The sequence below is a fragment of the Eubalaena glacialis genome, chromosome 2, assembly GCF_028564815.1.
Source record: "Eubalaena glacialis isolate mEubGla1 chromosome 2, mEubGla1.1.hap2.+ XY, whole genome shotgun sequence".
NCBI classification, from domain to species: domain Eukaryota; kingdom Metazoa; phylum Chordata; class Mammalia; order Artiodactyla; family Balaenidae; genus Eubalaena; species Eubalaena glacialis.
In genome coordinates, this window is record NC_083717.1 from 118,082,720 (window position 1) to 118,226,898 (window position 144,179).

The window sequence follows — 144,179 nt, forward strand, 5'->3', positions numbered from 1 at the left end:
GGAAGATCGCACATGCCGCGGAGCAACTAAGCCCATTCACCATAACTACTGAGCCTGCGCTCTAGAGCCCGCGAGCCACAACTACTGAACCTCACTCGCCTAGAGCCCATGCTCCGCAACAAGAGAAGCCACTGCAATGAGAAGCCCGGGCACTGCAACTAGAGAGAGCCCGTGCGCAACAACGAAGACCCAACGCAGCCAAATAAATAAATTTATTTTAAAAAAATATGGTGCAGGGAGAGACTTATTCATTCACTCCTATTTAAGTGCACTAAGGCAAAATATTTAAAAGGGTAGACTGGAGCTCTGCGACCTCGGGGAAGTCATATAAACTCCCGTGAGCTTTGGTTTCCCCATGTGTAAAATGGGGGTGTTAATGGTATCTGCCTCACCGTTATGAGGATTACATGAGTTAACACATATAAAATTCTTAGAGGACTGTATCTGGCACATGGTAAGCACTATATAATTGTTAGCTCTTATTTGTTAGTTCCTGATATTTGCCAGACTCTGTTCTGGACTCTAAAGAACACAAGAAATATGCACGATGTGGACCCTGTCCCCAGGAAGCAGGCTCAGTTTCTTTGGGATGGCGAACACTAGAGGATGAGGTTAGGGTTGGATCTGTCCCTGACGTGCTTTTAATTACTGAGGGTAATTCTCTTCCTCTTAGTGGAGACAGAGTCCACCCATCTTCACAGGTACGCTACTGGTCAACGTTAACCAAATTGTGACAGGAGCAAGTTCGTCTCTGGTGGGCCTCTCATCCCTTGCAGAAGCCTATCAAGTAGTGCATTTGGTGTACCAGTTGCTCACTGCAAGACTCCACATCCCTGGACTCACTGCTTTAGGCACTCTCTTCAGAACTCCCCAGGGCTACCTAAGTTGGGTTTAACGATATTTTTGCGGGCCCATCATGTGCCAGGCTGACATTGTACCAGGAGATAGCCTGGGGAAGCTCACAGTGGCTTGGACAAACAGGGAAAGAGATCATTCCAATACATTGTGGTGAATGCAATGATAAAAGGTATATCCTAGAGGCTGTGGGAGTTCAGAGCAATGCGAGGCCTGGCAGATAAACTAATCAGAGCTAAAATATCATTAGGTGATAATAACAATGTATTTTTCCCCTCTAGTAACAAGGTCCTTACTTAATACAAAAAAATTAAGTAATGGTGAAAATTTCAGGCACTACTTTAGGTTGATGGGAGAAATATTTTTAGGATATGTCTTGCATAAGCAATGCCTTTGCGAGCTTCTCAGATTGTACCAAGCACAAGCAGGCACATTGCCGCTGTGCGGGGCCATACCTGTCAACAGAGGGGACTGTTGGGAGGGTCCAGCAAGGTGAGTGAGTGAAGGGAGCAGGAGCCCTGGGTTCTAGTGGTGTGCAGCGTAGAACATTCCCGGAGTATGACTTCCACTAAGTGGGTGTGCTGTTTTTTTTTTTTTTTTTTTTTTAGCAAGACTATTCCTAAGTCAAATTAAGTTAGCAGCTTACTTTTTTTTTTTTTAATAAATTTATTTATTTATTTATTTATTTATTTATTTTTGGCTGTGTTGGGTCTTCGTTTCTGTGCGAGGGCCCTCTCCAGTTGCGGCAAGCGGGGGCCACTCTCCATCGCGGCCTCTCTTGTTGCGGAGCACAAGCTCCAGATGCGCAGGCTCAGTAATTGTGGCTCACGGGACCAGCCGCTCCGCGGCATGTGGGATCCTCCCAGACCAGGGCTCGAACCCGTGTCCCCTGCATTAGCAGGCAGACTCTCAACCACTGCGCCACCAGGGAAGCCCGGGTGTGCTGTTTTAAAGAAAATAAAATTCAACACACATGGGTGAAGTCACTTTCTCTCCAACTATTTCTTCATCACCATTGTCACAAACAGGAATTTCTTGATGACCCACTATGCAAAAGGCACTGTGCTGGGCCCTCACTAGAAGAGGGTGAAGAGTGTAAGGCACAGTTCTTACCCCCAAGGAAGGCTGGGTGATGAGGTAAGACAAGTAACAGAGTCCTAGGACTCAGGGAATCTGCTGTGTGAACATAGAAGGATCTCAGCTCCAACAAGGTCCCAGGTTGTCTGCAGGCCAGAGGAGAGCCTTGATGTTCTCATTTCTAGAGCTTCTTAGGGCAAGAGTCTCAGGCAGGTTCATCTTCAGACTCTAGTTCTGGGGTTTACAGATCTCTGGCCCATCGTTCTCATGAGGCTGCCAAATGTCAACATAACTTAAGGTGAAAATACAGAAATTTGCCTTCATATTGCTATTTTTGAAATATATACCATTTTAGTGATGAAATGCAGGTCAGTTTTCTTCATTGATATTTTTCAGTCAATAAAGTTGAATTTTTTTCCCCCTTGGAGTGCAATCAAGTTTTTTTTGTTGTTGTTAAGGGATTAAAAAAGAGTGGACAGTCTCCAAGGGAGTGCACCCCTCTAGCCATTCCCTCAGTGCTTCCTTCTGACTGCCTTAAATATTCCTTCCATCTGAGTGAACAGGCAGCTGAATTAGCCTTTCTGCCCTACATTCCCCCTCTCACAGGGGTATGGACATCATTCAGGGACGGTGTGTAGAATAACCCTGACTATAAACACCCATATGAGAAAAGAACTCTCATGCAAAGTTGTATGTACGCTTCTGAGTGGAGAGTCAGGGAAGGGATCATGCAGGAAGGCTGCAGTCGGGCCTGACAAGCCGGACAGGATTTTGACAGGCAGGGTGTTCCAGACAGACAGGGGAAGTACAAAATAAATTCCAGGACCGCCGTCTATCCCGATTTGAGTGGGGTGGAGAGAGCTCTGGAGAGTAGCAGGAGCAAAGACTGTCACCTGACAGGTTGTGAAGATCTGGAATAATCAAGCAAAGGTGTTTGGGAAGGAAAAAACTATTAGAAACCATCTATTACTCACGGACAAGCACTGTTTCCATTTGAACATATGTTTTTTTTCAGATATTTTACTATGCAAATGTAACTACATTTAAGAAATGAGATCATATCCTTACAACTTTGTAAACTGCCTTTTTAAGATAAATATCATATTACACAGATCAATCCATATAATATTAATTGAAATGCCAATCACTATAAATGCACATAATAATAAAAATGGCAGTTGAAACTTTAAAAAACAAAACAACAAGGCATAGGCATTGAGCAGGGAAATGACAGAGTTAAATCAGTACTTTAGGAGGATTAATCTATCACCAGGATGCAAGATGACTAGTGGGAGGGAGGGAGGATTGAGCCTTGGGTATGAAAATGTTGTCCTTCAGGCTGGAGGTTCAGGGAGCCAGAGCATCTACTGTGGTGATGCCATTCTCGTCCCCTCAGACTGATGCCAGGCCTGATAGAGGACCAAGCGTGAAGAGACGTAAAGCACAATAGCTCATCCATTCCATAGCTAACTACATCCACTGCTCAGCCTCAGAGCCCTTGGAAAATTCCAGCTGACTTTGGCAGTCAAAGTGAGAAGTCAAGCCCTTTTATTCTGCTCCTCCCTTCCCCACCTTCCTGTGCAGACTGTGGAAGGAAAGAATGGCAGTAGGGAAAGTTTCAGATAAGGCAGTAGCAGTGGAAAGGAGCAAAGCTCACTCCCCGTTTGCAAGATCCACGGTCGTTTCAAATACCACCACGGTACAGATGCCTTGGTGGCAGAAGCAGCAGCTTCCTGGATTTTGTTTGGCAGGTGGAGGGTGGGGGGCTGTTGAATGGTAGGGGATCCTCCTGTTAAAAACAGTTTGTTTTGGATGCAGCTCTGTTGCACTTCGACAGCTGGAAAGTGGGTGATGGTATTTGTTCTAGATTTTCAAATCTGAAGCCAAAGAGACCATTTCCCTCCTTCCCCAAGTAGATTTCCTGCAATTACATACACTGTCACCTGGAAGATGGTAGGGGGCAGCACGTTAGAGTGGAAAGAACACTAGCTTTGGAGCAAGGCTCATCTCTATCGGAAGCCTAGATCACTCACTGCCTTTGGGCCCTTCTACACCATCTTTACCTTAACTGCAGAGCAAGGATAACTCTTCTCTCAGGGGATGTCGGGAAACAGGGTAACCTACGTAAAACACTCTAATAGTATATAGCACACTGATTGTGGCTCTCTCTCTGCAAAATATTCCCCACCCCCAACTTTACCTGTCCAGTGATTTTTCTAAGATAGAGAAGAACACAATTTGGTTGACTGCTGCCTTGGAAAAGCAGTCTTGGAACTAGACCAGTTCCAGGAGAGGGGCCAATGCTGGGGAGACAGACTTGCTGTGGTGCCAACAGCCTGGTAATCAGTACAGGGTATCTGAAAGTTATGACCTTTCACAAAACAAGTCCAGTCATGCAGTTGCTTGGGGGTTTGGTACTCCGGGGCCCTCATAACCAACAGGCATAGCAGAGAGGAGTTCAAGGGCAGGGTGCAGGCAGGAAGGAAATGAAATGGGCAGGACAACAAGCATGAGAAGCAGGATAATGTCCTTGGGGAGGGGGCTTGAAAGAGCAACGGAGGTCTACAGCCTCAAGAGACTGGAGCTGCAGGAAGATCACTAAGACTGAAGTCCATTTCTTGGAGCTGGACACATGGTCAAACCACTCTGGCAGTAACAAAATTGAGTCTGAACCTAAACTGGCTATCCAAAATTAGCTGTGTTCTTCAGAACACCCATTCTGCAAGATGTTGATAGATTGAAAAGAGAGGGAAAAAGGAAGAAGAAAAAAAGGCTTCCTTGGCCAAAGAAGTTCGGTAACTGATGGATAAAACAAGTATTTCTTTACTGTAGCATTTCTCAGTCTTTAAAATACTAACATTAATTGTGAATCTCTAATAGAAAGGGAATTCCCTGGCGGTCCAGTGGTTAGGACTCCGCGCTTTCACTGCCGAGGGCTCGGGTTCAATCCCTGGTGGGGGGAACTAAGATCCCGCAAGCTGCGTGGCGAGGTAGGTAGGTAGGTAGGTAAGTAAATAAATAAATTAAAAAAAATAGAAAGATAGAGGCAGTGCTGCCCAAACTTACCTAAACTCTGAATCCTTTAAAGGCGAGAGCACAAATATTCTACAGAAATAATCTGATCTACAAAGGGTAGCAGGACTAGTTCCAGTCCTGGGAAATGGGGTGTGGCTCCAGTCGTAGGCTGGGTGGGGAGGACTGTGGAAATTGGTGAGGGGCAACGTGGTGGTGCCTCATGATTGTGGCCAGGGCTGGATGAAAGCAACAGAAACTGAACATCTGGCAGAGGTGTCAGAGTTTTTTTAAACTGAAAGATTTAGCCGGACTTTTTCCTTTGCCTTTTACAAAAATAAAAACATGGCCCTTCATGGAAGAGCATATTATAAAACATATGTTAAATAAGTCAACATATAAATCAAAAAATCTGGGAGAGTCTAAATCAAAATGTCCATGAAAATTATTATTATTATCACTTTTTTGCATGGTAGGATTTGTTAATTATCTTTTTTACTTATTTGTATTTTCCATTTTATCTAATAAATGTCTTTCTTTTTTAATTAAAATAATTTTTAAAAATCACTTTACTGGGCTTCCCTGGTGGTGCAGTGGTTAAGAATCCACCTGCCAATGCAGGGGACACGGGTTTCAGCCCTGGTCTGGGAAGATCCCACATGCCGCAGAGCAACTAAGCCGGTGCACCACAACTACTAAGCCTGTGCTCTAGAGCCCATGAGCCACAACTACTGAGCCTATGTGCCACAACTACCAAAGCCCGTGCACCTAAAGCCCATGCTCTGCAACAAGAGAAGCCACAGCAATAAGCCCGCGCACCACAAGGAAGAGTAGCCACTGCTAGCTGCATCTAGAGAAAAGCCCGCATGCAGCAACGAAGACCCAATGCAGCCAAAAATAAATAAAATAAATAAATAAATTTTAAAAATCACTTTACTAATTTACAGCAATTAGGAAATTAAAATTGTGCAAATGTTTTAAAGTTTAGGATTTGATTTGGCAGCTTTGGCAATATTATTTAAGTATTTGTTATTATTTCCCACTTAGGCTAACCCTGGTTAGATCTTTCAAAAGCACTTCAATAAACACAAAAGGTACTTATCGTTCTCCTTCAATTCTTCTGAATTCCACTTCATCCTTTTATTAGTCTGCTTGGGCTACCATAACAAAATACCACAGACCGGGTGGCTTTAACAACAGAAATTTATTTTTTCACAGTTCTGGAGACTGGGAGGTCCAAGATCAAGGTGCTGGCTGATTCAGCTCCTGGCGAGAGCTCTCTTTCTGGCTGTAGACAGCCACCTTCTCATTGTGTCCTCACATGGCAGAGCGACACAGCAAGTTCTCTTGTGTCTCTTCTTATAAGGACACTCATCCCAGTATGAGAGCCCTACCTTCATGACCTCACCTAACCCTAATTACCCCCCAGAGGCCCCATCTCCAAATACATTGGGGGTTAGGGCTTCAACATATGAATTTTGGGAGGACAATCCTCCTTACAAAAAACTCAGGCTATAAAACAATGCTTTATAACGGAACCAATCGAGGCTTTTTAAAATTAGCACATAAGAAAAAATGCCACAAAGGACCTGGATTAGTCATTCAGATCCTTGGTGTAGAGACAGTTTAGCCCACCTCCAAGATAGCTGAAATTAATCACCAGCATGAATCCAGAGTAACCAAGCTTTAAGAAACATGTTAGGCTATCAGTGATATATCATTATGACTTATGCTATGGTTGTCATTCTTAGCTTTTAATGGGATCTGTGGGAATGGCAATCCTCCCAGCTTCCTAAGCAAGTGCTGGAGGTAAGTGCTATAATGGGAACCTGTGAATTGCAGGTAAAATGTGAATTGCACAACAGTCTTCCTGAAATTAAAAAAAGGTAATTGCTAATGAAGAATGGTATTACTAACCAACATCTTTTCCCAGAACCATATTAGTTCATGTCACTGCTGACAGGAGCATTTCATGACACTGCAGAGCCATGAACTAGAAATTGAAAAATTTGTAATCTGCATAGAAATGATGCAGAAACCCAACAAGAACTAGGAAGGTAGGATCTTACTAAAAAAAAAAAAAATTTTTTTTTTTTTTTTTTTTTCACTAAAGAGGTTTGAAAATGCAAACAGACAAAACAGAGGAAAAAGTTTCCTCTTGTTAAAACCCCATTACTGACACGGAATAAACTGCATCATGAATGGTGCAATAGCAAGGTGTTCCTTTTCAGAAGGCAATAATGATAGTAGAGTTAAATAACACAAATAAATGGAGATTGCAATAGAAGTCCATTTTATTTAAGCTGCCAAAAGGATTAGGAGCTTTTAGAGCACACTGGGGGAACTGGTTGGACCACTGAGGATAGCCAAATAGATTTATTATAGGGACACTGTAAAATGGCAGAGACTAAAAACTTAAGACATAGCTGTAAAGCTTTTTTTCCTTTAAAGGGATCCATTCTCGCAAATCTGGCTGTGTGAATAGAAATTTCTTTGTTCAAGTTTCAATTCAAATGCAACTGCTCTGAAGAGAATGGCATGAAGTATTAGAAATAGTCAGCTTCTCAGACTCCTAAAGAGGTTGGGGGGTGGGGTGGCAGGGGCGGGGAAGATATTTACAAAAACAAATACCAAAACTGCGTAGGTGGCACAGATTGTAAAAGTCAAACAAGGCAACTCATATGACCTGTGGAATCATGGTTTGCCTTCTCACAGTTTCTTTAATTAAAATCATATTTGCTCAAAGCCACAGAGTAAAGGAAGTTTAACATTTATTTTTACAATTTCAGTATTTCTATTATTTTCTAATTCAAGTTTATCCCAGTGGGAGGCATAAAAGGAGGCTCTCAAAAACTAATGATCGCTTAAATTACTTTGTGTAAATTCAAACCTTGTCATTTTAGAGCAACAAAACACTCTAGGTCAGTGGTTCTCAGTACTTGCTGCAAAGGAGAATCACCTGGAGAGCCATACAAAAATACTGATGACCTTGCTCCACCCTAAGCAAATGAATTAGAATCTCTGCGGGTGTGGCCAAGGCATCAGTATTTTTTAAGGGCTCCCAAGATGAGTCTCCTTTGAATCTAGGACAGAACCATTCCACTTCCAGGTTTAAAATCATGTCATATTATAATTAATAACATTTATATTTCTCTAAATCCAAAAGTGGTACCCGCATAATGCAGAGAATTACTAAAAGTATGGGAAAGCACAATTTTTAAAAATGATATGAAATCCCATTATTCTTTTATGTGTTTATGATTTGTCTTCTTTCTATGAATATACCATATATGAAAGAATAATATGCAAAATATGTATTCCAAAAAAATACATTTTAGAACTAGAAGGTACCCTTAGAAGTTATCTGGTACCAGTCCCTTATTTTATAGATGAAGAAATGTAGGCCAAGAGAGTTCCTACCTCTCTTAGTTCATTTGGAGTCAGGATTAAAATATATGTTTCCCTTTACTTTTCTTACAAAACACATTTTTGTGCAAAAACTTGGATCCTCAAAAGTTTAATTCCAATCTGAAACTCCATTTCCGTAAAGGATCTATTATTTCTAATGATATTCTAACAATCTTTAAAAAATATGTCAGATCTTTAAAGAGTGCCTTCTTCTTTCTCTTTAATTCTAGCACGTATATAGCAAGTTGCCCTCTGTGTTCTATGGAACATTGATTCCACTGGACATTAACAGATGTGATAGGAAAAAAAAGAGGCTTGTTATTCAGGCAGATTGGGAAACAAAATGAAAGGAGATTATTTACTGAATCATTTCTTGTGGTTTTCATGTTATACTAGTAGCACCGAGAATCTCTGGGATGTATGTGCAGAATACAGTATCTCGAACTTATCTGACCTTGGAACCTTTCCTCAGTTCAGTCTCAACATCTTCACGTTCTCTGGAATACGTTTTTAGCAAATAACACTATGAGGATTCCTAGAACAAAGGAATAAAAGACCTGGAGTACCCTTGAGACCAAAGAAACTTTGTTATAGCTTAAAATTTTTTATAGTAAGTAGGAGAGTACTTTAAAAGGGAAGGAATATATGATTTGAATGACAGTGACAGCAACATTGGTTATAAAAGGGAAAAAAACCAGTAAACAACGTAAAAACCCAATAATAGGTTTGATTATGATATAGGTATACAGTTGAATACAAAACCCAATCACTACGAATAATGTTGGAGATTAACGACATTAAAAAACACGTCATGCACTTCTGGCGAGCACTCCATTTAACCTCAGAACAAGCCTCGAAAGCAGGTACATATGGAAAGGCTTGAAACACAAAGAATCTAACTTGCCCAAAGTCACGAAATTAAGTAACGCAGCCAGAATTCAAACGGAGACCGTCTGAATCTTGAGCCCAAGAGCCTTAACCCGCCCACACTGCCTCCTAGGTTTGCTGCGGAGCAGGGACAGATCTACGTCGCAGGGTTACTGTGAGAATTAAATGAAATAATAGACACAAAGTTCCTGGAACACGGTGGACATTCAACACCCAGAAGCTACTAAGTAACTCGCTCAAGGTCACACAATCCGTGGTGAAGCCAGGATTTAAATAGAGATTTGAATCTTGTGTTCCCGGGAACTGGTAAGAGCTCCAGACGCTTTTCAGGGCTTCAACCCCTAATGGAGAGTCAGTATGGACTTCCCTCTGTCCCATAAAACGCACCTCAGAGGTGAGGGAACACCCAGCAGGCCTTCTTCAGAAGGGAGGGAAGGCGATGGAGACGCTTTAGGCAGCTTTACATTCTGCCTCCCGTTTTTCCCTCCCACCTTCTGTAGTTCCGACCACACCCTTCTGTCAGCCGCCTGACAATTTCCGGAACGGAAGTGACGTCTATATTTACGCGCCGGATGTGGACTTGCAGAGTGAGCCCCAGAAGTCGTGGACGCCGTTGGGTTTGAGGGCCGACTGCGCTTTGGTCGGGAGCTCTGCAGCTTTGGGAGGCGGCCGTTGCCATGACGGCCCAGGGGAGCCTGGTGGCCAACCGAGGCCGACGCTTCAAGTGGGCGATTGAGCTGAGCGGACCTGGAGGAGGCAGCAGGTGAGGTGCCTGGGCAAAGTTAGACATCAGAGAGCTCCCACCCCAGCACTACCCCAGAGGAATAGGACCTCAGGCCCAACTCCCTGAAAAGGATAGGTGGCCCAGAAACGACTCCTGGGGAGCTAGCGGCTTCTCTGCCATAGAGGTTTCTATGACCAAAGGATGCTTATTTCATTCCTCCCTACAGGCAAGGGTCTGACGAACCCACGAGACGGCTTGGTCTAATCTGGGTAGATGCATCTGAGGATCTTTATTCCTGTGATTCGAACGGAAAATGTGGAATATGAAGTGTGGAAGGCTGCAACCTTAGTTTCTTGGTTTTGGTCTCTAGGAGCCGAAGTGACCGGGGCGGTGGACAGGGAGACTCGCTGTACCCAGTTGGTTACTTGGACAAGCAAGTGCCTGATACCAGCGTGCAAGAGACAGACCGGATCCTAGTGGAGAAGGTACAGAGGTATAGATGTCACTATAGTCCTTGGGCCAGTCCTGACCTACACACCCACCCTCTTCTCCCACGCAGCATATGAATGTCTTACTGTAGATGGCCCTTATCCCGAATATTTGGTAGCTAAACTGCTTGAGATTAGTGTTACATTAGTTGACATATCAGATCCAAAAGTGCTCAATAATTGGAAAAATAAAAGACGTGTGAACATAAGATATAAGGAAGTAGGTTGAAAATTAGCTAGTGGTAGCAATGCGTTCCAGTTCAAGTCATCTTTTTCTACTGGAGTTCCCTTATACTACACAACCAACCTGTCAGAACAGTCCGTTGGTTTTACCTTCAAAACAGATTCAAAATCTTAATTCTTATTGCTGTAATCTATCATCCTGGTCTAAGCCACTTCATCTCCTACCACTTTCCCCTTTGTTCACTCCTATAGTCAGAACGGCCTCCTTGCTGCTCCTTAAATATGCCAGGGAAGCTTCTATTTCAGGCTTTTTGTACTTGTTCTTTCCTTTTCCCCCATATACCTTTATGATTTGCTGTCTCATCTCCTTTCAGTCTCTCAAATGTTACCTTCTTAGTGAAGTCTACCCTCATGGCACTCCCTATCTTTTCTTACTTTATATTTCTCCATATCATTCATATATATTTCTCCATATCATTCATATAGTTTACTTATTTTATTATCTCTCTTTTCACTCTTTTAAGTTCCATGAGAGCAAGATTTTGTCTCCCAAGTCCCTCGAACAGTGCCTGGCACTTTCCTCTCAGCCTTAATATTGTTCAATATTAAATGAACTTTGATTCATGAAATGCAGTGATTTTCACAACATGAAAATGACAGAGCTGTTGTCAGTGATTTTCTTGATAAGTGTCCTGTCATTTTTCATCTTGGTACATCAAAGCATAATATGAATAATACATGATAGGTATTACTAAAATGGCGTGATTTTAAAGGCAGATTATTATAAAATACGTATTTTAGAACAATTCTGTTGTATGGATGATTTGATATATTTAAACTCTCAGATAGGGACTTCCCTTGGTGGTCCAGTGGTTAAGACTCCATGCTTCCAACGCAGGGGGCACAGGTTTGATCCCTGGTCAGGGAACTAAGATCCCACATGCTGCTCGGCAGGGCCAAAAAATTTTAAAAAAACAAGAATTCTATAAATAAACTCTTATATAAGTGATCTGTGTAAATGACAGGTAAGGGAACTGTTTACACATATGGCCATTTATTCTTTTATGTGAATAAACCCAAATGGACAGGGGTATATTATTCTGTTTATATAGATAGATTTACTTTAAATATTTTGTTTAGGATTTTTGTATTTAGGTTCATGAGTGATACTGGTCTGTAAACTTTTCTCATAATGTCATTGGCAGGTTTTGGTTTTTATGAGGCCCCATATTACAGTAATGAGTTCATTTTTTCTTCTCTAAGTTTGTATAAGATTGGCTTTATTTTTTCCTTAAATGTTTAGAATTTGCCAAGGGATACCATTTGGGCTTAATTACAGAGTTTCTTAAAGTTATAAGACTATTTAAATTTCCAACTTCTTATGCCGTTTAGGTAAGTTGTTATTTTTTCTAGGAATTTAGCCATTTCCCCAAAATTCATAATATTGATCACTTTAATATATGGAAGACCTATAGAGATGTCTCTTTTTTCATTCTTGCTGTTGAATATTTTGCTTTTTATTCATCAGGCTCACCAGGATTTTCTTAATCTTTTCGAAAAAACCTTTGGCTTTGTTGATTTTAAGAAAATTTCATTAATTTCTGCTCTCATTTTGATTTCCTTCCTTTCCATTTCCTTGGGTTTAATTTATTCTTTTTCTTACCTCTTGAAATAGATGCTTAGATACTTTTATTTAGTCTTCTAATATGTATTTAAGGGTGTAAATTTCTCAAAGCTCTGTGTCCCCCAGTTTTAATATATGGTATTTGTTATCAGTTAACAATATTTCTGTTTTCCACTGAAATTTCTTCCTTGATTAGTGGATCATTTAGAGCACATTTTTCCACTCTAACACATAGGGGATTTTCTAGTTATCTTTTTGTTATTGATTCCTAGCTTAATTGCATTATAATCAAAGAATATGCTTTGTATGATTTGAGTTCTTTGAGAGTTATTGACACTTCCTCCACGGCTCAGTAAGTTGTCAGTTTTTGTAAATGTCCCATGTGTGTTTGAAAAGAATGTGATTTCTGCAGCTGTTGGGTGCAGTGTTCTATATGTCAATTGGGTTAATAATATCATTCAGATCTTCTATATCTGGATTTGTCTGTTTGTTCTATTAGTTATTGAGGTATGCTAATCTACCACTATGTGGATTTATCTAGTTCTTCAGTTGTAGATGGGCCAGTGATAGATGCAGAAGTGTAAGAACAAAAGTAGGGAAGTCTTTTCTTTACCGCAAGTCATGGGGGAAAAATGGTATTTGGGAAACCCATGGGGAAAAACAGAAATGGTGAAGATGCCTTATCTTTAGGAGAAGAGCAAGCTTCCTGTGGCAAAGTGGGAGAAGGGCAGAGGTGGTGGAATTGAGGAGTCAGCTCACTCAGAAGCACAGAGTCGGGAATTGTGTTCATTTGACTTTAACACCAGTGATATAACGTAGGACTGAGGATAGTGATCAGAGGTTAAAACTGTGTTTGTTTTAGCGCTGCTGGGACATTGCCTTGGGTCCCCTGAAACAGATTCCCATGAACCTCTTCATCATGTACATGGCAGGCAATACTATCTCCATCTTCCCTACTATGATGGTGTGTATGATGGCTTGGCGACCCATTCAGGCACTTATGGCCATTTCAGCCAGTAAGTATTCTTGAAATAATAATCCTCCCTAAGCTTTAAGAATCAAAGGCAAATTCTTCGGCAGAACCCATTACGGGAAGTCTTTGGCACAGCTAGCTCTTGGCTAGTTGCAGTAGGAGTGTGTGCAGGGTGGTGATGGCAGTGGTGGTGGCATGGAGGAGGAAATGGTGCTTGTGGGCTTTTGTTCACCTTTAATGGTTCTATTTGTACTCTTACTATGGGACTGGACTGTCTGTTTTATATATATTAATATATGGCCTGATTCGTATTGAAAAAAAAAGTTGTTTTCGTTTTTGACACTTTCTGTTACCCCAACAGCTTTCAAGATGCTAGAAAGTTCAAGCCAGAAGTTTCTTCAGGGTTTGGTGTATCTCATTGGGAACCTTATGGGTTTGGCATTGGCTGTTTATAAGTGCCAGTCAATGGGACTCTTGCCTACACATGCATCAGATTGGTTAGCCTTCATTGAGCCCCCTGAGGTAAGGCAAAAGGAAAGTTAAATTTGGGGCAGATGTGATGTACAGTAAATAGTTGATCCATTTGATGGTGGGGGATCACAGTTGCTATTAGAGCTCATTTCTTAAGAAATAAGATCCATTAGGAGTTTGGAAGTTGTTATATTTTAAAGATAAAGCAAAATAGAGCTTATGATTAAAGTATTAAGTACTTGATTCAGGAAGTTATTTCAGTACTCATTCACCATTAACCTATTCATTTTTTCTTTTTTTCAGAGGATGGAGTTCAGTGGAGGAGGACTGCTTTTGTGAACCTGAGAAAGAAGCACGTGGTGCCTATGTATTTGGATCTCATTTACAGCCGCCTTCATGCCCAGTGGCTCCTCCTCAGCATACTAACCCTTAACATTATCACTCACTGAAAAGGACCAAAAGGTCTCTTTTCTCCATGGTGAAGAGACAAATCCTAGAAAGACAATGTACATATCACTACAAACACAAAAAAACTATACCACAACTCTTGACTGAAAATAAGGTAGAAAACTTTATTTATGTTTCCAGTAGAGAGCAAAACAACAAATAAAACCATAACTCTGTAAACAAAAGAGTGGTTGCTGATAAATCAAGAGCTACAGCAGCATCTCCTTTTAATAAATTAAATGGTTGAGAACAGTGCTTTAAAAAAAAGTTGCACAAGTTTCCCTTAAATCTATCCTCCTTAATATTTCACTTCTATTTAACACAAGCTGGGACATAAAAATTCTGTTGGAGATACTAGAGAAATGTGAGAAAATGTGAGAAAATAATGCTGAATTCAGATTATACATGATGAAAAGAAAAATAAACCAGACCAAAAAAAGCACATAAAATGCTTACAGTGTAATTGCTACTTTAATATCCACAAAAATGGATTTTTAACATGTTTAGGGAGAATGAGGATTGGCGGGATCTCTGGGGCCACAGGAATCTGAGGCAACGGAAGATACAAAGTAGTGATCTTCCCCCTGCCAAAAGGAACTTGGCACCTGTCAGACAGATGCTGCAATTCAAACTTAAGCTTTTAAGATAGCTATAAAAGGCAGAGGGCCAGCAGTTGGAAAATGAATATTGTCATAACCTGCCCTGGTAAAGTCATAGCTAAGACTTAAAAGCTGGATCTCTTCAAAAGGCAGGAGGAGGTCTTTCCTTTCTCTTCCTGCTTGAAACACAAAGCCCCTTCCCCTAAGGTGCATTCTCTCATCAAGTTTTCGGTATTGCTTTATTTGCAGTGATTAAAAGAGACGAGACACTTTGCAGACAACATAAGCAACACATAGACATGAAATGCCCTAGACAGAGATGAGTTTAAATCTGGCCTAATAACCACTTCCCCATGTAACAGTGATTGTGTTTTAGGGCCTAAAGTAGGGGCTGTATTAGTAGCCACTAATTCCATTATCCCTTTAAAGGATTCTTACAGAGCTCCAGCCACAAAAAGCTCTTGTAAAACTAACCTTATTTTCTGCCCATATTTTTTCTATATGGGAAAAAATATTTATCACTTTGGCCAGAGGTTTTGTGTAAATGTAAAGGAATTCCTGGGTAAGCTGACCTTTAGAGCATGGGTCTTTACTAGCTTGGGTCCTAGGGGACCTGTTCCACTACTGCTGGACTCAACTTAGCAATGGAGTGTTGCAATGAAAGTTGTAAACAATGCTTCTACCCTCCGCAGGAAGCAGCAGAAAAAAAAGACTTAAAAGATCTTGTCCGCTTTGCTACCTGAGTGGGCTGGGACACTGAAACAAGAGCAAAGGGAATAAACCAAAATGACTCAGTTTCTTAAGCCATATTGAAGGGTTGTTCTCCTCTGTCCATAAGGGTCAGATGAATAGTCTGCGGACTACGGAGCAAGTCCGCTTGCTCCATATCCTACTGGTAATGAAAGAGTGGTACTATTTATCATTAATAAAATGAAATTCAAAAGCAGACATGAATACAGGCAAGATAGTTTCTTGGAATACCCTATCTATCCTGTACAATAAATGAAGATTTCACATATATGAAATTACCACTCGGTCACACAGGGCACTTTCCCTATGCTCGAAAGGCAGGTGTTTTGTGATCATTAAGTTAGCAAATAAAAAGCTAAGCTTGCAGAAGCATTTCCTTGACACATTTAGAGCTTTCTGAAAACAAAACTGAAATAGAAGACTGTTACCTTGGATAATCTCTTAGTTCAGATCCAAGTTTCTGCAGTCAAAATGAAGAATAAAATTGAAAGGAAAAAAATGCTTATACTTAGTGCTGAGCTGCATGCCCTCAAGTCTTCACTATGGCTGGCTTTGGGAATGAGTCCACAGGTTTCCTAATGAAAGAAGTTTCTGGAAACAGGCCAATGCCAATTGCATGCCACTTCAGGGAAGTAGGTAAGAAGAGTAGCAGCAGCTCAGTAACTTTGGCACTATGGAAGGAGTATGGCTATAAACTTCGAATTCCACTGCTGGATTCTCCCTTTGAAGGATAATCCAAAGGTTTTAGGAAAGGATTTTAGCCAGTCTTCCTAGTGTGTTTGTTCCTATGATTTTTGATCTGTGCCTATAACCCAGAGGGCATAAAAGGGAGAAGGAAAGGAGAATCTCTTGGTCAATATGCATCATCATCTGCATTTCTTAGATAACAGCTTATATATTTTGCCCATGTCTCATAGGTAACCACAGACTGCATTTATGTAAATCTTGATAGCTACATTTTGGAGTTCACTTAGTTTGTCCATTTGCAAAGAACCTGAAAGAAATAATTTTTACTCAACCTTTTAAAAAACAATTTCCATGGTAACAGTGCCTGTATTACAATCCTAACCACAGGATGGGTTTGAGAAACAGCTGAAATATACAACACAGTATGTGTACTTAAACATATTTTGGGGGAATCTTATTTTGGAGGAAGTAGGGGCTGCAGTTTCATGTTTCAGTTTTTATATATTAGTACCCCAATGTAAAATTAGAGTCCTGGAGAGCAGTGGATACGCTGACGAAAATTTTCATCTTGGCTTGCCACGGATGTCTCCACAAAGATGTTAGCTCCCCGGGTACTTGGCCATGAATTCTTTAGTATGATGAGGCTGTGTCTCTCTGGCTGTTACCCGCATGGTGTCATCATTGAATCATGACTTCTGAGACTCATCTTTAATGTTAGATGCGTACTTGTCTTTTGTCTTCAGTTGAATTTCTAGCATCCCTTTTGCCAATTCATTTTATTGGTTTAGCTTGTTAATTCTAACTTGCCTTTATCTGGTACAGGCATGGCTTGTAGGACTTGAGCATTGTTCTGAGGTTGAGGGAATATCTGCTTCTTCTTTAAGGACAGCAGGTCATATGGTAGCAAAGAGCAGATCTGTTTGTACTTTTCTGCACAAGTACTTGAGGCTCAGCTCGTTAAGAGTTCAGCGTGATGTACACAGAACACAGGTCCCTAGTTGATGGGAGTGGTAGTAAAGAGCTGGCACTTCCATGGAGGATGGAAGCCTTTTTGGAAAGGTGAGGCCCAGCAGAGTCATTCAGGGGTAGATTATGAATAAATGGTGATCACTTCACTGCCACCACCTCGGACAAGAAGGACTCGCTCTAGTCCTTCGGTGAGCACTTCTAGGAACTCCATGTCTTCGGAATTTGTCAAGGAGACAAATAGGCAGGAGAAGAGTACAATTTAAAACCTGGCATCATGATAATCTGAGTTTATCTGACTACAAAGCTGCAAAATCAACATGCTTGTTTTAATTATTATATATTCAGAACTGGAGAAGTCTGAACTCTGGATTCAATCTAACTCTGAAGTAATCTGGGGATCTAGCCTCTTTGCATAAATAATACAAGACTCTCTCCCATTTGTTAGATTTTTTTCCTAAATGTTATTTTAAAATGGGGGAAACCCAGAAGTAATGTGTTACTACTACATAGCAAATAAGGCAGAAGGAAGAAAAAGCCACAACAGGGCAGCTTGTAAGATTCCAGGAGAGAATCCCAGTAATTGCCAAGTGAACCTGCTCAAGTTAGATTTTTTCTGCCAGTTCTTTTTTCTTTTTCTTTTTTTCTTCAAATATAGTTGATTTACTCTTTGTTTTCTTTTAACCTCTTTTCCTTAATGGTACTGGTGGGAATGGACCAGTCTGTGCCATTGCAGTGCTGAAGGGGTCCCATAAAAACAATCCTGGAATTAGGGTATGAAGAAGAACCTTATCTTTCCCCCTCAGAGGAGATTCCACTTCAACTGCCTCTCCCCTGACTCCATCCAAAAGAGAGAGGCTTTGCGAACTGGGCAGAGCCTGGAAAGGAGAAGGGCTGTGGGTGTTCCATCTCTAGGACTGTCAGAAAGGGTTCTATACACTGAATGTTGAAAGTCATGTTGCAAATATGCCACCTAAGAAGTCTCTTTAGGGTTCAGAGAGAACATGTTATACCCAACTCCCCTGAAGTAGAGTGGTATCACTAAGTAAGGATCCTTGCCTGAGACTTTTAACAGTCTTCCCTCCTCAAGAGAGGAAGTCATAGACAATGACTTTTACAGTTACTTAGTGTCCCATCTAAAACACAGGCTAAGATTTTCCCTACTGGAAGTTTTGCTCTCGGAAAGGATACAGTTTTCATCACCCTCAGGGTTTCGGGGTGGCCCTGGCATATTCAACAAAACCAGCTTTGCTTCATGGGACTTGTTAACTATAACCTCATTGAGCTTCACTGCTGTATGCATCCGCCTCACATTGGACTGGTCCCTGGAAGGGGAGCGTGGTGGGGAAGAAACAGGTGGGTTAAGGCAAACAGAAGACTAGGCATATCGTCAACTTTAAAAAACTTGAGATTTTAGAGATTTTTTGCTTTAACTATGCTTGATGTAATGAACAAATGATTGATTGCCTTATAATATTGATATCATGGTTTTCTCATTCTACATTTGCTTGTTTTATACCAGGAACACAGTATGGACAGGAAGAAAGATGGTTAGCTTGTGTACAGTGTTAATTGGTAGCTGATATGCATAGGCAAACAACAGAAAGATGGCTGGATTTGGGGTGAAAAGAGGACTAGATTCTGTCCTGTGTATTCAGGCAGTGCCACATCTGTGGCACTAACTAGGATACTATATTAAGTGATAAGCTTGTGAGTAGGAAAACTTACGGACGCATGTTAAGTAGGTCCTGGAATCCTTCCATTGACTTGGCCTTTTGCCCCCGGGATGCCATGTACTTGTCTTTCGTCCAGGTCATGTGCACCTTCTCCTGATAGGTCTCTGTCTCTTCATCCTCATCAGAGCCAATGCTGGTCAATCGTAGCATTGAATTCCGATCTTTCACCAGCTGTGCCTGAGGAAGGCCCAACATCGCTATGACCCTATACCCAATTTTCTCTCATGCTTCATCTTTAATTATTTTGAAATGTGGTTATAGTGGAATAACCAATAAAGCAATCAGGAAAGAATCTGTCATGCTGAGAACAATACTATCATCCCTTTCAGTGATAGACTTCACAGGGCCAGGATTAGGTCAGTGCAGCAAAATCTCACCTCTCTGTCCCGCTCTGTTTTGGATAGTCGCATGTGCCGGAGCATCTGGGACCTTTGCTCCATCATCAGGGTGCGCTCGTAAGTATAAGCTGATATGTCACTGTCATGCTGCCGTAGATATCACACAGAGTAGTCAAGAAGCACAAAAGAGAAAGAACCATATATTTTCATTTCCACTCACTAAATTAAACCAGAGAAAGTATCACAATATCAACCTAGGTTTTAGTTTTTGCTCAGTCATTGAGCTACATAAATATAATAATATTGTGGATTGTAGATCAAATCCAGAGCCCTGAGTCTTTTCCACAATCTAACCATGACATATGTGTTTCCTTGAAACACAAAACGAAAACCCCAGTCTTCTTATTTTTTTTTAATACTTACAAGTTATTTTTTAAAAAAAGCTATGTGTGATTTTAGCATGAATATATGAACTGAAACCTAATAAAACTATATTAAGCAGATAAGAATCTGGCAGAAATAGAAGGGCTATGGAACAAACAAACAGGAAAGCAAAAATTAAAAACTACCACTAAATACACATCACATATGCATTGTACTTATCTAGATCAACATATGAGAGTTTTGCTGGAACTAAGGAATTAATCCACATTTGCAGCTGAAGAAATTCCCAAACCAGAAGAGGTTCTAGAATGACAGGGTAGTCTCTCTGATCTCAAACTCAGCTTTCTCACCATCTCCACCACTTCCACCTCTGCCTCAATGCGAAGGTGATACAGGAAGGTGGCCAGGTCCTTCTTCATCTGAATACTGTTGTCTTCTAGTTGGGCTACTGTGAAGATCCGTATGCTGCATTTTCGCCACACCTGAGAAAGTACCACATAAACTTGGAAAATTAAATGCAAGAAGGCAAAAAAGAGTTATTTCTTAAAACAAATGGCACTTTTGCCTAGAACAATCTTGTACAGTTTCAGGGTATATGTTCCTAGATTCTTACTTGCCATATTATTATTTATTTATTTATTTATTTATTTTACTTACTTGCTATATTATTGTTAGGGCAAAAGCTTGACAAAGGAACACATAAAATATAGTTTAAAGGAGTTCTTATTTCATAACAAGAAAAAAACTGGCAAAACGGAAAAGATGGCACGTGATACGTTAAGAGGGTGTTTTATTCAGATAGCATACTGGTGACACTGTGCAGACTATAATATTTACTATTTTAAATTTCAGTCTTACCAAAGGATGAGCATATATATGTATAAGATACACACACACCTTCTTAGGTTTCCAGTATTTTGGTCTTTGTCTTTTTTGTAATTCACTTATTAATGTTTTTTTCCAAGGGCTCATATGGAGCTCTATTAATTTGCTGAATTTCCCTTGGAGATAGTTAGGTATCAACTACAAAGAAAACTATTTCTTATAAGGTTGAATCTGGAATCATGGAAAGCCAAGAATAATCCCCAAGTCTTCTAAGCCCCAACACTATAGAATGAAAGGAAGACTCTCTGTCTAGTGAACCAGGACAGAAGTTAAGGGAGAAAGACTTTTTTTAAAAGGTGTGAAAATACCTTGTGCTGTTTCAGGAGGAACGGTAAGAGCATGAGCATCCCCCCATCATGCACAATCCACCACACATCAATGTTGCCCTCAGAAAACTGCTCCACATTGCTGGGAAAGAAGGAGATGTTTTTAGCCACCAGCAGGGCCAGATGGGCAGCAGTCGTCACTCGAACTGTGCCTAGGGAGAAAACAGAGAGAATCAGGATAAGCAGAGATGAATCCTTAGGCTTACCTTGCTTCCTACCATGTCAGCAAAGAAAGGATAATGCCCGTTGACAGTTCTTTGAGCAAGGTGTCCTATTTACACAGTAGGCTATACCAAATCAAGTAACGAAAATCATTAAGAAAAATTTGAATAGCTAACAGAATTACACCGAGAACTATGATTTACATTACTAGGTGTATTCTGATTACTACATTTCTAAGTGGGGGACACGTGAATTGGGGAGATTTTGATGCTGAAGAACAATTCTTCCAATTCCTGTGAGAATGTCAATGTGGGAGATCACACATGGAAATATGGCAATTTCAGAGATAATTCCTAACGTAAGACTTGGTAAGATAAACAACTGATGAACATTATGTAAGGCTGGAGGGGGTGAATAGAATCAGGTTATTACTACTAGTAGTTATTTAGGTGCCCTTATGAGACTAGGCTTCAGCAAGGACATCGTCTCTACTTTAGGAGGCTGGGGGGTGGGGTTAGGGTATATCCTCTATTTGAGCCCTCAGGATAGTATGAGAAATGTTTTGTACCAATAAAAGTCTTCCAAGCTCGAGCATCTTCACTCTGGCGCCAGCCATTTGGCCACCCCATCACCACTGTGTTGTGCTTCATGCCCCCAAGGCCACATGACTGGATGAGGTGGGAAATGCCCTCTCTCAGCTTGGCGGCCACCACCAGCTGGGAGAATCCTTTCACCTTCTCTGCCTCCATTAGATGCTTTATGGTCTGAAAGAGAGACAGAATGTCAACACTGAATTACTTCATCCTGGGTCTTTTAACTTCTTACTCCTTCTCCGTATTATATTCCCCTCCCCCTTCCAAACTCTGCATAAGATCGTTATCTTCTACAGAACAATTCAAAAAGTTTAATTTATCCCAATGAAATTTTATTATCCTTTGCCTTTTTCACTTTCTAACTGCTTACTACGTACGTAGGTAGTTGTCTACATGTTCTGATAGTTCCTCTACCTTTTTCTCTCTTCTGCTTTTCTTTCTAACATACCAAACAAATTGAGAATAGGGATTGTCACAAAGTGAATATTCAATATTCCTTCTTAATTGCCCAGGGTGAGTGTGAACATAATCTCCTTCCTTCCTTAGTCCCAGTCTTGCCCTGACTCGTATTACTAGAAATTCAATATGACGATTCAGTTTCAGTTTAGAATTATCTCAGATATGTTTTCTTTTTTGTTTTTGCTACTTCCACATCCCTTTTGATATTTTAATGGTGATTACTTGCGACACTTGTATTTGTTTTACTATTATTTATTCAAGCCAGTTTGGAGATAATATTTCATTTAGTCTTACTTCACTCTCTTGGTGGAAAGGTAGAGGGAATAATGGTGTGGAAAATGGATATGATTTTCCCAAAGGCACAGATTAAGTCAGCGGTGTAGCTAGGATAATCGGGGTCTCTTGATTTCCAATACTGTGCTTTTTATTTATTTTTATGATCATTCTGGACTAATGTTTCTTCAGCATTTCTAGTTCTAGGGTTTCAAAGCATTCCAAAATGAAATCCAGTAAAATTTTTGAAATGTACCTGAAATTTCTCTGGGGTGAGTTCTATCATTTATAATAAATATTAGAGTGAAATCTACTTTCTTCTTCAGGAAGAACTTTAATATCCCATAAGCTAATCAGAAGTAGCAAAGGAATCTTGGTCATGGTACCATGTAGATTAGTAAAGAGGAAGAAAATGTGCTCATCGCTCCTTGTTGTCACAAGATTGAGAGGAACCATCACCATAGTTCAAGGGATGATTTATTTACATGACTTCTCTCAGGGCTGAGTCAATGTCTGGAGCCTATTTGGAAATAGTGCTTAGCCTTGATAATCTTATAGTTTAGAAATGCTTTTTAAATGGGAAGAATAAATTATTATCTTCTGGTTCATCTTAATATTTGGGAGAATATGACCATTCAAGTCAGCACTATGAAGCACTAGATACTCCTAGATCACTCAGGAAAGGGATTAATTTAGAAATCTGAGGTCTTATGACTCAACAGCACAAAACCATAAGCTAAATTCCACTAAATTCCACTAGGTCAATAAGCCTTGACTCTTACCTGCTCAGCAGCTAAAGCTTCACCATAGTTCTCCAGGAAGTTCCCCACGATGACAGAGCCCACAATGGTGAGACCCTTTCCTGCCTTAAGCTGTGAAGCAAAGGTGAGGAGGCGAGGATGCTTGACATGTAGGTCTTCATCTAGTTTCAGCAATACAAGCAACTGAGGCCTGTAAAGAGGTTGGCGGGGAAGGGGGTGGGATAAGAAAACACTCTGGGTCTGGGGACAGAATGACAAGTCTACCCTTTAATTCAGGAGATCTGTATAAAACACGTACTTTGACAGAAGGAAGAGATTAGAGAAAATGATAAGGTGCGGCTGCACAGTTATTCTGAATTTTCCCAGTATTACCTCAAATTGATCAGTCTTGAAGGAAGAATGAAAATGGTAGAAGTCTAGATCGTATAGCACATGAATAAAAGGGAATAGAGGATCAAGAATTTAGAATCAGTCAAAGCATGTCCATTTCATGAATTCCTTGAGCCACATGATTTCCTCATCCTGTAATCAATGAAGCACACCTTTCTGTGTGGTAACTCTGCCAAACACCACTAAGCTCTGTTGTTTTTTTTACCTCCAGTTTTTAGTGTGTGGAGGTCCTTCTTCCAGCCGAAGCAAAGCAAATCGGGCTGCACTGAGGGACAGCCCGCGGATACCATCACCCCATTCTTTCTCAGCTCTGGGAGAAAGAGGAGAAAAGAGCAGAGACAGATTTAAACCATAACAAGTACAATCTCAAAAAACAGTTTACTTTTTCTTTATCTAAAAGTAACATACACACAGGGTAGAATATTAAAGCTCATATTAATTATTTATATGATGCTCTCTATTAACATAATGAACCCACAGTAAGCAGATCAACACTACCCTTCATCAACACACTGCACTACACAACAGTTCAGAATAAAGGCTGCTGGAAGGGTCACTTAACTTGTCCTGCGATGTAACTATTCAAAGGCAATAATGTAAAATAGCAATTTGGATTAGGAAATTACTACAGATCCAAAGTTTAAATTATTTCAAAAATAATTGCAGAGAAAGCAAAACTCAATGTAATCTTCTAAATCAGAGTGTTATTTATTCCTAATTTTGGGACATTGTTAGTGAAGTCTTAGTTGTTACAAAGTTATTCAGGACTAATTTATTTTCCATTTCAGACACAATTCCTTGCCTGAAGAGCTAAGCAAGAATATTTATATTTGTGTTATACTTTGTTTTTTTTTTAATTTTTATTTTTTACTGGAGTATAGCTGATAACAATGTTGGGTTAGTTTCAGGTGTACAGCAAAGTGATTCAGTTATACAAATATGAGTATTGAGCAGAGTTCCCTGTGCTATACAGTAGGTCCTTGTTGGTTATTTTATTTTATTTTTTTTGATTTCTATTGGAGTATAGTTGATTTACAATGTTGTGCTAGTTTCTGCTGTACGGCAAAGTATACTTTAATACTATCATTACTATTTCAGTACATCCTTTTAGTTATCTTTTCACTGATCCATTCATACTTTCTCAACAGGTTCCCTTTATGATCAATGGCTTATGTCTATAAGGTGACTAAGAGAATTAGGGGTACAAAATTTAGGTGCAGATGAATGAAGTTTTATGGATCCCTAATGCAATTTTCACCAGGCTGGCTCTAACCAAACTAGCCAGTTTTGATAGTTTTAGCAGCGATCAAGGTTGTATCCAGACTTACCCTTGGTACTCGATGTACTTGTAGATCATACCAGCTATTACCATAGCTACGATGGCATAATACCAGGAAGAAATAAACATCAGAGCCAGACAGATACTCATTCCCATGAAAGAGAGGGCCCTAGAAAATTAAAAACAACAAAAAAAATTTTTTAATGTTTTTCTAAGCAGCTGAAAAAGAAGCCTGTGCCAAAGGTGCTTCTTAAACTGGTGAGAAATTATTTTTTAAAATTCCAATATATTGCAGATAGAACTTCCGTAAAATGCAATAAAAAATGAATTACTAGAAAAACTGTTATATGCTTGGATGCTGTGACAATGTCAAATTGCTATAAAGTTTCTAAATGCTTTTTCTCAGTTTTTATAGTTGTCTTATCATGGACTGGCAACAATCAATAGATCTGCACTGAGCCCTGAACCACCCTTAGTGCTGATGTTTCCCATTGCTGGAAAAACATATAAATGAATAGGGATGCTATGAAAGTCATCTGTAGTTAGTTATGAGGACAATTAATGCCTACATGGCAAAGCAGAGATGGGACATGTAGTCAAAATTATTAACAACTCTTTGATCTTTTTAAAAAAAGTATTTCATGTGAATATGGCTAAAAAGTTTATGAACATTTATTAACACAACTGCAGAACCCACTGGAAAAAATCTCCCATTAGTTTCTTTACTTTACATAAGGAACTTGGAAGAAAATAATGAAATTCTTGTTTTGATCAAATAGGTAGACAACTGTGCTTACTGAAGTTGTTTTCTGTACAGAATGAACTTAGTTGTATGACAAATTTCAAAGAACAAATAGAACAGTTGTTAATCTGGAGAAGATTAGGATCTAATGAATGAAAATATATAGAGTGTAAAGAGAAAGAGAAAAAATAACAAATGCAAAATCGTAACACAAAAAAAGTTCATAATGAACTTTTAACTAAAGTTAAAGCCAGAAAGAGGATTAGAGGTGTTAAGATCAGTTGCAGATCAAAATTTGTGCCAGATAAAGGTTACATCACTACCCACCACTGGTAAGTGAAACTAGAAAGGGATCAAGGAAGAAGTCAGCAAAGAGGAATGTAGCAACAGGTACATACAGGGCATATTAAAGAACTTCTAGCTGTGACAGAAAAGAAATGGAAAGAAATGGGATGGTAGCTAAAAATGTGGTGGCTCCTTTAGGACTGAGGAGACGTGAACACAACAGCAGCAGCTGTAGCAACATTTCATTGAGAGCTTTACTATGTACCAGGCACTGTGCTAAGCACTTTACATTATCTCAAAACAACCCTATGAGATAGATAATACTATTAGTCCCATTTTACAAATGGATAAAATGAAATTTTATGTGGTTAAGTGCTTTGTTGAAAGTTACAAACTAGGAAATAGTAGAGCTGACACTTGAACTCAGGTCATCTGACTCCATAGCTCATACTCTTTTTTTCTTTAATTTTTTTAAAAAAATTAATCAATTAATTAATTTTGGCTGGACTGGGTCTTCGTTGTGGCGCGCAGGCTTCTGTAGTTGCGGCACGTGGGATCTAGAGTGCGCGGGCTCAATAGTTGACGCGTGTGGGATGGATCTTAGTTCCCCGACCAGGGATTGAACCCGGGCCCCCTGCATTGGGAGAGCGGAGTCTTAACCACTGGACCACCAGGGAAGTCCCCTCATGCTCTTAACTACTAAATGAAATCACATTAAGGAAGGGAGTCTGAGAATCAAAACTGATGAAAACTGATGCAAATACAAGGACAAATGGAAAGAAATGAAGCCCAGTGCTTATCTAAGAGGGAAACAGGCAATCAGATATGCAAAGGGTAGGTTGTTTTAACCTGAAGAACACAGCAGCCAGGAAGTATTTATTTCACGGTTTTGATCTTTATTCTCAAGTGGGTATTATAAGTTATTATAAAACCATATATTAAAAAAAACCACAGTAGGATGGTGGAAGTTCATGTGAGCACTGGAAGTTGAAACAGACAGTAGGAAATGGGTGACCAAGCAAGAATTGTATCGAGAACTCAGGATCTCCCAGTTTTCTAGTTCAATGAGGGGTTCTCTCCAAATGTGGGGAAGAAGAAGAAAACAAAGCTGACTCACCAGTGGTAGTAGCGGAACCGGGGTCTCCAATTGGGTGTTCGAAGTAATGTTTGCAAGGCACATGCCAAGTTCACGAAGAGGTAACACATGAGAAAAAACCTGGCAGAATAAAAAAAGTAAGTGGAATGATTATTACTGTAAAATAATTCTTCAAAGGTTACTTTAGATAACTAGAGAGATTTGCTATATTTAAGCCTTTGTTCTAGGCCACTAGCCTTTAATTAAGACTAGGGTGTGGAGGAACTTAACCTCCCCACAAACCTGCTCAACCTCCTAAGTTCTCTCTCAGTGAAAGACACGACCACTCTTTACCCAGTTTTTCTTGGGACAATCCCAGTTTCCTCTTCACTACTCAACCTTGTTCCAAATTCACTTATCAAGTCCTACGGATTCTACCTATTTACAAATCTCTAAACTTCTCCCCCCTCCTTTCCACCTCTACTTCTATGAGCATAGTTGAGGCTCTCATGTCTTCTTTGTTGGATTAGTGAAATAAGCTTCCAACTGGCATTCCCAGCTCAATTTTGGCCTCCTTCTAACCTCTCTTTTATACTGAATTGATCATTATGAAACAGAAACATGATAATTTTGTTCTCAAAGGATTACCCACTACTTTCAGGTAGAAGTTCCTGGTCCTTTGTGATCTGGCTCTACCTACTTCCCCGCTCTGCACCTCTTCAACCCGCAACCTCCCACTCTATCAAAGCCAAACTTTCACTTCTCCAGATGTGCTGCACTATTTCATCTCTCGGTTCCTTCACACACATTCCCTGCCTGGGATCTCTTTCACCCCTTCACTGCTTAGCAAATAACCAGCCCTCCTTCAAGATACAAGTGTCACTTCTTCCAGAAAACCTTTCCTGAGTCTCAGTCCAGTTGGAGGCCTTACTTTGGAGCTCATATAGTGCTCAGTGTTCAACTTGACCACAGTACTCATCACACTAGACAGGGATCACTGGTTTCTTTATCTATCTACCATCAGTTCTCTGAGGTTGTGTCTCAGCCATCTTATGCTTATTCTCAGCATACTGCCCAGTGCCAGGTAGGTAGTAATAAGTCATCAATAAGTCAATAAGTTGAATGACTAGTAGTAAAAGCTACAATCAGTTGATAATGAATCAGAAATGAAGGCAAAGAACTTTTGAAGTTATACAGGTAGAAAGAAACCATGACAACTTATGAAGTTAGCCTTACATGAAAATTCTCAGGAATATTTATTTAGGTGAAGTTACACCTATACTTGGTTCTCTCTGTTATCACTACTGTTACATGCCTGATGGAAATCAACATGTATTATACATCACATAAGCAAGAGTAAGTGAAGAGAATAACTGGCTCTTACATGGAAAGAATTGGGGCCACAAGATCCAGGGAGGCAATAAGGATTCCCAGCTCTGCAATGACAGCAGTTAGAAGTAAAGCCCAGGTAGGTTCCCCATTGGCTTTGCTGTGACCAAACACCTGTACATAGAAGGGAAATATCAGACACAGGAGTGTGGGGAGGGTTTGAGTCAATGCTCCCTGATTCCTCTATGCTATGGTTTCATAGCTCTGAAAAATAATAGTATTACAACTGTGGTAGCTTTTAATTGCCTTTACCCCACTCACATATAAACTCATGCTAGAGATTTAGAGGGTCTTGTGCTAAAAACCCACGTCTTCATATTATATGATCCAGCAATTCCTAAGCCTATGAAGATCACACTGTTTCTTGTAAAACCTGAGAAGACAGGAAGAGGGCATAGGACAGGGTCACTCACCCTCAGAAAGGGTATGATGTTATCCTTGGCTATAGCCTGTAGCAGCCTCGGTGCACCTGTGAGACTCTGAAGTCCAGCCCCACACGTGGAGAAGAAGGAGCCAATAACAATCACCCACGGGGATGGCCAAGATAAGGTACCCACCACGAGATTACCTTTCACAGCATCCCCAAACCTGGGAGAGAAATCAGAGTGAGGAAATTTGACCTGGAAATAACTTTAGACGAAAAAACTAGACTGACATTCCCCCAATTTTTTCTATTTATAATTTTTAGGGAATCAAAATTGAGCTAGACATGAATAATAATAAATGTAAAGGTAGGTAGATCTGATCAAAAGGCACTAGTAGCCTATACTAAGAAAAAAATAACCTGTAGGGCCAGAAAATAAGCTAAGCTTTAATTAAAGCTTTCCCCCTCAAATTATCAAAATATCTACTCTGCAGAAAAACTGTAGAAGTATAGAAAAATACAAAAAAATCAGGGAGGAAATCCATAATCATAACATAACCGCTAACATTTAGCATACCTTGCATATTTTAGTGTTTACTATGTTTTTAAAAACATAGATGAGACCACACTGCACCTATACTTCTGTATTCTTTTTAGACTTATAAGCAATTTCCTATGTCATGAAAAACTCATGAATAAACATTTTTACACGTTTCTTTACATTATCATAATTTACATTATCCATTCCTCCAGTGTTGATTTTCTACTATAGAAAATACTGTGATTGACATCGTTATGCACATATCCACATTCACATTTCAAATTTTTTTTCCTTATGGTAGATTCCTAAGAGGGAATAACTGCAACAAAAGGGATCAACATCGTTAAATATTTCAAAGCACTACCAAAGTGCTTTCCAGAAAGGGTATACTGGATTTATTCCCACTGGAAGCAGATGAAGGTTCATGTCTTATGGCACATACCTATTTCACACCAGCTCTGAGTATTAAAATTTTAAGTCACTGCTAACTTGATGGGTAAAACATGGCATCTCATTGTTTAATTATTTACAGTTTTAATGATTTTTTACAACGTATCACACACACAAAAGAAATGTGCAAAAACTAAATGCATATTTCAATAAATTTTCACAAAGCAAACATCCACGTAAACATCCAGTCAAGAAACAGAACACACTGCCAGCACCCAAAATCCTCTCTTATGCGCACTCACCAGCTCTTTCTCCCTCCCCACTCTCCTAATTTTTAATGCTATATAGTTTTACCTGTTTTTAAACTTTAAATAAATGAAACAGTATATATGTTTTGTGTTTGGTTTCTTTGATTCAACAGTGTGAAATTTTTCCTTTTTTTTCTTTTGGTACATAGCTGTGGTTCATTAATTTTCGCTGCTGTATAGTTTTCTATCACATGAATACATAATTTATTCATTCTACTGCTGATGGACATTTGGACTATTTCCAGATTTTGCCTCTTAAGAACAATTCCACTGAAAGAATCCTTGTGCACACCTCTTAATGCACACATGTATGCATTTGTGTTGGATATACCTAGCAGTGGAATTGCTGGTTCATCAGGTATGCATATGTTCAACTTTAGGAGATAATGTCCAACAGTTTTCTGAAGTGGTATTCTAATTTATACTTTCTATAATTTTTATATTATAATTTACCAAAGCTCTATAAACCCATTTTCAATCACAATCATATAGAAATAATAAACTGTGTTACTTATTTATTTTTGTTAACAATATTTATACAGCATCTATTAGAGTTCTTATCCTCAAAGAATTCAATCTAGTATAGGGGACAGAAATATGAAATCAAGTAGCTGCAATACAGTATTTTAAGTGCAATAATACAATATGTTCAGTAGAGTGGCTGAACAAAGGGAGGAGCGGTTATCTGTTGCGTGAGTCTGGGAAAGCTTCACAGGATAAAGGACACTTAGTCTAGTCTTAGAGGATGAATATAAGTCTGCCGGGTGGGAGTAACCCATTCTAAGCAAATAACATTGCACCCACAAATATGTGGCTGGATGGAGAGATGAAACAACAATATTTAACTCTGTGTTATGGCTGGAGCTTAGGCAGTTTTTGAGGGAACGGTGGGAGATGAGATCAGAAAGAGGTAGAGAGGGCAAGACCAAAGTAATGGGCTTTAAGGGGCTTTGGCAGGCTCTGAGCAGGAAGGTTCTATGATCAAATTTTGTGTTTTAGAAAAATCATTCTGCTGACAGTGTAGAAGAAAGATTAGAAGGTAGTAAAACTGAAAGGGAGAGTATTACAATAATCTAGGCAAAAGATCCTGAAGGCCTGTACAGAGTGATGGGGATAAAAATAGTGGAAAGAATGAGATCTATTAAGATGAAGGATGAAATTTATAGGGCTTAGAAACCAACTGGATGAGGGAATTGATGGAAGAAGTCTAGGATGATACCTAGGTTTCTGTTTTGAGAAAGGGATGAATGGTAAGGTTATTAACTCCTCAAGATGGGGAAAAAGGGAAGAGATATAGCAGGTTTTGGAGGAAGAGTTTTCTAGAAATCTCTTGCAAAACATTTTTTTTTTTTTTGTATTCACAGATGAAAGGAAAAACACTCAGCAGCCTTCATGAAGGAAATGAAGAAAGTAAGTTTCAAGATTTTATTTAGAATGCCAATAAGACACACTTATGTCTCATAGAGGAGATGCTAGAAACAATTGAGTTTTAAATTTTTAAATTTCTATTTTTTATTATTTGTCCTCCTTTACTGTTTTCCAACAGCTCTCTTTACTGTACAGAAAAGTCCTCATTATTCAGACAAATTCACTGCTTTATGAAGTCCTATATCCACTGCATCTTATACAACAACATACTGGCCCTTATTATACAGCTCCCTTTTGGGGACCTATATACATGTATTTTCTAATTGTTAGTTGTGATATATATCTCAGGTGGGTTTTGAGTTTATAACTGTCTCGGGGCTGTATGGGATGATCAGACATAATGGAAGATAGACACACGATTGTTACAAAGAAATCAACTACTCACTTGTCTCTGAGAACAACGCCTTCAATACATGCACCAAAAAGGACAACATTGCTTAAATCTATGATATTGAGAGTCAAGGAAACTGACGTTCACCTTCTAAGATGAACATAAACACTCAGGAAACTTCTTCTATCAGTAAAATGAGTGGCTAAATTCACTTATCAATTATTTCTTGAGTTTTAGAGATGAGGTGGGTAGATTATCTGATGTGAAGTGAGGTGGTAAAAAGCAGATTTCTTTATTACCAGGATAGAAATACTGATCACTCTTGTTCTATGGCTGTTCCTATGACTAAGACTCAGACTGGATCCATCAAAAGGATACAGACAAAGGAGGTAGTCAGGATGGCGAGGATAGTGCCAATGGGAATAGACTTTTGAGCATCTTTCAGATCTCCAGATCTGTTTGATCCAGCCATGATACCTTTAGAAAAGGAAAAAAGAACAAGTTAACTTCTTCAGTTCCTGGACACTTTTGATATTCACATTGCTATCAAAGACTACAGGCAAATCTGGGAATCCTGAGAATATAGTTTTGTCTAAGAAAAATCACTCCCTGGGTCTGATTGTTTGTAAAATAGGCAACAGCCCATCTGCTTACCTGTGACAGAGGGAAAGAAGATCCCCACCAGAAGAGTGAAAGAGGTGGTAATGTCAACAAGGACATACTCATGGTTTAAGCTGCCTAAGACATCAGAAGATTTGGCTGAGGGCTTTTCAATAATCTCTCCCTTTGGTATATAATTACTCCAAAGATTCTCTGCAGTGGGAAAAAAGGGTATATAAGCAGCAGCACTATGGAAAGGACATAATTAGATAATGTTCTAGCCAACAACATTCTAAGTCAGATTCATCATTTATATAGCTTTTAAGGGTATGTTTGCTTCTACATGAGCACAGATATATGCACATACATATCATATAACAAAGCACACATAAATAAAAACCTAATGCCTTTTCTCAACTGGTTCAAATGTAATTTGACAAAATACTTTGGTACATACAAATGCAGTTAAGTTTACCAATGCAAATTAGTAAAAGTTAAGCGAACTAAAGCTGAATGCCTTACAAAACCTATTTTTTTAAAAAAAATTAGGCATCAATGCTATTTTGAACACCTTAGTGTAAACTTGCTTACATGCAAAGAAATTTGTGGACCAAACAGTTAAAATAGAAGTCACTTACGGAGAATTTCAAAAATTTAGATGAGTTAGGAAAACACACATGTGGATGTGATGACATTAAAATAATTCTAGCTGCCACTGTGGGAAAAACATTGGCAATTTTATAATAACACAGAGAATACTTTATTATCTTAAGTTAAAAAGTCATTTGCTCAGCTCTGCATTCAAGAGCAGTAAATTTTAGCAGACAACACTGCAAGGGAGTCCTGAAAAAGGATAAAATCACTAACAGAAAAGCAGAAAGATGTTGAATTAAGAGCTGTGTGCTGAACTTAAGAAGGGAAGTGGCACCGTGGCAGTATTGATGGACAATAGAAGAGTCTAAGATGGCAAAGTCTGGGGGCTTCCCTGGAGGTCCAGTGGTTAAGACTTCGCGCTTCCAACGCAGGGGGTGTGGGTTCGACGCCCAAGATCCCACAAGCCACGTGGCATGACCAAAAAATAAAAATAAAGGCTCAACAAGATGGCAAAGCCCTCCTCAGAGAAAAATTTTAAAAATGTGTCCCCAAACCTCCCAACTCACCTGTAATGACACCGCTAGCCAATCCAGGGATGCCCTGGACTGAAGTGACATTATTGTGAACAAAGTATTCATCACAGGTGGCATTGAAAAACTGACTTGAATTGCAGAAGAAGCCCCATAACTTTGACGGTACTGTCATGTTGTTAATTTCCTTGGTCTTCGAGCAAATATCAATGTGTCTTGATGAAAGGGTGCGGTTGCCCAGCATGCAGACCCTAAATGAAAACAAACAGGGAGAAAGATGAAGCAAGGGGAAAAAAGCATTTTAAAAAAGAAAATAGGTTAGAAACAGGTTAGTATATAGGTTTGCTCAGGAAAAAAAAAAAAATCTCATCTCTAAGAGTTTTTACTGTCATAGATGGTTAAAGAACTAATATTGACTAGCTCTGTGAATGGTGTCTTACATTTTCTGCCAGTGTAATCCTTACAGCGATCTCACAAAATATGTACTAGTATGTCTACATTGTTTAGGGACAAAAAGGAGTCTGCCCGAGGTCATACAGGTGGTTAGGTAGTAGTGATAGAATTCAAATAGAACTGTCTGAAGACGCTGTGCTGAGTCATCTTCCAGAATTTTTAGGTTATTAACCAACTGTTAGGTCTTAAAAGAATCTTAGAGTCCATTTGTTCTTCTTCCATACACACACACACACACAAAAATCCACCCCTTCCTTTCTGGCCTAAGAAAAAGCCTTATGTTCATAACAACTCCCTTGAAAATGTTATGCTAAAGGTCAGAGCTTCTGGCTACTGTTTCAAGGGAGACAGCTTGGCTAGAATTAGGCCATCCCTCTATGGCCTAATAAAAAACTGTTTTTGAACTTAAGCCTAGACCCAGTAGGGGTGAGGGTAGTTAAGGATAATACAAATACAAACTGCTGATTTTATTTTTTTTCATTAACCCAGAGATATAAATATGAATAAAGGAATAATACATCCACAGTTAAAATACCTCTCAGGAGGAAAAAAGCAACTTTTCAAATCTGCAAAATGATAGCATACATATGCAATAAGCCATGTACCCACTACTCAGCTTCAACAACTCTCAACATTTCCCAGTACTGTTTCATGCATTCCTCTAGGTTTTTTGGCTTGTTCTGCTGAAATATTTTAACGAAACTACCACACATCATGAACTCTTGCCCACCAAAAAAGAGAAAAAGCATCAAAGGAGAACTTGAGGCAAAATGGAATTTCCCAAGTTAAGATATAGGCAGAATGTAGCCTTCAGTACTTTTATGACTCAAGTGGGTCTTCAGTTGCCTGGCAGCCCCTAGACAAGCAGACTGAAAATTTATGATGGAATCTATTACTGACGTCATTTAGCATAGCAGAAGAAACACTGAACTGGGAATCAGGAAATCACAGGGTCCATTTTCTTGCTCTGCCAATTATTAACTTTGGGGCAGGTCATTTAACCTCTATGGACCTGTTTTTTCATCTTGAAAAATCTATTTTTCTGTAATCAGGTTAAATCAACATAAGACTGATGAGTTTGATCCCTGAGTGATCAGGATGACTCTTCAAAGACAGTCACTGTAATAAGGTGACAAACAACACTCAGGGCCGTCTAGTCCCTATGCCACTCGTCAAATGGAAAACAGGTGAGCCTGTGAGTCACGTATCTGTACAAATCCATTTCTACTTCAAAAAATATACCTTAAGATACCTGTACTACTTACGGTATGTAATATAACATATATATAGAAAGATATATGTGCAAAAGATATGACACTTATTTCCCTTTATTTTATGACTAGAAAGTCCATTACTGTACTAACAGCAGAACAAAAAATTTAATTATAAATATTTAGGTAGGAATCTAGGTTTCCTTGATCTCTTGACTCTTCATCAATAAAAGGACTCTAACCTTTAAATACTTTACAAAGGTTGCTGGCAAAACTATGCTGTTTGAAAAGGCCTTCATGAATAGTTCAAATATGCATAATCATCAGGAGGTTTTGAAAAACCCACTATCTATATCCAAATGACGGCCACGGCTGCCAGTTGTATACTTGGGACACAAGGAAGAGGATCAACACAACACAATTTGCTGGGAGGCTTCCCACACAGATGCTAACTGGGCTTATCCAAGAGGGAAATCTCAGAGAAACTGTGAAATTCTTACTTGAAATGATCACATCACCAGATACTGTTAATGACTACCAAATAATGATGGCTAGTCAGAGAGACACGTACGGGAAGTGTGGAGGGGCAAAAGAAGACTTGATGGCTCCAGCATAGATGGCCAAGATGGACACAATGACACAGGCCAGAAAGAGTGAGGCAAACTTGTTCACATAGCGTACACCGATGAATACCACCAATACCATGAGGACCAAGAAGGCTGTGCCATAGACACGCATGTTATTTAGCATGGCTGCTGACTCCTTGAGTGCATCGTCACTATGAAAGATGGCAGCTCGGGGGACAATATATACCTGTTAGGCAAAAGAAGTAGAAAATAAGGTCATTTCAAAATAATCAAATAAAAGGGCTGTTGTAGTTTGCATTTGCTTTCATGAAGGAAAGCAAAACTGAGACAGAAAATGACTGGAGACATAGCCTAATTCCTATTTCGCTCTAAAATGCCTACAGAAATGGGACATCATGGATTTTTTTAAAAGTCTACATGCCAGGGCTCCCCTGGTGGTGCAGTGCTTAAGAATCTGCCTGCTAACGCAGGGGACGTGAGTTCAAGCCCTGGTCAGGGAAGATCCCAAATGCCGCAGAGCAACTAAGCCTGTGTGCCACAACTACTGAGCCTGCGCTCTACAGCCCACGAGCCACAACTACTGAGTTCACGTGCCACAACTACTGAAGCCCGCGTGCCTAGAGCCCGTGCTCCGCAACAAGAGAAGCCACCACAATGAGAAGCCCGCACACTGCAACGAAGACCCAACGCAGCCAAAAATTTAAAAATAAATAAAATAAAGTCTATGTGCCATTCTGAATACTTACACTCCCAAATGGAAAAACAAGTAATGTGTTAATAATTTATTTAAAGTGTTATACAAAATAATTGTAATGATTATCTTGAGTCCTACTTCTGCTATCATTACTTTAAATAGCAGGAAATATATCCTAGTGAATAAATAAATGAAAAACATTTTGTTTCATTGGGATAAAGACATCAAAAGAGATAAACTTTCTTCTACTCTTCCCCCACTAGCCCAAGTCTTGCCTCTGAGACTTTAATTTTTTGGTTGAGGTGGCAGGGTGCTGGTGATTGGGTGGAGGGGAAGGAGTAGGCAGGCAAAAGATACCCTCAACCTTTCTGACTCACATTCACAGTAGGAAGTCAATAACAGTTAGCAGTCAATCACTTGATTGATTCCGATAGCTGATTTCTCAGAAGCTTTGCTATCCAACGGCAAAATAAATCCAAATCTATATCTTTTCTATACTTTAGACCACAATTAAGTCATTACTCACCAGAAAAATTTCAATGGCACCAAGGATATACATAGCTGCTGCAAATGTGGTACCAAGATAAAAGCAGAGGCCAACAGCCCCACCAAACTCTGGGCCCAGTGCTCGGGAAATCATAAAGTATGAGCCCCCAGCTAAAAGGCAAAACAGAAGGTGAACAGGATAAAAAAAGTATGTAAGTAACAGGAATGTAAACAAGTCGTAACAAAGGATAAATGTTTCAGGCTTTTTGAAAACCCTGAATATGATAAAAAGTAGATTTCCTGGTAGGGAGTAAAAGATGAAACCTACATACTGCACATCTAATGTTCCACATAAATCAGCACAATTTGTCAGTATTACTTAGAAAAATATCAGAGGATATTTACTACAGGCATGAGATAGCTGAATAAAATATATATTCTAACTAAAAGAAGCTAAGAATGCAGTAGAAATTATGGATTCTAGCTTAAAACATACAGAGATTTTTAAAAGAAGGTATTCTGAAGTCAAATAGTGTTAGTGCCTGTGGCCACTAACTAAATAGTATTCTGTTCCTTGGAAGTTTGCACCTCTGGCTTTATAGCAGAAACATACAGTAATCAATGACAATCTCTGAAATCCAGCCTTAGCTACTGACCTGGCACCACTCCATTAGTGGCAATGGCACTCATGGAGATAGCAGTCAACATTGTCTGTAAAGAAAGAGAAAGGAGAAGACTGTTACTGTATAAAGATGACATTTCTGTACGACTTTCCCATCTGTGGACCTCAGAGCACTTATCCAATATTTAATTCTACCTACTTTTATGGAGGGAGTTGCCTGTCATACCAAATGGCATGCAAATGAGATGTGCTTCAACACGCTACACTAGTCACACTACTGGTATCTTGAGTACTCTGTTAAAACGCTCCTACATCGTAATCAGTAGGTTAGGTGCTATTAAGAACCACTGATCTCACCCTGGTCTCCTAGTTAAAAACTTGGTAAACAGATTGGAAACTGACTAAAGACTGGCTACAATAACAAGAATCATATTCAGTAAGAAGAGGAACCACTGAAGACTTCTGAGCTCATGAGAACTGTATTTTAAAAACATTACCTGATAGCAGCAGAGTACAGAATGGACTGAAGATAGGAAGTAGATGGAGGCAGAGTGACTTGTTAGTAGGCTATTGTGGTAGTTCAGTGAGAGGTAAGGACTGCAGTGGTAGAAGTGGGACTATAAAGACAGGGTTGAACAAAAGAGATTTCAGAGGGAGACCTGACTGGCCTTGATAGCTGATGAGATATGAGAGGCAATCAAGGAGCCAAATACGGCCCTGAAGTTTCAAGACTAAGAAACGGGAAAATAAAAATGGTGGTACCATTTAAGTTATTAATGATATGGACTATGTCTGCTTACCCTGCTTTACATGGCACTCAGCTGAGCACAGCGAGTGTATAACAGTGATAGTAATAAAAGAGGTCTGTAGACAGCTTAATAATAAAATAAAAATTTTTATAATAATCTATCAACTTACAATAAAATTGAGAGATGTGGCTGGGATACACAGAGAAGAGGAGTTTAAATTAAAGGAAGATCAGAACGTTCTCAGTATAACGGAGAGAAGAACTGGAAAGAACACCCCAATTTCTGGGGAAGGGATAACGGATGAGACTGCAAAACAAAACGAATACCTCTTACCCCCAAACAACAACCAGCTTTGTTTATTGGTACCACACTGGAGTAGCACATCACATTTTCTAACATATTTTCTGTCACAACACTAGTGTTATCGAGTTCAAATGGTTTGTATGCTGAATTTTTTGAAGTCAGGGACTGTATCTTCTACTTCCTACAGAAGTCTTTCCTTGTAATTTTGAGTACATCATATTACAGATATAAGCAGTGAATAACTGACACTAAATAACTGAAAATCCTTTAGATTTTAGTATCAAAATAATCTCCCTTGTTGAGATCATGAGTCTTTCCCCAGTACATATTCTTTCTTTTATGCCCAAATAGGTTAAGCATGATACTTTGAGCTCTTGCAATGTTCCAGGTGATCTTCAGGGGCCAACTCAGGACTTACACAGCAGCAGCAGATAAGGACAATTGCAAAGGCCTGCAGAACTCCAGCTGTGCCCACCACCCATGTAAGGCGTAGAAACAGGATCACTCCAAAAATATTTTGTAGACATGGGAGGTAAACACCCATGAAAGTACCCATTTGGGGGGTCTGGAAAGAAAGATGTTGACAAAAGAAAAAAATCATGTAGTCATCTAGAAAAGATGATTCATCCCTTTACTTTTATATAAAAACTTGTACCCTATCATTTTAATTGCAAAGCAGACATGATATGTTTAAGCAGTATCTTTAAATAGGCACATATAAAATCTCCATCTTAACAAATGTCCATCACCATACTTTTTATTATTCCTAGAGATATACATTTTAACTTTACATAGCTCTCCACATATTTTTACATAAGCATCTGATCACAAATAAACTTTTAAGTGCATCCCCAACAATTTAAAATTTTCTGTTCTTCAAGGCCAATAGCTTTTTCTTTAAAAAAAAAAAAAAAAGGATAATGATTTGATGGAATTCCTTCAGAATTTGGCATAAATCTTTCATAGTAGTTGGTAAACGTAGTTGATAAAAACATCTGAGGGTCGTTTTACTCCTGAACAACCAGAAAGCTTACTTGTAATATTCTTCCATATTTTCATGTTGAGAAAAACTGATATTTGGTCTTTGAAAAACCCAACAGCTTCACAACAGAAAGATGGCATCAGTAGATGGGTGTGGACACTTTTATTTTGAAGTGCTATTCCCTCTCCCCGGAATGCCTGTCTCCCAGCTACTAATTACACAGCTCACTCCCTCACGTGCCTGGCATATACCAAGCGTTCAATAGTTCTTGAGCACGGAGTGATGCCCTGGACATTTCCTCCTTTCTTGTATACGGGGCTCTTTTTATTTGTCCTTGTTATTCCAAGGCCTCACCTTGGTGGGCTTCTTTTTCCCTTCAGTGATGTTCTCTGCCTCTTCATGTTCCTTTGCTCCTTGCGTCAGGTTAGTGTAATTGGCCAAGCGGCTGAGGAGAGAAGACACCTTTGGTCTGGTGTCCATTTCTTCCTATAGAGCCAGAAATAAGAAAGAAAGAAATATTGAAGAACACTGGGAATAAGCATCAAAATGATCCCTCTACAAGAAAACTGCAAAGTAAATAAGAAAAAATTTCACAGGTAAACATTTTAAGAAAATTTATCAATGAGACTTTATTCTCCCCCCATATTATAATATGTAATCAGGGCTACACACATTCTTATAAAATTCTTAAATGAAAAGCTTTATGATTCTTTCTAATAGCTTAACTTTACAGAAAACACAAAACCACACTGGCCCCTACAGACAGCTGTAACCTCATAAAGAACACTGATAACATAATCTTTAACTACAGTACTACTAACAGTCTACTAACATTTATAGCTATTACTTATAGCACCAAGCACGGACAGGTCAAGGAAAAACTTTTGTGACTGAACCAAATATTCACCTCAGACCTTTTCTTGAAGGAAGTTAAGAGAAAATATCATTTAAAAAATAGGAACACTGAGGAAAGTGGCACTTGAATCATTGTCCAAAGTAAGACAATGCAGTGCTGGACTAAACCAGGCTCCTTTCAACAGCCAGGACACAGATCCCATCAGAGTCCATGCTACCTTAGTCGGATGAGACATTCAGGTCCTCTTAATCCAGCAGCCTGCTTCCTACCCTGATTTTTGGTTAGTAGTTCTAAGGTAAACGACATTCATCCCAAACACAGAGTTGAAAAATTTTGTACTTGGTAGATTATTACAACACAGAGATTTAAATCCTAGTTAAATTAGACAGCAAGGTTCTCCACATGCCTGTGATGTCAACATTCCTCTTTATTTCACAGAAATTTGACTCAATGGCTATTCACTAATTAGCAATAATTAGATTACATAGATTAAATCAACTACAATGACAAGCTATAGTAAGTATTGTATTTTAACAGTTAGTTATTAAATTATACAACCTGTACTGTTTTAAAACTAAATGGGGTGGAAAACAGCGATCTTGAAATTTCTGTTCTTGAAATCTCTGCCCTAGTTTTCTCCCAAATATTACCTCAAAGAGTGCCAAATTTTTATCAAAATATTCATCTCCTTCTTCATAATTGGAATTGTTAAGATAAGCATTTCGAGCTTTCTTATGTCCATCATCTGGAAAAAAAAGTAAACCAAGTTAGTTTCTCATTGGTACTGAAGAAGCATCAGCACCAAATAACTGCACGTTCCCCCTGTAATAACAGAACCCATTTTCATATTCAGATTTTCATCTGAGAGTGGCAGAACTCAATCAGCATTGCTTGGAGAATGTGACTCCCTCTTGAACAGGAGCAAAAGCAAATTTCTAAGAAGTAAACATGGGTCATTCCTTTTCTTAACAATATGAAGACCTCTGGAAACACTATTCGTTTAAGATCCTAGCCTATAGAGACCCGACTCTTAATGTCACCCAAATCTAGGATGAAAAAAAAATAGTCACTGAGTACCTGCTCAGTGTACAACACTGTGCTAGATAAGGGCTACTTTCCACACTGTTGCTGTGGATAATGGCAATAAAAGCCCTCTGCCTTCAGGGCTATCTGACCTTTTTTGTACAAACATTTGCCACCTATCTTTTTATGTTAAAAGAGGCACCTCACAAGAATTTGGTGAACCTGCTATGGGGAAAAAAGAAAAAAGAGAGCGAGACTGGGTTCCCTAAAACAGTAGAGTCTCTGTTGTTTGAATGCTTTCTTAACTTTGGTTCTTTATTGTATAAAAGTTACATAGTCCTAATTGTCTGGCAGGAGAGAAAGAGAGAAAATTTTAAAAATTGTGTAAATGTCATTAAAAACTAAGATTTTAGAGACCTCCCTGGTGGTACACTGGTTAAGATTCCACGCTTCCACTGTAGGGGGCACGGGCTCGATTCCTGGTCAGGGAACTAAAATCCCGAATGCCGCACGGCGCGGTCCAAAAAAAAAAACCCCCCAAACCCTAAGATTTTAAATATTGAAGAAACAGAGGTCAATACAAAAATTAAAGAAATTAATTTAAAGTCCTATAACCTTAAATATGTAAGATGAGCTTGGGAAATAGCCAACAAGCTATCAAAATAACTGAGTCATGTCAAAGGACAGAAGAGCCAATCTGAAGGGGTTCCCGCTGGCTAAAAATGGGATAATGTGAACATTAAAAATATATAATGCAATGAATTGAAATGCAAGTACTTGAAATATCCAAAATGGTATGTAAAAAACTAGTCCCCTTCGCAGAGTTGCTATGGAAACAACATCGAAGTCTGAAAAATAATAAATGTAAAGAATTAAGCAATTATCCTGTCTTTCCTGTACCAACTGTATTTCACGGTAACCAGTTAAAGAAATTTTCTTCATTATAGAAACATGCTGGCGAATAAATGCAGATGGAATGATATATTCAGAAAAAAATCACCAATTTTCAACCCTTAATAAAATAATGGTTATGAGCAGTGATCATCAATGGTTGCTAAAACCATTAGGTGAAAAGCTGAGGCATAACCCACTAATCAATCTGGAACCCACTGATCAACCTGGAACTCACTGATCAATCTTAACATCACTAAAAGTGGGACAACACAATCTTCTAATGTAATACAATGAAAAATACACTGTGCAACTTATGATGTACTCTTACCCAAAGAATGGAAGCTGAATCTAACCAAGCCTCTAAATGTAACTACCAGTTCACAGAAAAAAAAGGAGGAACATATTAAACATCACCACAAAGATGCAGTCATCAAATTCAGAATGTGGAAGATTCCACATGACAAATAATCTGATTTTGTCAACAAATAAATGGCATGAACTAAAACAGGCAAACTCATAAATTAAGAGACTTAAGATGACATACCAAATCAATTGCAAGGTGTGAAACTTGTTAGAATCCTGACTCAAACCAAACGTCAGGAAACAGAGGAATATGAATATGGACTGGTTATTTTTTTTAAAATGGGTAAGTAAAATCATATGATGTCTGGAATTTTCTTTAAAATATTCTGGGAAAAAATTTGGTGGGGGCTTGAAAACAGATCTGCAACATTGCTGAAGCTGGGTGGTGTGTTCACGGAGGTTTATGCTATTCTATTTACTTTTCTATACCTCTGGAAATTCCCATAATAAAAAGTCATAAAAAGAAATGCAATTATTTTCCTCTCTAATGCTTCCAGAAAATTCTAAAGAGAATGACACAGCTAAAAATTATCACCACTTTTGAGTAATTCATTTATTCAATTAATTCGGTAAGCACTAAGTTCTCATATGTTGGGCACCACAACAGTAGACAAGGTAGTTAAAGACTGTACTTTCATAAAGACTGTACTGAAGTCACAGAAGACAGAAAATAACTTTAAAAAAAGTGATAAGTTCCGTGAAGAAAATGAAACATGTACTGGGATAGATTATGACTGGGGATGGGAAGGACAGACAACTTTCGGTAAGATCTTTAGGGTGCTGGTAAGCAGGCTCTCCAGAATTAAAAAACATATATACTGATTTATAGTATTTGCCAATTTCTGTGGTGCAAATACTTACACATGCTAATTTCAAACTACTAATGTGAAGTCACTGAACGTGGTTTTGGGAAGAGATGCACGCAATTGGTTCTCGTGAGCTGGTACGAGCTGGCGGGCTGTAGCGTACCCTTGGCACAGGATGGGCAGGAAAAACCTGCCTTTCAGGCAGAGGGACAGCAATTTTAAAAGATCCTAAAGCAGAAACAATCTTAATGGATTCATAAAACAGAATAGATAACATGGCTGAAACAGAGCTAGGAAAGGACAGAGTGGTTGGAGAGACAGGAAGAAGTCAGATCATGTAGTTAGCAAATGGACGGCTCTTCCGAATCCATTTATTGAGTAGTCCCTCCTTTTGCCACCGACCTATTCTAGATAACAACACCACCATGGGGGCTGGGGCCGGGGAGAGAGTGACGTGAGAGTGTGTTAATGTCATTTCCTTTATTGGGGGGGACAGGGGTATAGACATCATTTTTTCTTAAGTAAGGGATTAAAAAAGAAACAGAAAGTGGAAAAAACTGCAAACGACTTAGGGTGACAGAATAGTTCAAATATATCAATAATATCAATAATTGTAATAAGGCAAACAGACAAGATTTACAAGTTAAAACATGAAGATTGACACACTGGATTAAACAACAAAATCCAGGCATATAGTGTTTACAAGAAACATAATATGCACACACAAAGGCTGAACGTAAAGGAAAGAGATATATCAGGCAAATACTAACCAAAATAAAGCTGACACAGTTTTATTATTAGCAGATAAATTTTTCTTTGAGAAAAACTTTATTAGGGATGAGAGGGTAACCATATAACAGAAGACTTAATTCACCAAGTATATAAATTTTAAACATACATCTATTGTTTATAGTTATCTCTTTCTGTGTAACAAATTACTCTAAAATTTAGTGGCTTAAGCAGCACATACTTATCATCTCAGTTAGTGGGAGCTAGGAATATGCGCATGGCTTAGCTGGGCCCTCTGCTTCAGTCTCTTGTCACGGCTGTGGTCTCATTGGAAGGCCTGGGGAAGATCCTTGTCCAACCTTACTTACATAGTTGGCAAGAATCAGTTTTTTCAGGCTGTTGGTCAAGGGCCTTTCTCAGTTCCTTGCCACATGGGACTTTCCATAGGGCAGCTTATAGCATGGCAGCTGGATTCCCTCAAAGCAAGCCATCAAAGAGCCAGAGAGGGAGTACAAGACAGATGTCACAGTCTTTTTGTAATCTCATTTTGAAAGTGACATCACTTTTGCCATATTCTAATAATTAGCAGGAGTCATAAAGTCCAGCCCTCACTCAAAGGAGAGAGGATTACACAGGGCATGAATACCAGGAAGAAACGATCAACAGAGTCAGTCTAAAAGGCTGCCTAGGGAGTTCCCTGGCAGTCTAGTGGTTAGGATTTGGCGCTTTCACTGGTGTGGCCTGGGTTCAATCCCTGGTTGGGGAACTGAGATCCTGCAAGCCGAGGTGCAGCCAAAAGAAAAAGGCTGCCTACCATATCCACCCATCCATCCGTTCATCCACCCACCAATCCATCCATGCCTCAAAATATTTGAGGCAAAAGGGACAGAATTATACCAAGAAATTAATAAATCTACCATCACACAGGGAGATTTTTAGCATACTTTTCTCAATAATTGATAGATGAAGCAGACAAAATAGCAAAGGTAAAGAAATCTGAATAACACAGTGAATAACCTTGGCCTTAATGGAGATAGCATTCTGCATGCAAAATTAGAGACTATACATTTTAATCAAACATACATGGAAAATTTACATATGGAAAGCTATCATGTACTAGATCTTAAAGACTGAACAAATTTCAAACAGGTATAATATAAGCCATGATCTTGGTGTATAACAACGAGTTAGAATTTAATTATAAAAAGATAAATTTAAAAACGTTGTGAATTTAGAAATTTAAAAAAACCCCACACACTGCTTAACAATTCAAGGATCAAAGATTAAAATACTTAAAAATTGCATAACAATGAAAACACTACCTATTGAAACTTTTATGATGCAACAAAAGTAGCACTTCAAAGGAAAGTCATTGCTTTAAAATTTTACATTAGCAAAGTAAAAAGAATAAAAATTATATGAGCTATGTACCTATTTTAAGAGGCTAGAAAGAAAGGAGAATAAATCCTAAGACAATAGAAGGAAAAAGATAATGATAACTATACAAGCTGTCTTTTGGTTAAATGTCCTTTTCTGTCTCTCAACTTTCCATTTTTCCTGGGTCCTTGTACTTTAGGTGGATCTCTTGTAAACAGCAAGTAGCTGTGTTTTTAAAAATCTGACAATCTGTCTTTTTTTTTTTTTTAATTTATTTATTTATGGCTGTGTTGGGTCTTCGTTTCTGTGCGAGGGTTTTCTCTAGTTGCGGCAAGTGGGGGCCACTCTTCATCACGGTGCGCGGGCCTCTCACTATCGCGGCCTCTCTTGTCGCGGAGCACAGGCTCCAGACGCGCAGGCTCAGCAGTTGTGGCTCACGAATGCAGGCAGACTCCCAACCACTGCGCCACCAGGGAAGCCCTAATCTGTCTTTTTAATAGTGAAGTCTATCAACCTTAGCAATTGATATATTCAGACTGAACTCTACCATCTTTTTATTTCTCTTTGGTTTTCTTTCTCTATGATTCATTCTCATTTTCTCTCTGGATTTTTTGGTTTGTTTTCCCTTATTCCATTTCTTGTCTCTCCTCTCTTGGAGTTTCCACACTCTATTTCTATTCTTTTAGTCAGTTCCAACTCTCTCCTCCTGACTTACATAATATTACTATCCGACATTTCCAGGAGTCTTTTTTTTTTTTTTTTTTTTTAACTACACAAATCACTGAAATTATTTCATACTGACAACACTGACTTGGGTCAAGGTCCACATTTACCATTTCATTTGTTCAATATTCTTTGTTACATTTCAGAATACTAGTCTTCTGGGATCATTTTCCTTTTACTTGAGGTACATTCTTTAGAATTCCTTTAGAGGAGGGTTTCTCAAACTCAGTGCTGTGAAATTTCAGATAATATAATTATTTGTTGTGGGGGATTGTCCAGTGCATTTTAGGATGTTTAAGGGCATCCTTGGCCTCTAGTCACTAGATGCCAGTAGCATCTCCAATAGTGACAATCAAAAATGTCTCCAAACATTTCCAAACATCCCTTGGGGGACAAAATTGTCCCTAGTTGAAAACCAAGAGTTTAGAGCAAGTCTCGCGGTAAAAAGCGTTGTTGGCTTTTACTTATCTACGATTGTCTGTATTTTCCCCTTAATCCCAAGTGTCTTGCTAAACACAATTCTAGGATAATAAAATTTTTGCAAATACTTTAAGACATTATTTGTTTTGTTATCTGTTTGTTGAGAATTCTATCATTCTGTTGTTCCTTTGATGATCTGTTTTTTCTCTCTGCTGCTTTCAAGATCTTTTCTTAGGTGTCCTGCAGCTTCATTAAGATACGTCTAGGTGTAGTTTTCTTTTTGTTCACAAACACCCTTCACCTGTTTCTAATCTACTGTTTAACTCCTTATTTATTTATTTATTTATTTATTTATTTATTTATTTATTTATTTATGGCTGCATTGGGTCTTCACTGCTGCGCGAGGGCTCTTCTCTAGTTGCGGCGAGCGGGTGCTACTCTTCGTTACGGTGCGCGGGCTTCTCATTGCGGTGGCTTCTCTTGTTGCGGAGCATGGGCTCTAGGAGTGTGGGTTTCAGTATTTGTGGCACGTGGGCTCAGTAGTTGTGGTTCACGGGCTCTAGAGCACAGGCTCAGTAGTTGTGGCACATGGGCTTTGTTGCTCCACGGCATGTGGGATCTTCCCAGACCAGGGCTCAAACCCGTGTCCCCTGAATTGGCAGATGGATTCTTAACCACTGCGCCACCAGGGAAGCCCCCCTTTTTTTTTTTTTAAATGTAACCATACTTTTAATAAAACCCCACTGAACACCACCATGCATGACGCATTGTGTTAGAAGGTGAGACTACAACATGAAACAAGATGGTCTCTGCCCTCAAGAATCTTCCAGATGTGGGCAGGGACTAATTACCACAAATGTAGTGGCTTAAAGCGATATCCATCAACTTCCAGTCTCTGGTCTGGCATGTAAAGAGATTAGAAGTCTTCACTCTGTCCTAACCAGTAAAAAGCTGAACAAACTAATCATCAAATCTTCTTAAATCTATCAGAGAATTGAGGTCACAGGGCAAACTGCTGACCCCAAAATTAGAGAGATGGGCAGATACAGAGTCAAAACTTACCGGAGCAGAAACCTCTGTGGGAACCAATGCCAGGGTAGGATACTTTGCTGCCTGCCAGAAAAAAAACTTTGGTTTTAAAATTCTCATGTGAGGGCCTCCCTGGTGGCGCAGTGGTTAAGAATCCGCCTGCCAATGCAGGGGACACTGGTTCGAGCCCTGGTCCGGGAAGATCCCACATGCCGCGGAGCAACTAAGCCCGTGCACCACAACTACTGAGCCTGTGCTCTAGAGCCCGCGAGCCACAACTACTGAAGCCCGAGCGCCTAGACCCTGTGCTCTGCAACGAGAAGCCACCGCAATGAGAAGCCCGTGCGCTGCAACAAAGAGTAGCCCCCGCTCGCCGCAATTAGAGAAAGCCCTCGCACAGCAACAAAGACCCAACGCAGCCAAAAAGAAATAAAAATAAAACAAATTTATATAAAAAAAAAATCTCATGTGATTTGGTTCAGATAACCCAAATAGTCGCCCTTAAAAGGCCAAACTATCTTTTAACATAATCTAATCATGGGAGTAAAATCCCTTAAAGTAACAGTTCTACAGGTTTGGTAGGAAACCTTGGGGCTGTTTTATAATTTCGCCTACCACAACTATGATGGCAGGCTGATAAGATACCTTGGTAAAGGGAGGTCTGGTGGCTTCCTTTGACTTCCTTAATAGTAGAGAGTACTGAGTTTGAGGAAAGAGGTTTTAGGATGAAGGAATTTGATTGACAGCGTCATGGGCTCAGCAGTCTGGGAATTAGAGCAGAGGAGGAGGAGTTTGGTTTGAGGTTCTTTTGGGTAAGCTGGGCAGAAAAACCACAGGTCAAGGGAGATAACAGGCTTAACTGATGGACCACAGACTGTAGGCCAGAAATAGAAGACAGAGAAACCTGGAGTGAGGGAGAAGGGACAGGAGTTAACTTGCAGGGGCTACAGTGGATGGAGAGATTCCCGTTAAAGCAGAAAGTGGAAAAAGGCTTTAGTAAGAGGTTAAACATTTAGATCAGTGGTTCTTCAAATCTGGTCCCCAAACTGACAGCATCAGCATCATTTGGGAACTTGTTAGAAATGCAAATTCCACAGTCCATTCCAGAATTGGTACAATAAATCAGAAATTCTGAAACTAGGAGTACGGCACGGGAATCTGTTTTAAAAAGCACTCCAGGGGGCTTCCCTGGTGGCGCAGTGGTTGAGAATCTGCCTGCTAGTGCAGGGGACAAGGGTTCGAGCCCTGGTCTGGGAAGATCCCACATGCCGCGGAGCAACTGCGCCCGTGAGCCACAACTACTGAGCCTGCGCGTCTGGAGCCTGTGCTCCGCAACAAGAGAGGCCACGATAGTGAGAGGCCCGCGCACTGCGATGAAGAGTGGCCCCCGCTTGCCGCAACTGGAGAAAGCCCTCACACAGAAACGAAGACCCAACATAGCCAAAAATAAATTAAAAAAAAAAAAAAAAGAGTTAGCATCAGTAGATTGCATTATCTAAAAAAAAAAAAAAAAAAAAAAAAAAAAGGCACTCCAGGTCATTTTAATGCACCATAAGCTCAAGAATCATTGATATTATTCTTCCATATTGTAATAGAATATGTTTATCATGAATGGGACTCCAGCAGGAGAAGGAAAATTCCTGGAAGGAGAATTTTCTGCTGCATGCTGAGCTAGAAATGCCAAGGATAAGTGTAAGGCATTGCTTGAATTAAATGGACTTAGGGTTTTCAGGAAGAACAAGTCCTGGGCCATTCCAGCCAACTGTGTTATTGAGATAAACTTTCCAAGGGCAAGACTAGGAGCTGTTACTGAGGAGAACTGGGAAGGAGTCAGCCTGGCCCGCATCGGTTATTCTTTAAAGAGGGGGGAATCCAACCCCTAGGAAAAAAGGCAGGAAGTGGGGACAGTGAGTTCCTGGGACCCTGAGTGATGAAAACAGCAAGAGACCCTGGTGGAGAGGGAAGACACTTGCTCATGAGCAAAATCTGGCTCCACTTTGGCTCAGCAAGAACAGACGCCCTCTCCTAGCTGCAGGCACCATCCCAACCTGCTGAGCTGCCTCAGCTGCAGCAGTCAAAGCCAGGAGTTCTCGTGCAGGCTGTGCTTAGCCAACAGGATGAGGATATATTTGGGGATGTGGGTAGCTGACCCAGTACAGTAACTCCTATATCCTTATAAGTTTTCTGAATCAATTATTCTGGGGATAATAATCATCATGGGACAATGGCAATAAGCGCTAAGGAAGTTAAAGACACGATTGTTCATTGTTATTATAGGGTAGCCCTTCCCCCTAAAAAACTCAACCAAACATGACAGGCATTTATGAACTCAAGACTTCTGTGGGCAGCAAAGACCAACATGCTTTACACTGCTGATTTAAAAAATGAAAATAACAATGCAGACAAATGTGTATGGTATGCTAGTATTTGTGTTAAAAAAGAGAAAAAACATTTGCTTGTGATACACAAAACATTTCTGTATGACTTCACAAGAAACTGGTAAAATGGGTAGCCATTGGGAAAGGGAACTCAGTAGCTGGGGAAGAGAAGAGGAAAGTTTTTCATGATTAAACCTTATATACCTTTTATAATTTTTTTTTTTGACCGCACCTCGTGGCTTGTAGGATCTCAGTTCCCTGACCAGCAATTGGACCTGGGCCATGGTGGTGAAAGCGCCAAGTCCTAACCACTGGACAGCCAAGGAATTCCCTTTATACACCTTTTAAATTTGGACCATGTAAGTATATTATTATGATTCAAAAATAAATGAGTATTTTTTAAATAAATAAAATAATGAGCTTTTATCCTCAGCAACAGAGGAAAGTCAAGCCTGAAATCTAAGGGCATTAAGTAGCGCCACCATGGAGGGTGGAAGCTGTGGCAGCACCTGGAGGAGCTTCCTCAGAGATTCCCTTAGTCTGGCCACCCTGCCAGAGGCATTTCTAAGGAATCAGGACCCACAGTGATCTGCAGGGAGGAGAACAATGAGAAAAGCTTTCCAGCTTGAAATCAGCTGCTGTCCAGAGCTAGCACCTGGCAAGATACAACTCACTCTCCTGTGGCGGTCACATCTTTACTGGAAGGTAGGTGAGAATTCACACCTGTGACACCAAATCTCCTCTCTTGGTGTTTCTCTCTCCTATTCCTCTCTGATTCCACATTCCTCTGATCTTTGGCCACAGTGTTTGATTTTTGAGAAGAGAATGTTGAACAAGTCAAGCTCTTGTCATTCTGAGTCTGAACTCTCATTTGACTTAGAAGACTTATGCTTTCGTTTTTTCTTCTTTTTCTTGTGCTTTTCTTCCTTCTTTTTCTTGTATTTCTCTTTACATTCTGAGGAACTGGAGCTGCTCCCATCTTCATCTGATGTTGAATCCTCCAGTAACTGTTTTAACTGTCGTATCCTTACATCCTTTTCATGTCTTTTATTCTCTCGTATGATGTCATACATGGGATCTTCATGTGCTACTCTGAACTGTTCCAGCTTTTGGTTGCCTTTGATAAAAAAAGGGCATTCTTTGTCACCTGTTTGGTGACCATATCGTTTACAGCACCAACACCGCATGACTTTGACTTCTTTCCCCAGTGGCATCCAAAGTCCTTTGGTTGGTGCGTGGGCCAGAAATTCCCTGGCATGTTCATTGCCTGGGACATCTGGTATACAGTCTTCTGGCTTAGTCTCATCTTCCTTGATAAGCCCAGGAGGAGATTTTTCATAAAAGGACTCCAGGCGCTTGAGCTGCTGCAGCTGCTGTGCGTCGTGCCGCCGCCGCTTCAGCTCCTGCTCCGGAGGCTCCCACGGCCGCCGTGCGCCCCCGGCCCCCGAGTCGTTGCACCCGGGCTGGGACGACATTGCGGCCCCATGCGGGGCTGCGAAGCCTTCATTTTTAAAATATCAGCAACTATTTGTTTTCCTTCGCTTTAAACAGTCTTTTACTCCTGAGTACCACGCTCATCTTCCTGCATCCTTCATTGATTTAGACATTTAATAGTGTTATATCCCAGACTCAACAGCACTTCATCCCTCTTGAGGGTTACAGGAGGAAAGGAGGCCCAGCTTCAGCATACTACTTCCCTGCTGTTCAGTAGCACTATAATATTGTTGCTATAAAAATCTGACTTTATAACTATCCTGCCCCATCCCACTGCCCACTGGTCTAAGCCACCTCCTCACAGCTCTGGCTTCCCTTGCTGCAGCCCTGGAACCTCTATGTTTGGGGCTTCTCTAGTCTCAAGTTTCAGGTGCAACTACCCTAACTTTCAGACACTTTGGTTCTGGAGGTTTCTGGTCCAACTTCCACTTGCTTGCTTGCTTAATTTTGGGGGGTGTGGGGGGGTGGAAGAATGTCCCTGGAGACTTTGCCTGCATTTATGAAACCAATGATGCCCTCCAGATTGTCTTACCCAGGGTCTACTTGTGGTGGTGTTTTGGAATGGGAGGGTCCAGTAGAGCTCCTGGTCAATTAGGAAAGGTCAGGGTTTTCTAGGCAAGGAGCAAAGCTCTCATCAGAAAGGCATGGATCAACCAGGTATGAAATCAGGAGTGGGTATACTGAAGGGCATGGATCAATTCTTGGTCTGAATATCTTGGAAATCATGCTGCTTCAGATGTACAGCCTTCAGAAGTCTGGGTCACTACTATGACCCCAGGAAATCCCAAGTGGAATGGAAATTCTGGTTTCTGAATAGCAAATAACCTTTACTCTGCAAGAACTAAAAACCAAACCCATATCCTAGGGCTGTTTTAGAATTATCCAGAATCCTAAGATTCCTTTGGAGGATACCTACTGAGACTGGCCTCAGTAATGCTTTGAATTAAACAGCCCACCAGATCACTATTGTGCTTCTTTTCTCTCATTTTACCAACCATATAATGCTGATATTATTGGGAAACTTACTGGTGTTTCATTGTACAATTCAAACGAAAACTGACAGGAGTGCCATTGGCTCTATTGAAAATTTCAGATTTCCATTTGTTATGGCATACTTTTTTTGCAAGCCAAAAAAGGGTATACCAAATGCTCTTTATAAGCATTTTATTGTTGTGGTGCTATTATTTCTATAATGTTGCTTTTTTTCAATTACCACTTACGCTACAACTTGGGCTTAGCTAAGATAAACCTCAGATTCCTCCCTGAGACTCCTGAGCTTGTCTAATGGCCTTTGTTGGTCTGAGATAGGCAGAACAAGAGCAGTAAGTGTACTTAATCTCCCTTGGCGCAGGTTTGGGTCTGAACTATGGGACAAAGTGAACATGAAAGGTTGTCTCAAATGTTATAAATTGTTTTTGATTTTTAGTTTAAATCAAAAGTCAAATAAGAGGGCTACCCTGGTGGTGCAGTGGTTAAGAATCCACCCGCCAATGCAGGGGACACGGGTTCGAGCCCTGGTCCGGGAAGATCCCACATGCCATGGAGCAACTATGCCCGTGCGCCACAACTACTGAGCCTGCGCTCTAGAGCCCGCAAGCCACAGCTACTGAAGCCCGCGTGCCTAGAGCCTGTGCTCTGCAACAAGAGAAGCCACCGCAATGAGAAGCCCGCGCACCGCAACAAAGAGTAGCCCCCGCTCGCCACAACTAGAGAAAGCCCGCGTGCAGCAACGAAGACCCAATGCAGCCAAAAATAAATAAATAAATAAATAAATATTAAAAAAAAAAAAAAAAGCCAAATAAGAGGCACATGTTACAACTGGTTGCTGTATCTCTCAATTAAGTCTACTGCTTTCTCTTTTTCTTTGCAATTTATTTGTTGACGAACCTATGTCATGTGTTCAGTAAAGTTTCTGATGGTCTCCATTTTGATGAGCATGCATGTGATGTTGTTTAACATGTGGCTCTGTTTTCTTCTATTTCCTATAAAATGGTAATTGGGTCTAGAGGCTTAACCACATTCAGTATTTTTATGGGGGAGGGAGGAAAACACCTTCAAAGTGGTACTTTGATCTTCCATCAGGAGGTACATGTCATCTGGTTGTCTTTCTTTTTGAGATACTAGCAACTGTTGATGATTAATGCTTAGATTCATTAATTTATGAGGGGTTACAAAATGGTGATATTCTGTTACTCTTCCTTAATTTATTAGCTGAAATATTTTTATAAAGAGACATTCCCTCTAATTTACTATTTGGTTACCCATTGGTATAGTTAAAAACAAGATAAATACTTCATTCTTTCCTTTTAGAACAATTCTCAGAATAATAAATTGGTTCACTAGAATACTCCAATGGTGACCAGTTTTTTATGAACTCATGAATTTAAATACTGGACATGTTTCAAATCAAATTCTTTTTCTGCATCTATTAAGATAATTATATGATGTTTTTCCTTCAATATGTTAATATACTAAATTATTTAAATTGATTTTTAATGATAAACCAACCATGTATTTTTAGCAGAAACCCAACTGGTCACAGGAGTAATTTTTAAAAATACAGTTGACCCCTGAATAATGCTAGGGGTTAATCGAAGTATAACTTATAGTTGACCCTCCGTATCTGAGGTTCCTCCTCTACATCCGCAGGTTCAACCAACCAGGGACTGTGTAGTACTGTAGGATTTACTATTGAAAAAAATACAAGTATAAGAGGACCAGTGAAGTTCAAACCCACATTGTAAGGGTCAACTGTATATTGCTTGATTTAAATTGCAAATATTTCATTTAGGATATTTGTATCTGTGTTCATAAGTAAAATTTGCCTATACTGTTCTCATACTGTCATTGTTAAGTTTTGGTATCAAGGTTATGCAAGTCTCAAACTGAGTTGGGGAGTGTTTACTTGTTTTTCTGTTCCTTGAGAGAAACTGTAGAAGAGTGAAATGATTTTTCCTTGAATGTTTGGTAAAAATTGTAAAAATGCCAGCGCCCACTGTTCATTTGCTTGCTTGCTTTCTAAAATGTTTTAAATTGAAAATTCACACAAATACACATATAAAAGTTCATAAATCATAAGCCTACAGCTTAATTCTTTATCATGACTGAGTTTCACCCTTCTGTACATCTCCTCAGCCTGATGCTGAGTTTTGCAAGAGATCTGATGAGTCAGTGGGAACAGTAGATACGATAAAATAACTTCACTCTGCTGACAGGAAAAGAAAAGCATTTAGAAGGTTTAAAAGATCCTATTATAAACTCCCTTTAGCAGGCAAGGCAACTGAAGCAGTTTTTCAACTACGGGGCCAAATTATCCTAAATGAGGTTTTTACAGAATCTGGCAAGATTTTAATTCAAGCTACCAAAGTTTTTTCTGAGGAACTATAAGATGATTAGAAAATATAACAAAAATTATCTTTCACTCTTTTGCAAACTCTGTATTTTTAAAAATAAACCAGTAAGGGGAATTCCCTGGAGGTCCAGTGGTTAGGACGCCTCACGTTCATTGCCGAGGGCACGGGTTCAACCCCTGGTGGGGGAACTAAGATCCCACAAGCAGCGTGGTGTGGCCAAAAATAAATAAATTGATTAAAAAATAAAATAAAAATAAACCAGTAAGGATTTTGAGGCCGTAGTTAAATGTACTTAGGATGGGAGACAGAGGATGACAGTTATTAACAGCATGAGAAAAAAGGAGGATATAATTTGACTTAATGAACCTAGGAGACAGACAGGGTAGCAGGATGAACTTACCTAAACTGGATAAATCCCCAGGTTTATTTAAAAGTGAATGCAATTGTAGGTTGCCAAATGAGATTAATGTCTGGAGTAGTCTCTTTGTAAATACTAGGGTTTTTAGCTAATACTGACTGAGAGAATTCTTCACGATCACATACTATTTTTTTTTTGCCTACAATTAGTTAATCTACTTTTACTACAAGTGCTTAATTGGAAACAAAACCCAGCTTAGTAACACTGGAACAGTACCAACTCCCCTGGACTGTCCATTTCATTAACTAAGTCCTTCCCGCCCTCCATTACACACGTGTTCCTGCTCAGACGATGAACCACTCTCCAAACATCTCTACCTATCAGGCATGTATCAGAGACAGAAGCAATTTAACGGTTTAGGGGGAAATCTACCAAAATCTTTCGATGAAATCTTAACCATTCCTGGTCCCAATATGAAATTTTTATACAGAGAAGACGAATTTTGAACAGTTTAAATAAACTATCCAATATAAAAATATAAGAAAGAGAATAGTGACAGCCTCAATACCACAAAGCTAAGACCCTGGTAATCACAATTCTAGCTACATGTTCATGTCAAACCATTTACTTAACAAATATTTATTGAGTGCCTAAGGTGTCAGTGTTCCAGCACATAAACTCACTCAAAGGAATGAGAATTAAGACCAGAAACTTAAGTCCTTAACATAGAAAGAGCAAAAAAGGAGTATCCCAGTTTCTTCAACTAAAACTCTGAACCTATAATAAGCAAACAAGTCAAGTACTTTCTCTATTTTGGACTTTTTGATAGCTTATATTTCCCACAGCTGCTTTGCATATATTCTAACCATCAAAAGTTCGACAATACATAAATCAAAGTAAACATCAAATCAAAAGACAGACACATAAAATAGCTGTTAATATATTTAAAAGTACTTAACTCACTCATAATTAAAGAGGTACAAATAAGAACTAGAGATGCCATTTTCACCTACTAGTTAAAGAAAAAATTTTAAGATTGATAATATCTACTTTTGATGATAGGGAGCTGCGTATGCTTCCACATTCTTCATTGGTGGGTATAAGTTGATATATCTTCTTGAAAATATATATACCTTTTGACCGGGGAATCCCACTGTTAGGAATTTAACCTAAAAATATACTGGCAATGAGAATGCAAGGATATATGCACAAGATGTTCATTGCAACATAATTTGTAACAGTAAAACACCTTGAAATAACTTAAATGCTCATGAATAAAATTACAGTGTAGGAATAAATGAAATTCTATTCTACTACAAACAAAGACATAAGGCAAATCTTTACGTACTGACATGGGATGTCCAAGATAAAATATTAAGTGAAAAAAAGGAAATCACAGGACAGTCTGTATAGTATAACTCCACTGAGAGAAAAAGGAAGAAAGATAGTCATAGTATATAATATAAAAATGTGTAATAAAAAATTTCTATAAGAATTCACAAGAAAGTGTCAACAGCAAGTACCTTGGGGGAGTAGAAGTGAGGTTGTGGGGAGAAGACATACTTTAGAAGACCTTTCCTTTTTTTTATATGTACTTTTTGTATTATCTGAATTCCTCACTAGAGTATGTTTTATTTTCATATTTAAAAAACTCATCAGTTCTGAGATGTGGAATTCTTGTCAAATTACAAGTTTAGTGTAATTTAAATAAGTGATACCTAGAAGAAATCAATTCATTTCCATAATTTATTTCACAGATAAGGACTGGAACATCAATTTCTTTGGCTCGCTGAATGTCGTGCTTTCAGGAATGAAAATGAAGGTGATCACAAGATATTATAGAATATTATATCTTCTTTTCAAAATTATCTTGGAAAAAAGAAGCTCTAACTCTTACAGACCTTTTTTTTAAACCATAGACCATGTAAAATTACTTTTTAATGTAACTAAATTGAGTCTTCACAATCAACTGCAGAAGTAGATTCCTAAAACTTACCAAGTTGGGAATAGAAACAGCAAGAAAAAAAGCTGAGGAGTGAAAAGTAGAAAAAGGGTACAGAAAATAGAATTAGAGAAGGGAGTAATGTCTCTTAGTATAAGCAGGAAAAGGGTGACTTTAGAGAAAGTCAGTTCCCACAGGAATACTATACCTAACAGCTGGCTGTGTTCCCCTGTGATGGAGTTCTGACTCGGGTCTGAAAAACAAACAATTGAAAAGAAAAGAAAAATGAATGACCAAAACAAATAATTTCTTAAAAATCAGCAACAAAAGTCAACCAAGGAAATAAGCAAAAAAAAAAAAAAAAATTTATGATGCTCAAGAAACATTAAAATAAGGATATTAAAAATAGAACTATTATAAAAAATAATCCCACAGCTTCCTCAAAAAATTAAACAACAGAATTACCATGTGACCCATGGTATACACCCAAAAGAATTGCTAACAGGGACTCAGATACTTGTAAAACAATATTTATAGCAGCATTATTCACAACAGTCAAAAGGTGGAAATAATCCAAGTGTCCTCCAAAGATGAATGGATAAACAAAATGTGGTACAGATGGTCCCTGACTTAAGATGGTTTGACTTAAGATTTTTCGGTTTTATGATGGTGCAAAAGCAGTATGCATTCGGTTGAAACCATACTTTGGATTGTGAATATATACACACATATATGTGTGTATATATATATACACACACATATGTGTGTGTATATATATATACATATATATGTATACATATATATATACACATATGTATACACATATATACTTTTTTTTTTTTTTTGGCTGCGCCGCACAGCATGCGGTATCTCACTTCTCCAACCAGGGATCGAACCCTTGTACCCCACAGTGGAAGCGCAGTCTTTTTTTTTTTTTTTTTTTTTTAACATCTTTATTGGAGTATAATTGCTTTACAATGGTGTGTTAGTTTCTGCTTTATAACAAAGTGAATCAGTTATACATATACATATGTTCCCATATCTCTTCCCTCTTGCATCTCCCTCCCTCCCACCCTCCCTATCCCACCCCTCTAGGTGGTCACAAAGCACAGCGCTGATCTCCCTGTGCTATGCGGTTGCTTCCCACTAGCTATCTATTTTACGTTTGGTAGTGTATGTATGTCCATGCCACTCTCTCACTTTGGAAGCACAGTCTTAATCACTGAACCGCCAGGGAAGTCCCTGGATTTTGAATTTTGATCTTTTCCTAGGTTAGCGATTTGCAGTACAATACTCTCTTGTGATGCTGGGCAGCGCAGCGAGCCGCAGTTCCCAGTCAGCTACGCAATCAGGAGGATAAACAACCATTACAACCGTTCTGTTCTCTGCTTCCAGTATTCAATAAATTACATGAGATAGTCAACACTTTGTTATAAAATAGTCTTTGTGTTAGATGATTTTGCCCAACTGTAGGCTAATATAAGTGTTCTGAGCATGTTTAAGGTAGGCTAGACTAAGCTATGACGTTCAGTAGGTTACGTGTAGTAAATGCACTTCGACTTAATATTTTCAATTTAGGAAGGGTTTATCAGGACGTAACCCTACTGTAAGTCGAAGAAGATCTATATATATATACAATGGGATATTATTCAGCCATAAAAAGGAATCAAGTTCGGATACATGCTACAACATGCGTAAACCCTGAAAATATCACACTATGGGAAATAAGCCAGAAGCAGAACAAATACTGTATGATTCCATTTATATGAAATATCTAGAAAAGGTAAATCGGCAAACTTATAGAGACAGAAAGTAGGTTAGAGGTTACCGGGGCTGGGGAGTGCGGGGGGGAAATGGGGAGTGGGATGTTATTGCTTAATAAGTTGTAAAAAAATTTCTAAAATAGAACTGGAGGATATAAAATGGCGAGTCTCATCCATGTGCCCTCAGGAAGACAAAACTGAACTAAGAGGCTGATTTCCCATAAATGCCTGATTTATAGAAACAAAATTTTCTCAGATGATGGGGGGTTGATCAGAGGTCGTCTCATATCAAACTTGGTAAGTTTTGCCAGAAGCATGAATAAGAGATGGCCCAGGTTGGGTTAGTCTCACAAAGTGGGCTGAATTGAGCTTTGTTTGTGCGACTAGACTGATTCTGTCTGCTCAGGAAGTTTTCAAGGCTGGTCTCTGTTTGTTTTTGATTTTAACTGACTCAAACTGAACTCTCCCCTCTTTACATTCCCTGACCATAAATACAACCTACCCCAAACTTTCACCAGACTCACCTGTAGCTTGCTACAGTTTGCTTGCCCCAAATTGCAATTCCTCTGCTATTCCTGAATAAATTCATCTTTTCCAGCTTGCCTCAGTTTACCTCTTTATTTAGGTCAACAGAGAACAGAGTTTCTGTTTGGGGTGATGAGAAATTTCGGAAATAGTGGTAATGGTTGTACAACATTGTGAATATAATTACTGTCACTGAATTGTGCACTAAAAAATGGTTAAAATGGCAAATTTTGTGTTATATATATTTTATTACAATAAAAAGTTAAACAAATAATAACATAAATTTGGCCAAGCAATATTAGTTCCATAAAGTAGAAGGATGATTCAGGGCCTATGACATGAATTACATTTTCTTTTTAATGACAAAGGAACATGTGGCCATAGCAGTTGCAAGTCAAGACATAAGTAAAGCACTCAATACTACTAGCAGATATGTTCTGATTTGACTTTAAGATAAAATGACTAAACTGGCTTTTATAAATATCTCTTACTTCAGTAATCTATAATAAAATTAATGACAATAAACCAAGTTCCTAATCCAAGAGATACTGACAGTTGCCATTTAACGACCAACCACTTGCTTATTTTAAAGGCTTGGAAAGCATTAAGGGCTAAATATGGAAAAGACTCTGAGCTGCACTTTCCTCAGAGAGTAAATCTTGGGCTTCCCTGGTGGCGCAGTGGTTAAGAATCCGCCTGCCAATGCAGGGGACACAGGTTCAAGCCCTGGTCCGGGAAGATCCCACATGCCACGGAGCAGCTAAGTCCGTGCGCCACAACTACTGAGCCTGCGCTCTAGAGCCCGTGAACCACAACTACTGAGCCCACGTGCCACAACTACTGAAACCCGCGCGCCTAGAGCCCGTGCTCCTCAACAAGAGAAACCACCGTAATGAGAAGCCCAAACACTGCAACGAAGAGTAGCCCCCACTCGCCGCAACTAGAGAAAGCCCACGCGCAGCAACAAAGACCCAATGCAGCCAAAAATAAATGAATAAATAAATAAATTTTAAAAAAAAGAGTAAATCTCTTGAGATACTGAGGATTACATCTGGATTCCTTGAATGTGTTTAAGGAATAAAAATAATTTTAGACTGGGGGTCTATGAACAATGGGAAAAAAATTACATCCTCATTTTCACTAACTTCTAATTGAAGTTTAGTATTTTCTCCAAATATGATGTAGGCAACAAATTACATAAAAGTACCAGTGATTTTGTCAACAACAAATATCTGATATTTTCCTATCACATTATAGTTGTTGCATATATCTCATAATATCTTTTAGGTTCCACACTACTTTGAAATTATGGTAGTTATTAGAGGGGCTGCTAGCTTTAAGCAGGTTTAAAGACTGCCAAAGAGGTCCAAGATATAAAAAAGATTAAAAATTACTATTTGAAACAAAATTCAAATAACATTTTCTATGGTGTTTCTAAATATAAAATATATAAATATATATAATTAAATCTAACACTTTAAGCATCCCAGACAGAAAGAACCAATCAGAATACTAAACAAATTCTGATTTCTGATGTATATAGTCTATATTATAGTGGAAGAAATAAGGTAAAAACCTGATTCCTACAACTAAAGTTTTAAATGCTATGTGAGCATTCAATGATATATTTTTAGAAGATTTTCTTCATCTTAATTTGGTTTTAAAAAAGAGAAATTCCAAAATTTTAAAAGATATTTTCCCCAACATACTAGGAAAGTGAATTCCCAGTTTTTAATTTAAACTAGTTTTATTTCCTATCTAAATAAAGAATATGGGTTGTTCTTGTACATAAGACAAAAGTAGGACTAACAGTTCTATAGCATGTTAATGTATTAGATCGCTCTCTCTCTCCGCCCCCTCATGTAGGGGGAAAATTGGGCCCTATCGTTATAGAAGAACAGGTACATAATAACATGAAAGGAAGAGTACAGAAAGAATCATATAATTTCAGAACCAGAAGAAACTTGGTCATCATCTAGATCTACTCTAGTGATTCCAAAGGCAAAGTTGCAGAAGAGTTATCAGCATCATCTATTCTTCTCCCTAAAACTATACCCTTCTCAAGATTCTGATTCCCAGACACTGTCACTAATGGGAATGCCTTTATCTCTCAGGTGTGCTTTCAGAACAAAGTTGAGAACCTTGGATTTTAACGTCTAAAGTTGAGAAGAATGCTTGGGTTAATGAGTGACCAAAGACATATCACACTACCGACAAAAGAGAAAGGTTGGAGATACAGTCTTGATGTTTGAGAACCTATGTTCGTGTTTCTCAATACTCTGTAATTCTAATTTTTCTTGCTCTAAAATAAAGTACAATAGCCTTAAACAAGTTATCTGGAATTGCCAGGGAATGTATCTATGAAAAAAAATAGAAAAACATCTCAGATAACTCAGACAGAATAGGTATGATTTTAGAGGGGGGTATATAAATGACTTTTTTTCTTAAAAAGAATTACCATCTTTTTTTTTTTTTCTTTTATTAACTTTTTCAGGGCTACTATCTTTAAAAATTTTTATTTATTTATTTATTTATTTTTGGCTGCATTGGGTCTTCATCACTGCGTGAGGGCTTTTCTCCAGTTGCGGCGTGCGGGCTTCTCATTGCGGTGGCTTCTCTTGTTGAGGAGCACAGGCTCTAGGAGCGTGGGCTTCAGTAGTTGTGGCACACGGGCTCAGTAGTTGTGGCTTACGGGCTCTAGAGCGCAGGCTCAGTAGTTGTGGCGCACGGGCTTAGTTACTCCGCGCCATGTGGGATCTTTCCGGACCAGGGCTCGAACCCGTGTCCCCTGCATTGGCAGGCAGATTCTTAACCACTGCGCCACCAGGGAAGCCCAGAATTACCACCTTCTTTACTGTATATTTCCTTGCCTTCTGAGCTGTGCATACATGATGTATGCGCATTTTCTAGTCAAGCCAGGACTCTTCCTTGAACACCCTCCTATACAGTCAGTCCTCTGTTTCCGGGGGTGTGGAGCCCATGGATTTGGAGGGCCTACTGTACTACACCATTTTATATAAGGGATTTGAGCATCTGCGGATTTTGGTATTCAAGGGTGCGGGGGGACGTCCTGGAACCAAACCCACCTGGATTCCGAGGGGGGACTGTATTTGAGATGAGTAGAAATAAGTCTACTGTATAGTTCCTCACAAGATTTTTCATTTATTATAATTAAAGGAACGCAGGGCAATCTTTACCTGAAGACTAACCTCAAGGACCTGCAAATAAATGCTTCATTAATACATGTAAAAGCTGAAACAAGGGCAAATTTAAGGTCATGAACCCACCAGGATGAAACTAGCCATGCCTATAAAAAATCACAATTGGTAAATGGGTTTAAGTTGAAGGACGTTTCTGGGCTGCAATCCAAATTGTGTATTCAACATGGTAACAGTGCTCTGAGATGTGTCTGGGCACCTTTCTGTTGTCCTATGTCTGAACTCTCCCATTTAACATTTTTCCTGCCTGTGTCACTAATGAGGGCACACCCAAGTTTGCCTAATACTGGGAGTTGTCCTAAAAATTACTCAAAAGGCTACTTGTTTTAACCAAATTACTTCCTGTAACGGGAACAATGTGCCAATAATGTGACTATTTTAACCCTTTGATGGCCTTCCTAAATTAAGCCACTCCTAGGTCATAATACAACCAGATTATATACAAAAGCTTGTGATACTCTACAGGCAAAATGGTAGTTCAAATTAAAAATAGAAACATAACACCTTTTCACAACAGGTAAATGCCATCGGAAAAATGAACTGAAACTATTTCCTCGTAACAGTAATGATATGGTAGTTTTACAAAATGGGCACTTGCTCAATATATTTAGTTTATCCTGGGCAAACGGTAAAGAACAGAGATTTTATTTAGTTTCTTGCCATGTGCCTTGGAGCACAGAGAGAAAAAAATGATTGTGGGTGGTATTCACTTGCAAAACTGCCTCTATAAAAAGTTTTTCTGAAGAGCCTTATTATCTCCCTTAGTTTCCCCATAGCAATAGTCTTTTTCTGAATTTCCTTTGATAATTGCTTCATCTACTATTCTTGGCAGAGAATTTGAAGCAAATAAAGCTAGCCTATATCTTGCATCTAAAACTCAGTGTAAAAGGTTTAAGTCTTCATTAAAGATAGATCAGTAATTTCATTAAAATAATGCAATCAATAGTGGAAACAGTTGCCTAAACATTTAGAAAAAGAAGTAGGCATGACCGAGGGCATATACATCAGGACAATTAGCTTATTATGCTACTGTCTATATTATCTAGACATACTACAAAAACTATTTAAAGATACCAGGACTTCCCTGGTGGTGCGGTGGTTAAGAATCCGCCTGCCAATGCAGGGGACACGGGTCTGAGCCCTGGTCCGGAAAGATCCCACATGCTGTGGAGCAACTAAGCCAGTGCACCACAACTACTAAGCCTGCGCTCTAGAGCCTGCGAGCCACAACTAGAGAAAGCAAGCGTGCAGCAACGAAGAACCAACGCAACCAATAAATAAATAAATAAATAAATAAATAAAATTTAAAAAGAAAGAAAGATACCAAATACCTGAAATCACCAGTCTTAACACATTTCTAATTTTCTGGACTCCAACTTTAAAAAAACCAAAGCAGCATCGTAAGAAGCCATTGTGACTTGGAATTAGGCAAAGATGATTAAAGATGGAACCAAAGACAATTACTCTAACATTCACATTTATTAGATTCTGCCTCTCTATTATGAGTAGGTTTTAATTTTGGTGGGAAACTTAAGAGGGAAAACAAGTTGAAATAAGGTAAAATCGGAAAAGCTTATCCTCCTTACATAGATTTTGAACTGACTGCAATGAAACTAGACAGACCTAAGAAAATTCACATGTGAGTAACTGGGTTTAAGTAAATAGATGGGTGAAGAAAATCAGGCAATTTTAGGCAAAGTAATTAAGCAATAAGATGGAAATGTAAAGCACTGCATACAAAAAGTTATTAAATCATTAGTTATTTATGCTTCAAGCCTACCCCATAAAGGAAAGTCAAAATATCCTTATTTGAACTTTTAATATAATAGGAATATAATTTTAAAAAGGTATTTAGACGTATCTGTCAAAAAAAGATAGTTTCTGGGCTTCCCTGGTGGCGCAGTGGTTGAGAATCTGCCTGCCAATGCAGGGGACACGGGTTCGAGCCCTGGTCTGGGAAGATCCCACGTGCTGCGGAGAGACTAGGCCCGTGAGCCACAATTGCTGAGCCTGCGCGTCTGGAGCCTGTGCTCTGCAACAAGAGAGGCCGCGATAGTGAGAGGCCCGCGCACCGCGATGAAGAGTGGCCCCCACTTGCCGCAACTAGAGGAAGCCCTCACACAGAAACGAAGACCCAACACAGCCATAAATAAATAAAAAAAAAAAAAAAAAAAAAGATAGTTTCTGCTGGGATTTATAGTTTAGTCCAAACTATCTGCCATGTAAATGATTTGTGTAGACAGCTAACCAAGGAGAGAATAAGCAGGGGTAGCAGCACTGAACCATAGACTGTACTTCATGTATGGTGCATATTCCTTATTATTAATAGCGGTTTGGGAAGAAAATGATTTGGAGCAGGAATGTTAAGTAAATTTGGCAAATCTATTTAATAGTCAAGTAGATTTCTATAATGTTTAATTTCTCAGACCCTCCAATATGCTAATGGCTACCTAACTAATCTCCAAAGAAGAATATAATATTCAGCATTCCTAAATATATCAGAAGAGATACCTTGCTTTTCACCAAACATCTTGTGTAATTAGTGTTCTATGGTATACACTTTGGGAAATGTTCAACTAATTCATATCAATATACTAAGGTTAAAAGAGAACTCCCTGAACCATCACTCCCATTTACTCATTCATTCACTCTGTAATACTCCCATTAAATCAGTATTTTCCAGATTTGCCTAGTCAAAAGAATCATCTAGAATATTTGTTAAACTACAAATCCCTGGGTCACATAACTAACCCTAACGACTTGATCTCATGGGAGGAGGCTGAGATTCTGCAGATTTATGAAGGGCCCCAGATGACTATTATAAAGCTTCATTCAACCATCCATCAGTTCAAATATTTGAGTGATTAATAAGTCCCAGGCATTGTTCTATGTGCTAGGGATAGAGCAGTAAGTAAAAAAAGACAAATGTCCTATTCTCACGCAGATATGGGAAGATAAAGTATAAAAGAAAATTAAAATGAACTTATTTACAAAACAGAAATAGAGTCACAGATGTAGAAAACAAACTTACGGTTACCAAGGGGGAAAGTGGGGGAGGGATAAATTGGGGGCTTGGCATTGACATATACACACTACTATATATAAAATAAATAACTAATAAGAACCTACTGTATAGCACAGGTAACTCTACTCAATACTCTGCAATGACCTATATGGGAAAAGAATCCAAAAAAGAGTGGGTATATGTATATGTATAACTGATTCAATTTGCTGTACACCTGCAACTAACAACATTTCAATCAACTATACTCCAATAAAAATTAATTTTAAAAAAAGAATAAAAGAAAATTAATAATCAAGATTATTTTCTTTATAACACTAATCCAAAATTAAGGAGAGTGAATGGAGAGGCTATTTTGTTTATTTTTTTCTTTTTGGAGAGGCTATTTTGGATTGGGTACACAGGGAACATCTTTCTGAGGAGGTAACCTTTAAGATGAGACTTGTATGTAAAGGAGACAAACATGTGAGGATCTGGACAAAGACTGATCAGGGCATAAGAGTAGCTACACAAAGGCCCTAGAATGGGAATAAGCTTGGCGTGTTTGGGAAACATTAACGTGGCCAAAACACAGTGAGTAGGAAAGCGGTTTTAAAAAAAAGAAAGAAAGAAAGGTTAGCAAATTAGGTAGCAGATACATCTTGCAGTATTGCAGACCATGGTAAAGAGTGTGAAGTTTATCCTAAAAATGATATGAACTAGTTGGAAGGTTTTCAATAGCAGCATGATAGGTCTGATTAACCTTTTAGAAGATGGAGACTGTTGGCTGAAGAGTGGATTGTGGAGGGAGCAAGAGCAGACATGGGGGAAACAAACAGCAGTCTACTGCCGAAATCTTAGAAAGATATGATCATGACTGTAGTGAAGGTGGTGAAAGCTGAGAGGTTGATGGTATCTTCTGGAACGAGAGCTCATGAGTTAGTCTTTGAAGCTAATGTCCATTTTACTTTAAAATTTGTAGTTCTTTTCATTTTTTTACTCAGTAAATATTTTTTGAGCACCTTCTACATGTGAAACACTGTTCTAATTACTAGAAATGCAGTGACAATATCCCTGCCATCGAAGAGCTTACATGTTAGTGTGGAAGAGACAAACAATAAACAAACAACATACGTGTTAAGAGTAATAAGAGTTAAAAAACAAAAAAAGAAAAGCAGAGTAAGAAGACAGAGGATTAGTGGGGGCATGGTTTGTGTGCCTATTTATAGTTTAGACACCGAATCTAAAAAAGGTCTCTCAGCTAATGTGATAATTTGACCAGAAACTTGAAGTGAGCCCTCTAGCCAAACAAATACCTGTAGGAAGAACATTGCGGGCAAAGGGAACAGTTAGTGCAAAGACCCTGAAGCAGATACATGTTGGCCTGTTCAATAAACAGCAAGGAAGCTAAGTTACCAAACAGACGAGCAAGGTAAAAGTGAGAAGATGTGGGATAAGAGATGAATGTGTGTGTTGGCGGAGGAGCACAGATCATATGGGGCCTTGTAGGACATAGTAGGGACTTACCATTTTCCTCTGAGTGAGCTAAAAAGCCACTGGAAGGTTTTGATTTATGTTTTAACGTGACCACTCTAGCTGCTGTCTGGAGAATAGATTGCAGGAGGCAAGTGAGGAGGTAGAAAATAGTCAGAAGGCTTTCACAATGGTCCCAGAAAAGATAATGGTAGTGTGGATCAGCTCGGTGGTAGTGGAGGTGCTGAGAAGTGATTAGATGCTGGGTACGTTTCAATGGAAGGATTCACAAGATTAGTATGCTGATGGACTGGATATGGGGTAGAGGAGAAAGATAGGAGTCAAAGTTTTTTCCGAAGCAATTAGATGAACAGAGATGCCATTTTCTGAGCTGTGGAAGACTGGGAGAAGAGCAGTGCTGGTGATGAGTAATGCAGGTGGTGAAAGGAGGCCCTCTGTCATAGCTGTGCAGCTGTCCCGGAGAAAACACGAGGCATAAAGAAAAGACAACACAGGATTTGGAAGCAGATAAAGCTCAGGTGAGATCCCAGCTCTACCACGTTATTCACGTAACTCTGGGAAAATGATATAATTTCTTAGCCTTAATTTACTATCTATGCAACAGGAATAAAACTACACCACGGTAGTGAGGATTAGAGACGGTAGATACGCATTAAATTTTAATTATAAAGATAACTGAGATGAGCCATGGAATGATCCTCAAGAGAAATAATAAAAATTGCAGTGCTGCAAATAATCACGGTAAAAATTAGAATTTAGGTAGCTGGAGATATTTCTTGGAACTTTAAACATTTTGCAATTGTACAATAGTACTGAGGAAAATATAGAAGTAATGTGGGTGAACCCTTGGGTTCACTGGCTTAAAATTGTATGGGCACGTGGTATTAATAGTTTGATTCACCCAACTTATTTCAAAATTTGATACATTTATAGTTTGGACTAAATATGCATTAACACATGATTTGAGATTTTTAGATAAGATAATTACAATAGTAATTACCCAAGAGTGCCTGTACTACATTCCCCATTCAAGTTTATTAATGACTTCAACTCAAACAAACAATAATAATTTAATTCAGTAAGTTTTAAAGACACCTAAAACTGTTAGATACTGTGAGGAATAAAAGAATGAGTATATTTCCTGACATTAAGACGCTCCTAATCTGTTGGAAGAGTCAAATTCAACATAAAAAACTATGAAAGAGGGACTTCCCTGGTGGCGCAGTAGTTAAGAATCTGCCTGCCAATGCAGGGTACACAGGTTCGATCCCTGGTCCGGGAAGATCCCACATGCCGCAGAGCAACTAAGCCTGTGCACCACAACTACTGAGCCTGCACTCAAGAGCCTCTGAGCCACAACTACTGAGCCCTCATGCCATAACTACTGAAGCCTGCACACCTAGAGCCCGTGCTCCGTAACAAGAGAAGCCACTGCAATGAGAAGCCTGAGCACCGCAACGAAGAGTAGCCCCCGCTCGTCTCAACTAGAGAAGGCCTGTGCGCAGCAACAAAGACCCAACGCAGCCAAAAATAAATAAATAAACAAATTAAATTAAAAAACTATAAAAGAACCCCTCCCCCACTCTGGGCATGAGAAAGTAAAGCGAAGCCCATGCAGTTATGGACAGAGTCAGGGCTGAAAGGGTAGAGATATTAGGAAGAGATAAAGATCACCTACCTAGGATGGTAAATATGGTTCCATTTTTACTATTTGAAAAAGTTTAGTAACCACACTATTTCACTTTTGTTATTTTTATATTTTGATTACTTCTGTAAGAATATAAGCATTCATAAATATTTATCATAATTTTACACTAAAAGTTTATTAAAATCATTTGTTCTAAACATCTTGGTAGGTTTTTATAACTGTGATTTTAGATTATCAGGATGTGATTCCACCTTCTCCCTACACCCCTACCATTAACCCTGTTACCTGGGAGTTGAAGCAGTTTATCAAATAGAATTTTCTTATGTCTGTTCTAGAATATCTGTAACATCTCTTCAAAACTCAATGATCTCTTTTTTAACAAGCTCAGAGCCTCTGCTTGGCAACAGTATCTAGCAAGATTAAAATCATTTATATTACATCTATTTTTAGTTTATATTTTATTTATAGAGTGGCAAGCACTGCTGATATTTCATTTGGTGATGAAGTTTCTTATATAAAGGAAAGCAGAAAAGCACTGACAGTGTAGGAAAAAAAAGAATGCAAAAATGATACATAAAAATGGAAAGATTATAAAGATAGTCTCTAAGTGACTCAATTTAGGGAAATTTTCCTACTATCATCATACCAAACCTGCACAGCAACCCTGTGAGGAAGAATTATTCCCATGTTCCAGAAGAAACTAGCTCAGAAAACAGAAATGATTTGCCCAGTGTGGTAGAGCTGATAACCTGTGGTATTGCCTTTAGTGCTGCAAGGGTCCAAAGGAGAAGAGCAACATGGATTGAGGCAGTAGGAGCTTTAAGTAAAACTTTTAAAAACCTTAAAAATCATGGAGAACTCAAAATCATAGGAGAGGAATAAACACAGCACATGTCTGGGATCGTCTTGGAAGGGTTGGGTCCTATCAGGAAAAGTCTTGACATCTAAGGGAGATGAAAAACAACTAAAATTCTCTGTGTGGAAGTCTAAAAATAAAAGTGGTATTTTAGGTAAGAAAATAAGAATGCAATATGCAAATGAAATGAATGCCAGATTTATCAGAGATCAGCAGGCATGATCATTACTAGGCCACTGTAGTTTATCCATGTGCTAACACGCATCTCTAGCATGGTCTGTCTCTAGGTGGTTGTTATTATTAGTATTAGTTCAACCAATACTCTGAATGCTTACTCTATGTCAGGTGCTGTGCTAGGCACTACAGATACCAAAAGAGTAACCCTTTGTTCTCAAGAATTTGGAGAGGAAATATGTAAATAATTATGAAAATAAAAATAATTGTTATAGTATAGGTACAAATACTGTGAGAATCAAAAAGGAAGGAAAACAAAATAAAGTGGTGATCAGGGATGGTGTCAAGGGGATAACTGAGCTAAATCTTGAAGGATGGGTAGTTTATCAAAAAGCAGAATGGGTGAGAGAAAATGGACAAGGGGAGACATTCTAGTCAGAGGGATTGACCATGAGGACATAGCTAATTGAGAAGTTCTGGAGATAACATAGGAAATATACACCTAATAATATACCTGTATACAATATTAGGTATATATTATACCTAATACATAATGGTATATAATGTTATATTAGTCTATAATACCATACATATAAATAAATGTATTGTACCTAACATATAATATATACCTAATTGATAGGAAAGGAGATTTTAAAAATTGATTTAAAAAGTGGGTAAGATAAGAAGCAGAACCAGTCAGCATATATGTTTCCAACTTTTGATTCTTCCCCTTTCTCATTCATCAAATCCAGTCCATTGTGGCTTCCACACCAATCTCTTCTTTCCATTGCCCCGCCACCATTTAGAGTCTCATTCTTCACAGCCTGGACCATTAAAATAGTCAATTATTCTCCCTGCCACCGATTCTCCTATCGTCAAACAATCCTGCATTTTCCTCCTTGTTAATTCTGCCTTTATCAGGTTGCTTTATTGTTTAAAATATAAACACTTTCAAAGATCTCCAAGTTAAAGTGCCAGGAGTGCCCAACCATTTTGTGAAGAGACGATCATTCTCACTTCTTGTTTATATATATCCTGACATCATGTGTGGGGTACTGATTCAAGTCCCTCCACGGAAAGGAAAGGGTTGCCTTTGCAGGCTCTGTCTCCCGCTCCTACTGTCAATTTTCAGGCCGGGAGTAGTAGTGGTAATGGTGGTGGCAGCAGAGGCTAATGGCTTAAACAGCCATAAATAGATCCCGGTTTACTTGTCTGAATCCCTTGGCTTATAGGATGAACTCCAAAAAACCTAATCCTGGCTTTCGAGTCCCTTTATAATCTAGCACTAGTTTACTCCTCTCTAACCTTATCATTTGCTGTTTCTAGTCATGAACTCCCTGCTCCACACTCTCTGGAATGCTTTGAGCCTTGATTCTAGACGCATGCATCTTTGTTTGTATCACTTTTTCATTGAAAATTTCCCTCTCTTTTGTCTCCACTTACCTGACTGCTTTATCTTTCAAAGGCCCAATTCAAATGCTTCTTCTTCCTTAGCCCCACCCTGAGGTTTAATCTTCTAAAAGGTTTAATCTTCCTCTGAACTGTTGGGTATATACTGCCTTGTATTGTCTTTTAATTAACCAACCTATTAATTCAACAAATAAGTTTTGTTAAAACTCTTCTAAAATATATGGGAGTAAATCCACTGGAAGTTGAAGAGCTCATGTGAGATGAACATGATTGTGATTTTAATGCAGTCTATAACACTTGGAAGATAGCAAAAATAATAGCAAAAAGCAGATTTAATGAAGCTCACAGTATAAAGATAAAGACAGTTTCTTAGACCAAATCCACAAACTGATTAGCCAAGAAAAGTATAAATGACAGAAGAGGGCAGTACTCACACAGTTAAAAATCACAGAAAAGGGCTTCCCTGGTGGCACAGTGGTTGAGAATCTGCCTGCCAATGCAGGGGACACGGGTTCGAGCCCTGGTCTGGGAAGATCCCACATGCCACGGAGCAGCTGGGCCCGTGAGCCACAATTACTGAGCCTGCACGCCTGGAGCCTGTGCTCCGCAACAAGAGAGGCCGCGATAGTGAGAGGCCCGCGCAACGCGATGAAGAGTGGTCCCCGCTTGCCACAACTAGAGAAAGCCCTCGCACAGAAACGAAGACCCAACACAGCAATCAATCAATCAATAAATAAGAACGTGAATTTCTAAAAAAAAAATCACAGAAAAATCTCACCAAGAAGTGACAAAGAGGAAAAGATCGTTTGGGGATTGTTGCAAACATTCAAGAGATCGTTGATACCTTACGTCCTTCTTTGGCTTTATGGATGATCCAAATTATTTTTCATGCACTGTAGACAAACGTATTTCATGTTTTCTTCATTTTACAATAAAAGATGGTTTTGGAAGAATAAGGCCTGACCACATAGACTACCTCCTTAACAAAAAGGGAAGGGAATTGACCCAAACATTCAAATTCTAAGGAGCTACAGAGCTAAGGAACTAAGGAGCTGAAGCTTTGCATTATGGGGACTAAGAGGATATGGTAAACATTTCTGATATTTTAAGAGTCTTTACTGATTTTATGTCATTGGTAAAAGGACAACTGCTTAATGCAAGCTGAATTTAACATTTTCTAGATTTTCAAACATACAGAGAAATTAAAATAGAAACTACTGTACATGCTGCAATTTAAAAAGTCTGTTTCTAGTGTGTATGTATGTGAATATACCCATGAACACATACATATATATGTTTTGATTATTAGTAAATGTGTAATGATCTTCTATAATTTAAAAAAATATATAAATATGGAATCTTACAGTATGTAACCTTTTATTTTGGGACTGGCTTCTTTCATTCAGCATAAAAGGCCTTGGAGATTCATGCAAGTTGTTTCATGTATCAGTACTTAGTCCCTTTATTTAAAAACATTTTATTGAGATACACTTTACATACCATATAATTCACCCACTTAGTGTTCAATTCAATGTTTCTTAATATATTCACATTGTTGTGCAACTATCACCACAATCTAATTTTACATTTTGGTTCCCCTGTCCCCTTCCAAGAATCCCTGTACCCATTAGCAGTCAATCTCCATTTCACTCCCACCTTGCCCAGTCCACAGCAACCACGAATCTACTTTTTTTGTCTCCATAAATTTGCCTATTCTGGACATTTCATATAAATGAAATCATATGTGGTCTTTTGTGACTGGCTTCATTTTGCATAATGTTTTCAAGGTTCTTCTGTATAGTAGCAATGCATCTGTACTTCATTTGTTTTTACTGCCAGATAATACCCCATTATATGGATATACCACATTTTATTTATCTATTTATCACTTAGTGGACATTTGGGTTGTTTCTATCATTGGGGCTATCATGGATAATGCTGCAATGAACATTCCTGTACTATTTCTTGTGTGGACATATATTCTCATTTTGAGTATATACCTAGAAGTGGAACTGCAAGATCATATGGTAACTCTATATTTAACTTCTTGAAGGACTGCCAAACTGTTTTCCAAAGTGGTTGCACCATTTTATGTTCCCACCATAAGTATATAAGGGTTTCAATTTTTCCACATCCTTGTCAACACTTTTTATTGTCCATCTTTTTTATCAGAACCATCCTAGTGGATGTGAAGTGGCACCTCATTATGGTTTTGATGTGCATTTCCCTGATGACTAATGTGCTTAAATGTGCTTACTGGCACTTTTTCTTCTCCTCATCTCCATTTGGAAAGCTCTTACCTCTTTTTCCTCCCACAATTTTGAGGTTTTGCTTTGACTTACTTAGTACTTTTACATCATAAATATTATTGAATTGTTCCCTGAAGTATGTCCCTTTTGATTAGAGTCCTTACTTAGCATTTATATAACATTCCCAAAGAGTCTGTCATTTTCCACTTTTTCTATCCCTTTCATTTTTATTTGGTTAAAAACCTTTCTTAAATATTCTCAGAGAGGTTAAGTGGGTAATACACTCTCTAAAGTTACATTTATGACATAGTTCCCCCTTGCAGAGGGGATGATATCTTCACTGGAAATAGGGATTTCTGATTATAGCCTTTTTCTCTTGGTAATCTGTGGATACTCTTCCACTGCCTCCTAATTCCCAGTGTTGTGGATTAGAATTCTGATGTGAGCCTTATACTTTATAGGTATACCATGTTCTGTCTGGAAGCCTCCAAAATGAATCCCTGGAGTTCAAAAACTTTACCAGGATAAGCCTAGGTGTGTTTTTTTCAACACTGATCTTTCCTGGAACATCAATCTGCATAATGAACTCTTTCTTTATCTCAGGAAAAATTTATTTATTTATTTCATTACTGCTTCTCTTCCATTTGTTCCTTTTTCTGTAAATTATATTAGCCACGTTAGGTGTCCTGAATCTATTCTCCAAGTCTTTTACTTTTTTTCAATCTATTTGTATTTTTGGCTCTGGGCTTTGACTCTTCCAGGCCATTAAATGATCATATTCATTCCTTTATTCGATAATTATGTACTGGGTGCTTACCATGTGAAAGACTGTGTTCTAGACATTGGGCATTGACAAAAGATCAGCAGATATACAAGAGAAAATATTCCTGCTCTTATTGTGCTTACATTTTAGTGGAGATTGTTTTTTAAAGTGTATGTGCATGGATTAAAGTCAGGTGGTAATAAGTATTTAGATGGGAAATCATATTTTTGCTCCATAATTTTTTTTTTTGTACTTCACTTGAACTTCCTTAAGTGCTCCTATTGTTTATTATTTTCATATTCAAGTTACTGTCTCCTCTGGCATTTCTATTTAGTTGGTCTACTGCATTGTTTAAGTGCTTTTTCTCTTTCTGGTTGCCTGGCTTCCCCAGATGAGTACTTTTTCTTTGTTACTTCAGAGGGGCTTTGGTTTCATTGTTGGAGGACCACAGGTAGGAGCAGTCTCAAGAGAACAGAAAGGCAAAGCAGCCTCTACGCCTGTAGATGGGCAGGGCAGCAGGCCAGCTGCCAGCCCTGTGGAGGCCCAGGAGGAAGGTTCCCGGCTCTGAGGTCTCCTTACATCTCCCATCCTCAGGGATAGGGAGATAGCAGTCCCTGCCTCTTTCCCTTTCTCCCCACTAGGGGAGTCCATGGATCTCTACCAAGCCAAGCTCTTTTCTGGATCTGCCATTCTTATCCTCACCCAGAGGATCTTCCAGCCCTTGAGGAACAAGTCCTGGGTCAGCTCTCCCCGATAGAGCTCCCACAGAGCTCAGGCCTCACTTGCATCTAACTGTTCATCAGGTCCAGGGGTCATCTGGCTCAAGAGTGGCAGATCCAGGCTGGAATTAGTAACAGAAGGATAGGGAGATTTCACCTTCCCAGAACCCTCTCTGAAAAGTAAGTCCTGGTTACAGACTAATCCTAAAAACATTCAAATCTTGGCAAAGAAGTCAACACTTTAAAAAGCCTCTGCGAGGTCCAGAGGGTTGTATCATGTTCAGCTACTGCCCTAAATGTTAAACTCTGAGAAATAAGGAAGACCTTAATGTTAGTTGGATTTAAAGGATATTGACTAGATGGATGAATCTCAGTTATGTTTTATAAAAGCAGTCAGACAAAAGAAAGTACATACTGTATGATTCCATTCACATAAAATTATGGAAAATGAAAACTAATGTACTATAGTGACAGAAAGCAGATCAGTGGTTGCCTGGGGGCCAGGGAATTAGGTGAGTGGGTTATAAAAGGGTAAGAAGAAACTTTTGCAGGTGATGAAAATGTTATCTTGACTATGATAATTGTTACAGGAGTGTTATGTTAAAACTCATCAAACTGTACACTTTAAATATGTGCAGTTTATTTTATGTTAATTATACCTCAATAAAACTTTAAAAGAAGTGTTTTTTTTGTTTGTTTGTTTTTTGGGTTTTTTTTGGCCGTGCCCTGTCGTTTGCAGAATCTTAGTTCCCCAACCAGGGATCGAACCGGTGTTCCCTGTGGTGGAAGCGCAGAGTCCTAACCACTGGACCACCACGGAATTCCCAAAAGAAGTACTGACTGGGAAAAACATTTGTAATTTATATCACTAAGGGTTGATATCCCTAAATATAAAGAAAATCTAAAAATAAGGAAAAACACTAACAGGTAAGAGAAATGAACAGAAAGTTACTGAGCTTTTGAGAGTTTGAAATTTTCCATAATAAAAAATACATATAATTTTCAAAAAAATATTAAAACACTGTCCCTCACCCTCGTACAATACACAATACAACTGAAGAGATACAAATATACTTACAAAGCTATCGCATGTTTGGAGCACAATGCAACATATATTTGAGTGGTGATGAATACTGAATGATGAAATGATCAAAGCTGGGGTAGAGGATCAGGCAAGTCATCCTGGAGGAAATGAGTATGAGCCTAGTCTTGAGGTAATGTGGGTTTGTGTAATTTTTTAATGGCAGACAGGGAGTAGAAAGCAGAAGAGAGTTCATATGAAGAAAAATATATGGACAAAGGCAATGTGGTGGTGGAAAGATGAAGATAGCTTCTGAAAAGGACTCGGTTCACCATTTCTCATACAACCATGGAAATCTCTTGTCACAAAAAGGTTGTATGATGCAGTGTAAAGAACACACAGAAAAGGAAATGAGATCCAGTTCAGTGCATGAGGGTTTGGAATGGATCAAAATCATTTATGTTATTTATGTACCACATTCAATCTTTGCCATGTCTATGCTCTATCTATATTAGTATTTTTCTTTAAACAGACTTGTGTTTTTACCTAGATTCATTCTAAGTAATAAGATCCATGAAATGAAATATTACAATTTTTTCTAATACACTAAAATAAACACATCTTTCATGCCTTTAGCAGCATATTTATTCTTAAAGTTATATTAAAATTTAATTCTTTCACTTACTCCATATGCTCATTTTTCTCCCTGCCAATAACCCTTAGTTTTTAAGGTTCCTATTCCCCTCTCACTGATAAGGTGCATCTCCCTTGAAAGTGGAGGAGTGGAGGGCTACTAAAAGACTGTCAGATTGAGCCAGGTTCCTTACCTGTTCATATCTCTCAATTTTTAGCATCGTTTGAAAGAATATCCTACATTTGGAAATATTCTACACCAAATAAAAAAGCAATCCAACACATGAAACTTAGAAGCAACAAGTAACTTTCAATTAATTTTGAAAAATCCACGAAGACAAAAGAAATAGAACCTAAGAAGCATTAGTAGCTACTGAGAAAATAGAGCAGCCTACTTCAGAAAACATAACATGTTTAAATGTGTGTTTGAAGTAGAGAGACAGTGTGGTGTGATGAAAAGAAAAACGGTTTTAAGGTCACAGAGACCTTACTTTGAATTCCACATTTACCACTCAAATAAACTACTTAAATTTCTTGGTACTTCACTTTCCTCATCTCTAAAATGGTGATAATGGTTACCTGTCCTGGTTGTTGTGAGGATTAAATAAGCCAATATTTGTAAAGTATCTGGCATACAGTAGGTGTTCAACAATTATTACTATAGTACTGATGACATTTTTAATGTAAAATTGTTTCCTCTTTCAACCTGGCAAAATCAAGAGATGCTACAGTCTTTAAACTTACCAGCTTATAATCAATTTTGTAACCTATGCTGTATGTCCAAATTCAGTTGGAAATTTGAAAACCTTTTGAATATTTTACAATATGCTAAAATAATACTCAATAAGTTTTTATAATCCTAAACTAAATGTTGCTTTGAGTATAGAATATAAAAATATTAAGCAATATGTATGTATATATATTTTGGAGAAATTTTATCTTTATCAATTTAAACCAGTTCTACTCTGGTATATTTCCTTTTTCTTTTTTTTTTTTGCCACACCACCCTGTATGTGGGATCTTAGTTCCCTGACCAGGGATGGAAACCACGCCCCTTGCATTGGAAGTGTGAAGTCTTAACCAGTGGACTGCCAGGGAAGTCACTGGTATATTTCCTGTGGGGCAAAGCATGGAGTCTTTTTTTTTTTTTTTTAATAAATAAAATAAATAAATTTATTTTAAAAAAAAAGAATACAAACATACTTTTATTTTCGCCCATTCTTTAGAAAAACAAAACAAAAACCTCTTGTCTTCCACTGGACAAATTGGGAACAATCTGAACATTGAAAATAATCATTATCCTAACTAATTGTAATACAAAACATAAATAAAAACCTTAAGCCCATAATGATACTCAAAAACAAGGAAGAAGGGGCTTCCCTGGTGGCGCAGTGGTTAAGAATCCGCCTGCCAATGCAGGGGACACGGGTTCGAGCCCTGGTCCCGGAAGATCCCACATGCCGCGGAGCAGCTGGGCCCGTGAGCCACAATTACTGAGCCTGCGCGTCTGGAGCCTGTGCTCCGCAACAAGAGAGGCCGCGATAGTGAGAGGCCCGCGCACTGCGATGAAGAGTGGCCCCCACTTGCCACAACTGGAGAAAGCCCTCGCACAGAAGTGAAGACCCAACACAGCCATAAATAAATAAATAAATAAAATTTAAAAGAAATAAGCAAAACATTCTCTCTATTAAAAAAAAAAAAAAAAAAAACAAGGAAGAATTAAAACAAAACAAAAAACCTCCTTGGTCACTACTGTGGCACCTACTCCATAGCTATTTACTCTGAAAATACAGGAAAATAATTAAGGTTTATCCAGCCTGATTAAGATGAACTTCAGCTCAAAAGCGTGGAGTGTTAATCACTGGGCCGCCAGGGAAATCCCTGGTATATTTTCTATGCGGCAAAAGTAGCTGAGTACACAGAGGGTCAGTATGTTAAGCAAGAAAAATCTGGGGAGCGAGAGATTCTAAAAAAATCGGTGATAAATTGTGAACCACTATATTGTACACCTGTAACTTATGTAATATTGTACATCAACTATACTTCAACCAAAATACCCTAAATAAACAAAAAATTGGTGACAACAGTATTGAAATGGGGAACGAAAGTGTTGTCACTTTCATTGTCTGTGCGTAACATGAATATGACAAAGAAGGGTTAATGATCTAAACAAAGTTTTACGATGTACAGAACTGAAGGCAATCAGTCTCAAATTTGTATTGTATTAAGGTCTCAGAGTTAAAAAAAAAAGATGGTGAAAAGAACTGGGAAGATATTTCGGGAGGTGTTAGTCTTTCTGACAATGATGGAATATTGGGGGGCGGGGCGAGAGGCAGAAAAACATGCCTCATGAAGCCGAGTTTAAGGATAAACTTTTGACCCTGAGATTTCAAAACATGCAGATCTGAATTTCTGTTAGTTGTGTTGGTTAAAAAAAAAACAAAAACAAAAAAAACCCATGTGAATAGTTAAAAAGCTTTTAAATCTTTACTATAGAAAAGATTTTTTTATCAATACAAAGAAGCTCTTCAGTTGTCTATTTCAACTTATTTTAATATTAGTAAATAAAAAGGTAGCCATATCACCTTCCTTAGGACATAAGCTTTCACGGGTAACAAGCAGAACTAATGTTTAGGTAACAATTTAACATCTTGAGGGTTCTTAATAAAATTTAAACTCCATTTAACATGAAATCTCTCTCCATAGTATGCACTCATGCCATTTGGATTACTAAGAGTTAATGTTTGGAGATGCTGTTCAATACCAATATAAAGTTCCCTTCTTTTCTATTATAGGTTCGTCTCTGAAAATTTCCTTATAAATCTTTCAGTCTGCTATCTGTATCATGTGAAGGCAAGTCCAGCAGTTAAAATCTGCCAAATCCATAGACACTATAAGATCTGATGAGGGAATTCCCTGGTGGTCTAGTGGTTAGGACTTGGCGCTTTCACTGCGGAGGCCCAGGTTCAACCCCTGGTTGGGGGACTAAAATCCCACAAGCCGCACAGTGTGGTCAAAAAAAAAAAAAAAAAATCTGATGAGTGAGGGAGAAGATCTGGAACAATTATTATACAGAAATATTTAAGCTCAATACATATTTAAATAAATGAATGAATGTAACATTTATACCTGATTAAGTAAACGCAATAAACAGTAAAACTCTTGCATTATTCCTGTAAAAAAAAATCACAGAGTTCATAATGTTTACATCAAACCCTATGACCCATGCCCATTAAGAGATAAAGCAACTTTCTCTTATTTTCCAAAAGCCAGGACTTGGCATCATGGTGAGATGGGAAGCACATAAAATTTAGTAATTTTGAACACAGGCTCTGCTACTACTCACCATGTAGCTTTAGGCAAGTTGCTGTCAACAGCCTCAGTTTCGTTATCTCTAAAAAGGTAATAACAGGGACTTCCCTGGTGGCGCAGTGGTTAAGACTCCCCAGCTCCCAATGCAGAGGGCCCGGGATCGATCCCTGGTCAGGGAACTAGATTCCACATGCATGCTGCAACTAAGAGCCAGCGAGCCACAACTAAGGAGCCCTCATGCCGCCACTTAGACCCGGCACAACCAAATAAATAAAATAAATATTAAAAAAAATAAATAAAACCACCATAACAGGGATTAAAAAAAAAAAGGCAATAACACCCACTATCCCACAGAGTGGGGAGAGGATAAAATTGATTAACACTTCACTAAGCAGCCTCAGCCCTTAGCTCTCTTTACCACATGACCAATGTGCTAACTACTTTAAACTTCTGTCTCCCACATGCTCTCCACCTTCCTCTTATTACTTCTAATTGTTCCTACTGCTTGCAATCTCCTTGTCTAGACCTCCCTTCAAGAATCAGTTGTGTCCTGTCCTCTGAGATACCAGTCCAGGGTCCCCTCTGGGCAATTTTATAATCCTCTCCAGAATTTGTTATCCAAAGCGGTTTCTTTTTGTTCTTATTAAACCATTAATCACAATATAATAAGTAAATGGTAGCTCTTATTTTTGAGTGTTGTGTCACACACGTGTTAAGTGCTTTATGTTCATTTTCCATTAATTCACAACCACCCTGTGAAGTAAGTAGTACTGTTATTCCCTTTATCAATGAGTAAAGTAAGGCTTAGAAAAGTTAAATAACTTGCCCAAAGTCACTCAAGTAATAATTAATACAAATTATCACTGCTCCTAATTAGTAATAATTAGTAGGACTGGGATTCAAAGCCAGGTGCATGGCTCCAAAGCCATTCTGCTGCCTGTGGTGGGGAACTTATACTTCCTTTGCCTTTGTAGCCTTATGAAAAAAGTACACCTGGCATGAACATGTGCTTAGTGAATAAAAAAAGGAAGAGAACAAGTCTGTACACTGAATTGCCTATTATGTGTAATTCACCTGGACGTGGAGGTACAAAATTATCCAACGAGATCTACACCCTCAAGGAGCCTACCGTCAGTCTATCTGGGAGAGAGACTAGTGAACAGGTGATTGCAATACAGTGTGGTACATGCTATTTCTATGGACAGGCTTCAGAGAAAACATAGGAGAGGGCACCTAAACTAGACGGGGAGGAGGAATATAGTCAAGAAAGATGTTAGGTTAAGTCTGAGTTTCTGCTTTTCCCTTCAAAACCAAAATTAAGTAGGATTTTACTAGACTCGCATTCTAGTAGCTGGCATGGCAGGGATGAATGTACTTTTTTAAAAAACTGAAGTATAGTTGACTTACAATATTATATTAGTTTCAGGTGTACAACATAGTGATTTGATATTTTTATACATTACAAAAGGATCACCACAACGTACATCTTTTAAAAATTAGTTTAGATTATGTCTACATTTATATTTCTATTTTATCTCAAATTACCTGTCTAGTTCAAATAAATCTCATCTTCTAAAAAACACATTTTAAAGGATGATCTGCTTTCTAACTATGTTCAATTTATATGATGGTACATCATATTTTTCTCTCCTCACAAAGAAGGAGAAACAATAAAAAAAGTGACTGGTTGCGTAACTGGCTAGTATGAGAAGTGCTTGCAACAAAACCACGATCCATTTAGGATTTTAACTCAGAAGAAGAAGCGGCTGCAACTTATCACATCTCAAGCAACTGCTCCAAAACCACTATCTATCCTCAAGAACATTTTACTCCTAAGCAAAAACCAAAACAAAACCAAAACAAAAAAACACAAACAAAAAAAACTTTGAGGTTTTCCCCATATACGTTTCCTTCCTTTTTCCCCCCCGTCTAATTTAACCCTACAATAAAGATATACAATTTAGATAATGTATTCCCATTAGTTGTTCACTTACCAAACAATAGTTCATTCAAGTGGATACTTTCTGGGCTGTCATGGAAAACGCCAAAATAAAAAGCCTTATTAAATTCGAGTTAAATTATATCTGTCACTTCTTCCTTGTCCAAAACAATTACTATGGAAGAGAATAAATTAAGCCTAGCACTGTCACTTATTACAATGTTGGTTGCAATAAAAATTTTTTTACCAGTTTTCTAGGTGGTTACTAATAGATTAAATGATTTCAACACTGTTCTAATCTGAATAAAGCAGATTTCCCCAAACATTATGGGACCAGTAAGGATGAAATAATAAAATAATAAAATAAAGTAGAGGTGATAAGGAATGCACTTGTTTGCATTTTGTGGGATTAATGAGACAACAGCAAAAACAAAAGCTTAATGGGATTAAAATCTAAGGGCAGCAAACACAATGAAGAAAGTGCAGCTTCGAACACACAATCACAAAAGAGAACCTAACTTCTTTAACCTAGAGTTTGCAGAGAATCGGGTTCAAGTACAAAGTAGGTTAACCTTCTTTTCTTTTTTTTTAATTGAAGTATAGTTGATTTACAATGTGTTATTTTCATCTGTACAGCACGATTCAGTTTTTATATATATATATATATATACACACACACACACTTTTATATGTATTCTTTTTCAGATTCTTTTCCCTTATAGGTTATTACAAAATATTGAGTATAATTCTCTGTGCTACACCGTAGGTCCTTGTTGAGGTTAACCTTACTTTCAACTTATCACCCTAATTATTTAGCAAAATGAAAAATAACCTAGTGCAAAAAAAAAATAACCTGGTGGACAAAGAGTTTCCATAAAACCTTTCTTATCTTCCCCTAGTAAATTCTCTCACTAAAAGGAAAAGATAAACAAATGGAACTTTTCTTGATAAGCCTTATCTTTAAGTTAGAGATTTTTTAAAATTCATGAATGCTTGCTAGGACAAGAGGGGGTCAACAGCAGTTTACAGCAAAGAACTGTGACGTGTTACTTGCTATAGGGGACAGTTAGAATCATGGAATCCAAAGGAATTGTAAGAGATTTTTATTCCCTTAACCTTTATTCACACACTAGAAGAGTTTTTGACAATTTATGAAAGTTACAGACTTAAAATATAAAGGGCTTCAAACTATGGCTGTATTTAATACCATAATATTAACTCAGATTTCAATGGCATGTTAAAAATTCAAAACCACAATTCCCCCCAGTAAATGTAACTATTACCATTTAGAGAAAATAATAGGGATAATCACATTCATCAAATTTATTAAACCTGAAGCTATGCTAGTCACCATAACGACCTACTGTACTTTTGTTCTTTCATTAAAGAATTCTCAGACCATTCACTATTGAATTACTGTTTAACTGGTAAACTGAGGCAAAATACTGAATAACTTGCGAAGTCACAAGTGCAAAGTCCACTGTACAAAACTACTGAACCAGGCTCCCTGTTTATGTACTCTTCCAGATATAATTTAAACTGTCTGAGCAAAAGATGAAGTCTAAATTCCGCATAAATTGCCTCTGTGCCTTTCTTTTTGCTTGAAAACGCTTTTCATACATTGCCACCGATTCAGTTTCACCTGTAGGTAATGAACACAGAACTCATTGTGGGGAAAAACAAACCAGAATGTGAAAAAAGTAAGATAAGTTATCAGATATACAAGGGAGTGAAACAGTTGATTGAGAAGTACTTTAACCACAATACCTTTTCTCCATTCTTAAAAGAGGCATTTTGAATATTTTAGTTACTATTTCTTTCACGAAAACCCCCAGTTTCCCAATGCGCCCACATTGAGTACTCACCTGATTCATCTGAATGCTGAATCCGGGCTTTTATTTCTGCTAAGCTGGGCGCCCCCTCTTGGGAGACCGATGCTGCTGCCCCCTCCTCTGTATCCTCTACCTTAGTCACGGTGAAGTGTGGCATTGCTGTAGTTAGGAACCTGTGCTCTCCCTGTATTTAAGCTTCCTTCCAGTCTACCTTCCCTGCCTACCTCTTCCTTGCGGTGCCCTTTCCGACTCTGATCACTGCCCACAGGAGACCTAGTCTGGGAATCGGGAAGTACTTTCAGCTCACGTGACCTACAGCCCCAAGGGAGTGGAACCTAGAAGACACGCCTTCCACAGTGTTTACCATTCACTTAAAAGGATTAAGCACTCCACCTCTTGCTTATTGTTATTAAACTCTAAGAATCCCAAGAACTGTTTAGGCTGCTTTCCCAGAGCTGCCAATGGCTGGAGAGCGGGCAGAATGCATGGAACTCCGCCCACTGTGTGCTCACCCTCTTGTTTCCTTAAGTTATTTGCACGCCAGGATCTCAACCTCTGCTCTCATATCTCACAGGAGAAAGAAGATTAGGGAACAGTTCATTTTGTAAACTTTTCTTTTTAAAGAAAGACTTGCACTTACATCAATTTAGAAAATCAAACTATTTGTAAGCTTCTGTTGTTGCTTTATTTCAAAGCATACTGAAACTACTCATACAAATCAATAAAAGTTTTTTCTTATCTTTCAGATAAGAACATTCACTTGGCAAGTATTTAATGAATATCTATATATTTTATACAAGATATAATTCTAGATGCTATAGTGTATACAAGGACATCCAAGAAGAGACATTAACTTTCCCGAGAGTCCAGGTTGTTTAAAAGAGCAAAATATTTTTAAAGGGAAGAGTTCAGAATTTTTTGTATTGTACAGAGTTTAAACATTGTGTTTTAAAGAAAAAAAAAAAATCCAAGAAAATCCCTGATTGAGAGGTGTACAGTTCCTTCAGCACACACTTAAAATAACATACTTAACTTTATCAGATAACTGTGTTCTCAGTTGATGACTTTAACTACAGAGTATGAGGCCCTATCTCTGCACCTAGACAAGGGAGTTCAGTAACTTGAGCTCTGTGCTATTTTCCATGTTAATGATGTAATATGAGGGCTTTGTTGTTAGTAACACCTGACAAACAAGACTGCACTAAATTTAAAGAAGAATGATGGTTTATAATCCTCATTTATTCCAATATATACCACTTCTAAAAGAGAATGAAGCCAATAGTTGTTAAAGACCTACTCTGTGCTCTGCATTGCACTAGAAACTTTCTGTTATGATGTCATTTAATCATCACAGAAACAGAAACATTAGGTTAGGAACTTGCCCAAAGTCACAGAGCTTGTAAATGGTGAAGCCCCACTTAAAAACCTCTAATACTCTTGTTGGTAGGCAGCATAGAAATTTCATAGAAAGAAAACTCATATACACTTACCTAATTTTATTTCATGGGCTCCTGTGTAACACTGGTTTGTAATCTTGGCTGCACCATTGGGGAGATTTTAGAACAACTAATGCCTGGGTCCCATCCCAGCTATTCTGATATAATTCCTCTGGAGTAGAACCTGGGCAATAGGACTTTTAAAAGTTCCCCCAGGTGGTTCTAACAGGCAGCCAAGGTTGAGAACTATCAATACTACAAGAGAAAGAGAAACGTTTGTCACTTGAGAAGCCTTTGAAACTGCTTTTTCTCTCTGATAGAAACTAAGTCAGGTGTGGTAGTGCCCTTGGTGATTTTTCCTATTTACAACTCAGGGAGCTACTCTGCTGATATACTCAAAGGAACTACCAAATTGTCAGAGTTCAACATTATATTCTAGGTTCCAAATTTATTAATACTTTAGTGCCATTGGATATTTCCAATGGGATCTTACTTTTCATATTTAATTTATTAAGAGAGTTGAACCGTGGCTAATCTTTTATAGTCAGTGGACAGAAACAATGACTTGTGTTTATAAATCTATGTACAGCTTGTACACATAAGCCTATGTACAAATGTTATCCTGTCACCTCTCCCCTCTAAAAAAACCCCCAAACTAAACAAGTAGGAATGTAACAAATTCCTGTTAAAACGATGAGTAATTTATTTACCAACTTGAGAGAGAACTAACTTACCAATAGTTCTCTCCTAGACTGGGCTGTAGATAACAGTGCAGGGGCATAAAAAATTCAAGGCAAGGTTAAAGTAGCATAGAAAACGTTGGGGGGGAAGTGGCAAAGAAGAGATGTGTAAGTGCTATATAGGAACAGTGGTTAGACAGAGAAGGTGGGATGTAAGAAACAGCTATTTAAAGTACAACGAACTACCACAATGAGGTATACCATTCCACAGCCACCATGATGGCTAAAACTGGTAAGACTGACAATTTTGGTGAGAATATGGAATGAAAGGAACTTTCATACATTGTTACTGGAGTGTAAATTGGTTCACCCACTTCGGAAAGGGGTCTGGTACTTTCCCCTATAATCCAACAATTGCACTCCTCGGTATTTACCCCCCTGAATGAAAATAGTATAAGAATGTTCATAGCAGTTTATTAACAATAGGCCAAAACTGGAAACCCAGGTGTATATCCACAGGAGAATGGATAAATAAACTCTGATATATTCATACAAAGGATTACTATTCAGCTATAAAAAGGAATGAACCAGTGTGATACCTACAACAAAATAGGTGAATCTCAGAAACATTATGCTAGGTGAAAGAAGCCTTAAATAAAAGAGTACATAATATATGGAGCCACTAATAGGAGGTTTTAGAGCTGGCAAAAGTAATGTGGTGCAAAAAAAAAACAGGACAATGGTTGCCTCTGGGGAATGGAAGTGGAGATGGGGCATGAGAAAACTTCGCAGAGTGATGGTAATATTCCACATCTTGATAGAGTTTAAAGTTCCACAGGTATATGCATTTGTCAAAATTCAGTCAATCTTCACTTAAAATTTGTGTATTTCACGGTATGAAAAGTTTAAATCAAAAGAAAAAAGCTGCAAACAGATACTGAATTCTAACTAACAATATGATTTTGAAGTATTTGGGAAGAATGAACTGATATCTGCAATTTGAACCTTACCTTGAAATGCATATACTAAGATAAATGGATAGACATATGACAGGAAAAGTATAATAAAATACTAATGATAGATTCTGGGTGGTAGGTACACAAGTGTTCACTCTAAGTCTTTCAATTTTCTGTATTTTTGAAATTTTTCATAATAAAATGTTGAAAAAATACAATAAACTGACACCATTATGAAAATGAATAGGCAAGTCAAAGACTGGGAGAAAATAGTCGTAAAACATATGCTTGACAAAGGACTTGTATTTTGAGTATATAAAAATCCCCTACAACTTAATAATAAAAAGACAACTCAACAGAAAATGAGCAAGGGCTTCCCTGGTGGCACAGAGGTTAAGAATCTGCCTGCCAATGCAGGGGACACAGGTCCGAGCCCTGGTCCAGGAAGATCCCACATGCCGTGGAGCAACTAAGCCCGTGCACCACAACTACTGAGCCTGCGATCTAGAGCCCGTGGGCCACAACTACTGAAGCCCGTGTGCCTAGAGCCCGTGCTCCACAACAAGAGAAGCCACCACAATGAGAAGCCTGCACACCGCAACGAGGAGTAGCCCCCACTCGCCACAACTACAGAAAGCCTGTGCGCAGCAACGAAGACCCAACGCAGCCAAAAATAAATAAATTAAATAAATAAAAAAAAAAAGAAATTGAGCAAAAGATTCAAACAGACAATTCACAAAGGAAGCTATACACACGGCTAATAGCATTTGAAAAACTGCTCAGTGGCCATAAAGGAAATGCAAATTAAAATCACAATTAAAACTGTTGGCAAGGGGCTTCCCTGGTGGTGCAGTGGTTAAGAATCCGCCTGCCAATGCAGGGGACATGGGTTCGAGCTCTGGTCCGGGAAGATCCCACATGCCGTGGAGCAACTAAGTCCATACACCATAACTACTGAGCCTGCGCTCTAGAGCCGGCGAGCCACAGCTACTGAGCCCACGTGCTACAACTACGGATAGAGCCCGTGCTCCGCAACAAGAGAAGCCACTGCAATGAGAAGCCTGCGCACCGCAACAAAGAGTAGCCCTCGCTCACCGCAATTAGAGAAAAGCCCGGGCGCAGCAACAAAGACCCAACGCAGCCAAAAATACATAAATAAAATAAATAAATCTATAAAAAAAAAAAAACTGTTGGCAAGGACGTAGAGCAAATGTTGATGGGAATGTTGGTGTGATGACTTTGGAAGAATGTCTGGCAGTTTTTTAATAAGTTGAAATATATACCTACCCTATGACCCAGCAATTCCTTTTCTAGGTATTTACCCAAGAGAAATAAAAGCTAAGTCCACAAAAAAACTTTTGAACATGTATGTTTTTAGCAGCTTTATTCATAACAGCCCAAACAGGAAAGAGCCTAGGTATCCATCACAAGATAAACAACCTATAGTATATTCATACAATATACTATTACCCAACAATAACCAGGAATGAACTACTGATACATTCAACAACATGGATGAATCTCAAAAACATTAGAAATTATACATCACACATTAATGATAACGCATACTAAAGTGTTTAGGTGTGAAGCACATTGATGTCTGCAACTTACTTTGAAATGCTTCAAAAATGGATGCATCAATGGAAGGGATGAATATGTGATAAAACAAATATAGCATGGATTTCCCTGGTGGCGCAGTGGTTAAGACTCGGTGCTCCCAATGCAGGGGAGGATCCCTGGTCAGGGAACTAGATCCCACATGCATGCCTCAACTAAGGAGCCCACCGGCTGCAACTAAACTAAGACCCGGTGCAACCAAATAAATAAAATAAATAAATTTTTAAAAATGTGTTTTTTTTTAAAAAAAAAAACAAATATAGCAAAATGTTAATTGTAGTATCTGGAGGATATGGATATGGGTGTTCATCATACAATCTTTCAACTTCTGTATACGTTTGAAATTTTTCATTAAAAAAAGTCAGAAAAAAATACAATGAACTGAATGAAGTTTACTGAAATCTAAAAAACTTTGGATCTGAGTATAAAACAAATCACTTATGGGTCAAATTTCATTTCACATAGAATTCAGGCAGCTGCATAAATGCTTTTCCTGATTCTAGAGTGTTGAATATTGTTTGAAATGAGAGTCATCATACAGGCTTGAAATATTTACACTTTCACATTAAAAAAAAAAAACCCAAGGAATTTCCTGGCAGTCCAGCGGCTGGGACTCTACGCTTCCACTGCCAGGGGCCCAGGTTCCTGGGCTCGATCCCTGGTCGGGGAACTGAGATCCTGCATGGCATATGGCCAAAGAAACAAAAACAAAAACAAAAACAAAAAACCCCACCACCACAACAGCAATATCCATGGGAGAACAGACTTGTGCTTGCCAGTGGGGAGAGAGGGTGAGGGAGGGGTGGATTGGGAGTTTGGGATTAGCAGATGCAAACTACTATATACAGAATGGATAAACAAGGTCCTACTGTGTAGCACAGGGAACTATTAATATATTCAATATCCTGTCATAAACCATAATGGAAAAGAATATGAAAAAGAATATATATATAATATAACTGAATCACTTTGCTGTCCAGCAGAAATTAACATGACATTGTAAATCAGCTATACTTAAATAAAATAAATTAAAATAAAAAATCTATGGTATTTTGAAGCAGTAAGATATAAGGCCAGGCTAGGGCAAAAAGGGCATTTCTTATGGTATTACTTCCACAGTGCTTTATACATTAGGCTAAATATTATACATATTATATTTATTTTATTAGTTTCAGTAAAACACTTGTGACTATATTATGTCTGTTTTTTAAAAAAAGCATGTCCATTCTTTAAAAGAATGTGTCTACTTTGGGTAATATTTTGAAAGTACAATTTACCATTCTACACTATTCTATTATTAATTTTTAATCATGGCTAACAATTCAATTTTTCATCATGGCTAACAATTCATGATAACCAGCATTTTATTTTATTCAACCCATTTATTAAAAAAATGAAGACAAATTAGGTTCAGTGAAAAGACTGAAACAAGGGAAAGTCAGTGGGAAATTATTTCGACATAAGGATTCTCTAACAGTTTTTAATATTTTGTTATATCCCATCACTAAAAACCATTCAATTTTAGAGCAAATCATATATGTATTTCCTCTTGCTTTGCAGAAACTGAGAACGGTATTGTACAAAAGCTATGCAAATTATCTAGAACCACACAATCTCATTGCAAATTATCTCTGGTAAAGGACTATTTTTCTTTAAATTTCCAGTTCATTGTGGGCTAAAAATTTTGAAAAAAACCCCAATAATAATAATAAAAATTACTAGAAAATGAAAAATATACAAAACACAAATTCCAATTTTTATTATTAGATTCAATAGACATAAACTTGCCTTAACAAACGGCTATGCAAGTTTCTAAAAACTCTGAATTTCTGAACTCATCTCCTCACAGACATAATAAATAGCTCATGGTCCAGCACCGTCTGCATACAACACTCTGAATGGCTCTATTAGAGAATGATCTAAACATTCTGCTAAGAGAATGAGCAGTTCACTACCTAAATTTAGAGATATAGTTGGAGCCTGAAAAGTATACAGATTCTCATTATGTATATACAAATTTCCTATTTACCATACTCAGCAAAACCTTTTTCTCCTTCAGATACTGGGACAGTAAATACTAATTTAAAATATAAAATGGGGCTTCCCTGGTGGCGCAGTGGTTGGGAATCTGCCTGCCAATGCGGGGGACACGGGTTCGATCCCTGGTCTGGGAGGATCCCACATGCCGCGGAGCGGCTAGGCCCGTGAGCCACAACTACTGAGCCTGCGCGTCTGGAGCCTATGCTCCGCAACAAGAGAGGCCGCGATACTGAGAGGCCCGCGCACCGTGATGAAGAGTGGCCCCCACTTGCCACAACTAGAGAAAGCCCTCACACACACACAAAAAAAAAAAAAAAAAAAAATATATATATAAAATGATCACAAACTAAACTTTGCCTTACTATGTAGATAATTATAAAAAGAATTAAATGAATCAATTACTTTGATGAGGACCAACTATCATGGATAGTAAGGACTTAAAACTTCTAAATCTCAAAATTACATAAAATTGTCTATGAATAGATTTTTATAAAATGGCATGAATGATGAATAATGTATTTTGGGACTAACGACTGAAAGATAGTAAATACATAAAAGACATTATTTTCTGATGGATTCGTAATATTATAGGGTAAGGATGACAAAGAGTTCTCCAAATCAAAACATCAGAAAAATCTATGCTTTACTGAGGCTGAAGGAATCATGCATTTATTCAATATATACTTGAGTGTTCACTATGTGCCAGGAAACAGGAATGCAATGGAGAACAAGACACTGCTCCTGCCCTCAAGGAGTTCGCAGTCTTGTTATCCAATTAACTACATAATAAAAGGCAATATAAAACAATATACTGTAATACAGTATAAGCATAGAAAGAATCTTGAGAGCACACAGCACTACCTTGCCCAGTTACTTCTGCAGGGACCTAAAGTTGTGAGTCTTCACTAGAGGAAAGAATGTAGTAGGATAGTTGATGGCTAGCTAATTTGCTAGCTACGCCTTCCATTTTGGCTACTGATCCAAATACTAAAGAAGGCATTATCAAAAGCCTCTGAGTACTCAGAGCCCTCAGCTTCTACTGTTATCTTTTTCACAATATTTCAATTCCCTATATAAGACTGCTCATCTCAATGTCATTATACTCTAGGTATGATAGGACCCAAGAATCACCAACCAGAGGTAGCACTGGCAGCTACTAACACGGACTACTCAGTAACTCAGAATCGCATTTCTGATGTATGACATTTCATTCTTTTATTATGAAATACGCTATATGGGCTTCTAGTCAAGGCTACCAATAGTGTATAGAAAATAAAACTGATGTTAAGCACCATACTGTCAAAACTTAGGACATATTTCTAAAAATGTAAAGAAAGGAAAATGAAAACATAATTTGAAACAAAATTTCCTTTTTAATTTTCACCTCAGAGAACTTATAAGTTATTGCTTCCTTCCTCCCCTGAAATAAAACTCCATTTTAAAATAGATCTACTGAGACATGGGTCAAAATATGAATATTCATTAACTTTAGATGGACTAATGTAACTAAATCAGTAACTGTTCATGTAATTCAGCACTATTATACTGCCCTAGTTATCTGAGATCATTTGTGTAAAAGACAGTAAAATACACATTTTTAGGCCAGATTTCTTGTTAGGAACACAGAACCTTAAGTTATTCTGGAAACATGTCATTTTACTACTTTTTAAAAAAAACCATTTCCTTTCATGCTCCCAATCCCAGGCAAAATAATTGCAAAAATGTACCCAGAACATAAAGGCTGCATTTCCTTATGCTTGCTCTATTATACATTTGCAGCTGAATAAATGTTTCAACAGAGCCAACCACCATTAGCAGAGAAAGTGTAATGACAATAATACTGGTGTTAGAATCACAAACACTGGGTTCAAATCACTATTCTTCAATTTATTACTTGTATGACCCTGGGCAGGTTACTTAACCTTATCAGCTTCAGCTTTTTCCTGGAGAAGAAATCCACCCTAGCTCAGAAGAAAATGACTTTTTTTTAAAATGAAAAAGTATCAGAACTGATGATTTTTCAGCAAAGGAAAGAATTAACCTCATCTAATAGGAAAGCCTGTTTTCTATTTCCTATTAATTCCTAAAATTTTATTTGGAAATTAGAACACTGCTAAATTAGAAAAAAATAAATCAAAAGCAGAATTTTTTACATGCACCTTGGGATGTAAATTAACTGTTGTGAAAATAAGTATTATTTCTGGATATAAAAAAATGAGCTTAAATATTAAAAGCAAATGCTCTCAAAATAAAGATAAATTTCAGTTGGATTCAATTATCATAGCTCCTCGAAGTGAAAATGTACATGTGTATACAAGAGTTTTAAACTTATTAGTGTTTTTCTTTTTTTAAATTAGCAATATGAAAAATGAATACCCTTACCCCAAAAGGAAAAACAGCCTTGTCTGGTAAAATGGAAGAAATTCAGGTGTCACTTTGCCAAAAATTAAAGCTATCTACCAAATGGTTCCAACTGTAAACAGATGAATGCTATCAACTGAATATCTTGCACGGATTTCTCAAGGCCATATGAAATGTAATAAGGCTTAGCAATGGAGTAAGCAGAAATACAAAGCAGAAGACTGAAACCCAGCTCTCAGTTAAAATAATAGGAAATTTTAAAAACAAAAAACAAAAACTAAAGTTAGGATTAAGACCTAAGTATACCTGCCATTTCCTAACAACTTAATACAGCTTTTGTTTTCTATTTCTGTACTTTCCAAGTACAAAAACTTAAATTTTAAGGGAGAAAAAGAAAACGCTTTAGCCCTTACATTTTTTCAGTTAAAACATCCAGCAGTAATTTCAAATTTTCAAGTCTTGCATAGCCTCTCAGATTGACTTATTAATTGTACAATATTGGTTTGATTCTGAAATCTTGTTAACTGTGAATTCCACCCGTGATTTAACAGTAGCTTAAAATTCTTCAAAAGTAAAATGCACTTGAATATCAGAAATGTTAAAAATATGACAAATGTACACCTTAGAACTGAGCAAATATGGTAATAATATTTCCTATTAATCAACTATTAAACTTCTGCAGTTAAAGCAAGGTGCTGTGTGTGTGTGTGGTATTGTATGTTCCGCAGTCTTGTGCTCATATCTTTATACATAATTGCAGGGATTCTACAAAGTACACCAAAGCATTAATAACAGGGTTTTAATGGGGAATATCTTCTTGGTTTTCCATTTACTTATAAAATTTCATTAAAATAATACATTGTTTTACACAATCACAAAATAAAATACTTTCATAATTCCTACAATACAGCTCTCCAAATTTTCATACCTACTGCTAAGAAACACATCCCCAAGAACTTAAACACATAAAATCTGCACTATTGAGTCAACAAGCCCACGAGGTGCAGCTGTGCAGATTACATCAGGCCCAAAGGGCAAGGGGGTTGGGGGGACTGAAATCCAGTTTGCCCTTCCCCAGTGAAGCTTGCAAGGGGTGCCAGTTTAGGTCTGGCTAGTCCAGAAGTATTTATTACGCAGAGGAGGCAAAAAGAGCACCACGATTCAAAAGTTTACAGCAAAATATCATCCTTCTAGGTCAGTACAAATTGCCTTAAACGTCAGCATTAGAAACATTCCCCTTATTCTAAGAGCCTTAACATTAGAAAAGCATGACTTTTATAAGATTCTTAGGTACCCAGGAGTGTCCTCTTCCTTCTTTTCCATTCCAGTACAGGTAATATCAAAGCAAAGTTTATGAGAATCTGGAATCAAGAAACATGCCTCTGACAGGAAAAGAATGAGGCCTCTCATGGAAAGAATTAGTGAGGATATAGAAGAGACCACCCAAGATAAAAGACAAGAAGTTGAAGCAATCACTCTTCCAATCACTAATACTTAATCAAATATCTAGAGTATTCTAGGACAGACTCTATAAAAGAAAGTCCTTTCTATTAAAGTAGCTTTCTGGGGCTTCCCTGGTGGCACAGTGGTTAAGCATCTGCCTGCCAATGCAGGGAACACAGGTTCGAGCCCCGGTCCGGGAAGATCCCACATGCCGCAGAGCAACTAAGCCTGTGCGCCACAACTACTGAGCGTGTGCTCTAGAGCCCACGAGCCACAACTACTGAGCCCACATGCCACAACTACTGAAGCCCACGCGCCTAGAGCCCGTGCTCTGCAACAAGAGAAGCCACCGCAATGAGAAGCCTGCAACGAAAAGTAGCCCCTGCTCGCCGCAACTAGTGAAAGCCAGCGTGCAGCAACAAAGACCCAATGCAGCCAAAAATAAATAAATAAATAAAGTAGCTTTCTGGATTGCAGTCCAACCTTTCAAAAGCTTGTATGACAGGTATTTTCAAATATACACAAAATCAGAAAAAACACTAAAACGAATCCTCATTAATCCAATTCAACAAATTATAAATGTTTGCCAATCTTATCTATCTCTTCTCAACTGTTTTGTGGCGTGGGGGGAGGGAGGGTGGAGTACACCTCGTTTCACCTGCAAATATGTCAATATGTATCTCTACAGATAAGGGCTTTATATTACCACAATGTCATAAATATACCTAAGAAAATTCACAATAATTCCTTAATATTTTTTAACACCAAGTACGTGGTCAAATTTCCCTGATTTTCTCAAAAGTGGCTTTTTACAGTTGTTTTGTTCACATCTGGATCCAAAGAAAGTCCACACATTGCATTTGGTTGACAGCTTTTTATCTGTAACAGCTCCCCCCCCCCCTTTGCTCTCTCCTCCTCCACTCCATGCCATTTATTTGTTGAAAATTCTAGTTATTCAATAAAATTTCCCACATTCTGGATTTAGCTGATTACTACTTGTGGTGTAAAGCAGTATATTATAAAGTTTAATCATTGGCTTTGCAGTATGGAGGAGAGGGGGAAAAACAGATGTGGTCTGTAACCAAAACGTTTCACACAAGTGCTACTTGTCTTTAAAAAAAAGTGGGGGATCTGCCTGCCAATGCAGGGGACACGGGTTCGAGCCCTGGTCTGGGAAGATCCCACATGCCGCGGAGCAACTGGGCCCGTGAGCCACAACTACTGAGCCTGCGCATCTGGAGCCTGTGCTCCGCAACAAGAGAGGCCGCGATAGTGAGAGGCCCGCGCACCGCGATGAAGAGTGGCCCCTGCTTGCCGCAACTAGAGAAAGCCCTCACATAGAAACGAAGACCCAACACAGCCAAAAATAAAAATAAAAATAAATAAATAAATAAATAAATTTTAAAAAAAGTGGGGGAAGGAATCGAGCTTGAAAAAAAAAACCTATCAGAGGATGCTATCAGGAAAGCTAAGAAGGTGCCAAATCCATGTGTTTTTACAAAACTATACATTTTACTATGTTACACAATGTTAGTTACAGCTCTCTGTTAGTGTGTCAAAGTGAAATGGTAGTATTCAATAACCATATAATATGAAAGGTATATTTAAAAGAAAGGTAATAGTCACCTGCAATTGGCAATACAAGGTAATTCACTTATTTTTGTTTGGGGCAAAAAACTAGAATTTTTTTCCAAAAGTATAAAAAGATTGCTTGGTACTTTGAAACATGCTCTTATGAAAAATAAAAAGATAGCTTTGCAACATTATTCTGATTCTTAGTCAAACGTTATTTAACCCTAGCATGAGAGATTGATGTGACCTACGAACAACACACAGAATTGGTAGACCAGCAGAGTGGGCTAAACGTCCATGTGTAATATAATGGCACCAAGTGCAGATAAATACTCTGTAAGACCTACTGGCATTTAAGGAAAAGCCTGCCGGGCCTTGTCCACTTGGTGAACGTCTGCTTACCCTTCGAAGCCCACCTCAGGTAGGAAAGTTCTTCCCATGCATGTAAGATTAATTCCTCTTCCCTTCTGAGCTATGGTCTCCAACTCTGGCTGAAGAGCTTTTAAATACTGTGGACAAAGAATGTTGCCTGCCATATCAGTGAACAAAGGATGTTGAGGCCATCAAGCCATCAGTCACTGCAGCCACCCCCAATGGTGCACCCTGAGGGGATTCAAGATGGAGAAAAACAGGATACTGGCCCTAGATAGCTAAGGCGCATCTCAAAGGAATAATTTCAATAAGCCCAGAGTCTTGCATCTTCTCATACACAGAACAGCGCTAAATTCAATAACTTGAGATGTCTGGTTTTCTTTAATTAGCAGTAATCTTTTGATGTTTCGACTACTTGGTTTTTTTGCAAAAACTCCTATATATTCTGGCTCCTCCCTTACATCTTCACAACAGTCCCTCAGAGCTGTATGAGAGGTTGTCTTACTGAGGGTTTAAGTCCTCAGTAAGTCTGTCAAGTAAAACATAATTCTCAACTTTTAGGTTGTGCATTTTTTTCAGTCAACAGCATTATGCTCTTAAGGTCCCTGTCCTCAAGAACCTACAGCCTAACCGAGAAAGATAATATGTAAACAAACAAATAAAAAAACAAAATTAAGTGAAATAGGTGCTCTAGTAGTAGTCTGTATAAGAGATATAGGGACTTAAAGAACTGGTCTATTCTATCTGGGTGTCGGGTTGAATGAGAAAAGGTTTCAGAGGTGGCTCCATGAAAGAGGGGCTTATTTAAATTATTTTTGCATCTCTACCAGCTAACATCCCTCAATAAAAACTTGGTGACAGCCAGCCTCAAAGTTGGTACACTTAGAGGTCCTGACTCAACTGGCTTTTATTTTTACTCCACTTCAGAAACCCACTCCCAAGGCTGCACACTCGATCATGTTAACACTGGAACTGCCCCACCTCTGAATCCATTAACCCCAACATTCGTCTGTCTGATCACAGTCTTCAATCTCTCTACATCATTCACTATCACTTTTACCTCGTCAAGTCCTCCAGTCTCTTGGTGTCTCCATTTTATACCTCAGTTCATCATTTTCCTTAACTATATTTTTCTACTGTATTATTCTAAAATTTGCTGTATTTCTTTTTTTTGTATTTTGATGTATACTTCTATTCCTGCATTTATCATACAGCATTATAATTTATATGAAAATTTGTTTGCTTTCTCTATTAGATCATAACTTTCCTTAGAACAGTAACTGGATTCTTTTTCTCAGTCCTGCATCCTTAGCACCCAGAACAGAGCCTGGCCCATAATAATTGCTCAGTAAATGTTGGTGCAAGTGTTCTTGTCATTTTCACCACTATTTCCATGAGCTCTCCAAAGGCAGAACCTATATTTTACCTGAGCATTTCCCATAATTCCTACTGGAGTGCCTCACACATATCAGGGCCTCAGGGAGCATTTGTTGAATTGTAAAAGGTTGAAATGTTATTAGAAAATGTGTAAGACATATAAAAATATGTTCTCTTCTCTATTTTGGTATTATTATTTTAACAATCATTTAAGTTAACCAAATGGTTATGAGGCAAATGTAAACAATGTTCATCATGGCAGAGGCAAAATGATGTAATGGAAAGTCCTGGACAGAAGTCAGGAGGCCTGCATTTCAGTCTTGGCTCTGCCACTCATGATCTACAAATAACTATCTCTGTAAGCCTTAGTTTTCTCATTTATTAAAATAGGGGGGCTTCCCTGGTGGCGCAGTGGTTGGGAGTCTGCCTGCCAATGCGGGGGACACAGGTTCGAGCCCTGGTCTGGGAAGATCCCACATGCCGCGGAGCAACTGGACCCGTGAGCCACAACTGCTGAACCTGCGCGTCTGGAGCCTGTGCTCCGCAGCAAGAGAGGCCGCGACAGTGAGAGGCCTGCGCACCGCGATGAAGAGTGGCCCCCCCTTGCCGCAACTAGAGAAAGCCCTCGCACAGAAACGAAGACCCAACACAGCCATAAATAATAAATAAATAAATAAATAAAATTTAAAATAGGCTTTGACCAGAATTTGATTCTTGATCATATGAGGTTCCCTAACTAACATGCTATGGCTCTTAAAATTTTTTTTAATTACAAAAGTGATACACTCTCAATATAAAAAATTGTACATGCCCTACTGAATTGTTTAAAGGAAAATTCCCACTCTCCACCCTATTTTCATAACTGTCCAGAGGTATCCTCTCTCAGCAGTTCCTTCTGTACCTTTAAGGCATTCTTCATGCATAAGCAAGTACAGTGCTAAGATTGCTGATTTTATTTACCAACTTGACAGTCCCATAAGTTCTAATGGAACCTTGACAAAATGAAAGAGAACTATAAACACTTTGATAGCAGAAAGATAATTACTACTCAAAAGGCCAACAGTAGAAAAAAATTAAAACACAGATAGAAATAAATATTCAAAATTTGGTGTGTCACCCCACCTTGGCTGTGCAATGTAATGTGAATAAAAGGTATATGACACGATAAGAAGCTTAAGGTGGGAAGAAATGTGGGAGGCATGGGAATTGTGGGGAAAGGAGAGAGAACGATACCAATGTCGCAACCAGTGAAGGATGTAAAAAGGGTCCCCCCACCAAAAAAAAAAAAATCATAAAATTCTAAATGGTAAAATAGCAAACACAATTCTGAAATACATTATGAACTTAAGGATAGAGTCCACTGTAGAAGAGGAAGTAGTTGTTTTCCTATACTAAATCCAACCCAGAGACAAATGTAGATTAATACATGTCTTTGATTTTCTTGACAACAGCATCCTTTGAAGATTGACATCTAAGTCCAATAAGGGTATCTGCATATTACAAGGCCAAAGGTGAAATAATTACATTTCTAACCAGTTCCCTCTGATGGTGTGGAAAATATATCACAGGATGATCATCATAAGAATTTTTTTAAAAGACAGTAAGAGAAAAATAGGTCATTGGGAAAGTAGGAAACTCGATTCCCAAGAATACTCTTGGGAAAAGTGCGATCTAATGGCTGGACTGTTAATTTCCCTTTCATCTAGTACCAGAGACTATTTAAACATTAAGGAAGATGTTAGGTAGAGAACCAAGCTTTAACTTCTGTAACCAGCTAAACGATATAGATTTTACTTAGACACGTCCGCAGTTTTACCTTATGGTGTAAAGCAATACCACTCTAGACCTTAAAGAATGCTTATAGATAAGGACAGAAGCCTGGACAAGGATCCCTTTTCTGCAAGGCTAACTAACACATTACTGAAATAAGTCCACTTTTAAAAACAGAATAAAAATACAATTCCATAATATATGTCACAAACCCAACAACATTTAACTATAAATTACCTAATGACAATTACAACATTAAAAAAATTAACACTTACAGTCTTATCTGGTATTTTTACAACCTAAATACAGTATGATGGGTAAAAACTAAAACTACAATTTAGAATTAATTTGTAAGAAGAGAAAATGATGAATTATTTTTTATTCCATAATGTAATTTTAACACCATGGTACACAGTGTAAAGTCTGTCAAGAATTTGAAAATTGTTAAAAGTCCAGGAATCGACCTGTAATGTCTTCATAAAAAAAAAAAAAAAAAAGATTAGTCAAGGATAAGTGAATTCTAGGACTATGAACTTTACCAAATCTACCTTGTCTCCAGACGTTAAAAAACACAAACAGAAATAAGAAACTAAAATCATTCTGGTTTCCTGCACCCTTTAGGTTAGGAGGAACAATATTTCCTGGCACCGGAAAATGGCAATTCAGTGGCTGAAGCTACGGTTTTCAAATGTGGGTAGAATATCATTGTAAGAACCTTGAAGATTCTTAAGAGAAGTTTTCATTACCTGACAGATCTACGTTAGTTAGAACATAGCATAAAACTAAATATATAAAGCAGTACGGCACTTCTCAAACTTTTCTACTTCAGAGTCCAAAAAATGTTTATGACCTCTCTGTTATATCTCGTCACCTCTTTCTCACTAAACCCAATGAAAACCTCCAAGCCCATTGACACAAATTGGTTTAGGAAGCTGAACATCTGCAGTGGTCAATATAAGTCAGAAGTGGCTTGTGTGCTACTTCCTGACTACAAAGTCTCAGCACTCAGTACATTCCATCTAAACTTCAAAGTGAAGAAATTATGTGGGAATCAGAAATCTCCATTCGACAGGATAGCCCCCTCAGATCTACCCAGCCTCACCCTGAGTGAGCTGAGCTACTCGAACCACTGTCTCTGTAAAATATAATTTTTTAAAAAGAATTATTTTGTGATACAGCGTCTGAAGTCTTTGCAGGAAAGCCAGTAACTAAGATATAATCAATAACTACTCCTCATAACTGGCCTTAAAAGCAAACTGTAATAGTTGGAGCCCCAAAGCCAACTCTCCACTAAATTTTACAATTTAGGATTCTCCATGCTGGAAAACTGTTAAATTCTTTGATATTCATCCTTAACCAAAATACCCATTTCAATTCTAAGAAGACAAAAATGAGGAAGTCAAAACATACATCTACTTTCCTTCTTGTCATATATGCCTTCACACATGCCAAATTACTATTGCAGAGATCCACTATGCTAACCATTATTCCAAAGGGTTCCTAAGCATCTCAAAAAGAGGTATCTTGGTTCCTGATGATTATTCTATAATGGAAAAATGATCTCTCAGTATATTGTCATCCTGGACATATAAGCCAGTAATGGAAATATTTTGTTGTCTGTGTTTCTACTTACCCTCAGTAACATCCTGGGGGTTAGAAGTCCGATCACTAGCTGGATCCAGTGCAACAGTCGCCAGTGAACTGGTGGCTCCAGACATCTCACTTATAGGCTCACTACGGCTTGTTTCAGGTACACTTTCCCGGGAGCTAAATCTTACCCGGGAACTGGATCGAGAACTGAGGTCCGGGCTGGTGTCTGACAAACCTGGAATGTCATCGATCTTTGTTGGTGTCACCATGAACCGAACTGAAGCCATCTTGGTGGTGTTTTCTGAAGGATGAATTTTTTTTTTTCTTTTCCTTTATAAGGACAAAGAAAAAAGAAAAAACCCTGCAAAACCCTTCCTCCTATGCTAGCAATTTTGGTTGCAAAAATAGAAAAGATAACTTTAAAAAACCCTCTCAATTACCTTGATTTACGCCACACAAAAAGCCACTATATATAAGTATCCTTCTACTCAGAATTCAAGCCGCCTGTCCTAAAAAGTGCACTACCAGCAGTTGGAAAATATTTAAGAAAAAAAAAAAAAAAAGAAACGATGCCAATCTCGTGTAACTTCGTTCCTTCAGAATGAAGAGCTATCTAGTTATCTCCCCTGGTCCAGGGATGCGGGCAGACAGCCATGGTCTCAGAGAAGCAGGTGACGAAGCCTTTCTCTCCTCGACCTTAAGGTTTCTTCCGAGGTAGTTAGTCCCTCATCTGTAAATGTCCCACGGCTAGATGAGCAAACTGCGCAGAGGCCCACCCTTATCAGGCGAATATAAACAGTATAGATCAGATTGCGAAACGGTGTACACCCGACCACCTGTTGTGTATCAGGTGAATACCCCACAGGTCTGGCTGGGAGGAGATGTGTGTAGAGCCACCCGATGTTTTTGAGGCCGATAATCCACTTGGGTCTGGTGGGAGAGGTGAGCATGCATAACGGGAAAAATATCGCACACTATGGATGGAGGAGAATGAGGAGACAAGGGTGAGGAGAGGAGGCTGCAGGGGCAAAGCGGATTCCTGCCTCCGAGAGGTCTGCGAGGGTGGTCCTCCCGCTCTTCTGGCAGAAAGGTCCCTGGGATCTGGGAGGCGGCGGCTAGCGGATCGAGACTCCGCGAACTGCAGTTCAGGGTCGTGGCAGGTAGCTGCTAGTCCATCGAGCCCCCGATCGGTTTGCTGGGTTTCTCCTGCGTGTGACAGGACGAGCCACCCCTTTGCCGGAGATGCTTTCCTCCCCTACCAGGGCCCCGGCGCAAGGTAGCCCCTCGCTGTTCTTCCTTCGGGTCCTAACAGAAGAGGAGACGGCCTCGCAGGCTGGCCCTGGCTGAGCAGGAGGGAGCGGAGAGGATGAGGGTAGGAGGAGGTCGCAGGTGCGGGATCCCGGCGCCAGCTGATGCTGATGCGCGCGCAGCTGTTGTTTACCAGCGGGTAACTGTTTCCGAGCCGCGGCGGGCGCACGGGGGGCTCGGGCTGCCGGGGAGGGAGCCTCCTCCCCGGTCAGATGCCAAGAGCAGCAGTTACGTGACCTCGCCACCCCCGGCCCCGGGCCCGGCGGGCTGTGCCGGCGCCGCCGCAGCCCCTCCCTTTCCTCCCCGCTCGTTCCTCATTCGAGGTTAACGGTCCGAAGAGAAGCCCGGGGGAGCGGTCGGAGGGCGGCACAGTCCCACGAGCGCCCGAAAGCCCCGCCCAGTCCCTGCAGCCCGTGAGGTGGCGGAGAGGGCTCCGCGCATGCGCTCGCCTGGGTCGCAGCGGCTGGCGGACAAGGGGCGGGGCCGAGCGTGGGAGGCCCGGAGCACGACGGGAATTGTAGTTGGGTGTGGGGTCCTGAGCTGCCTGCATCCGAGAAAACAAACGCTTTTCGCTCTTGGTCCTGCTGTGTTGCACAAACTCATTCTGGAGGTGGAGGTATTTCAGGGAGCAGGCGATGCCCCTCAGACCCTCAAAAACCATCTCTCTTTACTAAGAGTGTCCCTGAAAATACCACTCATAATTTCTTTAAAAATTACAAACCTCTCAATACCATATATCTCCAATATACGGTATATATTAGGTATGACCCTCATTGGAGTTTTACGTAGTGGTCTATTATAAAGCATTGTATGCTCAAATTTATACATAGTTTGGGCTACTTTTTTTTTCTTGTCCTTTAAAAAAGTTCTGTGTTTTTTACAATGTATACATCTATCAAATCATCACAGTTGTACACCTTAAATATATACCATTTTGTAAATTTTACCTCAGTAAAACTGGAAAAAAAATGCTGTGTTCATTTTCTAGTCAGACTGAAAGCTCATTAAAGAAAGCGTCTTTAGTTTTAGACCTGGAGAAGCCATTGAGATACTTTCTCTTGACTCCATTCAGTGTTTTCCCTACTACTGCCACCAGAATATTTTTCTTAGAATGTTTATTTAATGCATGAATAGAGGTGTTCAATAAATTTGACTCATCAATGTTTTGTTTGAAAATTATTTCCTAAAGCTTTGATCAAGACATTAATTTTATTTTTTCATTGAAGTACAGTTGATTTACAATGCTGTACCAATCTCTGCTGTACAGCAAAGTGACTCAGTTATACACATAGAGATATTCTTTTTTTTATATTCTTTTCCATTATGGTTTATCACAGGATATTGAATATAGTTCCCTGTGCTATACCACAGGACCTTGTTATTTACCCAGACATTTAAATTCAACAATCTGGGCCCTGGATTTGCCTGGGTCCTTGCTCGGCACAAGTGGAAATGTTTAAGATCATCCCTAGTAATAGATCACAACTGTATTTAAGACGTGAGCCAGGAAATTCCCTTTTATCAAATGACACACAAAGTCCAATGTCCGGTTTAAAAGATCCAGGTAACAGAATGGAGACTAAATTCCTATTTAAAATGTAAATCTCCTCAAAGCTTGATTCTTTATAAAGCCTGTGATTATTCATTCAGGCTTACAGCTTTCTTACTTGAGGAAGGAAGAAATTTACCTCCCTGAGGGATCAGTTTTCTCCTCAGGCATGCCTGCTGTACATTCAAATCTTACAGACTTTCCCTTCATTAAAAAAAAAAATCCTGGATTTCTACAACATCGAATTTTGTTTCATACCACAGTGTATTTTCATTCACTTTATACTATACTTCTTAAGACTCTTCTCCCATTTCTGAGCACATCTCACAATGTGCTCAGACCTAGGAGATCTCTTAAGGAAAAAAATCTTCGGTATATTCACACCAATTTGCCTTTCCATTACAGTCTACACAGTAAGTAGCATGGAAAATGCTAATCCTTTTTTTGGTGGGGGGGGTAACTTATAAAGACAGAATCACAGTCAACATTTTAAAAAAATGATAGCATTCGTTTACTGACTTTGGTTCTTTTCTTTTTTTTTGGCCATGCCAGATCTTAGCTCTCCAACCAGGGATCGAACCTGAGCCCCGCAACAGTGGAAGCTCAGAGTCCTAACCACTGGACCGCCAGGGAACTCTCCTGACTTTAGTTCTTAAAAAAACTTCCATAGCAGATACTTTTCCTAGTCATTTGCAGAATTTCTAACACTTCTTCGATCATTAACCCCTAATAGGATAGGACGACTCTTTAAAATTCCTCAGATTCTATGCTAAGAACCTTGTTCAGTGAACAGGCTAAGAAATAAAAAATTGCTTGACAGGAAATAATTATCTCATTTCACCATTCTCATAAATTTAAGTAACTGATTGAAAATCATGTCTTCTATTAACTATGACCCAAGTCTAGAGATTTTTTTTTCTCAGCAGTCAACAACTATCCTGAACTTCTCTGCTGGGACAGTCAGACATCAGAGTCCATGAGAAACATATTTACTCCTTTCCAGGGCCAGTCTTGATAAATCAAATTTGTGCTGATTTAAGTTACATCTGCTTCTGGAGTCTAGAATCTTTGATATTGTAGAAAAAGAAGATTGTATCATTGGAATGCAAACTTCACAAAGCAAGTTTAAAATCAGTGGCACTAAGCAAACATTCAAATTCAATGTCAAAGGCCATGAATGAGAAGATTGGGAAATACTGAGTTGATTAACTTGATAAGGAAAGGAAGAAGCTAGCATTTCTTGAACGCCTGTATACGATATTTTGCCTCATCATCCCTCTAATATGAAGTAATTGGATTAAAAATTTATGGTTTCCCCATGATAAAAGCTCAAGTCCTAAGAAATCTTCCAGGATTAAAAAAAAAAAAAAAAAAAATTAACCCCCAAGAGTAGCTTGAAAAACAACAAAAATCCCTGCTTGAATCTCTCATACCTCATCTTCTAAATTAAAATCCATGTAGAGTTCCACACACCAGCTAGCTACCAGAAAGAATATAAAGTTAGGTGTATGTAAGAAGAGAGAACTAAAAGCCTGGGAATATTTCCAGAGGGGCGGTAAATATGCATAAAGGCATTCCTATTCACAATGGTTGGACAAACACTGTAGGTACATTAAGATCCACCACTGAACCCTATCAATTTTAGAGTTAGAAGAGAAATTAGAAATGATGAGAAAAATGGAACTAAACAGGTTGACTTTCTCAAAGGTATACAGAGAGGGGAGAGTCCTGGTCTCCTGGCTTCCAATTCAATGCCTTTTCTCTACAATATAGCTGCTGTTATTTTTCAAGCAACTCTTCCATTTTCAGTCAAATGTCATTTCAAGGGACAAAAAAATTACTTAAGTGACCACACGGGTATTTTTCAGTGGATGCTGACAGCTGCACAGGAGTCTTTCTCAAGCTCTCTTCCCCATCCCCAGCACGCTTCTAAGACTCTAAGCACAGCACTGCTCCTGCTACAGAAGCCACCGAAGTTTCTCTTCCAAGTGGTCTTTTGTACCCCTGGGGCACTCTTCCCTCTCATCTCCCTCGTTTTCATTTTTAAACCACTCCTTTCTTCCCACAACATACAAAATAAGAGCTCTTTCAAATCATTTTAATAACCTGGCAGTGATTCAGAGTATGACAAGAAGATTCAAACATCTTCCCTTTAAAGGGGATACTACCATGATGGCCTCACCACAAGCATGATCAAAGGCAAGGATGAGACCGGATGCAAGGATCAAGGGTCGTAGCAAGACTTCAAGGCTCACAGATGGAAGAGCTTGGTTTCAGAAAGTCTCTTGAGGGCTAGCAGGCGGCAGAAGAGACGTGAAATTTCAAGAGATTCTCAGAGGACGGGGCGCGGTTGCTGGGTCATGAGCACCTTGAAGCGTTTCTTGATGGTGACTCGGTGTCGAGAGTATTTGTCGTCTGGGGAGAACCGAGCAGGGTGGGCCGAGCAGGTCTGCTGTCCCATAGGGTCAAGCTTCTGCTCAAGAAGGAAAGAGAGAACATAATCTCAGTACTGGAGTCGTGGGAAAACCCAATCACTGGCGTCGTGAGGGAAATGGAGGCTGGGATGGGGAGGAGGCCGCGCGAAAAGGGTAAACATGAAGACAGGAGACGCGACTGCTCAGATCAAGAAGCCACACACTCCTGCTTCTACCACGCCTGGCTTCTGGACTGGCTTGTCTCGACCGTTCCTCCCAACGACATTTCTCCCCATGCCCATATACAACCTGTTTCCTCCTCTCACCTTCAGCGTGTAGACCCGGTATCCCTGCTCGTTGAGGTAATACTGGAGAAACATGACCACACGTGAGCGTGAACGGAAGCGTGAGCTTCCCATTCAGTCTGCAGCGCCTCTTAACTGAAGGCCTCACGTGTCAATTGCCTTCCTGTATAGCCGGGAAGTCTCGCTCTCAAAGCACGCCGGGAAATGTAGTCCAGTTTATACCTTTCTCCAGCTGGCCAGAAGGGGGGCGCACTAGCGCAGGACTTGGCCAGTTGCAACCCAGTCTCAACCTTGCGGGCGTTCTAAGACACGTGGAGTGTGCCCACTGTGTGCCAGGCACTTCTAAGCATTGGAGGGGGGTAGGGATGGATACAGATTGAACGTTAATGAATAGAATCCTGTCTTTATCTCAAAATTCACACCCATTTCAGAGGCAATGGGTTTCTAGCACCTGGAGAAACCAAGGCTGCAGGATCCAGAGCCCCTTTTACCTCAGGGAAGAAAGAAGGCTTTCTTCCCTCCCCGATTTTACATCCGGTTCCCTCGCCCTATTTCAAAGTATTGGCGGTAAAGAGTGCATGATGGGTATTCAATATTCTGTACAGCGAAGAAAGCGTGAAGTTATTTTATGAAACTCGTCAAGTATGTTTTAGTGGTCGACCTAAGATTCAAACTCAGGTCTCTACCACAAATTCAACGCTCTTTCTTATAGTGGTGAGTAGCTAATAATAGCATAATAAGATGCACCTCCTAGAGGTATTGCGAATTTTTAAAAGAACGTACAATTTCTCCTTATAGGACTCTAGTTTAAAGAAATGAAAATTGGAACCCAGATATCATTAGAAAGGTGATCGTTACCGTATTATTTATAACGGCAAAAACATTGTAACATATATTAATTTTATTAACAGAAAAACCTGAAAGCTTTTTTTTTTTTTTAAGAGTATAGTTTCTACTTACTTGTAGTTGCATAAAATACCTCTGCAAGGATTCAGAAAAAATCTGGTTTCCTCTGGGATAAAGAACTCGGTTCCAGAGGAAAGGAGTGGAGGGAGACTTGCTGTGTATGCCATTTTGCATAGTTTGACTTTTGAACCGTGCTGATGTATTATTACCCGTTTAAAAAATTAAAATTATTTAACAAAAATTTAAAACAACAAAAATAATTTAACAGACGAAAAGAAGGACATTTTGGTCTTGAAATTTTAGGCTGAATGGCAGTTTTTGATAGAGTGGGAGGCTTTACAGCCAAGGGTAAGGCTAAGCCTTCTGTGGACTGCAGAGCTGATGGTAGTGGTTTATTTGGAAACTGCAGGACAGCTTTCCAAGGAAATGATATGCATACAGTAATTCAACACCCTTGATCTTCTGAGACAACCCTAATTTCAAGCATTCTGTTCCCTTGATCCTTAAATATACAGGCTAGGTACTCTGAATTTGGTTTAGAAAATACAGCCAACATTGAATTGTCAAGAGTTTGCTACAACCTGCTATTAATAGGAATTCAGGTACCAGAACTGGGTGTAATTGAAAGGCACAAAACTAGATATATTGGTAAAGAATTGTATAGGGAACAGGGATGTAAAACTATGCGGTTGGGAATCTGAGAAAGAATTTGCAAGTTGTCCTAAAGAGATACACAACAATTGGGTTGCCATACTCTGGTTTGGAGGGAATTCCTGGTTACTGCCTACATACCAGAGCCCTTCATGGAATATCTCCCTAACCTCACCCTGTATTCCCCCTCCCCTCCCCCACTGCAGAATGCCTTGAGTCCTAGATTCTAGTTCTGTTTTGATCTGATCTTTACCCTCCCTTCCTTGGATCCTGTGTATCTACCGGAGCCAGGTTACTCTCTGGGTCCTGGACCTGACTGTCTCATTCTGGAGGCTTCCAGACAGCCACGGTTAGTGCCCAAACCTGAGAGGATGTCTTCAGATGGAGGTGAGTCTGCAGGTGGGGGGAAGGTCCCTGCTACCTGCTTCCTCCTTGGAGATTCAAAACTTGACATTTTACGTGGGGACCATCTCTCTGGGCTGACCTAGATGGATGTGAGAACACTAGACCCCATCAAAGGCATCACACTTGGGGAGGCTGGGGAAGGAGATTGTGCCATTAAGACTATGGGTTGGGGAAGGAAGAGGGCCTCCTGGGTGGCAGATCAAAGTGTCTCAGAGGAAAGTGCTGAGTAGAGAGAAGAGATGGTAGTTAGCAACTTGCTTCTCTGGAAGAGGGATTCCTTCAACATGTGTTTGTGTGGCATGGGCAGGGGTGTGTGGTACAAGGGACACGGGGTTTGAAAGGGAAGACCCAAGTTCTGGTGTCTTCTTTAGGCAATTGGAGGCTGCTCTAGAATTTTGCCCTAAGAGAACTGAGCTGGGGCTGCTCTCGCTCTTATTGGGTGGGGGGGAGTGGAAGCCTTGGCTAGAAAACTGTTCAGTGGGGTCATCTGTTGCCAAGTCTGTAGAGAAATGTCCTCTCGGAAGCTAGACCAGAAGGTGCTGTAAGTGCCTCTGCTTAGAGCCTCTTGGCTCCTTCCAGCCCCAGCGAGGCTAGTTCTAGTTCAGGGAGCAGTTTTCCTTGCTTTCCCAGGGCCAGGGGAAGTGGGTCACTCCAGCAGGGATGAGAACTGGGGCTTCCCTGAGATGCTGTGTCTTTCTACCTTTTGTGGAACTCAGGCCTTCAGACCCATTTCACTGTGTTCCATACTTCGGGGAGTATTCCTGGCCCTCTGCTCTGTGGTTGAGGTGAAGAGTTCGCTCGTGTTCCATGTCTCCTTCATGATCAGGAAGCAGCGGAAGCTGAATGTTGTTAGTTTGCCAGTGGAATATTCTTTATAAGAGGGGGAGGAGAGTAGCATGAAATTAGGCAGATGATCTTCTATTACTATTATTAAAAGTCCTAGGAGACACACGTCCTAATTAATAAAGTACACGTTTTATGTATTTATCCCTGGTCTCTTTGACTAGAGTCCACATAGCCCCTGAACTGTGTTTCAGACTTCATTGTCAGTGCCTTGTTCAAAAGTGGACCCTAAATTTCTTTTTTTAAAAAAAATTAATTAATTAATTAATTAATTTATGGCTGTGTTGGGTCTTCGTTTCTGTGCGAGGGCTTTCTCTAGTTGCGGCAAGCGGGGGCCACTCTTCATCGCGATGCGCGGGCCTCTCACTATCGCAGCCTCTCTTGTTGCGGAGCACAGGCTCCAGACGCGCAGGCTCAGTAATTGTGGCTCACGGGCCTAGTTGCTCCGCGGCATGTGGGATCTTCCCAGACCAGGATTCGAACCTGTGTCCCCTGCATTGGCAGGCAGATTCTCAACCACTGCGCCACCAGGGAAGCCCTAAATTTCTGATATTAGGAGTTCCAAGCAGAAGGATCACAGATAACGTTTTAATAGGTCCCACATCTCCTTAAAGCTCTGGAAACCTCCCTCCCCATACCGCCTTCCCCTTACCCATTTCCTGGCTCTTATCTCTAGTCATTCCTGGCTGTTATGTAACAAAATTTCTGGGAACAAAACATCTAATCCACACACACCCCCCTCCTGGGAACAGTGCTTCTGCGCCTGGTGGCAGGGACCACAGAGCAGCTGGGAGCAGGATCCAGGTGGTGTGAGGGTGTTTGGAATGTACCCGTATGCTGGGTGGCATGTGTTATGGGGTATGAACTCGTGGGCCCAAGGGTCCTTGCAGCTTGCTTCCCTAGCGCACTAATTCTCAGCAGGGAGTAAGGGACATCAGAAACACTTGGGGGACATTCGCAAACTATACATGTTCCCCCTCCCTCACCTGTTGAGAATCAGTGCTCTGATTCTTCAGGGACTAGAGTGGAACTCAGATGACCTAGCTTCTGGTCTCCTCTTCTCCTACTCCAGCCCCTCTTTTTCTTTATCTCTGCAGCATCTCCATTGCCAGGACCGGACATGACCATGAAACCTGGCGCTGCCCTGTCTCCTTTCACTGCACTTCCCTTCTCCCAGCCTGCTCCTGGCCCACCAGACCAACCACCCTGGGAGCCGCCCTCGCAACACCCTGTGCCTTCAGCACTCTCTCCAGGCAACCCTCTGGTGCTCTCTGCTTTCCCCAGCCCGTTGTTGGTGACAGGGGACGTGGGCCCTGGCCCCAGTGAAGCTGGAGCTGGCAAGGTCATTGTCAAAGTCAAGACAGAAGGAGGGACAGCTGAGCCCTCCCAAACTCAGAACTTTATCCTTACTCAGGCCGCCCTCAATGGGACTGCCTCAGGCTCTCTCTTCGGGGGCCCTGAGAGTCCTGCCCCCGGATTCCTGACAGCCTCTAATGTGAAGACCCTTCTGCCCACGAAGGCAGTTGGGGTGAGCCAGGAGGGCCTCCCAGGCCTTCCTACTCAGGCTCCACTACCAGCTGCCCAACTGGCCCCCATCGTACCCCCGGAAAAGGCTTCGCTAGGGCTGCATGGGGCAACTGGGGAAGGAGGTCCTGCGGCTGCCCGATCCAAGCCCTCACTGGATGACCTCTCTTATACCTCCAAGGGTGTTTATGAGAATTTCCGATGCTGGCAGCGCTACAAAGCCTTGGCAAGGAGGCACTTACCCCAAAGTCCTGATGCAGAGGCCCTTTCCTGCTTTCTTATGTAAGTGGAGAGACCTGAGATTCATTATTCTAGAGGCTTTTAAATAAGGAGGATTTGGGGATGGACAAAAGAGGTTAGGCTATTTAGGAATACTTGAGGGCAGGTGATGAGGGTGCTGGAGATGCTATGATAATGAAAATAATAACGACGACGGACAACAACGATAACAAGCCTCTTTACCCACGTGCCAGATGATAACAAGCTTTCAGGTGTCTTCTCTCAAGTGACCTTCACAACCCTGTGAGTTCAGGCAGGCATTTTTATGGTCATCCTCATTTATGGATGAGAAGACTGGAGCTCAGAGCAGTGATTGGAACTTGGGTCTCTGATACCGAGTGCCAGGGCCCTCCCGTTCTATTTTACTACCTTTTGACATGGAGTTGAGCTGTCCAAACCGGCCAGGATGAGGAGCGCTGGGAGCGGGGGATGGTGTGCGGCTGGGCTGAGGAGCTTGTGTGCCACCCTCTCTACTGCCCCATGTTTTTTTGGTTTTGTTTTTTTGGCCACGCTTCGCGGCTTGCGGGATCTTATTTTCTCAACCAGGGATCGAACCCGGGCCCTCGGCAGTGAAAGCTCCAAGTCCTAACCACTGGACTGCCAGAGAATTCCCCACACTGCCCCCTGTTTTATTCAGGAGAATTCAAGTTGAAATAGGGAGGTGGTAGAGCTTGCTTAGTGGTCAAGGACCAAGGCCCCACCACTCACTAGATTTGTCATCCTGGGCCCTGGCATTTACTATCTTTGCCCTCAGTTTTCTCATCTAGAAAGGGGATGATTATACCTACCTCAGAGGGTTGCTGAAAAGATGAAATGAGTTAATGTATGTGAAGTGCCCAGCAGAATGCCCGGCACAGAGAATGCTTCATTAAATGGCAGCTGCTATTGTTGTTGTTATTGTTATTATTATAAAAAGGCAATCTAGAAGAGGAGAAGAACTCACAAAAGGCCAAAATGTCTGTGTGAGCGGATGCTTGACCTGGGAGCCCAGGGTCATGGGCTGTTATGTTTATAAAGCAAAGTCATTGACCATCTGGGGAATTTTCTTCCCACCAAGACCCGCTGTCTCTCTCAACTGCACTGTACTCTCAGCATTTTGTGTAAACCACCATATAACGCATGCCACATCTTACTGGACTTAAAAAAAAAACTGTACATGTTGTTCCTCCAGTGGCTGAACCCCTAAAGGAATCCCCCTTTCCGTCCTGACTCTGGAGTGAATAAATCAAAAGGCTCCCCCAAAGTCCTTGGTGTAGATCACCATACTGACTTCCCGCTTTCTGCAGACAGCTCTGGGTTCTCTCTTGGAGGCTGGCAGGCTGAATTTCTAACTCCTGGCCTATTTCTGCTCCCCATGTTCAGGGGCTCTGGGCAGGGTCTCCCCCAAAGTGCAGTCCAGACCCTCTGCCACAGTCACCCGGGAGGCTAGTAAGATGCTCAGAACTGGGATTCCGGGGCGCTGGAATCCATGGTTATAACAAGCTTCCCCAGGTGATTCTAGGCACAATAATGATTGAGGACTCATGGGAAGTCAGAAAGGCAAAAATGTATCACAAAGAGCTCAAAGAGTATTGATATTTGACTGTGACGGGTATCCCAGAGGCAAAAAAACACTTAAAAACCAACAAATAAAAACACCACACAGCCTTTAATTAGATTCATTTGGGTTAGGGAGTGCCTTTTTAAAAATGTAAGAGCCATTGGGCAGGGTTCAGCCTACTTTACAATGAATCCCATTAATTGAATAACATGAGCGCTTTCTTCCTTGTGTTTTGTTGAGGACAGCACTGTGAGAATTCAGGGTAGTTGATTTTAAAGAGTGGGGAGACGAACCCTCTGATTTTGTGCGAGGTTTGTAAATTTCAGTGGGAAGAAAGGCCAGTGTGGTGAATGGATGGATGTGAGGTTGGGGGTCTGGGATCTAATCAGCAGTGGGATGTGACAGGGACTGTGGGGCATGTTTGATCTGATGAGGGGCCGGGGGTGTGCACTGAGGTGGGTGTCAGGGCAGGTGGGAGAGGGGGTACACTTGTAGACTGTGACTGACCCAATGGGGGTTTTAGCCCGGTGCTTCGTTCCCTGGCCCGGCGGAAGCCCACTATGACCGTGGAGGAGGGACTGCCAAGGGCTGTGCAGGAGTGGGAGCATACCAGCAACTTTGACCGGATGATCTTTTATGAGATGGCAGAAAAGTGAGTTCCACCAACCCTCAGCCTCCCGAGGGGGGCTGCGGGGCTGAGGGGCTGAGGGGTGGGAGCAGGTAAGAGAGGCTTGGGTCTGGGCTGTGGGTGGTTACTATAAGGGATGCTGGAGGAGAGGTGTAGACTAGCATAGGGTCTCCTGGATCCTCGCTGCTTCCTCCACCATCTTGACTCTTGGGCTTTTCTATCCTATCTCCTCTTGGAAGCTCTCCCTTTTCCAGATCTTGAGTTGTATAGGGGCCTTGATATTGAAGCTCTTAGGATGGGATTGGAGCCCGGTTGTTGTAAAAAGTCCATGCTGAAGGGAACCTAGCAATGAGGAGGTAAGCCCTACTAGGCAGGTTCTTTCCTGTCTCGCTGACCAGGTGGCAAGTGACTACTGATGCAGACCTTGGGGCCACCACTCCTCTGGAAATAGTTTAGCCCGTCATCTTAGGGAGGGGCTGGTTCTTGAAGAGGTTTGTCAGGGCAATCCTGGATGCCCAGAGTGGTCTTCTGGCTCATATCCCCCATTTCTCCATGATAATCTCCTCAGTTAAAAAAGTAACTCAGGAAAATGAACCCTTTCCTCCAAGCTTAACTATAACTTTCTCCCCCAAATCTTCTGGACCCATACCTCCTAGATTTACCCTTCCAGGACCCCAGTCCCAGCCTCAGGACTCCTGGCTCTCAGCACTGCTTCCTGGTGGGAACTGCCTTAAATTGCAACCCAGGCCCTGCTTTGGGATTTCAGGCATTCTTTATGGTTGTAGGCAGGGGCAGAGGAGGCCTTGAGGAGTGGCCCACGTGTGGGATCTTGCCAGGTTGTGGCATAGGCCTGACTGAATTCAACAAACCTGTATTAATCGCTGCTGTATACCCTTACCGATGCTGGGTGAGATAGCATATGAAAAAGCCATGGCTTTGTCCTGTGAAGCTTACAAGCTCTAGGTTGTTTTCTTAATAAGCTTCCTAAGTGACGACTGCAGGTAGGGGGGCTATGTGGAGACCTTGTGAGGTTTCCCCAGAACTGTTATTCGGCCTTCTGTGAGCAGATACCCTGGGGTCTTGTGTCTGGGTTTCAAATGGATCTTGGTCTTCTCAGCACTGCCTGGGTCTTCTGCACCCTCTGCAGGTTCATGGAGTTTGAGGCCGCGGAGGAGATGCAGGTTCAGAACACACAGCTGATGAATGGGTCCCCGGGCGTGCCTCCTGCAGCCCCTCTGAAGCTTGATCCTCCAGGGCCCCCAGCCCACGAGGTTTGCCAGCAGGCAGGTAAGGCCGCCCAATTCCAACAGGAGCCGTGGGCCAGGAGCTCAAAGGGAGGTGTGCAGAAACCAGTCACGGATCAGGGGAGGCATTGCCTGTGCTTCTACCAGTTTCCCTCCAGGCAGGGGCATTTGATGTTCCAAACAGGACATACATAGGAGGCTGAGTTCTCAGGTTCCCTTTGTCCCAAACTAGGTATTGATCTTGGGTAAGTAAACCAACTACTCTCTCTCAGAGACTGTAATTGAGGCACATGATACCTCATCTGCCTGAGAAATGGGGGCTGGATCAGGGGGCTCTTTGGAGTTTCAGGGGTTCTGAGATTCCCCATCCAGATTCTCTCTCAGACCCTCCAGCTCCTAAATATCCTCCCCTGGCTGGTACTGTGTCAGGTCGGCCTGCTCTAGTCTGGAACCGTCTCAACGTGCCCAGGTTGCCGTTACAAATGGGGGCAAGAGGCAGAAGCCGAGGCCTTGGTGCCGCTTCCCATTTCTCCTTTCTGCTTCACCCCTCAGTGTACATTCCCAAGAAGGCAGCCTCCAAGGCACGGGTGCCCCGCCGGCGGCAGCGCAAGACCTGGAGGCCTCCGGCTCCTGAGGCCCCCAAGGAGATCCCACCAGAGGCGGTGAAGGAGTACACAGACATCATGGAAGGGCTGGTGGTGAGCCACTTGGCCACTGAGGACTCGGATGGAAAACAGGAAGAGGAAGAGCAGCAGCGGCAGGAGGAAGGGATGTATCCAGATGCGGGTCTCCTGAGTTACATCAATGAGCTGTGTTCTCAGGAGGCCTTTGTCTCCAAGGTGGGCTGGCCCTGGGTGTCTGGTTTCTAGCAGATCCTGGGGTGGGAACTCCAGGGAATCAAAGATCTAGGGTTCTGCCCGAGGCAGTGGGCGACTCGACTGTCTTCCGTGCTGAGGAATATGTGTGCATGGGCGCACACACGTGGATGTGTGTAGCTGGTGTTTTCTAAAAGCCCAGGGAGAGGGTGGTGAGTAGGGGGGTACATAGCTACTTCTCTAGAGCCTCTTGGTTCCCGTTATCTCCTGTCAAGAACTCCCATCACTTTTCCTTCCATTTCCCCAGGTGGAGGCCGTCATTCACCCTCAATTTTTGGCAGATCTGCTGTCCCCAGAACAACAGAGGGATCCCTTGGCCTTAACTGAGGAGCTGGAACAAGAAGAAGGCCTCGGTCTTGTCCAGGTAAACCTGGGAGGTAGAGAATATCAGAATGAGAGGCTCCCATGGCTTTACCTAACCCTACACTGTCTTGGATGGTATGGCTCCTAGAGACAAACAGCTTCAGCAGTCAGCTTTGGGTGCAGAACAAGTAGGCAAGGGACCGTGGAAACGGGAAGTGTAAGGGCTCAAAGCGTGGGAATAAGACCCAAGAAGGTGGAAAAAAAGAGCTGTGGTTATCTGGCTTTGATGCCGTTACTTAAGCCACTTGCTTGCGTTCCCTGCCCTGCCCAAGTACCATCTCCTCAACACCCAGCCCGCCACCCCTTCTCACAACCACATATAGAACAATATTTGTCCATTCTCCTTCTAGCTGGTCCAGAAGCGACTCCTGGCCTTGGAAGAGGAGGAGGACGCAGAGCTACCTCCAAGTTGCAGTGGAGCTCTACTGGACTCAAGTCCTTCTGTTTCTGATGAGGATGAAGATGGGGGTGGGCGGCTTCAGCCCTCACCTGGGCTTTGGGTGGCTGGGGGCACCGTCCGCCTTGGAAAGTCTGCTTCTCCGGGCAAGTGGGCAAGAGAAGTGCCTGGTGGGCAGGAGCAGGACTTAGATGGCCTGAGGGGGATGTGCAGGGATGGGAACACTCTGCCATCCCCCAGTGGCTGGGACCTGCAGCTAGAACTTGCAGCTCCACAGGGAACTCAAGGGCCCTTGGGTATAGAGAGAAGAGGGTCTGGGAAGGTTACAAACCAGATAGCCCCACTTCAGGATGACCACCTGGGAGGCGCTGAGTCCCCTGGGTGCTCCCTGGTGGGTGATAGGACTTCCGAGGCTCTGCCCCTTTGCTGGCAGGAAGGCCCCCAGCTCGAGATAATTCCCAGTTTGGATGCTGGACTTGCAGAGCTGGCCCCTCTGCAAGGAAAGGGGTCAGAAAAGCAGGCCCTGGGGGTGCAGACTGAACAACAGATGGGGGGTCTTGGAGTGGCTCCTCAGGAGACGGAGCCATTAGCAGTGCCCCAGGAAGGCTCTTCAGGGGCCATGTGGGGAGATGACAGAGGTCCTGCCACGGTTCAAAGTTACGACCAGAACCCTTCCCCTAGAGCACCTGGGGATAGGGACGGGGACGGGGCCTCCCTCAGTCCGGGAGTTTGGCTCAGCAGTGAGATGGATGCCGTTGGCTTGGAGTTGCCCTTACAGATCGAGGAGGTCATAGAGAACTTCCATGATTGGGAATGTGTAACTGAGCACCAGCAGGGTGGCCATGCATTGGGCTCCAGAAGCAACATTTCTCTGGGTCCTGGAGAAAGCACAGCACCTGGGGATGTGGGAAGCAGCATAGTTAGCTGTGGAGGCACAGATGCCACAGCGGCCCTAGAAAAGAGAAACTACTGCAGCTTGTCAGGACCTCTGAGGGCCAACAGCCCAGCCTCAAGCCTTAAAGAAAATAGAGAGCAGAGCCCTGAGACTCTACGGGATCCCAAGCATCTGTGGGTTGAAGGTTGCCCCCCGTTGCTAGAAAGCAGAATTGGTGCCTCTGCACTGGGGGCTTCTGAAGAAACCCTCCTGCCTGCAAGTCAAGGCAACATCCTTATCCTGGGGACCCAGGATACCTCCTCCTTCCCTGAGGCCAGCCCAGAGGCAGGGAGCGGAGGCAATTCCATTTCTCCCCTGGTGGAAGCCACAGAACAGGTCAACATACTAGATGTCAGGGATGCCGGTGGCCTCCAGCTAGGGGTCAGTAAGGATACCTGCCCACTAAGTTTTAATTCTTATGATCCCCAAGGAGAAGGCAGGGAGGATACTGATTTCTCTGAGCCTAAAGACCTTGCTTCCTTACCGGGGAACCCAGAGTCTTATGCACACGGGACACCCAAATCAGCAGCTCCTTTCCAGGGCCTTAGAAGCACTTCCCCTAGATTAGTTCTGAGAGAAGCCTCTCCTGTCAAAGAAACATGCAGCTCAGCAGATGGGGCCAAAGGCAAGGAGGAGGAGGAGGAGGAGGACAAGGAGGACAAGGAACTCTCCAACTTGGCCCACCTCTTGGCCTCTAAACTTAGCCTCTTACTAAGGGGGCCTCCCCTCAGTTTTCGCCCTGCCTCAGGCCTGTTCTCCTCAGGGGGTCAGGGGATCCAGAGAGCATCCCACTCCCTCGTTCCTGAGGCAAGAGGCCTCAGCCAGCCTCCGTATCCTGTTGCCAAGTCTGGGAAGCCAGCTCTAGTTGGAGGCCCAGCCCCTGCTGAAAAGAGGCCCTTCCAGGGAGCTGAACTTGGGGCACCTGGGAAGAAACCCCTGCCTCTGGGAGCGGTTCGGGCCTCAAAGCCTCGTAAAAGAAGGCGTGATAGTTTCCTCACAGGCAGGAGGAAGAAACGACGTCGTACCCAGTAGGGGGCAGTGGGACCGTCCTGTCCCACCTGCCAATCCCTGCAGGTGGGGGGCCCAGAGTAGATCTCACCCTGGTGGCACACCAACAGTTCGTTCTCAGCCCTAAGTTGTTTTGTTGTTCTGCAAAAGTGGCAAGCGTGGGAAAGGGGGTCACACTAGCTAGGCTAGAGGGGGTCCCCTTGGTGAGAGGTTGGGGGAAGTACCTTTGGAAGTTGTATGGGAAAAAAAAAAAAATAAAGATTTTGTTGCTGGAAAATACTTTCAGTGTGCCCCTTTGTATCACGTCTTTGATCTAGATCGGGTAAGATGCTGAAAAGAAGAAAGGTGAGGGCGGCCTCGGATTTGACGGATCCAGGTGACTTTCCAGCCTCATCTAGGCCCCCTGATAAGCCTTGGCGCTGAGGGTACCCCGTGATTACTTTATTCCTCCCTCATCAGAAGCCTGGATGTGGTGTTGGGAGGGCTTCTTTGGATATCCTACCAGTATCTGTTTCTCTTTAAAAGTCCATAGATGGAAAAGCACTTCTTTTTAATCCGTCAGACTTCTGGGATAGATATCTATTTTCTAAATCTAACTTATTTCCATAATTGTGCCTAGACACAGCACCTTCTTTAGGGGGGCCTTTTCTTCAGATCCTTGAAAAGCAGCTGGACAGAAGGGACTTATATGTCCCCAATTCATCCTGTGGCAGAAACCCCCTGGGCTGCAGGCAGGACGGTTAGTTCCTAACACAGGCCTCTGTCCCTACTATGGCGGGTGGAAACCAATCTCAGTAGGATTATTAAATATGGAATAGTAATCAGCTATTTTTTAACCTCTAATGAGGACAGAACAAGAGGGAATAAGCTGAAAAGAGGTTCGTGAGGAGGCCTGTTAGAGGGTATGACAACAGGAGGGAGGATACGAGATTTGCATGCTCCATCAGTCTGGAAGTGACGAGGACTCATCCGGCTGTGGCCAAGAGGACTGACCTTGAGAACCTTCACGATCTTCCCATGGGCGGCCTGCAACCATTAGTCCCTTTCCTTCCCAGCTAATGATACCGCCAATGTGACTGAGCTTCGTTTTTTTTAAATAGATATAGATATATATTTATATATAAAATAGTTTCTTACAAAATAAGACCAAACGAACAAAAAATGAAAACCAACTTAAAAAAACCAACAACGATAACCAAAAGTCAAGCAGGACAGAGACGGGCTTGAGGCCCAGGGGTGGCCTCTGGCGCTGCCCTGAGTCTGGGGGCGGGTGCGAGCCGGAGAGGTCGAGGTGCTCAGTCGCCCTTCTGCTTGGGGGCCTGCGCGGCCCCGTTGGCCAGAGCAGGGGCGCTGGCTGGGGAGGAGGCGTTTGGTGCCTGGGAGGGGCGCAGGTAGGTGCCGAAGAGCTTCCCATGGAGCGGGTGGTGAACGGAGAAGTCCTGGAACTCACCTGCATGGCAAGAGCGAGACGGGAAAGTAGACCTGAGGAGGAGAGGAAGAGGTCCCCAACTCTCTTCTCAGAACTGGTACGTCCTGTTCCCTCTCATCTCAGCCTCACCGTCTCAAATCCGAGTTGACATCCTCTGCCTCCCCAGCTGGTTCCTCCCAGCCTTGCCCCTTGGATGTCCTGTTCCCCCAGGCTGGCTGCTGGCCCTGTTCCCTCCCAGCCCAGTGCCCGCACGGGGCCTGGGAGGCCATGACTCACAGAGGGAGAGGCCCTGGCGGGCTCCTGCCTGGCACAGCTCGGCATGCAAAGTCCTGGCGGCAAGGTGGGGCGAGCCCAGCAGCAGGTGCAGGATGGTGCTGAAGCCGTCTTTGTACAGCAGGCGGCCGGGCCCCTCGGCTTGCTCCTCTTTATCCTCGGCAAAGAGCTGGGAGGAAAAGGGACGCGAGTCAAGCTCTCTCCTCGTGCCGTCGCCCCGCACGTCTGTCTGACAGGCTTCTCCTCTTCCAAGAGTGTGGAGCCCAGGCCTCCAGCCCCCCTGGGCCCTTTCTGAATATAATCGTCACGGCTGCTGCCTTCTTCCCGTTGCCAGCGAGGCCTCGGCAGAGACGCTGGGGCTCTGCGGTTCAGACAGTGTGGCCCTGGGACGCCGAGCGCCTACCATCCGGAGGCACCTGGAGACAGCACACCACACAGGCCTCCGGGCAGGGGAAGCACAGCCTCCACGTGCCTCCCACCCCAACGTCCTGATACCTCAAAGGCCAGGCGAGTCAGCTCCTCCAGGCTCCTGCCCCCATCCAGAGCTGCCAACGCAAGGGCCACGTCTCGGAAGTCCACCAAACCCCTGGCATCCTGGAGGGTGGAAGAGAAACCAGGGCGATGCAGGGACCAACCCCATGTCCTCCTTCCTGCTCTGGATCTCGGCTCCTCCCTCTTCTCGTCAGGCCTGGGGGTGACCCCTATGTCCACCTCCCTCAGAACTGTGAGCCCTGAACTCTCCGGGATCTCGGACAGTTCTCTCGGGGCATGGGTTTGCCTGGTGACAAAGCTCTCCTATAAAGGGATCTCCTAGGAACGATGGAATCCCTCAGGTATGCTGAAGTTACCATCAAGTTTCTGATATACTATCAGGGCATTCTGGACCCCAAGCTGGAAAAACTGGTTCTCTTTTGACTTGGCCTATGTGGGAGAACGGGTCCAACAAACTAAAAGGGGGCCACTGGCATAATTTCTTACCAAAAAACTCCCTGAGGATACCTGCTGTGTCAGATCTATGTGGGACTGGGGCACCTGGGTTTTGGTTCTGTTCTGCTACAGGCTATGATGGGAAGCTCCTTTCAGGGACTGTCTGCCCCAGTCCAAGGAATCAGCACACCTGGATCACTCCCTGTTCCCTGAGAGGATGTTGAAAACCCTGGTCTGCACCTTAGGTCAAAAAGAACTCCTTGGGACCACTGGGAGTTGTTCATAAACATTATGAACCTTCTGGGGTTATTATAATTCGACAAGACAACCTGGTTAAATCCCAGGAAATATATAGCTCACCAAGATTCTTGAGAAAGTTCAGGAATCCCCCAGAGAAGCTCTGGGATATTTTTAAAAAATCTGCCCAAGTATTACAGATACTTCTGGGTCTCAAACCCTTAACTGTCTAACCTGTCCAATGTTGTCTCCTCTGTATGTCACCTTCCCACCTAACCCTCCCCCCAGTGCCCCACAAGGTCATATGATCCCCATCTCTGCCGATCTCTAAAATGCCTCAGAAATTTATGGACCTCATTGACCATCATTTCTCCATTGTTCTTCCCCACAATGAGTAAAACATTGCTGTTCAATGCACTGGACACTCTCTATATAAAAAATGAATCTCCCAGCAGACCCCAGAAGATGTCCATCTAACAATAGCTGTTAGAGCATCCAGCCCAGACTCCAAATGGGCCATCCACACGGCCCCTCGGACACTGTACTTAAATCTTGAGCATCCCAGCCCCTTTACCTGCTGGAAGTAGCTAAAGGCACCAGCCACCATCTGTGGGTCAGAGAGCTGTAGCTGCCTGGCAAACTCTTCCTGGCTGATCATTCGACTCCGGCCTGGCTCTGCCTCAGTGTCCACACAGCCAGGGGACAGCCTACAAGGGAATTGTTGAAGGTGCAGAGCTGACTCAGTTTCCTTCTGGACACATCACCCAGCAGGACCCTGGCCTCAGCACGGGTATATGTGGTGTTTTTCTAAGATGTACTCTGACTCAGTCCCTGGAGAGCCATTCCTACTTTTGTCACTGGGGTTATTACGTATCTTTCTTTTTTCCTCCTTCCTTTTACCCCATTATCTTTTAAAAAATTCCTCTGTCTTCCCACTTTTTTTTTTTTTCTTTTTAAAGACTCTTTTCTTCCTCCTACCCATTCTCCCTTTTCTTCTTTTTTTCTCTTGCCCATACCCTCATCTTCAAGGTCACTTACCCAGCCTTCTGAAGCACCCTTCCCAGTTCCCAGAGCTGCGGCTCCAATGCCACCTTCAGCCGGCCCACCACAATCACCGGCAAGCTCCCTACAAACTCACACTCGGTGGCTGGAATGCCCAGGGCCCTACAGGATGAAGAGGGATGGAAAGCAGGGGAAATGAGGCAGAATACTCGTCTGAGGGTTCATTACTGATTCTGGCCTGCCGGCTACGGAGAGATCAGGCTCCTTTCACTCTCCCCTCCCCCACCTCAGCTGTCCAATAGCCCTTCCCCCTGCACTAGCCGTTCCCCTCCCCCCATGTGTGCCTCAAAACCCCAGCCCTCCTCCCCATCCTGTGGTTCCTCTGCCCTGTATATCTGTTCTAGGAAATACCCTGTGGGATACTTACTGTGCCATAACCCTCTGGACGTTGTTGGCATAGAGGGTGGGGTCCCTGCTCTCCTCCGGGCTGGGGCGGTACACAGGGAGGAACTGAAACACACACACAGAGACCTCTCACCAGGACCTCAAAGCTAGGGGTGACCACTTCTACCCTCTTCCCCCAAAGCTTCCGGGGTCAGTAGATGCCCACTCTCCCACCCAGCCCACGGGGGTCATACCTCCACATCCACGATGCTGCAGGGCTGAGAGGCTGTGAGCCAGAGGACTTTGAGTCTATGAAAAAAGAGACCTAAGAGGCTCAGCAATCTCTAACTATGGGCTCCCCGCACCCCAAGGATGGCAGTGGCAAAGTACTGTCCACCGATACAAAAAAAAACTATTAGCCATACGGTCAGCTGGATGAGTATACAGCCGGGAGGCAGAGGGGCCAGAAAGGCGGCAGGATAAGAGAGAGAACACTGCAGGTCTAGGCCAGGGGAAGAAGTGCAGGCGAGGGGGTCTGAGTAACCGGCAGAGGAAAAGAGGCAAGCCGGGTGGTGTGGACCACCGAGCGAGAAAAGCTAGGAAAGTAAGTCAAAAGTCACTATGATTACAGCAGGAATGATTAGGTGGGACAGCTTAAAGGCACTTCCAGATTATAGCAGGAGATCGGAACAAAACAGAGGGACAGGGGCATCCCCTTTTTGAGAGTTCTCTCAGTCCCAGGACGAAGAAGGGCTATTCACCTTGTCTGGAAGGTGGAAGATGCACCAGGAATTCTGTGGGACCCCACTTCCCACCCTCACCCCAGGAACACCACTACTCACACTCCAGGGCCCCTCCATGCCCAGCTGGTGGTATCCTATGTGGGAAGCAGAGGGGAGGGGAGAAAGGCATGACTTTTCTTCCCCGGAACTGGCCAATCCTTTTGGAGCAGAGGCCCTGACCCTGACCCTGACCCTGACCCTGACCCTGACCCACCCCACATGCACATCCCGTGGTGGCACTAGCGGTTTTCACTGATTCCCATCCCGGGTGGACTTGTGCTCCCCCTCCCCACTCTCAAACTAAGACTCACCAGACTGTTGGGGTAGCGGATGAGGACAGGCTGCACAGGCACCCCTGCGATGAAGGCTCCTAAATCCCGTTTCCACCCCCACCCCCCAGGCAGAGGTTAGAGAATGGAGGTAGCTAGAGGGCATGAAGTATAGGCATCTGGCTCAGCTCTACAATGAGATCTGGCCTTGCTCCATTTCATTTATAATTTTCTCTGACTCGTGGAGACTCTTCAGTGTCAGCTAGGAGGCTCCCTGTCTTCCTCCCTCCCCCACCCCTCCACTTCTTGGGTTATTCCAGAGTCCCTCTCCAAATCCTGGGCTCCTTTTTCCTACAGCCCTACCATCCACTGCTGTTTTATTCACCTGGTTTGAATTTAAGCAAAGCCTTCTTGTTGGAACAGGTGCCCTCAGGAAAGAATAGTACCTGGGTAAAAAAAAAAACAATCAAGAGACCAGAATGAGGTGGGTGGAAGGGGACGAGAGGAAAAAGAAGCCTCTTCAGGAGCACATAAAAGGCGAGGAGGTCTGAAGACCCTTTTACCCACCTGGGGCCACTTGCCTCCTGAGGTAGCCCGCCTTCGGACCTCCTCCACCACCCTGCGCCGAGAAGCCGGGTCATGCCTGGATACTAGGATGGCTTGGTTGAAGCGAAGAAGGGCTGGGGTCCAGAGAGGATACAAGGAGTCACTTGGTTCTTCCCCAGGCGTAGTAACACCTGCAACCTCCCCTTCCTCAACAGGAGGAGATGCTTCCTGGTTATCTCTTTGCCCTGGGGACCCTCCTTTCATGGTGTGTTATCCCTTTTAGGGAACTGAACAGAGCTCCCTGCTCTCTTCTAAGCACAGAGCTCAAAGTCTAGGAGGTTGCTTTCACAAATGGTGTTAATTTGCATTTCATTTGCCAGCATCAGGCAATATCCCTTCTAACTTCTTCCTCCCCCCTTGGGGCCAGTTCTCTCCAGAGTCTCTGATTCCTGTCTTTTTCGCCCAGAGTGGTCATCTCTCCTCTTCACCCCTCTTAATCTCTCACCTCCAATGACAGGAACAGAAAGGTTCTCAGCTCGAGACACAACCTTGGGCAGGTCACAGGGCAGCAGAACAATGGGGTCAAAGAAAGTAGAGTGAGGGGCAGCAACCAGGACGGGAGCTTGAAGGCGAGAGGCCCGCTGGCCCCGAACTCGAATCCGGAGGAAACCGAGCAGGAAGAAGAGCAGGCGGCTGAGGCCCAGCACCCCGTTGTGGCACACAGTCCTGCAAGGCAAGGCTGGGCATCAGCGGCGACAGCGATCCTGACCTTCACTCACCCCCCAGGCTCAGACACCCAGGAAAGCAGGTGTCCTTCTTTTGCCCTCTATTACCTGGCAAAGGGGCTAAAGTCTCTGGTTACTTTGGAACATATCAGGGTGTAAAATTTAGAGTTGAGGTCCTGGGTACCAGGGACTGAGCTTGGCTGACTCATCTCACCTACCCAGGCTGGGTGGGAGAGCTTCGGAACCCTCCCTCCTCCTCTTCTTAAGGAGGGAGCAGAATGGATAGCAGGGAAGAGAAATGAGAAGCTGCGTCTCTGGGGGCTGGTTCCTCACTTACTTTCTCCATCCTGTAATCGGCTCCTGAAGCTGCTCCTCAGTAAGACCAGCTACTTGCAGCCAGGCAAAGGGCCAGAGGAGAAAGAGGACGATAAAGGCCAGAAGCACTCGGATGGGGGCCAGCAGTGCCCCCAGGAGGCAGAACTGCAGAGGGTGGGAGAGGAGGCCACTTCAGGGCTGAGATGCTCCCTCCAGGCTTCCCCTCTCCCACAAGGATGGACCCAGGAGCAGAGGGCCATCACCCCTGTATATCAGGAGACAAGTAGTGTGGGACCAGGAGATGGGACTGGAACCCAAGGTGGGATGAAGACACCAATGAGGGAAAGAGGATAAAAGATTCATGGGATCAGGGGCCTCACTTTCCTGTCTTTCAGCTGGTCCCCATCACACCAACAAAATTGAAAGACTGTTAAGAGGATTCAGGAATAACTAGTGTGAAAGCGCCCAGCACTGTGCCTGATGTAGAGTAGGCTAGAGATAGTTCCTCCTCCCCCCACCCCCTTCCATAAATAGCTCCTACGTCTAACAGAAACCAGGTGCATAGTTCTTTCCACTTCGGGTCTGGGAGGCAGAGGGTTGGAAAACACAGAGAGGTCTACTTTTCAGACCCAGGCCAGTCTCTAGTTTTGCCCAGCAGCACTTCCCCAGTACTGGGGGAAAGGCGAGAAAAGATCTCGGCCCTACTCCACAGGGTAGGGGTTGCCAGGAGCCAGGGTGACTCCATGGGCTGCCCTGGGGAGAGTGCAGGTAAACAAACCGAGCCCCAGGAGCCGGCCTCAGGGGAGGTGAAGGCAACAGAAACCTTGGACACTCCCTTCTCATACCACTCCCCAGCCTCCCCAGGCCGGTGCGGCCCTCCACTTCCTGTAGGCAACCCCCTTCTCCATCTCCCTCCCCCCACCCCAGCGGGAGGTGCTGCAGTGCGTGGGGCGGGGGGTGGGTAGTGGAAAGGAGGGGTCGTTGGAAGAGCACAGGGTTTCAGGCTCCGGGCCCAGAAACCTCTCCCAAGTCAGAGCCTCCTAGAAGCACTCAGCACGCCCCTGCACCCCCACCCCCACCCCCACCCCCGCTATCTGTGGCCTCCACCTCCATCCTAGCCCATCGGCCTCCGCAGGATGTAATCCGCAGTCTCCAGCGTCCTCCACCTCCTCTACCCCTGGGTCTCCTGCAATCCTCCATCCTCACCTAGTCAGTTCTCACACACCTTCAGCTTGTCTATCGCCCAAGCCCGCGTCCTCTCCAGGACTCCTCGACCACCCCCCGCCGCCCCCACGTGCGCACCCCCTGACTCCCGCCCCGCAGCCTCTCACCCACCCCCTTTCCGGATCCCCATTCCCATCTGTATCAAGGCTCCAAAAGGCCTCCTTTTTCTATCCCCGCGAGTCCTCCCGACGCCCCCCGCCCATACCTTACCTTAACCCTCTGGAGGCGGGAGAGGTGTAACTCATGCACGAAGGGGTTGGGGGGCGCCGGGGGTCCGGGGGTGGGATAGAGGGGGGCCCAGTCCCCCGGACTTCCCTGGCTCATAGCGGCGGGAGAACGTGGGAGGGAGGGCACCCCAGCCCGGCCCCGGGCCCCTCTTTGCAGAGCAGCAGCTGCAGCTGCAGCAGCAGCGGCGGCGGCGGCGATCTAGCCCCGGCCCCGCCTGGTGCGGGGCGCCGAGGGGCGGGGAGCAGGCTGCGCGGTCGGGCCCGCGTTGTCAGGGAGCCGGCCGAGGGGCGGGGCTTCCAGGGAGCCGGCCGAGGGGCGGGGCTTCCAGCGCCCCGGCGCCCCGGCGCCCCTGCTTCTCCGCCCCCGCCACAGCGTCCGCAGCCCCTCGGGCCATTGTTACGAGGCGGCCGGATGCTGGAGCGCGGCGCCTGCCTGCGGGCTGACCCCGGGCCTGGCCCTCTGGGCGTCCCCCTCGGAAAACCCGGCCGGCGCCTCCCCACAGGCCTCCGGCTCGGAGCGAGTTTGGGGCGGCGAGGAGCGAGCGGAGCTGAGAACGCCCTCGGACTCCGCCCGGGCGTCGAGGTCACCCTGCAAGCACAGATCGGGGTGGGGCCCTCGGCGGATGAGAATGGAAGGGCGGGCGCGCAGTGCGCGGAGGCCGGCAGCTCGCGGCCGAGGCGGGGCCCACCACCTCTCGGAGGCCGACCACCTTTCCTCCCTGGTTGGGTCGACGCCATCGCGCGTGGACTTGAGGCGCTCGCGCCCTCTGGCGGCCGTATTGTGCCTAACAGCTCTCGGCATCCGCGTCCTGCCTGAGCTAGGCAGGGCTGCCTGTTTTGGTGTGAGGACTCCGCGAGGTGCCGGCAACCATCAAGACGCTGGTCATACATTTACCAGGGCTCAACCAGGCCTGGACGGGCAGTGCGAACCTGAAAAGCTGGGATGACCCCGGACGCAGCCCTCTTTTTCCTCCTAGTCTCTTTTTTCTCTCTTTCTGTTTCTTTCTCTCCCTCGCTCCAGTGTGTAAGAGGACAAAGTAATACCCCTCATCCCCAAAGTCCAAACTGTCCTAGAAAGCACATAAACTGGTTAGACCCTGGTCGTCAGGCTATGGTGAGATCAGGGAATTGGCTAGACTTTGAGATCCACAGCCAGTAACACAATCAGAAATAGTGACAAAAAGGAGATAAGAGCCTCGTTGCTTGTGGAAAGAAGCTGCCTTCAGTTCAACTTGTTTTACTTCTCTCTTCTGCATCCCTGTCCGTCACCATTTCCTGAGGGTAATGGGAACAATGGCAGATCAATGGGCTATTGGGTCATTGGGTACCATTAATCTTTTATTGGAAGGGGGACCAGGCAAAAGTCAGAAGTCACTTTACTTCTATCTAGACCCCCTTCCCTCCTTCCTTGCCCCATAATTTACCCACTTATATTCCTGCCTATATCCCTAAGAGAGCAGCCAGCATTCTCAGAGAAATAAAAGGATATCCTAGTCAGATTTATTTCTTAAAGATTTTTAGAGAAGATTCCATGGCTCTTTAATTTTAAAATTTAATTTATTTTTCCAGCTTTTTTGAGATATTATTGACATATATGTAAATTTAAGGTGTACGATGTGATTATTAGATACATGTATGTCTTTTACCTACTATTTAAAGGAGGGCACGTTCTATATGTCTTGGGTTTTGCAGGGTAGTTTCAATATTTTTATAATTTCGTTTTGTTTTGATTAAGGTAATTCATTAAAAGCATAATTACACATAATTTCCTTTTTATGCCTCTAATATTTTAACATAAATTATCTATAACCATACCATGAGGAGTTATTAAACTTAAGACTCAAGCCCATAGACTAATGATAATTATATGCAAATTACTATTACACATAACCACATACTATGCGGAGAAAGTTTTGGTACTAATTTCCAATTCTCTCTATGGAACAGATGAAAACCCTTAGGCAGTGTGTCTGGTTGGATTTCTGTTCTTCTGGCATTTGTTTTGTTCATCTTTTATGTCTCTTGGAATGTTCTTGCTCCTTGCCAGGTTCTTACTTCATTGTCTCGATTTCTTATCACTGATTACAGAGCAATCTCAGTCTTTGTGCCAATTCTTAATATTTTAAATGTCTTCATTAACTTCTGTTAAAATGTTCCACAAACGTGCTTGCTATTAGCAATAGTTTCTTTGTTTTTGCCAGTCTCCTCTCTGCCTCCATCTTTTTTTTTTTTTTAATAGATCTTTATTGGAGTATAATTGCTTCACAATACTGTGTTAGTTTCTGTTGCACAACAAAGCGAATCAGCCATATGCATACACACGTTCCCATATCCCCTCCCTCTTGAGCCTCCCTCATCCTCCCTATCCTACCCCTTAGCTCATCGCAAAGCACCTAGCCAATCTCCCTGTGCTATGCAGCTGCTTCCCACCAGCCAACTATTTTACATTCAGTAGTGTATATATGTCGATGCTACTCTCACTTCGCCTCAGCTTCGCCCTCCCACCCTGTGTCCTAGAGTCCATTCTCTCTGTCTACCTCTTTATTCCTGCCCTGCAACTAGGTTCATCAGTACTTTTTTTTTTTTTAGATTCCACATATATGCCTTAGCATACGGTATTTGTTTTTCTCTTTCTGACTTACTTCACTCTGTATGACAGTCTCTAGGTCCATCCACCTCACTACAAATAACTCAATTTCGTTTCTTTTTATGGCTGAGTAATATTCCATTGTATATATGTGCCACATCTTCTTTATCCATTCATCTGTCGATGGACACTTTGGTTGCTTCCATCTCCTGGCTATTGTAAATAGTGCTGCAATGAACATTGTGGTACATGAGTCTTTTTGAATTATGGTTTTCTCAGGGTATATGCCTAGTAGTGGGATTGCTGGGTCGTATGGTAGTTCTATTTTTAGTTTTTTAAGGAAACTCCATACTGTTCTCCATAGTGGCTGTATCAATTTACATTCTCACCGACAGTTCTGCCTCCATCTTTTAGCTGCTCTGGTATAATTCATTCTGCCAGTGCTGGACTGCTGGGTGGGAGGTTTTATACATGTTGTCTTTTTTGTAGAGTAACTCTTTGGCTGGGGCTTGCAGTAGACATGCTGGTCCTTTCTCCCCTTTCCTCCTTAACAGAACTCCAATTTAGTTCAAGTATCTAGCTGCCCCACACACGCATTTGTCCCAGGGGCAGCCAGGTTGGATGGAACCCATCTGAGGTGATCCTTTTCTCCTGGTCAGGGGATGATTTGGAATGGATGAGTGATCCTGGACAATGAGACCTGAAGGAAAGTCTGCTGAGGTGCTTCTGGGAATTTTCCTCACTCTTCATGAGAATGCGTATGAATTAACACTTTATTTTTATCCTCGGAATGTTTCTGAGTGTGACTCCTGTGACTGCTGACGCCACCTTGCAACCCTGAGGACCAACTATGACTTAGGATAGCGCAGTGGTGAGAGGCAAAGAATCTGGATCTTTGATGACAGAACTGAGCCTCTGAACAAACCAAATTGAAGTCTGAGGTACTTCTGGACTTCCTGCTACATGAGAAAATAAATTTCTGTGCCCTTTAAGCCAGTTTGAGTCAGAGATTTTGTTATGTGCAAAACCCCACTGTATTCATTTGCCATTGCTGTATAACAAATTGCTATAAAATTAGCAGCTTAAAACAGCCTCTATTTATTATCACAGTTTCTTCAGGTCAGAAGTCCAGACACAGCTTTGCTAGGTTCTCTGCCTGGGGACTCACAAAGCTGAAATCAAGGTATTGGCAGGATCATGTTCTCTTCTGGTGGCTTGACTGGGGAAGGACCTGCTTCCAAGCCTCCTCAGTTGTTGGCAGAACTCATTTCCTTGAGGCTGTAGAATTCATGGCAGCTTGATTCTTACAGCCAGTGCCAGAGAGAGTCTCTGACCTCCAGGCCCTCTTTCAGGTCAGCCCACCCAGGACAATACTGCTTTTGATGAACTCAGAGTCAACTAATTAGGGACCAGGGTCCTTAACTACATCTGCAAAATCCATTCACTTTTGTGATATAATGTAACATAATCATGTGAGTAGTAGCCCATCACTTTTGCCATATTCTGCTGTTAGAAGCAAGTCACAGTTTGGCCTGAACTCAAGGGGAGGGAATTACACAAGGACATGAACAGTAAGGAGGAAGGAATCATAAGGCCGCCCTAGAGTGTGTTTACTATAGACACTAAGGGATTCAGGGACCAGGATGAAGACTGTTTCCCCATTGTGGAGAAATACACTTATTTTTCCTGTAAAAGTAAAAACTTTCAGAGTTTATTGTTTAACCATCTCATGCTCACAATTAATGAGCAGTACTGAAATGCAGGTTTAAACAAAAGCTCTTAGAGCATAACAGAGGGAACAACTAAGTAGAGCATGATATCTCAAGAGCGAGTTCCCTAAAGAGGGTCATTTGAATTAGATCTTGATGAATAAGTAGTAGTTTGTAAAGAGGTTGGGAAAGAACAAATCAGACAGAAAAGGAGCACTTACTCATGGACAGGAGAAAGTTAATGAGGGTTTGAACACACCCATGTGGTCAGATTGCTGGGTGATTGGGGGTGGGGATGGAGACTGAAAGATATTGTGCAAAGCCTTTAAAGCATTCTAAATAATTTGTGCTTATTCCTACCTCTAGTAAAGAGTAAGCTGAGGTCAAACAGGACACAGCAGTGTTCAGTGGAAGTTCTGTAGACATCTATATAGTAATATGTATAATCACACATATTGTGTGGTTACATATACAATGTGAGTTCTATTTATTCAGCTTGCAGATAGTATTTGTTTTTTTATACAGATTTCTAGACTCCTTGAAATTACTCCATGCAGTGGTATACCTAGCATATTTGAAACCTGGATGGGACCTTCATGATGGGACTAGCACCCTTTAAGAAGAGGGGCCAAGGAGCTTGTAGTGTCTCTCTGACCTGTGAAGACACACTGAGAAGGCTGATGTCTGTAAGCCAGGTAGAGAGCACTGTAACCTCACTGTAAATGGACCATGATCTCAGACTTCCAACCTTCAGAACTGTGAGAACATTTCTGTTTCTTAAGCCACCCTTGGCATTTTGTTATGGCGGCTAAGCTGACTGAGACACTGTTATCGGGACTTCCCTGGTGGTGCAGTGGGTAAGACTCGCGCTCCCAATGTGAGGGGCCTGGGTTCAATCCCTGGTCAGGGAGGTAGATCCCGCATGCATGCTGCAACTAAGAGTTCACGTGCCACAACTAAGAAATCCGCATGCTGCAACAAAGATCCCGCATGCCACGACTATCCTGGTGCAGCCAAAATAAATAAATAAATAATTTAAAAAAGACACTATTACCACATTATCTCAAATCTACTATTTAAACATGAGAATATGTACTACCACAGGGGCTGGAGACATGAAGGGTGCTTGAAGTAATCTGGAACGATTCTGGACCTTTGCAACTTACTCTCTAAATGAATGAGAATTGCTACTGAGTCCACTTGTGTCTGGGGGCAATTGTATAACTGGGAGTTTTTTGAGTTAAATTCTGTGTAGAATATGATGTTCACTGAAGGATAAGTAGTAAAAATATTCAACTTGAAGCTTAAATAAATATTATTAAAACTCAAAAGTAACCATGGCAATGTTTAAAACTTGGACCCATAGGATATTTTTTTGGAGGGATAATTTATCCCTGACATTGTTCAGAATTGCTGGTGCATAGTGATAATAAATTGCTGACTGATTTTTGGCCAGTTTTATTATTATTTTTAAATTCTCTACAGACAATGCATACTCTTGTTGCCTGCACCTGGGGCTGACTCCATCCATCAGCTTGCTCTTGGTACCCTACTGACTCCATGATGTTGTAGGTGCTTGTTTCACAGGTTAAGAACCACTGGCCTAGCTTGGGAGACTAGGAAGATTTGGGGTTGATATGGTTTAAACATATTCATTGGGAGGCACCAGCCAGATCCAGGTGGCACTGTCTAGTAGGCTTTAAAAATGTGGATCTGGGGCTCAGGGATGGAGATAAAGATTTTGGAGAAGCCTATGCATCTGGTAGAGAAATTGAAATTAGGAGTGTGGGATCAGATATATTTCTATTTGTTTCAGAATTGCCTTAAATCAACAGGGAATTCTTCTGACAACCATCTTGCCTGTTTTCAATCTAATAAGAGAAATATTTATTAACCTATTGAACCATTTTATGAAATCTCAGTAAGCAAGAAGTTCATTTAATACCAAGCCAGATTCTTTTTTTAGGGAGCTAACAGGCTGGACTTTTCCTTGGTAGGGGTAGCACAGTTTTTATGTCTTCATTCTAGGTTCACAAAGAGTGTCCTTGGAGGGATTAGAGATTGGGAAAAAAATCACAGTTAAACTTCAAAATATTCAAAAATATTCAAGATAGGCTTGAGATGAGAAAAATAGTTTCAAAAAGGGAGCTTACTGAATAAGGGCACATGTGAGCAAGGGAAGAGGGGTGATTCCATCTCTGTGATCCTGAGTGTAGCACAGTGCTGAGTGTACCTATGTTTAATAAATGTTTTCTGATGTTTGAGAGTCTCAGATATTTTGTTTGTTTGTTTGTTTTTCTGGCTGCGTCAGGTCTTAGATGCAGCGTGTGGGATCTTTTGTTGCAGTGTGCAGTCTCTTCGTTGTGGCGCACAGGCTTCTCTCTAGTTGTGGCGTGTGGGTTTTCTCTCTCTAGGTGTGGCGCACAGGCTCCAGAGCGCATGGGCTCTGTAGTTTGTGGCACACAGGCTCTCCCGTTGAGGCACGTGAGCTCAGTAGTTGTGGCACGTGGGGTTAGTTGCCCCGTGGCATCTGGGATCTTAGTTCCCCAACCAGGGATCAAACCCGCATCCCCTGTGTTGGAAGGCGGATTCTTTACCACTGGACCACCAGGGAAGTCCCGAGCCTCAGATTTTTAAAAAGGCAATAGATGATGTAGATCTCAGACATCCCCTGTTCCTCCATGAGTCGCTCAAATTCAGGGACCTGGAATAATGGCCACTGATCACTGTATCTGAGTGACTACTTTGAGATCTGCATTCACAGTGAACTTTATAGAATGCTAGGCCACTACATAAAAGAATATCTTTTGCATTTATGCAGATACATTGCTGTCTGAGCAATTTTTTCCAGCCTTGGTTTTATATTTGCACTAATCCTTCCTGGAGATAATGGTATGAATTTGAGTTGCCAGAGTGAGATTGGTTCAGAATAAAGTAAACAGTCTTGAATTTGGCACCACAAAATAATTCATGGGACTGTTGTCCAGTAACTCCTTTGCTTGGGGCGTATACCCACCCACTCTTTCCCACGTCCCCTCTGTCTAATGTTAGCTGCCCCTGCAGCCACTCCCTTCTACCACTTCTTCATCCTGAGCTTTCCAGTTTTCTGGTGACAACGAAAAAGTTCTGTTTCCTGCCCTCTGCTTTTTCACTAAGAAATACCATTTAAATTTTGATGAAATATCTAAGAACTAGCAATGATTTATGGGAGAGAACTAGGTTAGGGACTGTGTGAGGTGGTGGTGGAATGTGTAAAGAGGCAAAGCAAAGCATGTATTCAAGTATTATCATCTCCATTAGGCCTAGCACAGTGTCTGGCAGAAAGTAAGTGCTTCATAATTATTATTGTTGGCTAAATGCAGAGTAATATTTATTGCTTTTTTATGCCAGAGTTCACAAAATTCTCTTGTTGGCTCACAATCAGAAGACATAAAATAGAATATAAACAGGATCAAAGAATTAGCGGAGTAGGAATGGAGACGGCAGAGTAGGAGGACACGGAACTCACCTCCCCCCACAAACACATAAAAAATCCATCTGTATGTGGAACAGTTCTTACTGAAAACTAACTGGGGACTAGCAGAAAGCTTGCTTGCTTCCAAAGCAGGGTGGGGGAATTCCCTGGTGGCCCAGTGGTTAAGACTCCTTGCTTTCACTGCTGAGGGTCCGGGTTCAATCACTGGTTGGGGAACTAAGATCCCACAAGGCATGCAGTGTGGCAAATAAATAAATAAATAAAATAAAGCAGGTGGGAAGGACAGACTGAGACCATGTGGCTGGCTGACTGGTTTCCTGGCGACTTCCCTGGCATGTACCCCAGCCTGAGCCAACTAAACACTCCAGCATCATTTGCCTTGCATTGCAGCTCCACACTGGAGTGAGGGCTTCCATAACCAAGGAAAAATCTTGGCCGTGAGATGCTGTGGTGGCTCAAACCCTAAGCAGAGTCTGAACAAGGAGGGGTCAACAATTGCTGGTGATCACAGGCAGCACATCAGAGGCAGACCACATCTCTGATGGTGGCTAGACCGTCATACCCCATGCCCCACTCTTGCCAAATACCCACACTGGCCCCTCTTGCTCTAACACTGCTCCTCCCTGAGGCTGAGGGTGCTGGTGTTGGGAGGGGGAAGAGCATACACTTAAAGAGAACAGAGCCAGCTAGGACCAGACCCTCAGGGTTTCAAATCCAGAAACTGGGGACCTGACTCCACCCCTAATAGGGCAGTGACAGCCACAAAGCAGAGGGGAAGAACCACGTCACACCTGGCTCAGGTCCTAGCCCTCGCATGTCCAGCCCCACCTCCTACCAAGGTGAGAGCTGCCAGCACACCCTGAGGAAAGATGTGACATCAAATCCAGCTCTCCCACCAAAGCCACTGGGCACAAACAGACTGTATAGTGTTGCTCCTATATAAGGACCCACTTCAAGGCTAACATAGTTAACTGTTTCATCTAATTTCATAGAGTCAGAGAAAGATAAGCAAAATGAGAAGACAGAGGAATTTGTCTCAACTGAAAGAGCAAGAGAAAACCCCTGAAAAAAACAACTAATGAAACAAGTAAATTTGCTAAATAAAGAACTCAAAGCATTAGTAATAAGAATGCTAACTGAATTAGGGAAAAGAAAAGATAAACACAGTAAGAATTTTAACAAGGATCTAGAAAATATAAAAAGGAACAAGTGAGAGCTGAAGGATACAATAACTGAAATGAAAAACACACTAGAAGGAATAAACAGTAGACTAGGTGATACAGAAGAATGTGTAAGTGATTTGGAAGATAGAATAATGGAAACCACCCAATCAGAACAGCAAAAAGAAAAACAAATTAAAAAAAAGAAAACAGTTTAAGTGTTCCTTGGGATAATATCAAGCATACCAACATTTGCATTATAGGGGTCCCAGAAGCAAAAAGAGAGAGAATGGGGTCAAAAATGTATTTAATGAAATTATGGCTTAGAGAATTCTAAGGGCAGTAAGAGAAAAATAAAGAGTGATATACAAGGGAACCCCCATAAAGCTAAGTTGATTTATCTGCAGAAACTTTGCAGACCAGAAGGGAGTGGCATGATATATTTAAAGTGCTGAAAGGGAAAAACCTGCAACCTAGGATACTCTACCCAGTAAGATTATTACTTAGAATTGAAGGAGAGATAAAGAACTTTTCAGACAAGCCAAAACTGAAAGAGTTCATCAATACTAAACTGACTCTAAAAGAAATGTTAAAATCCTTCTCTAAGTGGAAAAGGCTGTAACAAGAAGTATCTATAGGAAAGGAAAAATACCACTAGTAAAGGCAAATATATAGTAAAAGCTGATATCAACTACTTTAATAAGCTAGTACAAAGATTAAAAGACAAAAAAAGTAAAATCTAGTATAACTACAGTAATCAGAAAAGAGATAAACATGAAGTTGTAAAATATGACATCAAAACCAAGAAGTATGGGGAAGAGAGTAAAAAGCGTATATCTTTTAGAATGTGTTTGTAACATATAGATACAATTATAGGTCAACATACATGAACTCCATGGTAATCACAAATCAAAACCCTACAACAGATACACAAAAATAAGAGAGAAAGAAACACAAACATACCATTAAAGAAAATCATCAGGGAATTCCCTGGTGGTCCAGTGGTTAAGACTCCATGCTTTCATTGCCGAGGGTGTGGGTTTGATCCCTGGTTGGGGAACTAAGATCCCACAAGCCATGCGATGCAGCAAAAGAAAAAGAAAAAAAAAAAAAAGAAAATCATCAAACTACAAGGGAAGAAACTAAAAGAAGAAGAAAAGAACAGGGAAGAATTACGAAAACAATCCAAAAACGGTATTAAATGGCAGTAAGTACATACCTATCAATAATTACTTTAAATGTCACTGGACTAAATGCTCCAATTAAAAGATATAGGGTAGCTGATAGGATAAAAAAACAAGACTCATCCAAATGCTGCTTATCAGAGACTCACTTCAGAACTAAAGACACATATAGACTGGAAGTGAGGGAATGAAAAAAGATATTTCACACAAATGGAAAGGACATGAAAGTGGGGGTAACAATATTCATATCAATCAAAGCAGTCTCTAAAACAAAGTCTATAACAAAGACAAAGAAGGGCATTATGTAGTGACAAAGGAATCAATACAAGAAGAGGATACTATGCTTGTTAATATGCGTGTACCCAATACAGGAGCACCTAAACATATAAAGCAAATATTAATGACATAAAGGGAGAAATTGACAACCATACCATAATATTAGGAGACTTTAATACTCCACTGGCATTAATGGACAGATCACCCAGACAGAACAAGTAGGGGAACAGTGGTCTTAAGTGACACAATAGACCAGTTGGACTTAATAGATATCTATAGGATATTCCATCCAAAAACAACGGAATATACATTCTGTTCAAGTTCACACGGAACGTTCTCTAGGATAGATCACATGCTTGGCCACAAAACAAGTCTCAATGAATTTAAGAACATAGAAACTACATGAAGCATTTTTTCCAACCACAGTGGTATGAAAATGGAACTAGAAATCAATTACAGGAAGAAAAATGGGAAAAGCACAAACCTGTGGATTCTAAACAACATGCTACTAAAAAACCAGTGGGTCAATGAAGAAATCAAAGAGGAAATCAGAAAATACCTTGAGACAAATGAAAATGGAAACACAACCCTTCAAAATCTATGGCATGCAGAAAAAGCAGTTCTAATAGCAACATTTATAGCAATACAGGCCTACCTCAAGAAACAAGAAAAATCTGAAATAGACAACCTAACCTTCCATCTAAAGGAATTAGAAAAGAAAAACAAACAAAGCCCAAAGTTAGCAGAAGGAAGGAAATCATAAAGATCAGAGAGGAAATAAATAAAAGAGACCCCAAAAAACAACAGAAAAGAACAATGAAAGCAAGACCTGTTATTTAAAAAAGATAAACAAAACTGATAAACCTTTAACCAGGCTCATCAAGAAGAAAAGAAGGAAGACCCAAATAAACAAAATAAGAAATGCAAGAGAAGAACTTAAACCTGATATTACAGAGACACAAAAAAATCATAAGAGAATACTACAAATAGTTATATGTCAACAAATTGGAGAACCTAGAAGAAATGGATAAATTTCTAGAAACAAACAACTTGCCAAGACTGAATCTGGAAGAAACAGACAATCTGCACAGACCAATCACTTGTAGTGATATTGAATTTGTAATAAAAATATCTCTCAGCAAACAAGAGTCCAGAACCAGACGTTATACTACAAAGCTACTGTAATCAAAACAGCACAGTACTGGCACAAAAACAGACACATAGATCAATGGAACAGAATAGAGAGCCAAGAAATAAACCCACTTATGGTCAATTAAACACTGATGGTCAATTAATCTCCAGCAAAGGAGACAAGAATATACAATGGGGAAAAGACAGTCTCTTCACTAAGTGGAACTGGGAAAACTGGACAGCTACATGTAAAAGAATGCAATTAGAACATTTCCTCACACCATGTACAAAAATAAAGTCAAAATGGATTAAAGACTTAAATGTAAGACATGAAACTATAATACTCCTAGAGGAAAACTCTTTGACTTAAATTGTAGCAATATTTTTTTTGGATCTGTCTCCTAAGGCAAAAGAAATAAAAGAAAAAATAAACAAATGGGACCTAATTAAACTCAAAAGCTTTTGCACAGCAAAGGAAATCATTGACAAAATAAAAAGACAACCTATTGAATGGGAGAAAATATTTGCAAATGATATGAGTGATAAGGGGTTAATATCCAAAGTTTATAAACAGCTCATACAAGTCAATATAAAAAAAAGAACCCAAATAAAAAAGTGGACAGAAGACTTGAATAGACATTTTTCTAAAGAAAATATACAGATGGCCAATAGGCACATGAAAAAATGCTCAACATTGCTAATCATCAGATAAATGCAAATCAAAACCACAATTAGATATCACCTAACACCTATCAAAATGGCTATCATTAGAAAACCCTAAAGACTCTACACAAAAACTATTAGAACTGATAAATGAATTCAGTAAGGTAGCAGGATACAAGATTTATATACAGAAATCTGTTGCATTTCTTTACACTAACATTGAAATAACAGAAAGAGAAAGTAAAAAAAAACCCTGTTTAAAATCACATAAAAAAATAAAATACCTAGGAACTTCCCTGGTGGTCCAGTGATTAAGAATCTGTGCTTCCAATGCAGGGGGCACAGGTCTGAGCCCTGGTCAGGGAACTAAGATCTCACATGCCACGCGGCGCAGCTAAAAAAAAAAAAAAAAAAAGGGCAAATACAATACAATACAATAAAATAAAATACCTAGGAATAAACCTAACCAAGGAGGTGAAAGACATATATGCCCCAAACTATAAAACACTGATAAAAAAAATGAAGATGATTCAAGGAAATGAAAAGATATCCCATGATCTTTGACTGGAAGATTTAATATATTCAAAATGGCCATATTATCCAAAGCAATCTACAGATTTAAGTTATCCCTATCAAATTACCCATGACATTTTTCACAGAACTAGAACAAATAATCCTAAAATCCATATGGAACCACAAAAGACCCAGAATTGCCAAAGCAATCCCAAGGAAAAAAAAGAAAGCTGGAGGCATAACCCTTACAGACTTCAGACAATACTACAAAGCTACAGTAATCAAAGTAGCATAGTACTGGCACAAAAACAGACATATGGATCAATGGAACAGAACAGAGAGCCCAGAAATAAACCCACACACCTATGGTCAATTAATCTTCGACAAAGGGGGCAAGAATATACAATGGAGAAAAGACAGTCTTTTCAGCAAATGGTGTTGGGAAACTTGGACAGCCGCATGTAAATCAATGAAGTTAGAACACTCCCTCATACCATACATAAAAATAAACTCAAAATGGCTTAAAGACTTAAATATAGGACAGGGCACTGTAAAACTCCTAGAAGAGAACATAGGCAAAACATTCTCTGACATAAATCGTAGCAGTGTTTTCTTAGGTCAGTCTCCCAAGGCAAGAGAAATAAAAGCAAAAATAAACAGATGGGACCTAATCAAACTTATAAGCTTTTGCACAGCAAAGGAAACTACAAACAAAATGAAAAGACAACCTATGTTCTGGGAGAAAATATTTGCAAACAATGTGACTGACAAGGGCTTAATTTTCATAATATAGAAATAGCTCATACAACTCAATAACAAATACACAAATAACCCAATCAAAAAATGGGCAGAACACTTAAATAGACATTTCTCCAAAGAAGACATACAGATGGCCAACAGGCCCATGAAAAGATGTTCAACATTGCTAATTATTAGAGAAATGCAAATCAAAAGTACAATGAGATATCACCTCACACTGGTCAGAATGGTTGTCATCAAAATGTCTGCAAATAACAAAAATTGGAAATGGTGTGGAGAAAAGGGAACCCTTGCACACTGTTGGTGGGAATGTAAATTGTGCAGCCATTATGGAGAACAGTATGGAGTTTCCTTAAAAAGCCAAAAATAGAGTTACCATATGATCTAGCAATCCCATTTTGGGGTATATATCCAGAAAAGATGAAAATGCAAATTGAAAAAGATGAAAGCTCTATTTCGAAAATATGCACCCCAGTGTTCACAGAGGCACTATTTACAATAGCGAAGACACAGAAGCAACCTAAATGTCCATTGTCAGATGAATATATAAAGAAGATGTGGTACATATATACAATGGAATACTACTCAGCCATAAAAAAGAATGAAATAATGGCATTTGCAACAACATGGATGGACCTAGACGTTATCATACTAAGTGAAGTAAGACAGAGAAAGACAAATATCATATGATATCACTTATATGTGGAATCTAAAGTATGATACAAATGAACTTGTTTATGAAACAGAAACACAGACATAGAAAGCAAACTCATTGTTACCAAAGGGGGTGGGGGTGGGAGGGAGATAAATTGGGAGTTTGGGATTAACAGAGGCACAGTACCATATGTAAAATAGATAGACAACAAGGATTTACTGTATAGCACAGTGAACTATATTCAATATCTTGTAATAAACTATAATGGAAAAGAATTGAAGAAAAAGAATATAGATATATACATACATATAATTGTATAAGCGAATCACTTTGCTTTACACCTGAAACTAATACAATATTGTAGATCAACTATCTTCAGTTACAAAAAATAACTATCATCAAAAAGTCTACAAATAACAAATTTGGTGAGGATGTGGAGAAAAGGGCACCCTAATACACTGCTGGTGGGAATGTAAAATGGTGCAGCCAGCATGGAGAACAGTATGGAGGGTCCTCCATGAACTAAAAATAGAGCTACCACATGTTCGAGCAATTCTACTGCTGGGTATATAGCCGAAGAAAATGAAAACCCAAATCTTTTTGCTTTCATTTTTATAAGTAATTTATTTTTCATTGAAGTATAGTTGATTTACAATGTTGTGTTAGTTTCTGGTGTACAGCAAAGTGATTCAGTTATATATATTCTTTTTCATATTCTTTTCCATTATGGTTTTTTACAGGATATTGAATATAGTTCCCTGTGCTACACAGTAGGACCTTGTTATTTATCTATTTTATTTATAGTAGTTTGTATCTGCTATTTCCAGACTCCTTATTTATCCCTCCCCCACACCCTTTTCCCTTTTGGTAACCATAGGTTTGTTTTCTATGTCTGTGCATCTGTTTCTGTAAATAAGTTCATTCTTATCATATTTTAGATTCCACATTTAAGTGATATCATATAATATTTGTCTTTGTCTGACTTATTTCACTTAGGATGGTAACATCTAGGTCCATCCATGTTGCTGCAAATGGCATTCTTTCTTTCTTTTTTATGGCTGAGTATTATTCTATATATATACTCAGCCATATATATATATATACATATATATATATATATATATATATATATATATGTATATATACACCACATCTTTTTTATCCATTCATTTGTCAATGGACATTTTGGTTACTTCCATGTCTTGGCTGTTGTAAATAGTGCTGCAATGAACACTGGGATGCATGTATCTTTTCAAATTAGAGTTTTCTCCAGATATATGCCCAGGAGTGGGATTGCTGGATCATATGGTGACTCTATTTTTAGTTTATTAAGGAACCTCCAGACTGTGAAAACACCAGTTCTAAAAAATACACACACCCCAGTGTTCATAGCAGCATTATTTACAACAGCCAAGATATGGAAGCAACATGTGTTCATAAAAAGATGAGTGGCTAGAGATGTGAGATCTATATCTATATCTATATCTGTATCTATATCTATATACACACACAAACATATATATATATAAAATGGAATATTACTCAGCTATAAAAAGAATCAAATTCTGCCTTTCGCATTAATGTGCATGTACCTAGAAGATATTATGCTTAGTGAAATAAGTCAGACAGAGAAAGACAAATACTTTGTTATCACTTATATGTGGAATCTAAAAAAAAGAACAAAAACAAATGTATATAATAAAACAGAAAAAGACATAGATATAGAGAACAAATTAGTGGTTACCAGTGAGGAGAAAAAAGTGGGGAGGGGCAAGAGAGCAGCATAGCATTAAGAGACACAAATTACTATGCATAAAATAAATAAGAAAAAAGGATATATTGTACAGCACAGGGAAATATAGCCATTATTTTGAATAATTTTAAATGGAGTATAATCTATAAAAATATTGAAACACTGTGTTGTACACCTGAAAATAATAGGTGTTAGTTTCCATATCACCCAGACTTCAATGAAAAGAAAAAGATCAAAGAATCAGAACCAGGGAAAATGTAAGTAAGAATAAACAGAGGGGCTTCCCTGGTGGCGCAGTGGTTGAGAATCTGCCTGCCAATGCAGGGGACACAGGTTCGAGCCCTGGTCTGGGAAGATCCCACATGCCGTGGAGCAACTGGGCTTGTGAGCCACAACTACTGAGCCTGTGCGTCGGGAGCCTGTGCTCCGCAACAAGAGAGGCCGCGATAGTGAGAGGCCCGCGCATCGCGATGAAGAATGGTCCCCGCTCGCCGCAACTAGAGAAAGCCCTCGCACAGAAACGAAGACCCAACACAGCTAAAAATAAATAAATAAATAAATTTATTAAAAAAAAAAAAAAAAAAAAGAATAAACAGAATACTATATTCAGTAAGAGTAACTTATTTTATTTCCTCTCATTAGTTTTATTATTTATTTTTATATGTAATTTTAGTTTTATTTATTTATTTATTTATGGCTGCATTGGGTCTTTGTTGCTGAGAGTGGGCTTTCTCTAGTTGTGGTGAGCGGGGGCTACTCTTCATTGCATTGCGAGGGCTTCTCATTGTGGTGGGTCTCTTGTTGTGGAGCACAGGCTCTAGGCACGGGGGTTTCAGTAGTTGTGGCATGTGGGCTCAGTAGTTGTGGCTCATGGGCTCTAGAGCGCAGGCTCAGTAGTTGTGGCACACGGGCTTAGTTGCTCCACGGCATGTGGGATCTTCCCAGACCAGGGATCGAACCCATGTCCCCTGCATTGGCAGGCGGATTCTTAACCACTGCGCCACCAGGGAAGTGCCTCTCATTAGTTTTAAAATCGACTTTAATGAGGTATATTTTATACCATATTTTTTTAAACCTTTTTATTTTGGAACAAATATATATTTACAGGAAGTTTCCAAAATAGTACAGAGAGGTCCATGTACTCTTCTCCCAGTTTCCCTCAGTGGTCACACCTTATATAACTATAGTACAATATCAAAACTAGGAAACTGGCATTGATAGAATGTGTGTATTTAGTTTTATGCCATTCTATCTCATGTGTATATTCAGGTAACTATCATCACAATCTAGATGCAGAACTATTCTGTCATCACAAAGATCACCCTTGTATAAAGGGATAAATCTCCAAAATTTACAGAGCCCATGCAGCTCAATATCAAAAAAACAAACATTGCAATCAAAAAATGGTCAGAAGACCTAAATAGACATTTCTCCAAAGAAGACATACAGAAGGCCAAGAGGCACATGAAAAGATGCTCAACATTGCTAATTATTAGAGAAATGCAAATCAAAACTCCAATGAGATATCACCTCACACCAGTTAGAATGGCCATCATCAAAAAGTCTACAAATCACAAATGCTGGAGAGGGTGTGGAGAAAGGAAACCCTCCTACACTGTTGGTGGGAATGTAAATTGGTGCAGCCACTATGGAGAACAGTATGGAGGTTCCTTAAGAAACTAAAAATAGAGCTAACGTATGATCCAGAAATCCCACTCTTGGGTATGTATCTGGAGAAAAACATGGTTCGAAAGGATACATGCACCCCGTTGTTCATGTCAGAGCTGTTTACAATAGCCAGGACATGGAAGCAACCTAAATGTCCATTGACAGAGGAATGGATAAAGAAGATGTATATATATATATATGCGCAATGGAATATT

General features: G+C 40.8%; 6 protein-coding genes across 10 annotated transcripts; 2 read left to right on the forward strand and 4 right to left on the reverse strand.

Moving 5' to 3' along the window:
* Positions 1–9,817: 9,817 nt before the first annotated feature.
* Positions 9,818–14,535, forward strand: EMC4 (ER membrane protein complex subunit 4). 2 transcript variants are annotated; one of them, XM_061180559.1, is made up of 5 exons: positions 9,818–10,003; positions 10,335–10,449; positions 13,122–13,275; positions 13,594–13,754; positions 14,007–14,125. In XM_061180559.1, the coding sequence occupies exons 1-5, from the start codon at positions 9,918–9,920 to the stop codon at positions 14,040–14,042; spliced, it is 552 nt and encodes a 183-aa protein (XP_061036542.1). In that variant the 5' UTR covers positions 9,818–9,917; the 3' UTR covers positions 14,043–14,125. The 2 variants fall into 2 exon arrangements, with proteins under 2 accessions (XP_061036542.1, XP_061036543.1); XM_061180560.1 differs by lacking the exon at positions 13,594–13,754 and having other exon boundaries at positions 14,007–14,535.
* SLC12A6 (solute carrier family 12 member 6) lies at positions 14,444–102,482 on the reverse strand. Of its 2 annotated transcripts, XM_061180557.1 has the most exons (26): positions 101,359–102,482; positions 100,962–101,248; positions 57,356–57,400; positions 40,909–41,003; positions 39,757–39,888; positions 38,839–38,985; positions 37,403–37,457; positions 36,787–36,917; positions 35,551–35,792; positions 33,352–33,566; positions 32,246–32,404; positions 31,970–32,068; positions 31,646–31,703; positions 28,643–28,817; positions 28,225–28,343; positions 26,883–26,981; positions 24,788–24,907; positions 23,665–23,769; positions 23,091–23,259; positions 21,552–21,747; positions 20,804–20,973; positions 19,961–20,092; positions 19,266–19,373; positions 18,881–19,065; positions 18,344–18,477; positions 14,444–17,368 (listed from the first exon to the last, which is right to left on the reverse strand). In XM_061180557.1, the coding sequence occupies exons 2-26, from the start codon at positions 101,203–101,205 to the stop codon at positions 17,277–17,279; spliced, it is 3,426 nt and encodes a 1,141-aa protein (XP_061036540.1). In that variant the 5' UTR covers positions 101,206–101,248; positions 101,359–102,482; the 3' UTR covers positions 14,444–17,276. The 2 variants fall into 2 exon arrangements, with proteins under 2 accessions (XP_061036540.1, XP_061036541.1); XM_061180558.1 differs by lacking the exons at positions 100,962–101,248; positions 101,359–102,482 and adding an exon at positions 83,738–83,962.
* LOC133085308 (retinitis pigmentosa 9 protein-like) lies at positions 50,849–51,475 on the reverse strand. The gene has a single exon (XM_061182295.1). It carries the CDS (start codon positions 51,473–51,475, stop codon positions 50,849–50,851), a length of 627 nt encoding a protein of 208 aa, XP_061038278.1.
* A 3,377-nt stretch (positions 102,483–105,859) lies between the features above and the next one.
* On the reverse strand, positions 105,860–106,650 carry NOP10 (NOP10 ribonucleoprotein). Its single transcript, XM_061182296.1, has 2 exons — positions 106,516–106,650; positions 105,860–106,248 (listed from the first exon to the last, which is right to left on the reverse strand). Exons 1-2 carry the CDS (start codon positions 106,606–106,608, stop codon positions 106,108–106,110), a joined length of 234 nt encoding a protein of 77 aa, XP_061038279.1. The 5' UTR covers positions 106,609–106,650; the 3' UTR covers positions 105,860–106,107.
* A 1,703-nt stretch (positions 106,651–108,353) lies between these two features.
* NUTM1 (NUT midline carcinoma family member 1) lies at positions 108,354–118,115 on the forward strand. The gene is made up of 7 exons (XM_061182297.1): positions 108,354–108,438; positions 110,397–111,105; positions 113,166–113,294; positions 114,418–114,557; positions 115,067–115,353; positions 115,637–115,753; positions 116,103–118,115. Exons 1-7 carry the CDS (start codon positions 108,423–108,425, stop codon positions 118,113–118,115), a joined length of 3,411 nt encoding a protein of 1,136 aa, XP_061038280.1. The 5' UTR covers positions 108,354–108,422.
* Positions 118,116–119,182: 1,067 nt separating this feature from the next.
* LPCAT4 (lysophosphatidylcholine acyltransferase 4) lies at positions 119,183–126,756 on the reverse strand. 3 transcript variants are annotated; one of them, XM_061182298.1, is made up of 14 exons: positions 126,415–126,756; positions 125,003–125,145; positions 124,446–124,666; positions 123,962–124,074; positions 123,780–123,840; positions 123,437–123,495; positions 123,186–123,220; positions 122,598–122,652; positions 122,387–122,469; positions 121,996–122,121; positions 121,532–121,664; positions 120,289–120,387; positions 119,797–119,962; positions 119,183–119,573 (listed from the first exon to the last, which is right to left on the reverse strand). In XM_061182298.1, the coding sequence occupies exons 1-14, from the start codon at positions 126,526–126,528 to the stop codon at positions 119,206–119,208; spliced, it is 1,776 nt and encodes a 591-aa protein (XP_061038281.1). In that variant the 5' UTR covers positions 126,529–126,756; the 3' UTR covers positions 119,183–119,205. The 3 variants fall into 3 exon arrangements, with proteins under 3 accessions (XP_061038281.1, XP_061038283.1, XP_061038282.1); XM_061182299.1 differs by having other exon boundaries at positions 119,302–119,541; positions 126,415–126,738; XM_061182300.1 differs by lacking the exon at positions 125,003–125,145 and having other exon boundaries at positions 126,415–126,755.
* Between the last annotated feature and the right edge of the window lie 17,423 nt (positions 126,757–144,179).

Coding starts and splice junctions, on each gene's coding strand:
- SLC12A6 (XM_061180557.1), bottom strand. CDS start 101,205: ATGGCTTCAGTTCGGTTCATGGTGACACCAACAAAGATCGATGACATT. Junction 39,889..40,908: donor AAAATTTGGCACTCTTTGAG/GTAATATTTGGG, acceptor CTGGCTCTATAG/GAAGAAATGGACACCAGACC. Junction 32,405..33,351: donor GGCTAGCGGTGTCATTACAG/GTGAGTTGGGAG, acceptor TTCCCACTGCAG/AGAATCTTTGGAGTAATTAT.
- EMC4 (XM_061180559.1), top strand. CDS start 9,918: ATGACGGCCCAGGGGAGCCTGGTGGCCAACCGAGGCCGACGCTTCAAG. Junction 13,276..13,593: donor ACTTATGGCCATTTCAGCCA/GTAAGTATTCTT, acceptor TTACCCCAACAG/CTTTCAAGATGCTAGAAAGT. Junction 13,755..14,006: donor CCTTCATTGAGCCCCCTGAG/GTAAGGCAAAAG, acceptor TCTTTTTTTCAG/AGGATGGAGTTCAGTGGAGG.
- NUTM1 (XM_061182297.1), top strand. Junction 111,106..113,165: donor GCCCTTTCCTGCTTTCTTAT/GTAAGTGGAGAG, acceptor TGGGGGTTTTAG/CCCGGTGCTTCGTTCCCTGG. Junction 114,558..115,066: donor CGAGGTTTGCCAGCAGGCAG/GTAAGGCCGCCC, acceptor TTCACCCCTCAG/TGTACATTCCCAAGAAGGCA.
- LPCAT4 (XM_061182298.1), bottom strand. CDS start 126,528: ATGAGCCAGGGAAGTCCGGGGGACTGGGCCCCCCTCTATCCCACCCCC. Junction 121,665..121,995: donor AGGGTGCTTCAGAAGGCTGG/GTAAGTGACCTT, acceptor ATTCCCTTGTAG/GCTGTCCCCTGGCTGTGTGG. Junction 119,963..120,288: donor TGACTCGCCTGGCCTTTGAG/GTATCAGGACGT, acceptor TTTTCCTCCCAG/CTCTTTGCCGAGGATAAAGA.
- LOC133085308 (XM_061182295.1), bottom strand. CDS start 51,475: ATGTCGTCCCAGCCCGGGTGCAACGACTCGGGGGCCGGGGGCGCACGG.
- NOP10 (XM_061182296.1), bottom strand. CDS start 106,608: ATGGGAAGCTCACGCTTCCGTTCACGCTCACGTGTGGTCATGTTTCTC. Junction 106,249..106,515: donor ACCGGGTCTACACGCTGAAG/GTGAGAGGAGGA, acceptor CTTCTTGAGCAG/AAGCTTGACCCTATGGGACA.